At 40.2% G+C, this 144,179-nt stretch overlaps 4 protein-coding genes and 2 long non-coding RNA genes across 9 annotated transcripts; 3 read left to right on the plus strand and 3 right to left on the minus strand.

Moving 5' to 3' along the window:
* Positions 1-1,906: 1,906 nt before the first annotated feature.
* Positions 1,907-62,989, minus strand: LATS2 (large tumor suppressor kinase 2). 2 transcript variants are annotated; one of them, XM_058185176.1, is made up of 8 exons: positions 62,787-62,989; positions 50,752-51,507; positions 18,030-18,162; positions 15,423-16,963; positions 13,960-14,542; positions 10,615-10,797; positions 9,913-10,019; positions 1,907-5,307 (listed from the first exon to the last, which is right to left on the minus strand). In XM_058185176.1, exons 2-8 carry the CDS (start codon positions 51,091-51,093, stop codon positions 4,813-4,815), a joined length of 3,384 nt encoding a protein of 1,127 aa, XP_058041159.1. In that variant the 5' UTR covers positions 51,094-51,507; positions 62,787-62,989; the 3' UTR covers positions 1,907-4,812. The 2 variants fall into 2 exon arrangements, with proteins under 2 accessions (XP_058041159.1, XP_058041160.1); XM_058185177.1 differs by lacking the exon at positions 62,787-62,989 and adding an exon at positions 45,112-45,188 and having other exon boundaries at positions 50,752-50,894.
* A 115-nt stretch (positions 62,990-63,104) lies between these two features.
* LOC131200027 (uncharacterized) lies at positions 63,105-91,217 on the plus strand. The gene is made up of 3 exons (XR_009155481.1): positions 63,105-63,204; positions 87,600-88,349; positions 90,007-91,217. It is a non-coding gene; the product is annotated as an uncharacterized LOC131200027 (long non-coding RNA).
* A 14,658-nt stretch (positions 91,218-105,875) lies between these two features.
* Positions 105,876-112,783, plus strand: SAP18 (Sin3A associated protein 18). The gene is made up of 4 exons (XM_058186340.1): positions 105,876-106,084; positions 109,073-109,182; positions 111,192-111,314; positions 112,344-112,783. The coding sequence occupies exons 1-4, from the start codon at positions 106,013-106,015 to the stop codon at positions 112,498-112,500; spliced, it is 462 nt and encodes a 153-aa protein (XP_058042323.1). The 5' UTR covers positions 105,876-106,012; the 3' UTR covers positions 112,501-112,783.
* A 27-nt stretch (positions 112,784-112,810) lies between these two features.
* SKA3 (spindle and kinetochore associated complex subunit 3) lies at positions 112,811-131,121 on the minus strand. Of its 3 annotated transcripts, none has more exons than XM_058186333.1 (10): positions 130,960-131,121; positions 123,609-123,734; positions 123,190-123,254; positions 122,525-122,690; positions 121,209-121,551; positions 119,576-119,640; positions 118,921-119,072; positions 118,542-118,733; positions 118,321-118,442; positions 112,811-115,018 (listed from the first exon to the last, which is right to left on the minus strand). In XM_058186333.1, the coding sequence occupies exons 2-10, from the start codon at positions 123,706-123,708 to the stop codon at positions 115,003-115,005; spliced, it is 1,221 nt and encodes a 406-aa protein (XP_058042316.1). In that variant the 5' UTR covers positions 123,709-123,734; positions 130,960-131,121; the 3' UTR covers positions 112,811-115,002. The 3 variants fall into 3 exon arrangements, with proteins under 3 accessions (XP_058042316.1, XP_058042317.1, XP_058042315.1); XM_058186334.1 differs by having other exon boundaries at positions 121,209-121,314; positions 130,850-131,121; XM_058186332.1 differs by having other exon boundaries at positions 130,850-131,121.
* A 132-nt stretch (positions 131,122-131,253) lies between these two features.
* Positions 131,254-134,992, plus strand: MRPL57 (mitochondrial ribosomal protein L57). The gene is made up of 2 exons (XM_058186341.1): positions 131,254-131,421; positions 134,480-134,992. The coding sequence occupies exon 2, from the start codon at positions 134,482-134,484 to the stop codon at positions 134,794-134,796; it is 315 nt and encodes a 104-aa protein (XP_058042324.1). The 5' UTR covers positions 131,254-131,421; positions 134,480-134,481; the 3' UTR covers positions 134,797-134,992.
* A 707-nt stretch (positions 134,993-135,699) lies between these two features.
* LOC131200026 (uncharacterized) lies at positions 135,700-143,465 on the minus strand. Its single transcript, XR_009155480.1, has 3 exons — positions 143,439-143,465; positions 140,951-141,028; positions 135,700-140,239 (listed from the first exon to the last, which is right to left on the minus strand). It is a non-coding gene; the product is annotated as an uncharacterized LOC131200026 (long non-coding RNA).
* Positions 143,466-144,179: the final 714 nt, after the last annotated feature.

Consider the following 144,179-nt stretch of genomic DNA (forward strand, 5'->3'; position numbering starts at 1 on the left):
ATTGGACATCCCATGCTGCAGAACATCTTCCCTTCTTCTGTCCAGGTTCAGAAATAGAAGACATATCCAAATTGTAGCTACAGCTGGCCAATTTCTCACCCTGTCACAGCTAGCATACCGGGGCAAAAAGAACAAGTAATTTAAAGCCCCCAAGTTTCCCAAATAAGAGTAAAGCTGTAACTGTGGATACACCACTTAGCAGTTAACTTATTATGAAACAATTCTAATGCCTCATCGTTGTTGATGTTCCTTTTTCTCATTCTCCAATTTCTGGATTCTCAACCTCAAAGGCTTCTTCTGACCTCTTGCCACCACCCTGGCTTTTCCTGAACAGTTTGCATTCCTGGTTTCTGACTCATTGCGATTAAGCTATACAGGTAGTTCTCACTTCACAAACACTTGCTCAGCAACCGTTTGAAGTTATGATGGTGCTGAACGAAGGGACTTATGAGGAGCCATCAAAGTTTCATCTCTTTCAGTGTGCCCTGCATTCATCTGAACCAAATTTCAGATTCACCTGCATTTCTGAACTTTCGGCTGCCTACCTGCTGCCAGCAGCTGCCCATCCCTCCCCTGTGTCACCACACCCACTGCATCGCACGCTACTACTCTATCAGCTGGGATGTTCTTTCGCACACTGGCCAGAAACCTTTTTCATATGCCAGCCAGGTTCTTATTTCACTGAGGGCACATTAGGAAGGGCTGTGGGCAGCCAAAAGGGAAAAGATGGGGGTGAGATAGGTGGATGGGGGAATTCAAGTCCTTTACCTTACACTTACCATATTTTTCGGAGTATAAGTCGCACCAGGGTATAAGACGCACCTTAGTTTTTGGGGAGGAAAATAGGAAAAAAAAATTCTGCCTACCAGGTTTTCATCTGACTAGCATCCTTAGCCTGGTCAGCTTCAGCACATTAGTCTGCTGGTTTTGAGCGGGGGCTCAAAAACTGAAAAATAGATTCTAAAGGACAGCTGATCATCGGAGACAGCAGCAATGAGAAAAGCAGGCAAAGCGCGGAAGATTGCTTTACTTGCAAGCACCTCGTTGGGGCTGAAAAACAGCTTCAAAAGCCCAGCTGATCGTCAGAGGGAGCTCCAATGAGTAAAGCAGGTGAAGCACGGAAGGGGTAAGAGAAGGCAAGAACGGTTCCAGGTAGCCATTTTGGGCACTGAGCATCGCATTTTCAGTCTCCAAACGTGTTGCGTTTTTGGACGACGATTGGCGGCGATGTGCTTTGGCGATCCCTGCAGCCAGCCTTGAACGGCTCTCAAACGGAGCGTTTGGAGGCTGAAAACGCGACGCACGTCGCCCAAAAATACAAGCCATTGTTGGTGGCAATCTCTGCAGTTAGGAAGAGGACGCGCAGAGGCTGAAGGTGAGGGCTGGTGGGAGGGTGGGGCTACATTCAGAGTATAAGTTGCACCCAAATTTTCAGCCTCTTTTAGTGGGGAAAAAGTGCATCTTATACTCTGAAAAATACGGTAAGTACTTACCTTAAGTATTCCATTAGCACTTTGAGTATTCTTTATTTTAACATAGCTAATAAAATGTGTATTTAAAAAAAATATATGTATTTTGATAGAGATGAAGATTTAATTTGATCTATCATAATACATAACAATATAATGCACCAGGTATAATCAAGAACAACATTTTGATACTTCACTTAAGACAACTTTATCTTATGCTTACCTGGAACTGCTGCCACTAAGTAGAGTGGTCACATGACATTTCACTTAATGACTATGTTGCTTGGTGACAGAGTTGCCAGTTCTAGTTAGGGTTATTAAGTGAGCGAGGAATCCCTGTACTGAATCCATGCTGATCTTCAGCTACACAGACCACAATTCTGGTTTATCTTCAAACATTTCATAGCTCATAAGAACCCAAAACAGACATCTTGGAGTTTGATTCATTTTTTTTTAATAATAAATTGTGCCAGCAGAAGCTTTCAAAAGGCAAATGATAAATAAATAACAGTTAAACTGAGTTCCTGAGGAAGAACCTACCACATAAAAGGATGACAGATAGATGTAAATATAAAAATGGCATTATATAAAAAGTAGTAATACTGAATCTTTCATAAACCACCACAACACAAGCACTGCATATCTCAGAACACTCCTTTCATACAAATGTAAACAAATACACAATCATTTTGCTTAGTTTGCTCTGATGGATTTAAAGATGTTGTTTTAGATAGTATCTAGACAATGGGTAGGATATGATAGATTAAAATATTAAGAAATAACATATGGAATAACATAGGAAAAACTGAAGCTTTAGATTTAAAAACATAAAATAAGCAAACACACAGTGGAATATTGCCCTCAAGTGTTATTGCAATCAGTCATTTAAAACAGGACTGTTAAACTAATCTGAATTAAGGATTTGAAAGAAAAATCTATTTAGGTATATATAGAATATAAATGATGATATTTATGGCTTAATTATCTTTAGCATTCCATTATCACTTTGAGTATTCTTTATGTTAAACATAGCTAATAAAATGTGTATTTTAAACAATTAAAAAAATATCTTAAATGTATGTTTGTATTTTGATAAGAGATGAAGGATTAGTTTGATCTATCATAATACATAACAATATAATGGACCAGGTATAATCAAGACCAACATTTCGATACTTCACTTAAGACACCTATGGCTGCCACCTAAATAGATTCTGTTCTGAACGTATATACTTGGTTAAGATAAATCTCTCCACTTAAACAGATCATAATAATTCACAGTTCCAAGCAGCCTTGGAAGTGTCAGCATTGTTGTGTTCATGTAGCATACATAAACCATTATGTGATTGTACCATCTCTGATTTTCTTTATACTGATGACATAGGGCTTACCTGCAGATTTAAACAAAATACAACTCCATGCTTTTATCATGTATGTAGTTTCTAGATCTGAAAATCATCACAGATAAGCAGAAAAACAAAAACAAAAACCCATACTCAAAATTTGTTAATATTCATCTGGTCTCAGAGATGCTTAAATCAGATGCTGGCACTCATTAAAACCCAACATTCTTCACTATGGACTATGCTATGAAACTGATAGCATGGAAATTATAGTCCAGCAACATCTGAAGGAATGATTTTCCACCATAAAATGTAAGCACAACAATGAATAATTGCATCTTAAGGAGGACTAGAACCTATTGATGAAGTGTATGCCTTGTAGATAAGAGTCCCATTTTCAATCTTCAGCATATCCAATAAAAGAGTCTTAGACAACAGGGCTTGGAAAAACCTCTGTTTTAAAGAAACAGCTTGCTAAATTACCCTGCACTGCCTGGAGTCAGTACATTATACCTAATCATCTGAATCAATAAATCAACTTTATATGTCCAATACATTCCAGAAATTCATTGTCACTTAGCATTATAGCTTAGAAGAGTCCTATAAATTTTAAAAAAAGAATATAAGGCTCCTGATTCAATTTTAAGGCACAGAGAACTGAACATTCTCATTATATATTTCTGCATATAGATACTAACTGATAATATTCATGAATACTATATGGCAACTTACAAACACACTGAATACTGTGCATTGTGCTAGGCAGATGGGCCATAGATTTTGATCACAAAGTGATCTTGAAAGCTATGTTTTGCTGTTTATCCTTTTATAGGAGGCTAAGTATCCTATGAAATTAGACAACTGATTAAACCAGGGGTCTCCAACCTTGGCAACTTTAAGACTTGTGGACTTCAGCTCTCAGAATTCCTCAGCCAGCAAAGCTGGCTGAGGGATTCTAGGAGTTGAAGTCCACAAGTCTTAAAGTTGCCAAGGTTGGAGACCCCTGGATTAAACCAAGGTCTCCTTCCCCCTATGCACACAATCAATTCCTACATGAATTAGAGTTTTGCCATTTGTCTTAGAGAACATATAATAGATAGCACACAATCATAATAGAAAAAACATCCACACAATACTTTATCAGCACACCTATTGAAGATCTGAAGTTAAAGATCTTCAGTAAAAATAGATGCACAGGACCTGCCTGTGAATGGCAAGAGAAAGGTCGTTTCAAACAGAAAAACAAAATAACACAAGCCATGCAGCACTCTCCACACACCAATCATTGATATCACATCCTGACTGCCACTTGTTCAGACTACGATTATACTAAATTCCAACATATTTTTCAAAAGGGAAAATAAAGCAGCTTCAACAATTGTGTCGGAATTTTGAAATGTGGAAAAATACACATAAAGATTAGGGTCTGAATACAAAAATGGCACTGGTAAATTTAGGACATTAGACGTAATACATTTTTTCCTCTGACTAAATATTATTGCACAGACACTTTTAATCATATGTTCTTCAATCTTATGTATTTTCCTAAAATGTGACATAAGTGCGATGGATCCAATTTTTGACAAATGAGAAAAAGAACAGCAGCATGATTTGTCAAAGTTAATTCCTATAATTTAGTAGGGAAAAAAACCCTGCTATAAACAAAAGTAAGTGCTCTTTGCTCACTTAAAATAAAAAAAATAGCACGCCATAGAAGCATGTAAACTGAAAAGCAGATAAGAAAAAGCTGGTTAAGAATGTAACACACCAGGCCTTAGAATCTAGTCTGAAATCTGGATTTCAAGTGCACTCATCAACAAGCTATTTACAGTTCTATATGGCCTAAAATCTGAAACAGCTAGCATTTAGAACCTTCTTTTCAAGCCTTTCTTTCCCGAGACTTGCATGATCCTGAACTGGAACTGATCCCAACCAAGAACTATATAAGGAAGACCCTAAATTTATGAATAAAGTTTTGTTTTAGGATTCTGTACAGTCATTTACACATATACAGGTTGACAGGCTCCATTCTGATCCAGCCCATCTTTGTTTTCTATATCAGGATTCTTAGACTGGCTTATATCTAGCCCAGAAGGCTTTGGATATCTGAATGGGTAACCATTGTCATCAAAAAACCTTCGGAAAGTGAACTCATAGAAGGCATGTTCTGTATGTTTGCCATTAGATGAGGCCTGAGGGTCCCATGCCCTGGCATTATCTTCACTGGAGTCATCCCAAGGGTCATCTTCCTCAACTGGATCAAAATTGGAAGTGTCCATTGGATGGCTGATCTTTGGGACATAGGGAGCTGGCTGTCTGCGGATGTCAGTGGAGAAGTCTATGGAGTCAAAGAAGGTGTGAGCCTTGATATCATCTGCTCCATTTCTTCCAAGTCTCTCTTCAGCGGAGCAACAGAGTTTTGTGATAAGATCACTAGCTTCAGGGCTGAGCTTAATCTGAGAGGGAATGTGCAGAGTATTCTCCCAGTTTATCACCTAAAAAAATAGAAGTATATAGTTAATATTGAATATCAATCTGCATGAAGTGCAAGACCTACTGTACACATACAGAATAATTCTGCCAGTTGTTTGATACTCAATGTACTCAATGACAATTCTGCCTTTTGCTTTATTTTGTATGTATCGCCTCACTTACAAAGAAAGCAAATTTAATAGATAACCAGATCACGGCAGAAAGGCTCTTACTCCATAAAGGGATTCTGGGAAGCAATTTAACTGCATATTTAGCATAGTCCTCAGTTGACTCACTTCTTTCATCATAATCTTGTTGAAGTCTTGTAGTCTCTGTACTAAGGAGAGTAGTAAACATTTAGTGAAACTACCACTGTTGCAAAGGGACCCAACTCACTTCTAAATATGCCCTACTAAATAATCAGAAGAAGCAAAAATGCTTTTTAATTAATGCACAGATAATTCCAATAATCCCCACACAATTCCCAAAAAATCTTAAATTACTTTACTTTTACTTTTAAGAGACCACTTAAGTGATATGCCTATCTAAACAAATTATATCCCAAAATAACCTGATCCACCTTTAGAGGGACAGAGACAACCAGGGATGTAGTATAGTAGTCTACCGTGTTTCCCTGAAAATAAGACCTGGTCTTATTTTTTTTTTGCTTACTTTTGCTCCAAAAGAGGCATTAGGACTTATTTTCCTGTTAGGTTTTATTTTTGGGGAAATATGGTACTAAATGTGTCCGTCTGGCTGGCAGTCTTAACTGCGGCTTATTTTTGGGGTAGGACTTACAGGCATCCTGAAAAATCATGCTAGGGCTTATTTTCTGGTTGGCTCTTATTTTGGAGAAAACACGGCAGTACCCTATCTATGTATTATATATGCAACATAAAAATTAAGAGTTTTGATTGCCAATATTAGCTCACATATGAAGCTATTTTAATTAAGTATTTAATAACAACCAATCCTATTTAGAGTTTATTTATTTATTTATTTATTTTTATTTATTTATTTATTGATCAAATTTATATACCGCCCTATCTCCCGAAGGACTCAGGGCGGTGTACAGGCATTTAAAAACACATAAATACAATATAAAGAATATAAAAACAATTAAAAAACTTATTCTAAAAGCCTGTTAATTTAAAATTAAAAATATAGTATAAAAGCCAATTTAAAAGCCAGTAATTTAAAATTTAGCTCAGCCCTGCACAATTAAATAAATATGTTTTAAGCCCGCGGCGGAAGGTCCGGAGGTCCGAAAGCTGACGAAGACCGGGGGGTAGTTCATTCCAGAGGGTGGGGGCCCCCACAGAGAAGGCCCTTCCCCTGGGCGTCGCCAGACGACATTGCCGAGCTGACGGCACCCTGAGGAGACCCTCTCTGTGAGAGCGCACGGGTCGGTGAGAGATATTCGATAGCAGTAGGCGGTCCCGTAAGTAACCCGGCCCGATGCCATGGAGCGCTTTAAAGATGGTCACCAACACCTTGAAGCGCACCCGGAAAGCCACAGGTAGCCAGTGCAGCCTGCGCAGGATGGGTGTTATCAGAGAGCCACGGGGGGCTCCATCTATCACCCGCGCAGCCGCATTCTGGACTAACTGCAGCCTCCGGATGCCCTTCAAGGGGAGCCCCATGTAGAGAGCATTGCAGTAATCCAGGCGAGACGTCACGAGTGCGTGAGTGACCGTGCATAGGGCATCTCGGTCCAGAAAGGGGCGCAACTGGCGTACCAGGCGAACCTGGTAGAACGCTCTCCTGGAGACGGCCGTCAAATGATCTTCTAGAGACAGCCGTTCATCCAGGAGGACGCCTAAGTTGCGGACCCTTTCCATCGGGGCCAATGACTCGCCACCGATGGTCAGCCGCGGATTTAGCTGACTGTACCGGGATGCCGGCATCCACAGCCACTCTGTCTTGGAGGGATTGAGCTTGAGCCTATTTCTCCCCATCCAGACCCGTACGGCCTCCAGGCACCGGGACAGCACTTCGAAAGCTTCATTGGGGTGGTCCGGTGTAGAAAAGTACAGCTGGGTGTCATCCGCATACAGCTGGTACTTCACACCGAAACCACTGATGATCTCACCCAGCGGCTTCATGTAGATGTTAAACAGAAGGGGCGAGAGAATCGACCCCTGCGGCACCCCACAAGTGAGGCGCCTCGGGGCCGACCTCTGCCCCCCCGTCAACACCGACTGCGACCGGTCGGAGAGATAGGAGGAGAACCACCGATAAACGGTGCCTCCCACTCCCAATCCCTCCAACCGGCGCAGCAGGATACCATGGTCGATGGTATCGAAAGCCGCTGAGAGGTCTAATAGGACCAGGGCAGAGGAGCAACCCCTATCCCTGGCCCTCCAGAGATCATCCACCAACGCGACCAAAGCCGTCTCCGTGCTGTAACCGGGCCGAAAACCGGACTGGAACGGGTCTAGATAGACAGTTTCATCCAGGTGCAAGGGAAATTGATATGCCACCATATTCTCTACAACCTTCGCCGCGAAGCGAAGGTTGGAGACCGGACGATAATTACCTAAAACAGCCGGGTCCAGGGACGGCTTCTTAAGGAGGGGCCTCACCACCGCCTCTTTCAAGGCAGGCGGGAAGACACCCTCCACCAAAGAAGCGGTCGTAATCGCCTGGAGCCAGCCTCGTGTCACCTCTCGAGTGGCCAGCACCAGCCAAGAGGGGCACGGGTCCAGTAAACACGTGGTGGCATTCAACCTACCCAACAACCTGTCCATGTCCTCGGGAGCCACAGGGTCAAACTCATCCCAAACAATGTCACCAAGACCGCCCTCGAGCATCTCACCCGCATCACCGCAATCTTGGTCCAAACCATCCCGAAGCTGAACGATTTTATCGTATAGATAACCGTTAAACTCCTCAGCACGTCCCTGCAACGGGTCATCCCGCTCCCCCTGGTGTAGGAGGGAGCGAGTCACCCGAAACAGGGCGGCTGGGCGGTTATCTGCCGATGCAATGAGGGAGGAGGCGTAGCTACGCCTCGCTTCCCTCAATGCCACTAGGTAAGTCCTAGTATAGGACTTCACTAGTGTCCGATCAGCTTCCGAACGGCTAGACCTCCAGGAACTCTCTAGGCGTCTTCTCCGCGCTTCATCCTCTCAGCTCCTCGGAGAACCAAGGAGCCGGTTGGGACCTGCGCCGGGTCAGAGGTCGCAAAGGCACGACACGGTCTAAGGCCCCGCCGCGCCCGCTCCCAGGCCGCAACAAGTTCCTCAGCCGAGCCGTGAGCCAGACCTCAGGAAATGGCCCAAGCTCCGTCCGAACCCATCCGGTCCATCAGGCGCCTGGGGCGGAACCAACGTATCGGCTCCGCCTCCCTGCGGTGGTGAATGGCGGTCAGAAAGTCCAGGCGAAGAAGAGAGTGATCTGACCATGACAAAGGTTCAATGACTATTTCCTTTAAGTCCAGATCTCTCAACCACTGACCAGAGAGAAAAATCAAATCCAGAGTGCCACCCCCAATGTGAGTAGGGCCATCAACTACTTGAGTCAGGTCCAAGGCCGTCATGGAAGCCGTGAACTCCCGAGCTGCCGTCGATGACGAGCCGGAAGATGGCAAGTTAAAGTCCCCCATGACTAGAAGTCTGGGGGTCTCAACTGCCACCCCAGCCAGCATCTCCAGAAGCTCGGGCAGGGCGGCTGTCACGCAGCAAGAGTTAACAGGTACATGTGTTTGCGTGAAAAAGAGAACAGTTTTAACTTTATCCATGGACAACACAATTATAGAATAACCAATACGAAATAATATGTATATATATATCAGAGTTAAACTGTGGACTCCTTGGTGCTCTCTGAGCTTGGTTGTTTCCTTGCTGATGTTTCATTATCCAACTAGAAAACATCTTCAGTCAGTGCTAGTTTGAAGTTTGCTCCCTGTCTACTGTATATACAGTACCAGGGTTGGTGGGGATGCAGGTTTTTTGTTAGTGGTACCTTGATTGGGGGTATTTATTTTCTGTTTCTTACTCTTATTTGAGTATTGGCTGCTAGGGAGAATGTATTCTGATCTTTTTGTTTCCTTTTATATTTTTATTGTCTGTTTTGAATGGTGTGTAAATGTAGTTTACATCTATGTGTCTACTGATGGCTGATTTGTCTGAATGCCAAGCTTTCAGGAATTCCATAGCGGTCTTGATTTAACTTGGTCTGGTATATTCAGAATATAGTATAGTTGAGTCTGTCCATGTACTGAGAGTTTAAGGAGTTTTCATTGTGTCTTCTGACTGCTAATTGGTATCTGTGGATACATTCTGTTAGTCTTTGATCTGACCTACATGGTGGCTGTTACAATCCTTATATTCTGTGTTGTAGATGACCCCTATTTTTTTTTCTTGGACTACTGGAACTTTGATATACTTGATTGTGTCCTATAGTAATGACCTATGATTGTAATAGTCTATTGGTTTGCTGGTTCTTTTTGAGATGATTTTAATGTATGGTAGTGTTACCATACCTATGATTGTAATAGTCTATTGGTTTGCTGGTTCTTTTTGAGATGATTTTAATGTATGGTAGTGTTACCTTTTACACACACACACACACACACACACACACACACCATAAATATAAATAAATATAACAATAAGTGACTATACCTTTAGCTGAGTTTCTGTAGGAGTTGACGCCAAAAATGGAGGCTGCCCCACTAACATCTCAAAGAGAATTACACCAACACTCCACCAATCACAAAGCTGAGTATATCCTGAAAGATAAGCAGAAAAATATATATTTTCATTGTTTCTTGCTAGATTTCAAGATCATGATTATTACCATCACCATCAACACTATTACCATAATGTATATCCATTATATGCAGGCTTATTAAATCTTTTAATCTAAAAAATGAAATAACTGAAATGGTTCATTTAGAACCCACTAATGTAAGCAAAATGTGCATTCAAGAATATTCACCTTATTTTATTCCCTGAACTTGTAAAGCTAAGAAAACATACAAAGCATTGTAGTCTTCATAAAATTTCACCTATCCTAAATGTTGTTATCTGTTTCATCCAATATTTGTTGTAAAAATGGTTCTGCCCAAGTCTGTTTTCATGGAAATTATCTAGATCTGAAAGTCAGTTATGGATTTTCTGTAATTCTATCTTCGTTATAAGAAAAGCTGAACACCCTACAGCTTTAAGAGTTTAGATATGGATGGCATATTCACACTTTCACATGGTAAATAACAGTTTAATAAATAAACAAACAGTTGGATTTAAAATGATATTAAATAGCAAACGAGAATAACAGGGTCTCAAAGTGACAATGTCTTTTTAACAAAGATAAAAAACATATACCTTTACGTAGAAGAACCTCTGGCGCGATATAGTTGGGAGTGCCAACTAAGGAATGGGCTAAGCATCTCTGATGTTGCTTTTTAACTCTCTGCTCCAAGGTCTTCAACCTGTCTCCGCATCTACAATTAGACCCATCGTCCCAAAGATCACTTGGCTCCATGCTATCCTGCCTGATGTGACTCCCTTTCAAAAGAAGAAGAAAAAAAAGCAGATTACAATCAAAGACCCATACAAACATTCCCAAATTACAAAACAAAAACGGACATTATTCAAAGTGAATTGCAATACAATATTCTAGATACAAAGAAGGTAATTCCTTTTTGTTTCAGTTTGTATTAACATTTTTCTGTGGATAATTTGTTAAAAAAGAGTGCTCCACAAATACTAGGAGCGGTAAGAAAGCTTTTCAATCTTTTATTGAAAATAAGCTCTGGGACATCAAGTATGTCCAGAAATAGGGACTTATGCTAAAGGCGAGATACACCTAGAGTTTGAACAACAAAAGTTCTATCAGACTAGATGTTTGAAATTTAGTAACAATTTTGGTGATTGCTACTGCTATTTGTACTATGGTTACTATAATTATAAGTCTATATCAGGGGTGAAATCTAAAAATTTTCCCTACCGGTTCTGTGGGTGTGGGTTAATTGGTGGGCATGGCTTGGTGGTCAGATGGCTGGGTGGGCGTGGCCAATAACAATAAATAATAAAAATAATAAACAAAGTATAAACAACAAGAAGAGGTACCAAAAACTAACTTTCACACTTTACACACACACAACACAACACAACACAACTGACTCACACACAGTGTAAAAGCAGCTGCACTTCACTTCACACAGCCACAAAAAGTTCAAAAACCAACTTTCACACTTTACACACACACAACTGACACACACACACACACAGACACACAAAATACCACATACAGCTTTCTGAGATTTTGTGTGTTTGTGTAGTTACAGTGAAACACTACAGAAACACACCAAATCTCAGAAAGCTGCACAAATATTTTATTTTATTATTAAGGTTTGTGGACTTCAATTCCCAGAGTTCCTCAGCCAGCAAAGCCAGCCAGCATTAGTTACTCAGTGATGAAATAGATTAGCTAAGTTTAGATTAGTTCTGTCTGGTGCTGAAAGTGAAACTGGGGCTTTCGGGCTGGGAAAAAAGCCATGAGGTTGATAAGTAATCAGGTAAGTGCCTTAGAATCTCTTAAAACAGGGGTGTCCAAACTTGGTCCCTTTAAGACTTTTGGACTTCAACTCCCAGAGTTCCTCAGCCAGCTTTGCTGGCTGAGGGGCTCTGGGAGTTGAAGTCCAAAAGTCTTAAAGGGACCAAGTTTGGACACCCCTGTCTTAAAAGGAGGTTTTTTAAGGTTTTGCTGATGAGGAATTCAGGTGAGATCCCCAGAGTAGCCTTTAAAAATTTTTTTTTTAAAGTTTAAAGGCTCTGCCGATCTCAGCTGAGGGGTGGGATCCTCAAAGGCTTTTTTTTACTTTTAAAGGCATGTTTCGGCTGAAGCAAAACCTTCTTTTAAAAGTAAAAAAAAAATCCCTCTGCTGATGGTGCAGCTCAGCAGAGGCAGGGGGGGGCAGGGCCAGGGATTTTTGCCACTGGTCCTCCGAACCAGCAGCCGCCATCGCTACCGGATCACGCGAGCCGGTCCAAACCGGGAGCACTTCACCCCGGTCTATATATTTTATTGAAGTGTTTTGTGGCCCAAAGGTCAGAGTACTTTTCATTTCATTTCATTTCATTTCATTTCATACTTTTGCAGAGAGAGATGGGTGGCCTATAATTTTAATAAATAAATAAGGATTTCATTCGAACATCTTGGTTTCTCTTATTTCTATTCAGAATACTGTTTCTAAAATAAAAAGGTAAAATATCTAACAGTTTGTTCCCATTTCCTTAATCAGTATTCAGAGGCAATTTACAACCACAATTGAGCCCAAAATGTCCATTGCTAAGCAAGACAGTTTTTAAGTGGGTTTTGACCCATTTTACAACCCTTCTTGCCACCATTAAGTGAATTATTGTAGTTGTTAAGTTGGTAACTTGGTTATTAAAAGAATCTGGTTTCCCCATTGACTGTGCCCATCAGAAGGTTGCAAAAAGTGAGCCATGATCTCTGGTCACTGCAGCCATTATAAATACATGCCAGCTGCCAAGCATCTAAATTTTGATCACATGACTAACAGTCGTAAGTGTGAAAATGATCATAAGTCACTTTTTTCAGTGCTGTTGCAACTTCAGGGGTGGGATTCTACTGGTTCGGGTGAACCAGTAGCTCCAACATTCAGCTGGGAGCGAACTGGTTTGCCCCAGCAATCAGCTGGGCCTGCCCACCCCTGCGCTTTACTTACTTTTATCTTCACAGCTGATTAGTACGGCAGAACGGATTGCCACACCTCAGCTGTTTTAATTCCCTAGCACTAACGCAAAAAGTGATTTTTCATTGAACTGCGCACATACGCGCAGTGTGCACCTGCCGTGGGTGCACATAAAGCGCACAATCACTGAACCGGTTGTTAAACTGGAAGGATCCCACCACTGCTTCAAATGGTCATTAAATGAATGGTTGTAAGTTGAGAACTACCTGTACTGATTTTGTGTCTGTTCCTAACCCAATGTAAACACTTTATTCTTATCTTTAAATTCCTACTTAGTCTGCGTTTCACCCTCTTTTTCCTCTACTCTTCAATCCCAGTAAAACCTTACCAAAAACCTTCTGTTTCTTCAAAGAACTTCCCTTGCTAACTCTACTTGGAATTGCTTCCCAAAACACCACAGGGTATTGCCTTTCTTATGTCTTTTAAGGTCTTTTACTTTACTTCTCTTTAAAATATTGGTATATTTTTAATGTTTTGAAAACTGTTCAAAGAATTTACCTAACAAGTGAGATATACATTCTTACAATAAATAAACCTTGGACACTATCTTTAATTTCTACTGTATTTCTGAATATTCTTCAGGAATGTTTTTTTTTAAACAGCTGTGTCATATATTCTTCTACTTCAGCCTTCCCCAATCTGGCAGTCTCCATCTGAATTCAGATCATAACTGAGAATTCTCAGCTAGCTTTGCTTCCAAAGAAGATGTCAAATTGAAAAGAGTCGTTGCATTGCACCTCACTTTATCCAAGTATCAATAAAAAAGAACGTGCATACTTCTACTCTACAACCCTGCATCCAATCCCTCTTCTTTTCTGTACAACACGTTTAGATAGTAAAATTTTAAAACATCTGGTTCTTATACTCTGCAGTGACAATTTAGTAACCAAAATGTCAAAGCCTAGCATTATTAGCTATTCCTTTTTTAAAAACTATATAAGAACCCTACCTTTCTGATAGTATTTTGAGTTATGCGTCCACCTGAATCCAGTGCAGAGGCCAAAATCAGTCAGTTTGATGTGTCCATCAAGATCAATCAGGATATTATCTGGTTTGATGTCCCTATGGATAAATCCCATTTTGTGGACACTTTCTATGGCTAAAGTTAGTTCAGCAATGTAAAACCGAGCTAGCTTTTCTGGGAAGACTTCCATTCGGATCAACAGGCTCATCATGTCTCCTCCTGGGATGTAGTCCATCACAAAGTACAGGTTGTCCTTATCTTGGAAGGAGTAGTAGAGTTTGACCACCCATTCATTGTCTGCTTCTGCAAGGATATCCCTTTCGGCTTTGACATGAGCCACTTGGTTACGGTTGAGCACATCTTTCTTCCTCAGGGTTTTCATGGCGTACAGAGCATGAGTATCCACTTTGCAAGCAAGGCAGACTTCACCGAAAGCACCAATGCCTAGAGTCTTGATTTTTACAAACATCGATTTATCCATTTTAGCTCTTTTCAGCCTGTTATAGTTTGATTCTTTTTGGTAGAGAATTTTTCTCATCTGCTCTTGCTCTGCTTCGCAAAGGCCAGCCTTAGTCAAAATCAGGAAGTAGGGAAGAGAGGGGAGAAAGAAGCAACAGAATCAGTATCATGGCAACAATTATCAGAAACCTACACAAGTATGCTAGTTATACTGTAAGTCTAAATTACAGCCAATCATCTTTTTGTTCTATTCTCATGTTCTAAACTAGTTTTCCCTAATTTGGAGGGCATCAGGTTGGATGGGTGGAGGCTCTAAGTATTTAAATACAGCACAGATAGATTATGTTCGGGTTTACTGCCTAAATAAGCCAGGTTTCCTCTGACATCTGCCTGGGCAGCCCAAAGTATGCAGAGAAGGACCTTCACATGGATTACATTAGATATCAGGGGGAGGAATATATTCAGCATAGGTCTCCCCCAAAATGAGTTTTTCCAAATGTGTTCAGAATCGTGTTCATTTCATGACATTGTTGACAGACATAAAAACGGGTTGGATTCAATACATGTTATTGTGAGAATTTACATTTTAAGGTCAGTTTGGTTATAGTGGTTAGAGCATCAGGCTAGAAACCAGGAGACTGTGAGTTTTAGTTCTGCCTTGGGCTGAGTGATCTTGGTCCAATTACACTCTAGAAAGAGACAATGGTAAACCAGTTCCACAATCTTGCCAAGAAAACTGCAGGGACTGTCACCAGAATAGCACTTAATCATGCTTTATATCTAGTTTTGAATTCACATGTTAAAGGAACAGAAAAAATGGCGTCCTTGTGGTTTTAGATGAATTGTGCTGTATGTAGAAAAGAGAAAGACCTACAAACATACTTTTCTTTAGATACAACACTGTTATATATGATTTATGTGTACTTGGAAGGTCCTAACACAACAAGTTTTTTAAAAATCAAATACAGAGGCCCACAAACATAAATCACCTTGGCCATTTCCTGCTCTAGCTGTAGCCGGCGATTCATTTTCTGCTGATAGGTCTTGATAACATTCTCCACATGCTGCTCCATGTAGAATTTAAAGGCAAATGGTGAGTAGCTCTTGATTCGGGATTCTCTCTTCTCTTCATCTTTGCCATTCTTCCGCACTGGCACTGGGGAGGTCTGTATTTGCTTTTTATCCTTTTTTTCTGATTTAGCTGTCTTGATTTTTTCACTCCTTTCTCCGTTTTCCTCAGATTTGTTGCTTGCTGAGCTTGGGATTCTCCGAATGGTTTGTTCCATTCCTGGACGTAAACAGTTAATATCAAACTGCTCTGAACTGTTGGGTAGCAGCAAATGTTTGGGATATGGCGGTGGAGGACACCTGAGTTCCTGATTGCTATAATCAACATCTAATGGATAGGCATTTGCTCCCCCGACAGGAAGGGGGTGTTGCTCCATCATTCCTAGGTTGTCTAATGCTGAAGACTGTGCAGGTAACCAACCTGGATGTGCAGGGCCTACAGCAGTCTGAGGTTCAGGCCTCATCACTCTTGTGCTCTTAACTGGTTGGAGAATATGAGTAGCAGTGACAGCCGTGATGGTATTTGGAGAAGGCATGGAGGCCTCAGTTTTGCCTGAAGCAGTTTGCCTCATAGGTACGGGCATTTGTGGCTGGTGGTTGTTAAAAGAATTGGTTCTACTGGGGACACAGGCATCTGGTCTGAAGGGTACATGTTGCCGTGGAGAGGCTTCCAATGCTTGGCTTTGTAGTGAATCACGACGGGATGAAGAAGAGGAAGAAGAGGAAGAGGTTGTCTGCCACTGCTGAATCTGAGAGTTATTCAGATCATATAGGTCCATATTTAGGCTATTTCTAGATGGGGTTAAGAGACCCTGGGGTGGACTGTCTGAAAATTCATTACTAAATGGAGCACCTCTAGTGATCACATGAATTGGATGAGAACTTGGGATTGGCTGTTTGTGATGGGAATGTGGCATATATAGACCAGCCGGTGCCTGCTGGAACCCATGGCTAGAATTGTTAGGTGCAACAGCTGCTTTGTTAGGGAGGCTTGGATACCCTCCTTCTTGTTGCATTTTATTTTGAAAAGAATGGCTCCGCTGAATTCCATATCCAAGACCCTCACTCTGCACCATCACAGGCTGTCTGCCATAATGGGGACTATTTGAGCCATGGGTACCCTGCAACTGCAAAGCTTGGCTACTATGACCAGCCACTGGATAGCTGATGACTGAGGAATCCATGTTAGTAGGGTAGGCTTTCTGTTGAAGATTGCCAGGAGTGTTGTGGGAGCTTAAGCATGGTGGCCTTTGTACAGGAGCATTCATGGTTGCAGACTGAGAAGCAGAAAGTAAATAGTCCATATATGGCCTGGGAACATCACTGAGCACATTAGCAGATTCAGCACCAAAGCCAGTGCCTTCATAGGATGGGTTAGTTATCTGGTGATAAGGTGAAAAAGATTCAGTGGATCCTTCAAAACTTGGCCTTCGGCTTACACTGCTTGGCATTATACTTTTTCCTGTGGAGAATAACACAACGGATGGATTAACATCAGAAAGATAGGTATATGAATAAATACTGTTCCTTCTTTCAGACACACACACACACACCACACACACACACACACACACACACACACACACACACACACACACACGGAGACAGAAAGAAGGAAGGAGGGAGGAAAGGAGAGTCTTGTGTAACCATGCCAGATTTAAAACAGTTATTCACTGTGCCCACTATTTAAGCACTAGTTTCAGGGGTGCTAATCAGCAGGTTCTGACAGGTTTTGGAGAACCTGTCAGAAATTTTGAGTTCGGAGATCTGGCAAATACCACCTCTGGCTGGATCCAGAGTGGGGTGGGAATGGAGATTTTGCAATATCCTTCCCCCAGGAGTGGGGAGGGACTGGGGATTTGCAGTATCCTTTCCCCAGGAGTGGGGAGGGATTGGGAATTTCGTAGTATCCTTCCCTCAGAAATGGGGAGGAATGGAGATTTTGCAGTATCTTTCCACTGCCACGTCCACCAAGCCACACCACACCCACCAAGCCATGCCCACAGAACTGGTAGTAAAAAATTTTGAATTCCACCACTGACTGGTTTTCAGTCAAGTTTACTTTTCATTGTGCATGGAATCAATTTTGGAAAAAATGAAATGTTCTTGAAGTTTCTTTATAAGCATATTTCTCTTGCTGCACATGTGAAAGAATGGGGAAAGAAAAATAGTGAAGTACATAGGCTATGTTATTCCTTTTCTTTTTGCACTGAAAACAGCACAGCTTACATCTAGTTTTTCTTTGTAAAAGAACATTTCGATCTCAAATCTTTTAACACTAAATGAAATGGAGTTTCTGCAAGAATTCCATTCATTACATGAGAGATTATCACATAAAACGACCCAGTCATGGAACTTCATGTAGAGATTTCCACAGGACCATAATCTCTCTTCCTCCTGTTTTATACTGCGGCGTTACATTTAGCAAATTTAGGAGAGCTGAAATCTTAATCTGGTGTACACTCAGAGCTAGATCCACCTTGAAATAGTTGAGAAACACACGTAGAAGACTAAACAAACTTGCTTACCTGAAGAAGTCTGCTTAACTACCCGGACTATTTGTTCATTTCTAGGGTCTAAGTATCCCATCTTGCTAATATATTCCAAAGCTGCTTCAATGCCTCTACTCCCAGTCTGTTTGAGAGCTCTAACAGCCATTTCCTAGACAAAATTAAACAAACACAAGAAATCTGTAAATTATCTGGAAGTATTTAATGTAATACAAGTACAATGAACTGATGCATTTTATTGATGCAATATATCTGAATATATTATGCCTTTAAAGTAAAAAAAATGAAAGTAATATTTTTTATTGTATCCTGCTTTTTCTCCAGCAGCTCAAAATCATATAGATTGCACTCCTCCAGATTTTCCCACAACAACCATTTTATGAGGTAAATTGGGTTTAGAGTAGTCCAAAGTCCCCCCATGAACTTCTGTGGTTGAGCAAAGACCCAACCATGGGTCTCCCTGGTCTTAGTCCACCATCTGAACCACTACACTCTATGTACAGACAGAAAATGTTATAATAATAATAATAATAATAATAATAATAATAATAATAATAATAATAATAATAATAATAATAATAATAATAATAATAATAATAATAATGATGTTTTAATTTGTATACCGCCCTTCTCCCGAAGGATTCAGGGCGGTGAAAGGCAAGTAAAATACAAAACAGAAATATATATCATAATTAAAACAACCCTTTAAAAACTAATTCAAATATGCCAGAAATTTAAAATAACATTACACCCCATACAAATTACAACAATTTAAAACCCACAATTAAAATTTAAAAATTTAAGAATCAGGCCAGTCCAGCCATATGAAATAAATAGGTTTTAAATAAATAGGTTTTGGACTAGCTGAGTCTCCAGGTGCTCTTCAAGGGGAGCCCCATGTAGAGAGCATTGCAGTAGTCCAGACGAGAGGTAAAGAGAGCATGAGTGACCGTGCATAGGGCATCCCGGTCCAGGAAGGGACGCAACTGGCGGATCAGGCGAACCTGATAAAAAGCTCTCCTGGAGACGGTCGCCAAATGATCTTCAAAGGACAACCGACCATCCAGGAGCACGCCCAAGTTGCGTACCTTCTCCATCGGGGCCAACAACTCGCCCCCGATAGACAGCCGCATCTGCAGCTGACTGTACCGATTAAAAGATGCCTCCCTTCCTGCACCATCTTTCTATAACACTGGTAGCAAAAGTAATTCCCATTTCATTTTTTAAAAACAACCATTGCTGTCTGGTTGTTGTAAGGTTTTTGTTCAATCAGTTTCAAGCTTCAAAATGTACAACCCAATTAACTGACTATTCAACTAAAAAATAAAAACAAGAAGATATTTTGAAATGTCTAGAAACCCACATATTTTATCACTTAGGTGTAGAACAAAGCTTTCTAAAACTAGTTGGCTGAGAATGCTCCCCACCACTACTAGCAACTCAAGACACAAACTCAAATGAACTAGGTTTTGGCATGTAGCTAGAATGCTTCAAATATTTAAAAAAATATTCAGTTCTGCAGTGACACCTTGCAGCAGCTCTTCTTACAAGATGCTCTAGATAGCATGCTTCTGATAGTTCATATTCTTTTAAAATAATTTATATGAGAACAAAATAGCTGGGGGAGTACAGGGTGGCCAAAACAGCAGAGATAGGGGGAGACAGGAGGGTGGGTGGGTGGGGAGTTGAAATGCATGCTATTGTCATAAATGCAAGTAGGCCGCCAAGTACGATCACATGACTGTGGGGCACTGCAGTGGCCATAACTTCAGGGACCAATTGTAACTAACTATTCATTCACTGCCGTCGTAACTTCAAATAAATGAATGAATGAATGGTTGTTAAGCAGGGACTACATTAACCACCCCCACTTGGGAGAAAATAAATATTGTTTTGTAGCCAGCAGTTCTTTCCATGCACTCTACCTAAATACTATTTCATCAAGGCTGGAATAGCAGCGGACAGCTTCCCCTGTTCTAGCCTCTGTGTTGGCTTACTTCCCCACTCACATTGGCAGAGGATAGGACTCCAGTTGTTTTATAAGACTGCCCAGCAACATTTTTCATTGAGAGGGGGGGGGAAGGGAGCTGGTTGCCAGAGTATATTTATAATCATAAGTAAAGATTGTGAAAGAAGTTATGGAAAGATTCTTCCTCTCCTCAAAAACAGACAAGACTCCTTTTCCAACTTGGTATGCCTGAAGGAGACAACAGGCTGTTCAAGATGTGGACAAAAGAAAACCGCTAAAAGTCCCATAGTTAATACAAATATAAACAATGTGCTTTTCCATTCACAAGAAGGATGGGCGACAGATGCCGGAAAGAGATCTAGAGTTCTTCAAGGGAGGGGTAGAAGAATGGGCCTCTTCAAAAGAAAGGAGAATTAGCCTTTTAAGGAAAGTTCATTGTGATTATTCATGCTGCTAAGTCTCTTCCCAATGGGGAAGCTCAAGGAAGACAATATTGTTTCCCAGAACACATGGTAATTTCTATTTTTGGGCCATTTATGAAGGTTTTATAATCGTATACTCAGGGGTCCTTCTTCTGCAGGATATACCTATGATTACATTTTAAAAATTGTACCTGTTACATACATTAAGGCAATGAGAAGACAAATGTGGAAAAATACTGTATAAAAACACACACGGGGAAAACTGGATCAACTTCATTACAATAGACCTCCACTGAGCACAAGGTAGTGGCTGAAGGGATTTATTTAGCTAGTTGGGGATGGGCCAGCAGCTATTCAGTTCTATAAATACTCTGTAGTCCTAGGAGACGCAGTCCTGAGTTAGTGAATGAAACTGAACCTTTACATGGGGTTTAAAAGAAAAACCTGAGGGGGAGGCTAAGAAATTAGAGGAACATTGATGGAAAACAGTTCTCAGGACATGAGGGGGAGTCTAAGAGAGCACATACCTCCATCTAAATGATAAATCATTATAATAAGAGGTTAGGCAGACAGGCAAGTTTAGCAATAGTGCATGGAAGTAAACAAACTGAAATTAAGGAAGATAGCTATAGAGGTAGAAAACAAGCAGAGATATGGATGTATCCCATAGTGCAGAAGATCACTTTGCAAATAATCTGAATGAACTGCTTCAAACTTCACTCAAGCACTCCTATTTCTCATTAAAGTAGCCATTTTTTCATGCTTCCACACAAGCCTGCAAAAAAAAGAAAAGATATGACCCCTTTAATGAGTCAACACATTAAAACAGCTGCCTCATTTTCATAGATCATCTAGAATAAAGATGACACTATATGGATGAAGATAGTTGCATTTGTATGGAGTCTTGAATATTTTTTTTGATGCTTACACTTATTATCTAGAACATGGGTGTCAAACTCGCGTCATCACGGCGGGGTCTTATGAAGTATCGTGATTTTTCCCCCTTCGCTAAACCGGGTGTGGACATGGCCAGTGTGTGACGCATCTGGCCTGTGGGCCACAAGTTTAATATTCCTGTTCTAGAATATAATTGGATAGTGTTTTCTGGATTGACTTCTTTCTCAGGAAAACTGATGTGGAGAAATGAAAATATTCAGTGGCTGAGGGTCTGCAGGGATAAGACAATATCATTTCATTATCAGGGCACCAATTCCTCTGTTGTTATGGAGGTTTTTGCCTTTTTTGTATGAAAACTGTCATTCCAAAGGGAGAAAAATGTTAGAAGGGTTCCATTTCTTAGTGATGAACAGATACTCACTTTTGTCAAGTATATGCTTTTGAGATTTCATAGCAGTAGACAATTTGACAGAAAAAAAGACAGCAGGATTTGTAAAAGTCATGCTTGCATGATGGCACAAAACTACACATCTCACTTTAGCTTGGTAAATAGTTCTGTGACTGATTCAGCAGTCATGATGCACATTGGGGTAAATAATGTGGGACCCATGTAACTGTGATTTTTGAGGTTCTGGAAGCCAAGTGCAGGTTTCTAAATAGGCAGTTGAGAGGATCAAACTATGTTAATAGCTCATATACGGAATCAGCTACCCAAGAATGCATGGGCAGAATTCAATTTGATAGTCACTGTGGAACTAAGACTGCGTTTTAAAAAAAGGTAACAATTTAAAACAACTGCTAGCAGATCCATCCTATCCCCAGCCAGGAAAATGAAATAAGCTGGAAAACATCTGGTTCGGCATCAATCATCTCTGCAGAATTCAGGTAAAAATGTTTGATTAGTAAAAAGTAGGATGTAAGCACACTATAAAGCAGGGAAATCAAAGAAGCCAAGTGCTCACAGAAGACAACATATACTGCAGAGATATTTCCATAAAGGAATCCTGTCTTAGTGTTCAGAAGTGAATATTAAAAGTCTTTTGAGCCAAAATTTTGTGTGTATGTGCGTGTGCATGTGTGTGTGTGTAGGGAGAAACTGGGGTGCTTGGGAGACCAGAGCTATAGGGCTGAAAAGAAAGTTAATGGCAAGAAGACAAATAGGGCACATAGTCACCTAACATAAAAGTCACTGGGAAATACTGTCCTTTGCACTTCAGAAAGAAGGTACAATGTCATATTATAAACTAGAAATTATAGAAGGGCAAATTTCTATATAAGAGCAATATAACTACTAGGACATGTCCCCAAAGTAATTTAGTAGTCAGCACATAGTATCCTAGTGCAAGTATCTGTATCTTAACTGATAATTTAATGAGAGAAATCCGAGGAAAGATTATGCTGACAAGACACGTTTTATGTTGAACAGGCAAATGAAAAACAAATAATTCCTCTGGTTCAGATGGAATCCATTCAAGAGATTTTAAAGCACTAAAACATAAACATGCTGATCCTTCAGCAAATACATGTGACATGACCTTCAGAACAGGACCGGGCAGTGGTTCATTTTTATACAGGAACCAAGAAAGATCCAGGAAACATCTGTTCTGGGTAAATTGATGCCAAGTGTTGTTAGAGTTAAAATGATCGGGTTTATAGGAAGATAAAGCTTGTTAAGGAATCATCAACATGGTTGCCTCTCTGACCTTTTCGAATTTTCTGAGGGCGTTAACAAGCATGTGAATGAGGTAATCTAGTAGACAATGGCTGCCTCAACTCATAAAAAGGCTTCTGAAAAGGTTTCTGAGAAAATACAGCAAACACATTCAGTAACAGTAACAGAGCTGGAAGGGACCTTGGAGGTCATCTAGTCCAACCCCTGGCTCACACAGGAGATCTGTACTAGGGATTCGAACCGCCGAACTGCCGACCTTTCTGACTGACAAGCTCAGTGTTTTAGTCCGAGTCAGGCTATAAAACATAAGAGAAGAGCTCTTCTTAACTCAGTAATTAACTGAGGGCCTCTGGTGGCTCAACAGGCTAAAGTAGTTTGTTATTAACACAGCTGCTTGCAATTACTGCAAGTTCAAGTCCCACCAGGCCCAAGGTTGACTCAGCCTTCCATCCTTTATAAGATAGATAAAATGAGGACCCAGATTGTTGGGGGCAATAAAAGTTGACTTTGTATATAATATACAAATGGATGAAGACTATTGCTTAACACAATATAAGCCGCCCTGAGTCTTCGGAGAAGGGCGGGATATAAATTCAAATAAAAAAAAAATAGAGAAGAATAATCAATCAATAATTTATACAGTAGAGAATTTAAACAGTGAGAATTTTCCAGCATACATTTTGGGGGCCATGCTTTTGAACTTATTCTACAGTCATTAACCTAGGATTAGCAAGTGAGTTGACTGATTTTGCTAGTATTGTATCCAATTATTTGGGGAAATCATACAAACAAACAGGAAAACTCCCCAAAAAGTAATTCAGTATATAAGCAGATAGAAATTTGAAGTGGCAGTGATTGGTCCAAAAAATACTGTGGGGCTTAATAAAATAAAATACTTTTAATAAAATAAAAGTGAGGGATCATTAGGAAATGAGATGAAAACTGATAATTTCAATAAGATGCCATGCTTTAGATCAGGGGTCTCCAACTTTGGCAACTTTAAGACTTGTGCACTTCAACTTCCAGAATTCTGCGAGCTGAAGTCCACAAGTCTTAAAGTTGACAAGGTTGGAGACCCCTGATTTAGATCACTGATTTATTCATAAATAGAAAATGTTTTTTTTTTGTAACTGTCCTTTAAAAAGGATGAAATAAGCACTTAAATTGATCAAGGTACCTACTGTATGAGGATCTTCCTTTGTTTAGCTTCAGAAATAGTAAATTGGGAGGGGAGAATATGGTAGAAATATTTAAAATTTAAATAGTTCAGAAAGGAAGATTTACTCTCTCTCAGTACTGAAGTCTAAGGTCATCCAATAAACCTGAAAGCTAGTCAAATTAGGAAAAGTAAAAGAAAACTCTTTGCAAAGTAACAACCTAAAATAAACCATTGCTACCTAAGAAGTAACGATGGATTTCAGTTGATTGTAGCTACATATTTTCTGATATTCAGAGACACGATGTCTGTTGGTATAATTTGCTGGGATCAGAGAGCATTATTCATTCATATCCTGCATCCTTCTGACTTCTGTGGGAACTAATTGCTATACAGGCAGTCCTCGACTTACACAGTTCATTTAGTGACTGTTTAAAGTTACAACAGCACTGAAAAACGTGACTTATGACTATGACCATCATCCCCATGGTTATGTGATCAAAATTCAGACGCTTGGCAACTGACTAAAGTGATGGTGGCAATATTCCAGAGACACCTGATCATCTTTTGCGACCTTCTGACAAGCAAAGTCAACGGGGACCAGATTCACTTAACAACCATATTACTAACTTAAGAACTGCTGTGTTTCACTTAACAATTGTGTCTAAGAAAGGTCATTCGATGAAGCAAAACTCACTTAGCAGCACTTAGCAATGGAAATTTTGGGCTCAATTGTGATCGTAAGTTGAGGACTACCTGTATGAGATAAGAAGAATTATTTTGTTATGTTACAAGCAATTTTCAAGTTACCTATTTTTATTTAACCTTTTTTTTTTTGCTGTTTAGTCCTTATTGCCACACCTGTTTGACCATGAGATACAACATAATTGGCACTTTTACCTGGAAGTAATGATCTCCCGCAATGAATATATTTTCTAAATTTGGATGGATTGCACATTTCTCAAATTCAGGGCTATTAGCCAAGACCTTCAGGCAAACAGGGCAAAATCTGTCCTTTGCCAACTTGACTAGAATGACAGGGTCAGAGCTGATGGCAGATTACCCGCCAAGTCCTTCGATAGGCTGAAAGATTTGACAAAGAGTTTCCATTTCAGAATTCACTTCTTCAGGATGAAAAAAATAGGTTTTTATTCTTCATAATGAGGCTCAGGTTTTGATGTGCCCCTTTTAGCAGAAGATTAAAACAATTTGCTCACGTCATCCCAAAGGTGCCTTTTCAAGAGGAAAGCCAAACATCTTCAAAGAATGAGAAGCAAAATGTCTTCAAAGAAAAACCAGAAAGTCCAGTTCCCTCTTGAAAAAGCACCTTTGGGAAAACCTTGACCTGGATGGCTGAGAATCTCCATAGACATTTGTGCATGTCTTTCTGCTATACAAATATAATGGTTAAATGATAAATTAGCTAATAATAGCAATCACCACAGGGCGTACCAGAAAATAAGGCTGGGATTAAAAAAACAAACAAACACCAACGAGATTTTCATTTAAACCATTCTGCATACTGTGAAGAACTTCCCTAGTGATCTTCAGTCAGACAACCGAAGGTCAGAATTCTGCAAACTGTTAAAACTTGGAGATAAGCATGTCTGTTATTTAGCATTTTCTCTGCTAATCCTAGTACTAATATCCATTTCAAAAAAGAAGCAGTACAAATCCTTAATAATAAGCAAAATTAAAAAAATATGGATGTAAACTGACTTAATTTCGCCACGAACTTAAAACCTATTTATTTCGTATGGCTGGACTGGCCTGATTTTAAATTCTAAATTTTAAATTTTAATTGAATTTTGATGGGTTTTAAATTTCTGTAATTTTATGGGGTGTAATGTTATTTTAAATTTTCTGGCAAATTTGAATCAGTTTTTTAAGGGTTGCTTTAATTATGGTGTATGTTTCTGTTTGTATTTTATTTGCCTGTTCACCGCCCTGAGTCCTTCGGGAGAAGGGCGGTATACAAATTAAAACATTATTATTATTATTATTATTATTAATCTCTAAAACATTGTAACTGGATTGGGGCAGGACATTTTATATTTTCAGTGGCATTTTCCACGTTTGCAGGAAACTCGGTATAGCTTTAGACAACTATATTTATTTATTTGGATTGAAAGGTCCATTTTATACAGCCTTTTATTTTAATCTTTGAATTTGTGCCTCTAGTAATTGTATATTATCCCAATCTTGCTGTAATTATTCTATTTTTCAGACTGAAAAAGACAATAATCTTTATAACAAGTTTCATATTAGATCTGATCAACATTTTGTTTAGAAGTCAATCTCTAATATAATAATAATAACAACAGAGTTGGAAGGGACCTTGGAGGCCTTCTAGTCTAACCCCCTGCCCAGGTAGGAAACCCTACACCATCTCAGACAGATGGTTATCCAACATCTTCTTAAGAATTTCCAATGCTGGGGCATTTACAACTTCTGCAGGCAAGTTGTTCCACTTATTAACTGTTCTAACTGTCAGGAAATTTCAATTTCAATTTCAATTTATTTATTTATTTATTTATTTTGGATTGAAATACATTTTGAATACACACACTGAAAATCTAGTGGTAATATTGAAAGTAACTTCAACAGCTACAATTTTTGTGCTTATTTCTCCTCAGTATGTAGCAGCTGAATTTGTTCCACTGCATTATAATGTAATATCTAAACATATGAAATCTCTGACAGCCCTCAATATGATATTTATTCAATATACCTCTGTTAATGACTCCCCTATTTAATAATCGCTTGAATTTAGGACAGTGCTGAAAAAGCAGTTCTGGAACAATTATTACAACATCCTGTGGTCATATATAACTTTGCTTGTGACCTTCACAGATGACTTAACACAAGCAAAGTAAATGGGAAAGCTGGCACGAAGTCACAAGTTGTGGCCATGTGACATTGCGCTGATGATTCACTTAATGACCAGGAGTAGAAGTGACATCATGAGTTGGGTATGGTCACATTTCACTTAATGACTGTGTTGCCTATCCCAATTGTGATTGTTAAGTGAGGACTATCTATATAGCCTGCCTTTCTTCCTTGACGTTTTTTTTAATGTTCCATGTAATACGTATAGAGATCTTTCATTTTGATATCTGATTTCTTTGTAGCATTTTCAGAACGTATTGAATTATTCAGTACTGAAAATCAAGCACCACATATTGCAAGAAGTGAACGCCAAAGTCAATCCCAAAATTTCTGTTGCTAAGCGAGACAGTTGTTAAGGGAATTTTGCCCATGTTACAACCTTTCTTGCCACAGTTGTTAATTGAATCTGGCTTACCCACTTACTTTGCAGAAAGTTGCAAAAGGGACACTGCAACTGTCATAAATATGAATCAATTGCCAAACACCTGAATTTTGATCACATGACCAGAGTCATTTAGTGTGGGAAATGGTCATTAAGTTAGTTTTTCAGTGCCATTATAACTTCAAATTGTCACTAAACAAATGGTTGTAAGTTGAGGCCTACCTGTAATATATTTTATAGAAGAGAAGAAAAGAGAAGAGAAGAGAAGAGAAGAGAAGAGAAGAGAAGAGAAGAGAAGAGAATTTTTTATTGGCCAAGTGTGATTGGACAGACAAGGAATTTGTCTTGGTGCATATGCTCTCAGTGTACATAAAATATACCTTCATCAAGGTGCAACACTTACAACACTTAATGGTAATCATAGGGTACAAATTTAACACTTAATGATACAACACTTAATGATAGTCATAGGCTACAAATAAGCAATCAGGAAACAATCAATTACAGCATAAATCGTAAGGATACAAGCGACAAAGTTACAGTCATAAGTGGAAGGAGATGGGTGATGGGAACGATGAGAAGATTAATAGTAGTGCAGATTTAGTAACTAGTTTGACAGTGTTGAGGGAATTATTTGTTTAGCAGAGTGATGGCATTCGGGAAAAAACTGTTCTTGTGTCTAGCTGTTTTGGTGTGCAGTGTTCTATAGCGTCGTTATCTTCCTAAATGAATCAAATTACAGTAATGGTGAGTGCAATCATGAAATAAAGAGACAAGTGCTATTTGTGGAAAAGACCATGATCAGTGTAGATAGATAATGCAGTAACATCATTTTGACAACAAAATGTATGATCAAATCCTTGGTTTTCCAAGCTGTAATATAACATATGAAAACTGTCCTACCAGAAAAGCTGAACAAAGAAAAATTGATGTCTTTTAACTGAGGCGTTGGATAAAATTGATATCATTGGATAAAATTGAGAATGCAGTACTTTGGATAGCAAACCCTCCTTACTTCAGATAAATATTTTACATGAAATAAAACGAGGTGGTCCATTGATGCACTAATGAAGATGAAGCTTCAATACTTTGGACAGATAATGCAATGGTAAAAGTCACTAGGAAAGGACACTGGTGTCTGGAAAAGGCTAACAAACAGGCAGCTGAAAAATGAGTTGCTAGAAGAAAGTAGATATTACCAGGGATAGTACAAGCACAGTAGGAGCTTATAAAAATTCCAAAAAAAAACAACCCAGCTACTGACAGGCAATCTTGGCAAATGATGTCTACTGAGGCACAAAGAGTAGAAAACAACTGAATATATGACATTACCTTTGATTGCTGTTTGCTCCTCTTTTTGGACTATGAATACTGGGCCAGGAACACTGACTGAATATATTGCAAGTTAGCCAATCTTTTACACAAGTTCAGACTTACCCGTTATTAACTAAATCATGGTTTAATTAACTAGCCTAATTTCCTGGACTTGCATGGACATTGAACCATAAAATAATGAACATAGGATGGGCTTTCATAACACATTAGGGTAGTCTTTCTCAACCTTGGCCCTTTGAAGATGGGTGGACTTCCATTCCCAGAATTCCCCAGCCAGCAAAGCTGGGAGTTGAAGTCCACCCATCTTTAAGGGGCCAAGTTTTTAAAACACTGCACTAGGCTAAAATGGCACTGGTTAAGTTTGTGCTTCAGTGAGCCTTGCAAAATTAGATTCCATCTTAGCAATATCCTCCATTCATGTTTCAATCCTGAATGCCACAAAATAAATTAAATCATCCAACTCAATATTCTTAATTGGTCCAACATAGGTCCTTTGTAGAAGATTTGCGTTAAAGGAAAAGGAAATATTATTATTATTATTATTATTATTATTATTATTATTATTATTATTATTATTATTATTATTATTATTTATTAGATTTCTATACCGCCCTTCTAGCCAAAATAAAACCCAAACAATACAATATACAATTAAAATAAAATTTAAAACTTATTATACAATTTGGCCGAAAAACATTAAAACATTTAAAATTCTAAAAACCCATTAAAATTCATATAAAATTTAGAAATATAAAATATAAATTTAAAATACAACAAAATTTAAGCCAGCCCCGCGCGAATAAATAAATACGTTTTCAATTTGCGGCGAAAGGTCCGAAGGTCAGATACTTGGCATAAACCAGGGGGAAGTTCGTTCCAGAGGTAGAGCCCCCACAGAGAAGGATCTTCCCCTGGGGGCCGCCAGCCGAAATTGTTTGGCAGACGGGACCCTGAGAAGTCCCTCTCTGTGTGAGCGTATGGGTCGTTGGGAGGCATGAGGTAACAGTAGGCGGTCCCGTAAGTACCCAGGCCCTAAGCCATGGAGCGCTTTAAAGGTAGTAACCAAAACTTTAAAGTGCACCCGAGAGACCACAGGCAGCCAGTGCAGTCTGCGCAGGTGTGGTGTTATATGGGAGCTACGTGGAGCTCCCTCTATCACCCGTGCAGCTGCATTCTGGACTAACTGAAGCCTCCGAGTGCACTTCAAGGGAGCCCCATGTAGAGAGCATTGCAATAATATTAGAATATTAGATTAGATATTAATATTAGAATTTACAACAATAATTTGTTATATGAAAAGCAAAAAAGAAAAATATGGTGACACTTTAAAGAATAATTCATTCTTACAGAAACTCTGATAGAGGAGCAATAAATTAATGGTGGTGAATCCATTCAGCAAAATGCAACAGCCAGCAAAGCTGGGAGTTGAAGTCCACCCATCTTTAAGGGGCCAAGTTTTTAAAACACTGCACTAGGCTAAAATGGCATTGGTTAAGTTTGTGCTTCAGTGAGCCTCGCAAAATTAGATTCCATCTTAGCAATATCCTCCATTCATGTTTCAATCCTGAATGCCACAAAATAAATTAAATCATCGAACTCAATATTCTTAATTGGTCCAACATTGGTCCTTTGTAGAAGATTTGCATTAAAGGAAAAGGAAATATTATTATTATTATTATTATTATTATTATTATTATTATTATTATTATTATTATTATTATTATTATTTATTAGATTTCTATACCGCCCTTCTAGCCAAAATAAAAAACCCAAACAATACAATATACAATTAAAATAAAATTTAAAAACTTATTATACAATTGGCCGAAAACTTTAAAACATTTAAAATTCTAAGAACCCATTAAAATTCATATAAATTTTAGAAATATAAAATATAAATTTAAAAATACAACAAAATTTAAGCCAGCCCCGCGCGAATAAATAAATACGTTTTCAATTTGCGGCGAAAGGTCCGAAGGTCAGATGTTTGGCATAAACCAGGGGGAAGTTCGTTCCAGAGGGTAGGAGCCCCCACAGAGAAGGATCTTCCCCTGGGGGCCGCCAGCCGAAATTGTTTGGCAGACGGGACCCTGAGAAGTCCCTCTCTGTGTGAGCGTATGGGTCGTTGGGAGGCATGAGGTAACAGTAGGCGGTCCCGTAAGTACCCAGGCCCTAAGCCATGGAGCGCTTTAAAGGTAGTAACCAAAACTTTAAAGTGCACCCGAGAGACCACAGGCAGCCAGTGCAGTCTGCGCAGGTGTGGTGTTATATGGGAGCTACGTGGAGCTCCCTCTATCACCCGTGCAGCTGCATTCTGGACTAACTGAAGCCTCCGAGTGCACTTCAAGGGAGCCCCATGTAGAGAGCATTGCAATAATATTAGAATATTAGATTAGATATTAATATTAGAATTTACAACAATAATTTGTTATATGAAAAGCAAAAAAGAAAAATATGGTGACACTTTAAAGAATAATTCATTCTTACAGAAACTCTGATAGAGGAGCAATAAATTAATGGTGGTGAATCCATTCAGCAAAATGCAACAAATATTTGCCACAAAAGGGGCAGTGAAGTGGCTCAACAGTTAAGATGCTGGGCTTGTTGGCTGGAAAGCCAGCAGCTCAGGTTCGAGACCCGACAGCAACACAATGTGGTGAGTTCCTGTTCTTGCCTCAGCTCCTGCCAATCTAGCCACTCAAAAGCATACAAGTGCAAGTAGATAAGTGGGTGCCACTTAGGTGCAAAGGTAACAGCACCCCATGACATCACGCTGGCCACAAGACTATGGAAATGTATTTGAACAGTGCTGGCTCAATGGCCTTGAAATGGAGGTGAATCCTATGGTTGGCAGCAATTAGCGGAGTAAAATCTGCAAGGACTCCTTTATCTTTACTTGCCACAAAAAAAAAAAAGAGAGATTTTGCAAAAGAAAAGAACCGGTTCTGATATTGTTAAATCTTAAAAACATGCCAAAAATATTTTTGAAAACCTGGCTTCAGAAGAGCATTTAATGCTGAGTTGAATAGTCCTCATCAACTTATGGCTGTGCAAACGATTAAGGAAGCTATGGAATGCGTAGAGGAAAAGCTGTTTTTTTCCTGGTTTTGTTCTGGCTCTGCCACTGGATGTAAAACTCAACTGAGTCAGCTGAGAGCCATGTTTCTAAAAAAAAGCTTCCCATCCTGTACATAACGGTACCCAGCAATAGATTTTCTCGATTCAATAAGGAAATCTAACCATACTTCAGAAGAGAAAGTTTGCCATCATCTTCAAAAGCAATTTTTAAATCTGGCTGACAAAGTTGTTTATTAATTCAGACCTGGCAGTTTGCTAATTTACTGAAGTAAGGTAGAAGAATATATTCCAATTTGCAAGACTATTAACAGAATAACAGAGTTGGAAGGACTTTGGAGGTTTTCTAGTCCAGCCTCCTGCTCAGGCAGGAAACCCTATATCATTTCAGACAAATGGTTGTCCAATTTCTTTTTAAACACCTCCAGTGTTGGAGCACCCACAACTTCTGGAGGCAAATCATTCAACTGATTAATTGTTCTAACTATCAGGAAACTTCTCCTTAGTTCTAGGTTGCTTTTCTCCTTGATTAGTTTCCATCCATTGCTTCTTGTTCTACCCTCAGGTGCTTTGGAGAATAGTTTGACTCTCCCTTCTTTGTGGCAGCCCGTCAAATATTAGAACACTGCTACCAAGTCACCCCAAGTCCTTCTTTTCATTACTTTATTACTTCATTTCATTCAATTCTGATAAGTAAAATATTACAACCAGTGGTGGGATTCAGCCAGTTCGCACCACTTCGGGAGAACCGGGTTGTTAACTTTCTGAGCAGTTTGGCAAACTGGTTGTTGGAAGAAATCATTAGGGCAGAGAACCGGTTGTTAAATTACTTGAATCCCACCACTGATCACAACCATGTTGAGGGATCTCAGATACTATATTTTCATCTGTAAAGTAGAACATATGCAAAATGGCATTCAAGCAAGATGCACTTGCTTGTTTATCTGCAATTAAAAATAGTGATTGATACGTGGCTTTTTAAGAGTAATGAGTTGTGACAACAGGTTTTTTTCCCCCACTGATGTTCTATTAGTTATCCTCCAGACATACTCTGCATGTGTTCAGCTGTCAGAGTGTAATTATACCACATCATAAATAGCAACCATTCATTCTATTGCATTCTCCCACAGTCACAAACACAAATACACTTGATAGCAACATCTTGACCTCAACTTTCAGGGTAAGTAATCTGTCTGGATAGCACTTCCAATGAACTTCTGTGATGAGGTTATTCTCCGTCATTAGCATCAGTGATGCATTTTGCTAATTTTACCATACACATTTTTGCCAAACACTGTATTTATAACAAAATACAGCTGGCTGACATGGTGTTTATAAAAAGTATAATATGTTAACCATTTCAGCATTGCAGTTACTACTTTTGAAATGACTAGATTCTATTAATTCCTTCTCTGTTGTCACAGAGAAAAATGTAAATTGTGTACCAAATCTGTTCTGTCTACAAATCTTAAGATTCAAAGAGAATAATCCTGTCAGACAGAACACAAGAAATCCATCAGTTGTGTGTACAGATCAAATTATTAAACCAACTGCCCACAGAGTATCTTGAAGAAATGCATAAGCCTTATATAAATTTCCCAGTATTTTATACACTGACCATTAATTAATTAAAGTTTATATCCTTACAGAATGTTGTCCTACCTTTTTTTCTGCTAAATTGTTTTTCCAAAGAACTCAAAGAAACTGATAAGCCTACCCAAAGCATTCAAAAGTGGTGGTAGGTACATTGAATTAGCCCGAGCAAAACGTATCTCCTTAAAATTGGATTTTAAAAAATATTTTAATTAACTTTATATATATTTAATGAACCTTATCTATATATTCTAGAATCATCTAAATAACACAAAAGGAATATATAAATGTAATAATTTTCCATATTCATAAATGATTAAAGATGCTTGATAGTGATAAAGATGTAGTGTGCTATTTTGTAATGGAAGCTTTGCTCCCACAAACCTGAATTTCTTGATTTTGTTGACAGCCTACAATTGGAATTCTGCGATTCTTCAGATGCTTTTGAACAACAACATGCATAGGAGGACACAAGCTTTTCTACAGGTAACTTGGGTAGTAATTACTAATGAAACTAGAAAATGTTAAAGTCATTGCTCAAATGAAACACCTCTAGCAACAAGATTCTTCTATCGATTGACAAATTTATTACTAGATAGTTCATAGGAGATATGCATTTCCCAAAAGCTGTTTGGGCATGATCCTCAAATTAATTTTTCTATTTTTTCTCCTTTTTATGCTTACTACTTTTCTGAACACAACCTCATTATATTATTTGAAGGCCAAATATGATCCTTATTCCCTGGAAATCTGCAACTCCCAGAGCTGCTCAAAGTCACTTGGCAGTGAGATGAGCAACATATAAATTTAATTATAAATAATTGCAGCAGAATGACAATAAAAAGTATGGGTCGAAGCTTGTGTCACTCTAACAGTGTATGGATATATGTGGTGACTAGAGAGACAAAATCAACAATTTAGAGGGTAAGCATGGTTATCACACATACTGTAGAATACACAATTATTTTTAAAATAAAAAAGGCTCCTTTGCATTTAAGGCAAAGTTGTATGAAATTTAGTATTATCAGCTTTAATATTAATTATTAAATTACTGTTTTATTAAATTATTTTAGTCACCACAATATAAAAAAGATGTTGAGATACTAAAACGAGTGCAAAGAAAAGCAACGAAAATGATTAGGGGACTGAAAGTTAAAACACATGAAAAGCAGTTGCAGGAATTGGGTTTATCTAATCTAGAGAAAAGAAGGAGGAGGGGTAACATGATAACAGTATTCCAATATCTAAGGGGCTGACACCGGAGAGGCCATCCTATTCTCCAAAGTACCTAAAAGCAGGACAAGAAGCAATGGATGGAAACTAATCAAGGAGAGAACCATCCTAGAACTAAAGAGAAATTTCCTGACAGTGAGAATAATTAATCAATTGAACAATTGCCTCCAAAATGTGAGTACTCCAATACTGGAAGTTTTTAAGAAGAGATTGGACAACTATTTAGCTGAAAATGGTATAGTCTCCTACTTGAGCAAGAGGTTAGACTAGAAGACCTGCAAGGTCCCTTCCACCTCTGTTATTCTGTTAAAGAGTCTCATTTTTTTATCTTGAATATGATCTTCAGAAAAATATTAAAGTCAATAAATCCTTATGGTTAGCTAATCTGAATGGCTCTATTTAAATAAAAAAGCGCTCCATGGCATAGGGCCGGGTTACTTACGGGACCGCCTACTGCTACCGAATACCTCTCACCGACCCGTGCGCTCACAGAGAGGGACTCCTCAGGGTGCCGTCAGCTAGGCAGTGTCGTCTGGCGACACCCAGGGGAAGGACCTTCTCTGTGGGGGCTCCCACCCTCTGGAACGAACTCCCCCCAAGACTCCGTCAACTTCCGGACCTCCGAACCTTCCGTCGCGAGCTTAAAACACATTTATTCATCCGCGCAGGACTGGATTAGATTTTAAATTTATATTGGTTTTTAATGGGTTTTATTATTTATACTGCTTTTTAATAATTCGGCTTTTTAGAATAAGTTTTTTAATTGTTATTTTAATTTGTATTTATATGTTTTTACTTGCCTGTGAACCGCCCTGAGTCCTTCAGGAGATAGGGCGGTATATAAATGTGATTAATAAATAAATAAAAAAATAAAAAAATAAATAAAACCATACTCTTCATTGAGAATTTTCTATCAGTGTTGGATACACAGCTTATTCCATAACTTTTATTAGTTCAGAAGACAGAACTACAGAGCATAATTTTATAGCAAAAAGTATCCCATTCAACACAAACACAACCCTTCCTCCTTCTCCCTTATAAATTGAGCTGCATCCTAGGAGCTTCTGGTGTGGGTAACAAACTCCTAAACCAGTTGCCATCTGAGACTCTCCATGTCTGCATCCTGTTTTCTTCAAACCTCTCTTGTTATGCGGATCCTGGTAATTTTCTTGAACCTCTGTGCTTTCTCTTTGCTATCTGCCATTCCTTATCTCTTGCTGATTATTTCCTCCGGCACGGATGCCTCCCACACTTCGCTCTTCCGTCCACCATCTGCTGCTTCATTTCTCCACAATCTGTTTTCTGGTCCTCGAATTGTCTCCATCAGCCTTCTCCAGTTAAGTGTTCAGCTCTCTATGTATGATGGATGATAAACTCTCTCTCCCCAGTCAAGATCTCAGGAGGGAACACAGCTGGGGAAAATGTTTTCACTCCCCTGGTTCATTTTGGTTTTGAAATATATCAAGGCAGGTTTTTTTTTTTTTTGAGAATTCATCTTTGATCATCTAATAAAACATTTTAAACTATCTCCATTTCCCCACTTCTTTATCTTTTATCTTCGCCCCCTCGGAAAGATCTATGTACTGGTATGTTTGCTAAAGATTTGAGATTACTCTGAATTGGTGAATTGTACAATATACAGTAGTGGCCAAAATTGTGGAAACCTTTTGGGAAAAGTGCATTTTTGAGGTTTGATGGCTAATAACACCACTTTTTTGGGGGGGGGGCAGTTTCAAGATAATCATATCCCATTGCTGGAATGGCCTGGGAATAGGCCAGACCTTCACCCAATTGAAAATCTATGGAGCCAACTAAAGAAACTTGTTAGACAGAAGCGACCCAGCAATAAAAACCAGTTAATAGAAGCAATCATTCAATCTTGGTTTCACATTATAACAGCTGCAGAACTAAAAAGACTTGGTTCACTCCATGGGAAGATGTTGTAAAGCCGTAATTCATGCTAAAGGTTATCCAACTAAGTATTTAACTGACGTGATAATTTTTGTATATCTCATTTTTTCTATGTCTTTCATTTTTCTTCTTTATATTAGAACTGCTATTCTAATAGCAAATCCTTCATAAAAGTTATTGCCTTACATTCTTGATTAAATTATCTTTCCATTGATATATAATTTTAGGGTACTACTCCATAAAAAAGTGGTGTTATTAGCTAGTTTTAGAAAATACACTTTCCCCAAAAGGTTTCTACAATTTTAGCCACTACTGTATGTTTGCTCTTTCTATCTAGCAGTCATTCAAAGAATTTTGATGCAACTTGACACTCTCTTCGCACCTGATTGGAACCCTGTATGAATGTCTGTGGCTCACTCCCACATTTCATCTGAGTCTGTAACAAAATACAGATACAGCTTGAATGTCCGCCAGTTCTTTTCTTTCCATCTACTTTTTTGCTGTGTTTGCCATTTTTCCTTGACAGAGTCCAGAATCAAAAAATCTGAATTCTTCTAACAAAAAGGTATTACTTCAATGTGGATCTTTACAGTATTCTGCAGAAAGATATTTCCCCTACTTCTATGGAAAAAAATAGCCCTTCTGACCCAGCTGAACTTAAGAATTGGTGTAGGGAATGACTCCTAGTTTGTGCAGTTAGCCTTTCTTCCACCTGTTACAGTACAGGTAGTCCTCGACTTACGATCAGTACCTTAGCAAATGTTCAAATTTATGACAAACCTCCCAGAGCTACTTATGACCCAGTTTCAAAGTTCTGAAAGTGCTCCCTTCCCCCATTTTGAGTACTTGGAAACTGGCTTGCAATTTGCAGTGTCTTATAGATCATGTAACTATGCCTTATGACGTGTTTACATCCGTTCAGCAAAAACTGATCACTGGGTACAATGGGTATACTTAACAACTGCCACCTTTGCCTAATGATGCCACAAAAAGGTCACAAAACTGGGTGTGATCTCTTGGTGACCCGCAGTGTTTCCTATGATCTACGACCAAAATTCCAGGCTGAATTACAGTTGTAATTTGAGGACTATCTGTATTACAGCACAAATGCCTTTGGGGTTTGTATTATCAAATTATTCTTCTTTGAAAGATGGGAAGAGAATGGTAATTTTATAAGACCTGGTCTTATGAAAAGCCAACAGGGACGGGACCAATCTAATCCTAGGGGGATTTGATGTTTCAAAGGGCAGGAGTCGCAACAGAAAAGTCTCTCCTTCAAGGCACTGGCAGCTGATACTCCCTAGCTCAGGGGTTGGCAACCCATGACTCTGGAGCTGCATGTGGCTCTTTTATCCTTCTGCTGTGGCTCCCTGAGCCTCCCTGCTCAAAATATGCTCACAACCACCAATGTGCGACATCCGCTGGCATGCGATTTATTGAGCTTTTCGACCCCCGATAGGTCAACCTTGGATAAATCCAAGAAAAGAAAAGTTTCAAAATAAAACAGAATGTTTAATTCAACTACATATGCTAGTTTTGTGGCTGCTCAGGAAACAGGAAGGGTTTTGTGGCTCCCGATGTTTTCTTTTTTGTGGGAAATGGGTCCAAATGGCTCTTTGAGTGTTTAAGGTTGCCGACCCCTGCCCTAGCTGATGGTACCCGGAAACAATTGGCGAGACAATACATTAGTTTTTCTGTACTGGTTTTGTCTTCTTATCATGGTTTTTATTCTGCATGCCCTCTTGTGTCTTTTTGAATTGGTGGCCTTAGAAATCTAATGAATTATTATTTTTATCTGCAATATACTAATCCTTCCACAGCTCTCTAGTCAGACTCCCTTGAAGTCTTTAAATCTCTACTAAAGCTGCCAGGACATTCCAAACCAACTTGTACATAACATACAGACAGAACACAACAAATGACGGAGAAGGAAGGGAATATTAAAATCCTGAGAGAAGGGAAAAATAGAACTCCTCTTTGAGTATGTTCTTATGATACAGCCTGAACAGCTGCAAGATTGGAATTTAGACTGTCAACATTTAGAACTGTCAACCATTAGAAGGGAGGCTTGTTAATTAATACACCATCAGTTTGCTTTGTGTTTGAAAATGGTAGGGTACAATTTTTGAATTGTTCAGTGCCTGCTGGAGGCAAAAGAATCAGCTAGATGAAACATCCAAAAGGTCAGGCATTTCCATGCAAAGCAGCTGCAGCAATATTATTCAATTTCTGTCTATGTCTACAATTGACCAAGAATAAGATTCCAGAGAGAAAGCAAGCAACAGCTGCAGAACCTTCATCTCAGAAAACAGGAAAATACCGTATTAACTATTGCGTGACCATTATACGACTCTAACATTAATTGCAGCTGTTTCCAATGCGTTGTTAGACTCAATTCAAGGTACTGATTCTTGTTTAGAAGTCTTAAACCTGGAATCACCACAGCTATTGGGCCTTTACCTAAACCTTGTTTTGGAAATATTTGTATGCCACCACAATCATGCAACTCTTGGTGGTACATAACATAAAATTTCCAGAGCAAAATAGGTAGCATAAAATATACTAGACAGCCAATATTTTCCCACCCCAATTTTCAAAATGTGTCTACTGTCAAATAAATTGGAGACCCCCGCATAAATTATTTGAGACCAGCTAGCTTATGACTCTGCCCAGCCTTTATTGACTTTTGTAAATGTGACTGCAGTTTCAAATCTGTTTAAATATTCTGTTTCTTTCATCATGGCACTAATGTAAAAAGTGCTGCAAGAAACATACTCTATGCAAGATATGTGTATGGGTGTGTGCATGTGTGTTGTGTGTATGTGTATAACAAATTCAGCCACATCATTAGTTATTAAACCTAGTTTCCTGCAATTTTATGATAGCACAAGTTAATTACTGACAATATGCATTCCTAAATTTCACATGTATTCGCTCAATAAATATTCAAAACACAATGATTCTTTTTTCTTAAGGTTTCCCAATCTTGGAACATAGTCTAAAGTGTTTAGATTTTGGAGCTGCTATGCTTTCAACAAACAAGGTACATTTCCAAATTAGTGAATTCTTACAAGTTAAAGGTGAGAATGATTACTCTGAATCTTCTTCTTCCAAAGATTTATGTTTTTCCAAAGATGGACATCCTATTATCCATGGCCACAAATGGTCCCAAATTCCTTTTGGTGGCCCTTTGGTGTCTTTTTTGGCCACTACTGCTACAAAGCAGCAGCAGACTTTCCTATTACAGCAACGTTTCTCAGTTTTGGCAACTTTATGATGTGTGGACTTCTGCACTTCTTAAAAGTTGCTACGGTTGAAAAACACCAGTTTTAGGCCAAAAGGACAGAAACACAGCCCACCTGAATCCTTTTGGAGTCTCTCCAGAGTACACTAAGCCAAACATTTCTCCTTCTTTAATAACTTTTAGTTGTAATTAGGGGTTTAATGGACAAGCTTTACAGAGGCTTAAGACACTCATTTCGCCTCTAAATAAGTTTTATTAAAGATTCTGAACCACTCAGTTTTGTAGATGGCCTCTGATATGCTACAAAGCCTGGGACAGTCTGTAAACTGTTAGAAATTGCATGTTTCTACTTAAAGATATATATACACAAGCTATAGTACAGGGATTTGACATAATTTTAAAAGCAAACTTATTCAACCCTTGTCCCAGGGGTGAAATGCTCCCGGTTCGGACCGGCTCACGCGATCCGGTAGCAATGGCGGCTGCTGGTTCGGTAGCAAAAATCCCTGGCCCCGCCCCCCCTGCATCTGCTGAGCCACACCATCAGCAGAGTGGTTTTTTTTTTACTTTTAAAAGCCGGTTTTTCTTCAGCCGAAACATGCCTTTAAAAGTAAAAAAAAGCCTTTGAGGATCCCGCCCCTCAGCTGAGATCGGCAGAGCCTTTAAACTTAAAAATAAAATAAAATTAAAGTCTCCTCTGGTGATCTCACCTGAGTTCCTCATCAGCAGAACCTTACTTGTACTCTTACTTGTAGAAAATATGTTTTCTACAAATAAGAGTAGAGATTCTAAAGCACTTACCTGATTACTGATGAATGCATGGCTCTTTTTCCAGCCCGAAAGCCCCAGTTTCACTTTCAACCAGACAGAATCAATTGCTTAGCTAATCTATTTCTTCAGTGATCAACTAAAGCTGGCTGGCTTTGCTGGCTGAGGAACTCTGGGAACTGAAGTCCACAATAAAATAAAATAAAATAAAATAATAAAATAAAATATTTGTGCAGCTTTCTGAGATTTGGTGTGTTTCTGTAGTGTTTCACTCTAACTACACAAACATATAAAATCTCAGAAAGCTGTATGTGGCATTTTGTGTGTGTGTGTGTGTGTGTGTCAGTTGTGTTGTGTGTGTGTAAAGTGTGAAAGTTGGTTTTTGAGCTTTTTGTGGCTGTGTGAAGTGTGAAGTGCAGCTGCTTTTACATTGTGTGTGAGTCAGTTGTGTTGTGTTGTGTGTGTATAAAGTGTGAAAATTGGTTTTTGGTACCTCTTATTGTTTTTTTATACTTTATTATTTTTATTATTTATTGTTATTGGCCACGCCGACCTAGTCATCTGACCACCAAGCCACACCCACCAATTAAGCCACGCCCACAGAACTGGTAGGGAAAATTTTTAGATTTCACCCCTGCCTTGTCCCCCAAACTAGGAGAAAAACCTGAAAATCTTGATTCCACCCCATATCCATATGGTGCCTTAAATGATAGCCCAGCGCAAATTGGCATGTAGCTTGTGCATTCCAAAGCACCTCGTCATATTTTCCTGACTGATAACATGCTCAATATTACTGGCATTAATTCTTTTAGCGTAGGATGTCTCCGGCAATTCAGTTTTCAGCATTTTCTGTTTTAAAGATCTATTGAATTGTTTATCTCTTCACAACTGCATTCCTATTGTGAGTCATGCAATTACTTGCTTACTATCTCTCTCTTATTCAACTACCTGTCACCAGGTGAGATATGGTGATTTAAGCATTTGCAAGCTTTAGAACTAACAACATCAATTTAATGAATGCTCTCCCCTTGCCTGACTAGTAGGTGAAGTCTATTTTCACCTCTCTGTGCTAAACCAGCATATCATTCTGATGCTTGGATGACAACTATTAGTTTTTAGCCAGTATCCTTTTTAAGGCAATAGCTCAGGATTTGATCCTTTCACATTCAGCCTCTCTAAGTAATTGCTTGTTTTCTAATTTTGAGCCAAGATATGAAAGCAAAAGATTTATACATTGTACTAAGTTGCATTTAGTTTAATGTTAATTTGTTGTAATAAGCCATTTCCAGTTCATTCCGAGGATTAGATTATTTGTTTTAACTTGGTTCAGATTGCCAAAATCTCTTACAATAAGCCATAAACCACTTTAGTGGCTGGGTTCATTCAACATACTAAGACAAAACTAAGCAAACCGCATTACGGCTTAAAATGTATGCCACCAGCCATTGTGACTGATAAATCTGATTCATAGTTTATAATATGATGTGCATACACTTGGATTCCATGAAGATCCTGACCACAATTAATTTCATTATATTTTAGCTTCCATGGAAACTATATATAAACTCAAAGGCTTTCTTAGGAAGTAATTGCTAATTGTCTGTAATTTTAAGGGACAAAACTGCATGGATGAATTGCTATAACAACAAATACATTGTACATAAGGTAGTCCTCAATTTGCTAGCCCAGTTGGGACTGGAACTATTACTAAGCAATGAGGTGAAGTGAGTTGCATTCAATTTTACTACCTTGTTGCCACAATCATTAAGAAAATCACATGGACATTAAGCAAATCCAACTTTCCGCATTGATTTTCCTTGTTGGAAGCCCCAAGATTGCACATAGCAATCATGGAACCTGCACAATCCTGCAACCATCCTAAATAAATGCCGGTTGCCATGCTCCTGAATTTTAATTAAGTGACCACAGAGACACTGCGACAGTCATACGTGAGGACCAATTTTTTTTAGCATTATCATAACTGTACTCATTAAATGAATAGTCGGATGTTAAGGATTACCTATACAAGTCAACCAAGGAGCTCTGCTATTTCTGGTGAAATCCGTTCTAATGATAAACATTTCCTGGTCAGTAAAATGAGTTTATTGTTACTTCATACTTTAAAATTCACATTCTATGAGGAAAAAAGAGGAGACTATCTGAAAATCAAGAAATATAAAAATATCGAGCTGTAAGCCTAATCTTGGATGGAGGTAACTAGAATTGCCTTATAAGAAACTGATTTTTCTATAAGCTTTTTTTAAAAAAGGAGATTGGTCTATTTGCAAAACATAGCTTTTGTGTTTTTTCCAAAACTATTTCCAAAACTTGTCAAGGCTAAGTTATCAAGAAGAATCAAGGTTTCATAAAAACCTTCCAAGAGGAACCACTACACCCTGATAATATTGTGATTTCACTTCCAGAAGCATTAATAGCATTCTTAACCTTTTGGTCAGAAGTTACTTTTTTTAACCATACAAATGAACAAGCAATAGAAATATCACTGACCTGGTGAAGCCATTTCCTCTTTGCAAAATAAGATGTAGTTCTCACGCATATATAGCTTGTTTTATTTATTTTAATCCCTTATTTTTCTTTAATGTAGTCAAATACATGGACAAAATATTACAGCAATTACTATATGACTACTTCATTACTAAATGACTACTTCAGCTTCAACCACAACAATACACGAGCACACAATAGATACAAACTTAAGGTAAACCACACCAAACTTGACTGCAGGAAATATGACTTCAGCAACAGAGTGGTCAATGCTCTACCTGACTCTGTGGTTTCATCCCCAAACCCCCCAAACTTTAACCTCAGACTGTTGACCTCACTCCATTCCTAAGAGGTCTGTGAGGGGCGTGCATAACAGCACCAACATGCCTTCCGTCCCTGTCCTAATGTCCCCATTTATTTGTATCCATTTCATGTATTAATCATTATGTTTATACTTATATCTACTTATCTAATATATGCTTGACAAAATAAAAAAATAAAAAAATAAATAATAAAATATACTCTGCTTACACAAAGCAGCCACATCCTATTATAAGGAAACTGATTTTATGTGTGGAATTAAGATACGACATTTGCTTTTAATTATTCCACAAGTGCAAAATTTTACAAACTAACCTCACTGAAAAGGCCTGGGTTGCTCATCTGATGAGGCACTGATTGAATGAGCATGATACATTAGCCCTGCTATGATAAACCATAATTTATGACTTAATGTGTGAAGCAGACAACAATATTTTGAATAAACCATGGTGTGTATAATATCTAAATCCATAAAGTGTGCTCTCTTGTTTGTATTTTTCATCTTGATAGCAAAGAACTGAAAACGGCAGATATAAAATCATAATTATTAATTCAATTTATATGGTTACACATCGCACCTGCATGTGACTTTGAGTGGTGTAGATAATTCAAACACAAGTCAAATCTTAATCTTCTGTCATTAAAAACAATTTAACTATTAAAAGCTACAGTTAGAATTTTTTTTTATTAGCAAAATGTAATTGGACACACAAGGAATTTGTCTTGGTGCATATGCTCTAAAATACAACAATAAAAGAGTAGAGTGCATTCTCAAGATATGCAATATAACTATTTATCAGGTTCATACTTCCTTGGGATCCAGGCTATGTCCAATGGCACATCCAAGTTTTGATGGCCTTCTGGAAGGCCAGAAGGGTTGGGGCCAGTCCTGATGTTGTTTCAGAGGGCAGCAACCATGGCAGAAATTATTTGAGAGGCAACTTTCTTTTAAAAACCATCACTAGAGTTAGGAAAGTCATAATAACAAACTACTCTGTCATCACTTCTACAAGGACAAGGACAAATCTCCATCTGCTTTGATATTTATGAAAAAAATGAACTGGATCCTTTTGGCATTCTGGTTGGCAAGTTATGTAGCTAAATCACCAACTCCAGATCTTTTTAAAAAGCTGTCTACCTGGCATATAGCAAGAATTTATGACCTACAGATGTACAGTAGTTAGACTTCAATGTCTTTGAGCCAGCAGGATATTCAGAATATCTGGAAGACTAGTGTTTCTCTACCTGATATGGCTGTATGTCCTTTGGCTTCCAAATAACTAATGTACTACCTGCATATTTACACACTGAAACAGGATTTCAATGATAAATTGTGAAAAAAATCTCTTTTGAATATGAAATCTTGGCCACATTAAGCCCTGACTTGTTCAACAAGCCATAACAACTGGAGTCATGTATAGTGCCAAACAATACAGGTAACATTACACAACCTACTTGCTAGAACCATACAACATACTAAGACAAAATCAAATAAACCAGATTTAGAACCAGGCAACTGACTGCATTCTAAATGCTCCCTTGTTAACTTTTATAGTACTTATGATTAGAAAGTCAGCAAGTATTCTTTAAAAGTGATAATACCCATAATAAAATTAAATAGTGATATTAAGTAAAAGTTTAACACAACATTGTTAAATGCAAGAAAGACTATTTCAATTTAATAGGATTGCGCAGTGCTTCAGATTCAAAGGCACAAAGATACAACACCTGTATCTGCATCTTCTGAAAGCAGCTATGTCTTTTCTGAAGCTTTTGCAAGTGCTCTCTGCAGCTGCAGTTCAGTCCTGGGAAAAGGCATAAAAGTAGTCCTTGATTTACGACTATAATTGCTAGTTGATTTCTGTTGCTAAGCAAGGTGGTTGTTAAGTTAGTCATGCCCGATATTACAACCTTTTTTGCTGTGGTAGTTAAATGATTCGGGCTTCTCACATTGTCTTTGCTTATTGGAAGCCAGCTAGGAAAGTTCCAAATAGTGATCGTGTGACCCTGAGATACTGCAATTGTCAATGCTAGTTGACAAGCTCCCAAATTTTGACCATATGACCATAGAGATGCTATGGAAGTCATAAACACGAGGACAGGTTGTAAGTGACTTTTCTTCAGAGCTGTTTTAACTTTGAACGGTCACTCAATGAATTATTATTAGTCAAGGATTACCTGTATTTAGTTTCAGGTAAACAACAGAGAGTGCTGTATTGTGCATCTCCACGTGCTCTGAAGCACCTTTTTATTTTTGAATATAAAGCACTGCACAGCCCTACAGTTTGGAAGAGAGAATTTTTAACGCATGATTTATATTGCTTCTACAAAACTGTTGTCCTGTCCTTTAATTACATATTCATAGAAAACAAGAAATGTACCGAGTCTTGTTTTAGATTTGCGAATGCTCCTTGTCATAAAAAAATAAATCCTGAGTACTGGAAACCCTTATGTCTTATTATTTACATATCTGTTTAATTAACAATTTGGGGAAAAGGCTTCAGCTCTGCCAGTGAATTTTACAGGAAAATTAGCCAGTATAAAATGACAGTTCTTTTAAGGAGGGAATCAGACACTGGGAGACAAAAACAGATTATTTTTGGCTGGAGATGTACATATTTGAAAAGAGAGAATTCATAGTACAATTATAGCTAGGCAGAAACTCTTCTCCACAATCAGACTGTTCCCAATTCTATGCATAATTGAACATTCATCCTTCTACCTGTCTGCATCATCCACTTTCACTAGAGAGCAGCGTCCTGTAAGTCACTTGCATTTTATGAAAGCGGAGTCACCTCTTTCCCAGCTCAAGCTTTTTACCGGGAAATGTGTTAACTTTCCCAGCAGACGAAGAAAACTCCCAGTATTTGCATAAGTATTTGATCTGACAATGTTGGCTCCTTTTATAAAGCAGGCTTTTGAGCATCATAAATATATATATGTAGAATATCAGTGGTGGGTTGCTAACGGCTCGCCCCAGTTCAGGCGAACTGGTAGTGGCGGCGGTGGGAGGCTCCGCCCAGACATCATCAAAAACGCTCTGCGCATGTGCAGAAGCACCGCACGCTCCCAATAGCGAGCCGGTAGCGTCGGGATTTGAAACCCACGACTGTAGAATATATATATATTCTACATGATATATATCATAAATATGTATCTAGAAAAATGCTGCATTTTCTAGAAACACAGCAAAATTAGTCTCTTACAGCAGATTGGGGGAAAAAAAATTATCATCCACAAAAAACACAACAGATTAATTGTAGCATTAGCTTTTAGGGGACCTTATCATTTCAGAATGCATCAATGTTTTTCAAACTTGGCAAATTTAAGATGTGTGGATTTCAACTCCCAGAATTCCCCAGCCACATCTTAAAATTGCCAAATTTGAAAAACACCGATCTAGCCCTATCATGCTGTTACTGTAATTTATATATGCCTTAGCTTTTCAGGAATTACAGTACCCCTCACTCCTCAGCAGAGGAGAAAGGACACTGCGCTAGGAAGAGACTCTATGGTGGGGGAACTGGACTTCTGGTCAGCTCCAGAATTGAACGGGCGGCTTCCGATTAGGACCTTTGTGGCTCTTTGAGTGTTTTAAGGTTGCTGACCTCTGAACTAGGGCAACATTTTTGAACCAAGGTGCCTCAAATGAGCTAATTTACACAAATTCTGGGAACCATGTCTTCCAATGGGATTGAAATTTCTGCTTCAAATTTGCAAATTTGTAGTCACTTAAGTCTCCTGAGCCACTGCCCAGAGGTTTAGTAGAGTGGTCCTGCCCTGGCCCACTGGAGGCCAGGTAGTCTGGTCCCACCATAGCCTGCCAGAGAACAGTCAGCTGCAGGCCAGGTTGGCAGAAAGTTGGAAGCTTCTCCTACTCCCACTGCCTTCTTGCCCTTGGTTATTCCATTTCACTGTTTAGGTAATGAAACATCTCTGAAATGGCATCATTCGTATAGCTATTAATCTAAACAGCATCCCCTTAGGACAGAATAGAACATCCTTTGGTTCTGCCTAAGCAAAGAACTGGGAAGTGGATACAAAATTTAGCATTCTGACCACCACAGCTGAAACTTCAGATGCCACAGAACAGAGGAGGAGGAGGAGGAGGAGGAGGAGGAGGAGGAGGAGGAGGAGGAGGAGGAGGAGGAGGAGGAGGAGGAGGAGGAGGAGGAGAAAAATTTAGCTGAGTTTCAAGTGGCAAGAAGCAAGGATGCTACTGAGCTGAGCTTCAATTCTAGTGAAAACATGAATGCATCTATGCATTTTTTCAATTAAAGAAATGGTCTGCCTTTTGTCTTCTTTCAATGTTTTGCACACCGTTGCACACTAGCTGTTCTGGTGTGTCTAGTTGTTCTGGTATGCAACATTTCATACCAGAACAATTAGACACACAGTTTTTCTCTGCATCCCATCACTCTGTTAAACAACTAATTCCCACAACACTGTCAAACTTTTTACTAAGATTGTATTACTATTATTCTTCTCATCCTTCCTATTACCTATCTTCTCCCACCTATGACTATAACCTTGTTGCTTGTATCTTTACTATTTATATTGTTTTATTTAGTTTCCTAGTATGATTTGATTGCTTATTTAGTATCCTATGACTATCACTAAGTGTTGTATCTTATGATTCTTGATGAATGCATTTTTTATGTACACTGCAAGCTTATGTACCGAAGACAAATTCCTTGTGTGTCCAATCACACTTGGCCAAAATTCTATTCTATTCTAAAAAAACAACAACAATGTTTTTTACCCTACAATCCTAGATTTTCTGTTGGTCATAACACCAAGAAAGGCAGTTTTGGGGGAATTAATATGGCTGACTTGAAAAGAACTGAGCATGATCAGACATGGTTTTGTAAGCTGCCTAGTCTTTTTTTTTTTTTTTTGTAGTTGGGTGCCCTTAACAATCTAAAAGGCAGATTTAACAACAACAACAACAATAGCCACCACTAAATCTCAGGGCTAGAGTGGATAGTGAGAAGTACAAACAATCCAGAAGGCAATAATGGAAAATTGCATTAGTGGAAAAACCAAGTGCATTCACACAGTTGCTCAAGGCATCTTTGTAATCTAATGACAAATTGCAACAATTCAACAAGGTATATCCGCATTACTGATTTACAATGGAAACAAGAAAACCATGCCAGCTTTTTTTCATTTCAAACAGTGAGAGAGAGAAAGATCACAATACAATTTAAAGCTCTTCAAGTGGTTGAACTCTTCCAATCACATGCTTGGTTGCATTCCATGAAATTAAAATTCTGAAAGCTACTATCTATAACTGCACACAGCATTCCACATTTAATAGCCTGGGGTGTTTCTAAATGGCTTACTGATCTGCAAGAAACACATTTGGCTTGTGCTCCACTCTTTCTTGAAGGCTGCAACAAGCACTTTCAAGCTAAGCAAGTTTTGTTTACCAGTTGATAGGCCATTAACAGCATTTCTGGCTTGATATTTTTTTAAATGAGCAAGGTCGTGCCTTTTGGTATGAAGTTGTACAAGTTCTGGGACTATCTTACAATTATTGAAAAAGTAACATCTATAGCAGTGTAAGCTTCATGCCGATGTTACTAAGAGAATAAAATTAATTATTGTGGTTTTATTAAGACCTTCTTAGTATAGTTTTACAGATAAAATTTAAAATACTTAAGAGACTGGGCTAACATACAAGATAATGCGATACCCTGCCTAACTATGCTTTGCTAAATAAGCCACAACTATCTGGGATCATACCTAATGCTAATCATAAGTGACAGTTTATCAACCACAATGCCTGGGTTAACACAACAGGCCACTTGACACAATGTGGGAACAGTTGCAACATTTATGAAGAAATTCAATAAACTGTTCAAAAAATAGTATTATTTTTGAACAAATGTGTGCTAGACTTCAGTAAACTTTCAACTGCAGTCATAAACATCCAGAGCATTTAAGTTGTTGGATTTATAATGCCAGGTTTTGCAGTGTTTATATCACATGACTTGCAATAAATCTGTAAGAACTGAAGACTAGGCAAAAAGCAAAAGCAAAAACAACATTCCCACCACCCCCAAACCCAGCCACAGTGCTTTTCAGACCATTTTTCAGGAAGTGTCAGAGGGTGTACTTTTCTTTAGTTCAGTAGTACAGTTTTCAGGTAGAAGGGTATGATGTGTGGACTTCAGCTCCTAGAGTTCCCCAGACAGTGGGATTCTGGGAGTTCAAATTTTATAAGTTGCCAAATCAAAAAAGCACTGATGGAGAAGATTCAAAATGTAATCATTTGAATCTCTGTAGAGCAAGATTGTGCCTTGGACTGCATAGGAGAAGATTTGAAGCACTTCGTTTTGAACTGTTAAAGCAGCCACATTATCACATCATATTAACTTGCATGAACAGCAGCAGAGAGGATCTAGAACGGCTTCTGAAACAGCCGCACAGGCCTGGAAAATAGTGCAAGTTTGGACTATAAGACATAGCTGCTTTAACATTCTGAAAGAAGATGCTTTATGCAAGCTCTCCTTATTTATGAAGCACCTTTCAGGATCAGAAAGATTATGGAGTGACATTCTGGAGTTGGGAAACAAAACAAAGGTTGGTAAAACAATCTTGGATTAGCTGGATCAAAAGCTTGATTTAGTATCAGGCAGATTCCTACAAAGCAGAATTAATCCTATGCAGTGAAGAATGCTTCCTCTGATCACCATTACTCAAAGATATTTAGGAGTTCAAAAGAATGTAGAACCCTCAAATCTCCCCTAACATTATGATTTACAAACTAGGGTTTATAAGTATAGGCCGACTCATGATCTACAGGCTACATGCAGCTATCAACCCCATTCAGTTACTGCATCCTACATTGCCCCAATAGGCAAAACGTCAGATTTTTAGTGATGTATTTCTATGAATGTTTTCATTGAAATGAAGCTTAAAAGGGATGCATTAAGCCCCACATTCATTTGGACTCTTGAGGCCTCCAGCAAACCTTTCAAAAAAAAAAAAATAGTGAAAATATTTGGCTGTCTATCTGGTGCAGTTAAGGACATGAAGCCTTCACAGATCAGTGAGTGTAAAAGTGTGGCCCCTTGGCCAAAAAAGGTGCCTATCTCTAGTAGTTTATCTATTCCTAGATATGAAGTGTGACCTAATGAGTTACGGCCTACTCAACGAACTCTGGTTAGCAAATCATACGATGATCGCCAAGCATATGAAATGGCAATAGGACCACAGAACAAAAGTCATGGCCTAAATCAATGCACTGCATGTACTGAACAGCAGCTGAATTGCCCACTTGTAATTGCAACATATCCAGAAGTCAACATAGCCTGCACAGCATGGCCTTCTTGCCCATCTCTGCTCTAAATGCATACTCACCTGATCGCATCCTGCATTCACCAGTTCCTGCAACATTTGCCTATTGACTTCAACAACTGCAGAGGTAGTGCCCAACTCATTAGCAAAGGGCAATAGAGAATATCTGATTTCTCGCAGTGCTTTCTGGTAATTTCCAAATTTGGCAGCCGGTCGGATTTGCTGCTGTCTGGCAGCATCCTTTCCTACTAGAATTTTAGAGTCCAGAGAACTTTCACTGCTTGGTCCAATGGGTAATCCCTGACTAGAAGCTTTGGCAGGCTGTTTCAGACCTTCCCGGATCTCCTGTAATCTTTGTCTGCTGTTCCCAGAGTAAGTAGTAGCAGGGAAAGTCTTTGGCCTCATGGTTAATCCAATATTGTTTCAGCATCAATACCAACTTCTTTTGCATATAATCAAAGGGATGTGGATCTTCAGTGTCGTTCTTCTGGAAGATATCAGTTTGTTATAAAACATTATTCCCTGAAATCAATTCACAGGTAGGTGGCAAACCTCCATAGCAAATCTTGTCATTTTCCCAGTCTCTGGTACACAGAAGGATCAATAGTCATAGAGCAGTAGCTGATGTCATTTCTCTTCAGCTCGGTTTTTATGGTTCCTATAGCCAGAGGGAAATCCTAAAAACCTCTTGGTGTTTTTAACAAAATAACAGAGTTGAAAGAGATATTGGAGGCTTTCTAGTCCAACCCGCTGCTCAAGCTGGATGCCTATACCGTTTCAGACAAATGGTTTTCCAATCTCTTTTTTTCTCTCCAGTGTCTGAAAGAAAAAAGAATAAAGATACTGTTACGCAAGTTTTTACTTTATTTTTTTTTCTTAAGGTATTCAAAAAAATCTGGAATTACCTTGTTTTTATTTATATAGTAATTTTTTTATAAAACCAAAACCAATAAATAATAAATGATTAAAACCATGCAGGATATAAAGCAACCTCCAAGTTAGATTCAACTATAACATTTCATATTACACCAATTCAGCACTAAACACAGATTTAAAAAAAAACCCCAACAACCTCATGTAAGAAACTCTTAATCTTTTTGTTTAATAGCATTACATGTTAGGGGGAGTTGATTAGAAGGAAATTCTAAAGAAATTCTAAAAAACAAAACAGTCAGTCCAAGGTTGAAAGTAGAACAAGGAACCTGATGTTTAAAAGCTGATCTATGAAGACTAGATCACTGTACAAATCATTTATGGGAGCTTCCCAAAGAAAATGATCATAAGAATTCCCACCCACCTCTTTCATATTGTCTTCAGTTTAGGGGAAGAGTATTGGAGATCATTTCTTCAATGGCAATAATTAGAGAACCACAGCAATGGATCCAATGCCTTTACAAGTCATTGGGTTCATTTTTCTGATCTGGAATTGTTTTTCCAGCAGTTGAGAATGGGCACCGACTTTTATAGCTTACTGTCCGCAACATAAAATGAACAGGAGTGGGGGAAAGGGCCAGTTGCTCGAAAGCAAGTTATGGGGGAATGGAATGTAGCGGGGACTGAAGCGTGATGAGATAAATTGCTATGCAGCAAGATGACCACGAAATTTGCATTCCTCCACCTCACAACATGGTACAATAGGTGAGTCATAATACTCATAAACATATACAGTGGTGGCCAAAATTGTGGAAACCTTGTATTTTTGAGGTTTGATGGCTAATAACACCACTTTTTTGGGGGAGTTTCAAGATAATCATATTCCATTGCTGGAATGGCCTGGGAATAGCCCAGATCTTAACCCAACTGAAAATCTATGGAGCTGACTAAAGAAACCTGTTTGTCAGAAGCAACCCAGGAATAAAACCCAGTTAATAAAGCAACCATTCAATCTAGTTCTGTAACAGCTACAGAACTAAAAGATTTGGTTTACTCCATGGGAAGACTCCAAAAAAAGCTTTGCTGGCTGAGGGACTCTGGGAGTTGAAGTCCACAAGTCTTGAAGGGACCAAGGTTGGAGACCCCTGCTCTATACAGCAGTGGTGAGACCACACTTGGGAGTATTGTGTCCTGTTCTGGTCACCATGGTATAAAAAAGAACTCAGGCCCTAGAAAGAGTGCAGAGAAGAGCAACAAAGGTGAAAAGGGTCTGAAGCTAAACTGTACAAGGATGACTAAGGGAACAAGGTATGTTTAGCCTAACAAAGAGAAGCTTAGGGGTTACACGATAGCTGTCTTCCAACACTTGAAAGGCTATTATAGGGAAGAGGGAGTAAATTTGTTCTCCAAAGCACCTGAAGGCAGGACAAAAACCAGTGGGTAGAAGCTCATCAGAGGGAGATCCAACCTGGAACTAAGGAGGAATTTCCTGGGAGTGAGAACAACTAATTAATTGAAGAGGTTGCCTTCCATAGTCATGGGTGCTTCATTGCTAGAGGTTTTCAAGAAAGATTGGACAACCATTTGTCTGAAATGGTATAAGGCATAATCCCATGAGGGGGTTGGAACTAGAAGATCTCCAAGATCCCTTCCAGCCCTATATTTCAATGATTCTATGACTCAGGATCCCTAATTTCAAGCCATCTTATTTCTTCTGTGCTGCAACTTACAGTATGTATTTTCAGCATTTTGATGCTCTCATGCAATTCCCATTTACCAGTATTTACAAAAGAGATTTATTCCAGAGCCAAATGCATGGTTAGGATCCTGATACCAAACTCTTGAGCAAATGTATACAGAACTTTGTCTTTCAATTAAAAACAAAAAAAAATCTTTGTAGTTCAAGTAAGACTTATATGTTCATTTTCATTATTATACATTCATCATAATTTGTGGAGCAGAAGAGATTTTTCTGCAATCAATTTAACTTAATACAATACCAGGCAGCTTAGAAATAATACTGCCTTGGAATAATAATAATATTAATAATAATAATAATGCCTTGGAAGCAGGAAATATGCAAAACAAAATTAAGTATTTAAGCAAGTTTCCTCTCTATCCATGCCGCAGAATGGGAATAAACCACAACCAGTTCTGTCACTGCTTTGGAAAGAAAGCGTATTTTCATTCCAGTTCTTACAACTCAGACTTTTTTGCAAAATGGAAATCCCCTTTTCTTCTATAAATAGCTACAACCACATGTACACTGGAAGAAGATGAAAATCAGCTACACACATTTATTTTACAATAAATTTTAAATTTTGCTGGGCACATATTCCTCTTCCAAATCACCAATTAAAATATATTAAAAAGTAGGTACAGCAATAAACTATAATATAAACCATTAAATCTAGTTCTTAAAAAAAATAAAAAAGTCTTCAACTCATTCTTGACTCTTGTAAGTCCATGCAGTTTTGTAACTTGACTCTTGACTCTTCTAAGTCCATGCAGCAATACAAAGATATTTTATCATTCCCTTCTTTTTGGATGTTTTTTCAATTATTCCAAAGCCCTCATGGTATTTACTAGGAGTTTGTTCTCCATGTAAAATGGCCCAACTCAACTTATCTTCTCAGCCCAGACAAGAGTCATCAAATGTTGTTATCTGCTGAAACGTAATATCTGGGGCAAATTTAAAAAATGTACTTTAAAAAAGTACATTGAAGTTCTGAAATCTAATATGCATTTTAATTCATTTCAAAACAGATTAAGAGGAACATCTGGGAATAGAATGTACTCATCAGGTCTAGATAGATGTAGTTTAGGACGTACTGTACATCAACAAGAATTCTTGACTTCCAATGTTTTAGCATTACTAAATATAACCATTTTTTAAAAAGTTCTGACATGGGGAGGGGAGGACCCCTATATGAGAACAAGCAACAGAATTTCATTTTTAATGTTTGCCAGTGTATTCACAGTAAAAAAAATGACAATAAAGGTTATCTTATCTTATTTGTAATCTATGACCAGATCTTTAGAAAAATCCCCTGAATACATTGAAAAGTGCATGTTAGAATTTTATTTATTTATTTATTTATTATTTAAATTTTTATACCGCCCTTCTCCCGAAGGACTCAGGGCGGTTTACAGGCAGATAAAATAAACAGTACTATTACAAAATAAATACTATTAAAATACCACTAAAAAACTTATTCAATTTGGCCGCAATTAAAATTTAGCAAATAATAAAACCCATTAAAAACCCATTAAAAACCCATTTAAAACCCCTTAAAAACCCACGAATTTAAAAACTAATCCAGTCCTGCGCAGATGAATAAATGTGTTTTAAGCTCGCGACGGAAGGTTCGGAGGTCCGGAAGTTGACGAAGTCCTGGGGAGTTCGTTCCAGAGGTGGGAGCCCCACAGAGAAGGCCCTTCCCTGGGTGTCGCCAGACGACACTGTCTCGCTGACGGCACCCTGAGGAGTCCCTCTGTGAGAGCGCACGGGTCGGTGAGAGGTATCCGGTAGCAGTAGGCGGTCCCGTAAGTAACCCGGCCCTATGCCATGGAGCGCTTTGAAGATGTTCACCAAAACCTTGAAGCGCACCCGGAAGGCCACAGGCAGCCAGTGCAGTCTGCGCAGGATAGGTGTCACCCGGGAGCCACGAGGGGCTCCCTCTATCACCCGCGCAGCTGCATTCTGGACTAACTGAAGCCTCCGGATGCCCTTCAAGGGGAGCCCCATGTAGAGAGCATTGCAGTAATCCAGGCGAGACGTCACGAGGGCGTGAGTGACCGTGCACAGGGCATCCCGGTCTAGAAAGGGGCGCAACTGGCGCACCAGGCGAACCTGGTAAAAAGCTCTCCTGGAGACGGCCGTCAAGTGATCTTCAAAAGACAGCCGTCCACCCAGGAGGACGCCCAGGTTGCGCCCCCGTTCCATCGGGGCCAATGACTCGCCCCCGACAGTCAGCCGAGGACTCAGCTGACTGTACCGAGATGCCGGCATCCACAGCCACTCTGTCTTGGAGGGATTGAGCCTGAGCCTGTTTCTCCCCATCCAGACCCGTCGGCTTCCAAGCACCGGGACAACACTTGATAACCGTTGGGGTGGCCGGTGTGGAAAAGTACAGCTGGGTGTCATCAGCGTACAGCTGGTACCTCACACGAAGCCACTGATGATCTCACCCAGCGGCTTCATATAGATGTTGAACAGAAGGCGAGAGGATCGACCCTGCGGCACCCACAAGTGAGGTGTCTCGGGCCGACCTCTGCCCCCTGTCAACACCGTCTGCGACCGATCGGAGATAGGAGGAGAACCACCGATAAGCGGTGCCTCCACTCCCAATCCCTCCAACGGCGCAGCAGGATACCATGGTCGATGGTATCAAAAGCCGCTGAGAGGTCTAATAGGACCAGGGCAGAGGGCATCCTCTATCCCTGGCCCTCAGAGATCATCCACCAACGCGACCAAAGCCGTCTCAGTGCTGTAACCGGGCCGGAAGCCAGACTGGAACGGGTCTAGATAGACAGTTTCATCCAGGTGCAAGGGAAACTGATATGCCACCATACTCTCTACAACCTTCGCCACGAAGGGAAGGTTGGAGACCGGACGATAATTACCTAAAACAGCCGGGTCCAGGGAAGGCTTCTTGAGGAGGGGTCTCACCACCGCCTCTTTCAAGGCGGTCGGAAAGACTCCCTCCACCAAGGAAGCGATCGTAATAGCCTGGAGCCAGCCTCGTGTCACCTCCTGAGTGGCCAGTACCAGCCAGGAGGGGCACGGGTCCAGTAAACATGTGGTGGCATTCAACCTCCCCAGCAACCTGTCCATGTCCTCGGGAGCGACAGGGTCAAACTCATCCCATAAAATGTCCCCAAGATCACCCTTAGCCGTCTCACCCACGTCACTGCAATCTTGGTCTAGGCCCTCCCGAAGCTGAACGATTTTATCGTATAGATAACCGTTAAACTCCTCAGCACGTCCCTGCAACGGGTCATCCCGCTCCCCCTGATGTAAGAGGGAGCGAGTCACCCGAAACAGGGCGGCTGGGCGGTTATCTGCCGATGCAATGAGGGATCTATTCCTGATCTATTGTTGACTCAGATACAGATTTGTATATTTGGTATAAGATTCATGGGTTGAAATTTCCCCATCCTACCATTACTTTTTACCTAGCTGAGCTCTGCATCCAAATTTGGGATTCTAAAAAAATTACATAATCCCCATAAACCACAGCTTGTCTGATTATTTCCAGAACTGGATTCAATCACTATGACATTCATGGAAGATCAGAACAGTTTTGACATTTTAGAATTGCATGGACTTCTTGAAAAGGTTTTGTACCTCCATAAACTAAGGAGTTATCAAAGAAATATGAACATTAAACAGGCAGAATGTTTAACTAGATCCCACTTACATCCAAGAAACTTTAGAAAAGGAGGAAGACTTGACAATATGATACAGATACCTTTTTCATTGTTTAACTTGACTACTTAAAGCCTTTTAAGCTGAATCTGGCAATTACAATACTATCTAGGGACTAATGTATAACATATATGTGGCAACTCTCACCTTATTGTAATTTACTAAGGATTCTCTCAGTAGAATATAGAAAGCCATATCTGACATTAAATGAATTTCATAAAGCTCCTTATCACAATTTCCACTAGAGGTAAGGAATCTTACTTTGTATGCTGCAGGAAAGACCTAATTCTTCATCAAAGACAATGACTTAAAACAGCAGATGCTGAAGAGTGGGAATTAGGCAGAGCTGTGTGTCCTATATGACTGACCCACACTTTTAGAGTCTGCAGCAGAGGTAGACATCTTCCTGCCTTCCAGATGCCTTTGATTTGTGTGGGCTTGTCTGTGCTATGTGTTGTGTCCTTTTGCATACTTTGCTCTATGAGTGATGCTTCCAAGAGATGAGATTTTTCTTTCTGCGGACAGTTTATGCTGGACCAAAAGTCATGTCTTTAGGGACATGTGAGAATGGTTTGCACCCAAGATATTGCAGTAGTTTGTCTGTATTAAGGACACATTGGGACAGCTGGGCTATTACTTAGGGTTTTTTTCCTTCCAAGGTGCCAAGAGATTTGTGCAATGTTCTGTTCTCTCCATATGTCAAACACACAAATGAATGTAATATAGCAGTAATTAGAGTGCCATTAAACTGATTTGGCAAATTTGCAAATGCAGATTGCAGAACTGTGTAGCACAGGGCTTGTGGAGGGGGGTGTCATGGAAGGGCAAGGTGAGAAACATCAGGTAGGGGACTATGTATAAAGTTTCCTGTTTTAAAAGAGGGCATATTACCTAGATTGGTAAAGAAGACCCTAAATGCTCTTTGCATATTATATTACTGTACTGAGTTGTTAAATTTCTGACTGCATAATATTTTTTTCTGTGGCAGATTGCTTTGGGAATATTTCAATTCTAGTTTCCAGTGAAATAAAGCTATCAGCATTAAAATAGTCTTCCTGGAATTCCATTGGCAATCTGTGAAAAGTAAATTATTTTATTATTGTGTATGCTTCTTACTAATATGAATAAGAAACTAATGAAAACAAATTCTATATGTTGTATGTTGAGAGTCACTATTACTCTTAACTGGTTGAAGCTATAGATAAAGAAACCTATCATAAATTAGTTTTTTGGAACTGGCATATTTCTTAACCTTGGTCAGTTTTGTTGGCCTAAATTTTCAAGGAACAATTATTGTCAACACTGAACTTTCATTTCTGGAATTAAAATCAGCTTAATGCAGCAGACAAAAAAAGAAAACTTATTTTGTTGCTAAAAACATTTTTGTAACATTAGTTTTCATAGGAAAGATTCATCAGCTACTTGCCTGGGTGTGATAAAACGGAACTGCTGACTATAAAAGGCCTTAATATATAAAATGAGCATTTTTTAAAAAAATAAGTAATTGAAAAATCTGATCTAAATACTCTCAATAAAAGTCACCAGGGAAGGTTGAATTCTCAAAAAAAATCCTAACTTCACTCAGGACACTCTTTAAATATCATTGAGGGAATATATGAAACTAGAAAATTCTTAATCCCCGAAGAACAGGAAACTAGTATTTATAAATGTCAAAATTAGCATCCTCGCTTATCAAAGCTATCAATTATGTCCTACCAGTCCCATATTTCTGTCCAATAGGGTCAAAGAAAATAACTTTTCTTTGATATCACTGCTACTATTTATCAAACTGCAAAAGAATTCCTCCCCCTTTGTTAGGGGAACAAAAAAAAGTCATATTTCTAACAATATAGACTTCAACTTAATATGGAATATAATAGGTTTAGCATCACATGTAGAAATGTCTACAGGAATCAAACATGGAGAAAGTTATGCAAGAGATTCTTTTCTGGGCCCAGTGCTCCTCATTTTTATCAATAAGTTAGGCAAAAGGATGCTCAACAAATCCGCAGATGACACCAAGTTTGGTCAGGTTGTTAACAGTATCACTAAAACCAGACTGCGTGTTTCGAAAGGATTTTGAGAAACTTCAACACTGTGCCCTATCCAACAAAATGCAGCTGCATATCAAAAGATGTAAGGTTCTCCTATAGCTGCCCATGTAGCCAGAGCAATCTCAGGCTCTATCGATAGAGGTATAAAGCCACAAGGGCTATCTCTGCTCCTGTTTAACTTTTAAATGAAACTGCTTTGGGAGATGATCCATCACAATGGGGAGTGAGATATTGCCAGTAGGCTGATGATACTCAGTTGTACATCGCTGCCCATGGTCAGTTATGTGATGTTGCAACCACCTTCCCTCTGTGCCATGAGGCTGTTGAGGAGCAACAGGCTAAACCTGAATGTTGGCAAGACAAAGAGGCTTTGGGTTTGGGGCTCCTTGGCTCTGGAGGAATCCCATCTCTGGTTATAGATGGGGCTGCACTGCGGCAAATAGATGCAGTCTGTAATCTAGGCATTTCCTGGAGTCACAACTCCTGCTTGAGGAGCAGGAAGCAGTCATGGCCAGGAGGTCCTCTGCACAAGTGCAAGTTGTTTGCCAGTTATGTTTCTACTGAACCAGTATGTCCTTCTCAGTCACACATGTCCTAGTCACCTCCCATTTGGACTATAGTAATGTGGTCTACATGGGGCAGTCCCTGAAGAGTATCCAGATGCTTCAGCTGGTTCAAAATACAGCATCCTGCAGAGTTTTGTGCAAGTCTAGATTGGTGCATATGTCACTTCTTTTGTAGAAGCAGCATTGGTTGCCGATTTGCTTCTGGTGCAATTCAAGATGCTGGTTATCACCTTTAACATCCATATGATTGGGGCCAGGTTAGCACCTCTCCTCAGACACATCAACCTGACTCGCTGGGACGGGAAGGCCTGGCATGTTGCGGGTCCCATCTATTAGGGAAATACAATTGGTGGGACAATCAGAAGGGCCTTCTCAATAGTAGTGTCCTCCCTATGGAGTACATTCCCCCGGAAATAAGACTGCCCTCACCTGCACCTTATTATTTTTCTGGGAAGCACTAAAGATATGGTACTACCTGTGAGCCTGGGGACCCTAGGCTGATACAGAAAACCAAGTGGTTGATATGATTGTATTTGTTGTCACTAGGGAGGGAAATGAGGGGTTGTATAGGTTTTATGCTTTGAATTGTTTTAATGTTGTAAGCTGGCTGAAACCACCACGTGTGATTTGGATGGCTATATAAATCTGTAAGCAAATAAATAAATGTGCAGCAATAGTTTTTCTCTAGGCTGCACCCATCAAACCACATCTGGAACACCATGTTCAGTTCCAGTTGCCACAATACAAGGATGATGAGAAACTGGAAGGAGAGACAAAGTCACTGATGGGTTTGATGACTAAATCCTATGAAGATTGGTGAAATAAACTGGATGCCTTTAGCCTAAAAAGAGCAGGCTCAGGGACATTTGATAGCACTCTTTAAATACATGACAGACTGTCACAAATCGGAGGGTGCACATTTATTCTCCAGAGCACCTGAAAATGGGATAACTACTAATGGGCAGGATAGGATAGGATAGGATAGGATAGGATAGGATAACAGCTTGTGGGCAGACACAGATCCAAATTTGAAATAAGAAGAAATTTCATGACTATGGGAATTATTAAGCAGGGGAACAGCCTCTCTTCTAGAGTGGTGTCTGGAGGTTTTAAAAGTCGTTTGTCTGGGTGCAACAAAGATTCCTGCCCAGGGCAAGGGTTGGACTAGAAGACCTCCAAGGTCCCTTTCAACACTATGATTCTATGAAACATATGACACAGAAGAGGCAATAAATGAAAAAATCCATTTATAACCGTGGCTCATTCCCCCCCCCAACCATCTTTCTCAACCTTCGGCCAGAGTCCTATCCAGGAAATATCAGCAAGAGGCGGCGGTCCTCAAGGCAGAAGTGCCGGGACTGTCCTGCCCATTCCTCATGCTAACTCCCATCGACCTCAGAAACCAAGCCAAGCCCAGGGAAGAGGCGGCGGCGCCGGCTCCTCCGACGGAAAGTTAAGGACAGAGCGGAATAAGGCGCAGCTTCCCTCAGCGGAGCGCGGGCCTGACTGACTAAAACTGGAAAGTTTATTCGGCGTTGGCTGCGGCTCTTCCGGTGGGAGCAACGAGAGGCCTCCAGCACGGTCAGAGGGAGAACCCGCTCCGGCCCAGGGAGGGCTCGGTAAAGGCCAGGCACCCAAACCCTTTGGGCCCGATCCTTCAAACTAAGATCTCTCCTGGAAGGGCGCAAAAGCCCCGGAGAGGATGCAGCCCTCAAGAGGAGCGACGCTTCTTTGGCGAATGAGCGAAGGTCCCTCGGCCACTCCTGTCCGCAAGAGTTGCAAGACTTTCGCACAGTCCTTTTGGCGTCTGTTTCTTTTGTTTAAAAAAAAAGAAACACACACACACACACACACACAATCTCAGAAAGGTTGCGCTGTATAGGATCGGGCGGTGGAGTTCCACCTTTGGACCCCTTCCTGGCACATAGAAGTAAAATCATAGAGCCTCTCTCTCGTACTCCGCATTTTTAATCCGAAATAAACTTCCCCAAGACTGTTCAGATTCCGCCATGTTACGCTCGGAAAGGACCGGACCTCCTATACATTACGGCGGGCTCAGAAAAGGTCCGCTGTAGGAGTAAACACCTCCCAAGCAGCTTTGGTCAACGTTGCCGGTTCAAACGCTCCACGGGTCCCGCTACGCATCACGCCACTAAACCCTGCACTTTTTCGCTCGCGTGTAAACGCTCGTTTCCCCGCGGCACACCCGTCTAGACATTCTCACGAGACGAAAACAAACGCGCTCCCCGAACATCCAAAACGCTCCCCAGGCGAGATCGGGCTGCACGCAGCGCCTTCCAAGACCGGCTGCACGGCCCCGGGGGGATGCCGTCCGTCCCGCGTTCTCAGCTAAAGCTCCTGGCAAGGCGAAAGGCAGGCGAATAGTTTGGCTTTCTCTTGGCCACAAAAACAGGCAAAAGGGCTCTTCTGGTCGGCAACAATTTCCACCACCCCCCCACTTAGCCCAGGACAGAGAATAATATATATCCCAACTTTCGCCTAGTGAGACCAGCCAATTCAGCGGGCCAAAGATCCGCCTTCCAAAACCGCTGGGCGATTTTCCGCGTCCGGATTTGGCGGCGGGCTTGAGCGGACTTCATTCAGCCTCAGTGGCAATGGGTGGGTTTGGCCCCAAGCAGGGGCCTCCAAGGCTGACCAGTCCCGCCAATTGAAGAAGGCTGGCCCATGCAGCTCTTCTGCCTCCTTACCCCGGAGTCCCGTCCCTTCCCCTGCCAAGCCTTACACAGTATCCCTGTCTTCCCGGCCGTTCCAGCCCACGACACCCCGCCACTCCGTCTTCCGCTCCTCGGTCAGGGCTCCCCTCCTCCGCGGCATGGGACCAACTCTGCTTTTCTGAACCGCTTCCAACTTCCAAGAAGGCACGGCTGCCTTTGCCGGCTCCCCGACTCTCCTGCCCGCCCGAAGCAATTAAGAATAATTTTTGCACCAGAGCCGAAGAAGCTCCCGGGGCCAAATGCCACCCCCACCGCTTTCCCATTCCAGAACGGTGCCCACCTTGGTCTTTAAAAGAAGGACGGCAGAAAAGCTGCAAAGGAGCAAAGAAAGAGGGAGGGGGACCAGCCTGCCCGCGCCCCCCCACCCACCCCGGGGAAACCCTGGCCCCACCCCTCCGCAGCCCTTGCACTAAGCAGGAACGGGGTTTCCCGTACTCACCCCCCTTCTTTCCCCCTTAATGCCCAATGGAAAGTCTGGGGGCAGCTTCCGCGACTCCCCTCCCGTGGCTGCGGCGGCAGCGGCGGCGTCCGCCTCGGGCGCGCGGCTCTTTCTCCATTCTTCTCTTCCCCCCTCTCGGGCTCCAAATGCGGCGGCCGCGGGACACAGTTGGGACATTCGCTACATTGTTAGCATTCCACACGCCCCACGTGACCCAGACTCGGCGTCATTCCATCGCCCTCCCTTCGCATACCAGCGGGGAGCGGGGCCGGCGGCGGGGGGGGGAGGAGGGAGGGAGGGAGGTGGCGAGATCGTGAGGTCCTGCCCGTCAAGCACCGGCTGGGCGGAGCCAGCTGGAAAACATCTGCTTCGCCCCCTCGGCGGCGCTCCCTTCTGAAAGCGGGAAGGCGCTTTGGCGGTAAGAGCTTCGCTGAGGCGATGCGGCCTCATTGAATCCGCCCGCGCGATTGTCAGACCGCTTGCAAGCGCTATAGGTTTATACTTGCAGGGGTCTCCAACCGTGGCAACTTTAAGCCTGGAGGACTTCAACTCCCAGAATTCCCCCTAACATCTAACAAAGCTGGCTGGGGAATTCTGGGAGTTGAAGTCCTCCAGGTTTAAAGTTGCCAAGGCTGGAGACCCCTGGATTATAGTATATTGGCATTTGTTTTATTTTATTTTTTATAAATGAACTGAGGTGAAGCAGCGCTCCCTCAAAATCGATGGAGGGGCATAAAATCCCAGAATTTCTAGAGGACCCTCCAGAACAGATTCACCCACAGCTCAACAGAAACATGGTGCAAAACCAGCTGTTAGGTTTATATAGCATAGCTTACGGTTGAGTGTAAGGCGATATTAGCTTATTCAGTAAATAAATAATGGTAAACAAAACCCGGGGCTTCTTAGTGTGATGGGTGAAACTACATTCTAGTCCAGGGCAGTGGCGAAATCTAAATTTTTTTACTACCAGTTCTGTGGATGTGGCTTGGTGGGTGTGGTGTGGCTTGGTGGGCGTGGCAGGGGAAGGACACTGCAAAATCTCCATTCCCACCCCACTCTGGGGCCAGCCAGAGTTGATATTTGCTGGTTCTCCAAATTACTCAAAATTTCCGCTACCGGTTCTCCAGAACCTGTCAGAACCTGCTGGATTTCACCCCTGGTCCAGGGGTCTCCAACCTTGGCAACTTTAAGCTTGGAGGACTTCAACTCCCAGAATGCCCCAGTCAGCAAAGCATTCTGGGAGGTATTCTGGGAGTTGAAGTCCGCCAGGCTTAAAGTTGCCAAGGTTGGAGACCCCTGCTCTAGTCTACTGACTGGTTCATACATGTTGCTATACCAGAATTGCGGTTTTGTTTTGAATTGCATGGGTGAACCTAACACATTGCGGTTTTCATGTTATGATTTATGAGACTGTATGAACTAATTTAATGTTGGCTTTTGCCGCAAAGTACTGTCTAGCTCAGCAAAGTGGGCAAGGTGTGATTCAGGGGTGAAGTTAATGAGCCGGTCTAGCTAGCTCAACAGGTCTGTTCTAATGGAGACACTCTTTTGATTCTTTTTTATTTGAAAATGGCCTGGATGTGCAAGCTTTCATATTATATGCTTTGTTTTATAGCACCTTTGTAACAAGAATTGTCTTGAACTCCGTTCTTATGGTCATATCCAGAAACATTAGTTATTTTGAAATAAATCGCATTCAATTTTGGATCACCTTCCAAGCTTGCAGATCAATATTATTACTGCATTTAAAAATAAAACTCCAAATATAACTCATAATATGTATTATATTTTTTATGTTTGCGTAATTAAAATAACTTATAATAAATGACATATTCCTTAATAAAATGTGTGCGTGCGCACAGACACGCGAGTGTGTACACACATACACACACACTCCAGTGTATATATACACACACAGCATACGTGTATGGGGGGTGTGTATATATTTTTTGAGAGCAGGTGTCAGAATTTCATTTTAATGTGTGCCATTGTGCTATAGAAAAGTGACAATAAAAGTTATCAAATCCACTTTAGGACAAAACTTTTATTAGGACATTTCAAAGACCACAAAAAAAAAAAAGCTTTTAAAATATTTTAATCTTTTCTTTCCTTGCTGTGCTTTCTTTCCTTGTTGTAAGAGACTAAGACAGCTTTCGTACCAGCCTCATCTAGTTTGGTTGGCCTGGATAAAGCTTTAAAAGAAATACAAAATAGGGCTATTATGACATTCAGCCTGTATAAGAAATGGGACGTCTATTGCAGATTGAAACTCAGTCACCAGAGGTTTTTTTTTTTTTTTTTAATCTGGTGAAAGGTAAGAGCACTGAGTACTTCAGGCTTTGTTCCCAAGGCTGCTGGTGGGTGATAAGATAAGGATTCCTAACAGTCTTCCTGCTTTGATGCTGAGTGGATGAATTCCTTTGTTTGTCTGTCTGGGTGTGTGCGAGGCGCGTGTGGTATATGCACACACACACACACATACACACACACACTATCCCTTTAGTATTTGGCCAGTTTATCCAAGTATGTGGGGGCAGAATCATCCTCAACTGACCAGTATATGACAATGAAAAAAGCCCGTTTCCTGAGATACTTGAATGCAAATCATTGTGAAAATAGCAATAGAGTTTGAATTGCAACACACTATTATCTCAGCCCTTGGACCCTGCTTCTTCTGCCTCATATGTAGGGGAGGAGGCAGGGGCTGCACCTATGGAACCTGGATTGTATCTCAGAGGATAGTTAGAAGTGCAGGAAAAACAATTGCTACCAACCTGCCTTCCATTGAGGACTTGTATACTGAACAAGTCAAAAAGAGGGCTGTGAAAATATTTACAGACCTCCTCACATCCTGGACATAAACTGTTTCAACTCCTACCCTCAAAATGATGCTCTAGAGCAGGTGTCTCCAATTCCTCAACCAGCTTTGCTTCTGGGAGTTGAAGTCCACAAGTCTTAAAGTTGCCAAGGTTGGAGACCCCTGCTCTAGAGCACTGCACACCAGAACAACTAGATACAAGAACAGTTTCTTCCCAAACGCCATCACTCTGCTGAACAAATAATTCCCTCAACACAAATTAGTTATTAAGTCTGATTACTATTAATCTTCTTATTGTTCCCATCACCCATCTCCTTCCACTTATGACTGTAACTTCGTTGCTTGTATCCTTACGATTTATATTGATTGTTTCCTGATAGCTTATTTGTACCCTATGACTATCATTAAGTGTTGTACCTTATGGTTCTTGATGAACATATCTTTTCTTTTATGTACACTGAGAGTGTATGCACCAAGACAAATTCCTTGTGTGTCCAATCACACTTCGCCAATAAAAAATTCTATTCTATTCTATTCTAGAAGCTGTGGGTTTTCCATCGTTGGAGCTTTTAAAGATGGACAACTTATCCCAATTCAATAATTGCATGATTTTCATGTTTCTAGTAACTGAGAATAGAAATTTTAGTGTTAACAGCCTGCTGGGCCTTTACAAGGGAAGGGGGATTAGAATACAGGTAGTCCTTGATTTACAGCCATTCATTTAGTGACCGTTAGTAGTTACAATGGCACTGAAAAAAGTGACATGACCTTTTTCCCACTTACAACTGTCGCAGCATCCCCGTGGTCACGTGAACAAAATTCAGATGCTTGGCAACTAGTTCAGACTTACAATGGTTGCAGTATTCTGGAGTCATGTGATTACCTTTTGCCATCTTCTGACAAGCAAAGTCAATGGGGAAGCCAGAGTCACTTAACAACCGTGTTACTAACTTAACAACTGCAGTGATTCACTTAACAACTGTGTCAAGAAAGGTGATAAAATGGAGCAAAACTCATTTAAAAATTGTCTCACTTAGCAACAGAAATTTTGGGATCGATCATGGTCATAGGTTAAAGATTATCTGCAATCTTTACTATTTTACTGTTGATTTTGTGTGTGTGGGTGTCAGTATGTGTGTGTCTCAAATACAAATATGTATTTGGATTGGCGGCTGTATAAATTGAACAAATAATCTTCCCTTTCTCTGGTCTGGTTATGTCTCAAGCCTCAGAGACAGTTCCTGCCATTCCAAGAACCTCGTTTTTGCCCCCCTATAGGTTGAATCCAAAATAAAATAGATTTCTGTATTTCCAAGTAAGCTAATTTTCCTTGAAGGACAAAGAATTGGCAGGAGTGGGAAGCAGGTGGGCTGATATGGGACCTAGATTTTCCCAGATGGTTACTCTAGGTCTCCAAATTTCACAACTTGATGACTTGTGGACTTCAATTCCTAGAATTCCATGCTGGCTGAGGAATTCTGGGAGTTGAAATCTACAAGTCTTACAAGTTGCTAAGTTTGGAGAGCCCTGTAGTAGAAGTAGCCAGGGGAAAGCACTTGGGAAGTGGTGTGACTGATTCATAAGAACCATCTTCCCCTTATCAGGGTATTTATAATGGTAAGTTCAGGGCCTGAGAGAGTCATAGCCTGGTTGGGAAACCTTTGGAGCTTCTGTAGAGGGAAGAAGGAATGGCCTTGAGGGATGGGAGGAACACTCATGACCAAGACAGCACAGGAATGTAATCTGACTAAATGTCTCGAACAAGCTCTCTGTACTTCTCACAAAGTTAAAAGGAAGCAGGGCAGGAAGTGCATTTAAATTTGCAAGATTCTTTTGCTATAAATGTACAATAAAATAGTACAAGTAGTGCTTGGCTTACAACAGTTCATTTAGTGATTCTTCAAAGTTACAACAGCAATAAAAAAAATGACTTAGTTTTTCACACTTACGACTGTTGCAACATCCCCATGGTCATGTGATCAAAATTCAGATGCTTGGGAACTGGTTCATATTAATGACAGTTGACATGTCCCACTGGATCATGTGATTCCCTTTTGCGACCCTCTGACAAACAAAGTCAATGGAGAAACCTACTTCACTTAACAACCATGTTACTACAACTGCAGTGATTCACTTAACAGCTGTGGTAGGAAAAGTCTAAAATGGAGCAAAGCTCACTTAACAAGTGTCTCGCTTAGCAACAGAAATTTTGGGCTCAATTGTGGTTGTAAGTCGAGGACCTGTACTGACGTACAAGATATTGGATTCCTAGTCTGATCTATCTTGACAGAGTGACACCTCCCATTTCTTAATCTCCAGGGTCTAAAAGATGGTGTCCTTGCCAGTTCACAGAGAGGCTATGATTATTAAATCCAAAATCAATGACCCCCATCTAAGTCTCTGCTTCAGCAAACCGAGCAGTCAGTTGAGTTCTAAAATCAAAGCAATGTAGCTGCTGAGATATTTGTAGTGTTAGTCCACTCCTCTTTAACAAATATTGTTGAAGGAAACTGGGAAATATCATGCTTTTGGTTGCAGTTGGCTGCCAAAAATTTGACAATACCTGGGAGGGAAGTGATTCATACTGAGTGTGACGTGACTTTAGCAGTTGTGATACATTAACTGAACCCGTTTCAGCATTGGAGACTTCTAGGTTTTTGGTGCTGGAGAATTTCAATATTTACTTGGGACTGGTTCCTCAGGAACGGTTCAACATATAGCAGCCATGTCATGTATGAGCCTATCCTAATTGATCGCAAGGCCAAGACATGATTCACGTCATTGTGTTCTGATTAGAGAGGTATTCCATGGTTGGGGACACCTCAAGTTTCCCAATTACAGGTAGTCCTCACTTACTGACTACAATTAGGACCAGCAATTCTAACTTTAAGTGACATGGTTGTAAAATGGAGTCATGTGATTGTGTCAATTTATAACATAAGTTCATCAAGTTCTAGCTGTAATCGTTATGCAAAATATCATGGACCAGTAAGTGTGATGTCATGTGATCTTGACAAGTGACTTCCTGCCAGCTTCCCCATTGACTTTTGCTTTTCAGAAGCCAGCTGTCAATGTCATTAATGGTGACCATGTGGCCATGGGATACTGCCATCTGAAAATGGGTGCCAAGCATCCATATTGTGATCCCATGACCAGGGAGATGCTACAATGGCTGCAATTTCAAGGACTGTTCCTAAGTCTCTTTTTCAGCGGCATTGTAACTTTGGTTGCTGAACGAAGACTATCTGTATTATGGACAAAGCACTATCCTGACCAAGTTGCTTTAGTCACTCCATCTGATCTTTGCAGACTAATGGACTTATTAAGATGATCTACCTGAAACAATTATTGGATTCATCTGGATTCCAAGATACTATGGAAGGGTTTTGGATGACTACACTAGTGATTTTATGATCTGCTTGGTACTAGGAATAAAATGCTTAGTAGGACAGTGAACACAATTTCTCCAGAGAGTTCTCTTTGATCTCTTTCGAAAATGCTTCTAAGGTATACAGATGAACAGTGAAGCTGAAACAGCAAAGTAAATAGCTAAAGCAATGATGGAAGAACAGTAACTCAAATTTGAAAGGGCAAAGCCAGAGTCATAGGAAAGCCAATGGTGGGGTTTTGGTTTTGGGGGGATTCTGCATGTATTACATCTGCCTGTTGAGTTGTTTTATGCTAGGAAAGGGCTGAATTAGATCCACACCTCCTCCTCCAGGCATTCTTTTATGGCATCCTCAGAGGTTTCTGCTTTCAATTAGTGTTTTTCAGATTAAATCTCTCATGTTCAAGTCAATCTGGATGCCAGCTTTGATGTACAGTACAGACTACTATGACGGTTTCTACTCATTCTTTTATTGTTAGACCAGTTCACTTTCAGTTTAGATACTTTAGGATGTAGGCAGGTTGCTTGGAGCTGTATTTTCTACTGCTTTTTCTTTAGATCCTTGTTCAACTTTGATCTGTGAGGTTATTAGAAATAGAATAGAATAGAATAGAATAGAATAGAATAGAAAGGAATAGAATTTTTTATTGGCTAAGTGTGATTGGACACACAAGGAATTTGTCTTGGTGCATATGCTCTCAGTGTACATAAAAGAAAAGATATGTTCATCAAGGTACAACATTTACAATACAAATGATGGTCAATAGATCAATATAAATCATGAGGATTGCCAGCAACAAAGTTACAGTCATACAGTCATAAGTGGAAAGAGATTGGTGATGGGAATGATGAGAAGATTAATAGTAGTGCAGATTTAGTAAATAGTTTGACAGTGTTGAGGGAATTATTTGTTTAGCAGAGTAATGGCCTTCGGGATAAAACTGTTCTTGTGTCTAGTTGTTCTGGTGTGCAGTGCTCTATAGCGTCGTTTTGAGGGTAGGAGTTGAAACAGTTTTATGTCCTGGATGTGAGGGATCTGTAAATATTTTCACGGCCCTCTTCTTGATTTGTGCAGTATACAGGTCCTCAATGGAAGGCGGTGAAATGCCTCTGTTAATATGATATATTCTAAGGGAGGGCAGTGTCTGGTCCACAAACTTCAGTAAGTTCAAGATTTTGGCAGGTAGGTTTTGTATATTGTGACATTCGCTGTTCAGGCACCACATAGGCCACCAGTTTATTTCTACACAACAAAGATCCAAACTAAGGGTGGAGAAGATGCCTCTTTCTATAGGAACCTCCAGATGTATTGAAAGTTGCTGTGAGTTTATGTGGCAGCGACTCAAGACTGATCGTTCTCTGCTATTGCTGCCCCAGATCTTTGGGATCTGAAGAGTTGAGAGGCCTGTTCATTAGCTTTAAAACAAAAAAAAAAAAAAAACGAAAATCTTTAAAACACATGTTTTATACAATTTTTCAACAATTAATTTTATTTGTTTGCTGAAATTCCTACTGACTTGTTTTTTATTTGTTTTAATTGCAGACTTACTGAGTGGCTTTCATTAAGCTGGTTATCAAACTTAACTACAATTAGCCAACTTACCTTAGGAGGAAAGTTTATCCCATTTATCATTCACAGAATCCAGAATTCATTGCTGAAGAATGTGGCACATATCCCATTAGTGGAAAAATGTGAGAAAGCATCTCTAATTTTGTCTGTGTACTTTTTGAGACCTCTAATGGGGTTGTTGGTGTAAATATGGGGGCAGTGTAAACATCTGGGTTTATTGCGGGATCTGCTTCCCATGTTACCATCATTGTCCTGTTGTTTCCTGTTACTTGTGCAAAACTGCTTCAGGTCAGATGCTTGTCAGTATACAAGTCTCGATCTGTCACTCAGTAGTCAGTGCCATTGTCCAGTATGGGCTGCAGTTTATTAATAATGTATTTGACTGGTTTGAATTGTGTGTTGTAAGTTAACAATAAGCAATGTTCTCTTTGTTCAATTTTCATGGTTTGTCTTTTAAAAGATTTTCTCTGGGAGTTAATCTGGTTCTATTGATTTGTCTATTGATCTTAGATCGATAGTTGTATCTTCCAAATGTCTGGGTTTCTTTTTAACTGTCTAACTCAACTCCTGGTGGTTGAGATGAAAGTAATGTCATGTGCAAGGGATGAGATTGGTATTTTCAGGACATGGCTGGACAAAATAAAGTGGAAATAAAGACTTTAGAGTAGATTAGTAAGGAAATCTAAGGACCTTTGGTTAATTTAAAATCCTAGGCTTTCTCCACATAACGCATTAAACCACAGAGTAGCTAAGCGCCTGTTACTTCAACTTATTACTATGTAAACCTATTCCAAGTGGTTAATGCTGGAGGTGTTTGCCAGTACAGAAAATTGAATTAATTGAGAAAAGCATGGTTCACTTAATATTCACAAATATTCACAGAGAATATTTCTTTCAATATTAACCACGTTAAAGTAATTCAGAGGCAGCATACTCTGGAACAGATGTTGAAAGGAAAGGCAGATTTGCTTTATGCTCTGTTTGTGTCTTAATTAACTGCCACTATTAGATGGATTAGCAGGTGGTTAAGCAGTGATAGAGATTGAATTCACACATTGTGCTAACCGATTGTTGGTTTAAGAATGGTTCATTGAATGATCTACAATTGGGATAATTCACAAAGTATGTCAAGATATTATGCAGTGTGGTATTGGCTTAGTAGACTGGGTGAAATCAGCCAAATGTGGCTTATTCATTACCAAGCAGACAATAACTTGAGCATGATGTGTGAACATAGGAATGCTTACAAATAGCACAATATCAGCCTAGAGGAAGGGCTCGAGGGACCATTGCAGGATTTTGTCCTTGTCTCATTTTTTATATTCAATCGGTAGATATACCGTATATACTCGAGTATAAGCCGATCCGAATATAAGCCGAGGCACCTAATTTTACCACAAAAACTGGGAAAAACTATTGACTCGAGTATAAGCCGAGGGTGGGAAATGAGGCAGCTACTGGTCAATGTAAAAAATAAAGATAGAGCCAAGTAAAATAACATGAATATTTATTTGAACGAAAAACAATAAAAGTGCAAAAGGGGGAAGGAGGATTCCCAGCTTTAGAAAATTTAGAACTACGCCACCTTTGGTATGACCTGAGCATAGCTCATAAAATTATCTGCTACAATGTACTTCCTATCAATGACTACTTCAGCTTCAACCACAACAATACACGAGAACACAATAGATTCAAACTTAAAAGTGAACCTCTCCAATCTAGATTGCAGAAAATGTGACTTCAGTAACAGAGTTGTTAATGCCTGGAATGTGCTACCTGACTCTGGTCTCTTCCCAAAATCCCCAAAGCCTTAACCAAAGACTATCTAGTATTGACCTCACCCCATTCCTAAGAGGTCTGTAAGGCGAGCATAAGAGCACCAGCGTGCCTACCGTCCCTGTCCTAATGTTCCCTTTAGTTGTATTCCTTTTATGTATTCAATTCATGCTTATATTTATATAATTATTTAATATGTATTTGACAAAATAAAATGAATGAATGAATGAATAGAATAGAATAGAATAGAATTTTTATTGGCTAAGTGTGATTGGACACACAAGGAATGAATGAATGAATGAATGAATGAGTGAGTGAGTTACTTCAACAACATTGTCTCACAGAAATTGACAATACAACTGCAAGCATGAAAATGAGTCCTCCTTTAGCTTCCAAGGGACCAGGGTGCCTCTGAAGGTCAGTGCTCTAAGCACTAAGAACCCAGCACAAATCTAAGCCTGTATGCACACCAATAGTGAAAATACCCTGCACAGTGTCTCTTGGCAGAGAAGGTTAATTTTCATAGACGTTGGGGTGGCTCTTTTTTTTTTTTTTTTGGCAGGGCAATAAGGATCTCTAATATCATTAAACCCAAGTGTGAGGAAAAAGACAGCAGCTAAAATGTTAAGGCCAGTTGTGTGACCTTCTCCAATACAGTTGGCCTGGCTGTTTGCCAAAACTTAAAACACCCTCCCATCCCCCTCCTGCTAAAGCTTCTTTCTTAAAACAATTGTGGTCTTTGCCTTCATGTCGCTCAACCTTTCACCTGCCAGGTTCCTAGCCCTTCACCCTTGACCCACTGCTGTGTTTGCTTAGCATTGTGCCAATCGACTTTAGAAGTCTGTGTGTGTGTGTGTGTGTGTGAGAGAGAGAGAGAGAGAGGAGGGAGGAGGAGTGCAAAGGGGAAGGAGGATTCCCAGCTCTAAACAAAGGGAAATCCCGGAATGCCAGCGCCGAAAGGCGGTGCTCGCGTTCCTCCTCCCTTGCTCAAAAGCCCCAATAACCTTCACCAGCAAGGCAGACCCCCACGGAAGGAAGGGGACGGCTGACTCACCGAGCATCTGGCTGAAGAGCAGCTGCTCCAGGTCGCCCAGCACGGTGAAGCACGGAGGAGAAGAAAGAATGAAAGAAGGAGGAACGGCCCTCCTTTCTCTCTCTCTCTCTTCCAGCGCCACGGAACAGAAGGGGACTAGGCGCGCACACACGCCCAGCTTCTGAAGCACGGAGGAGAAGAAAGAATGAAAGAAGGAGGAACGGCCCTCCTTTCTCTCTCTCTCTCCAACGGGAAAACGCTCTTTCGCTTGGGGAGAGGAGGGAGGGAGGAGGAGGTTGGCTTGCTTATTCAACCCTTCCGGCTAGCCATCCAGCCCTTCCCAGGAGAAGGCGAGGAGTTTTGGGCGAGCGACCTTTTGCTAGAAAGCGCAGCTGCTGCCCCAACACCACCAGTTGGGGCGGAGCCGGGTGAGCTGCAGTAACTCCCGCCAGGCTATGCATTGGCGCTGGGAAGCCCTGGCGGTGCAGTCCTTCTCGGCTGAGGGAGGAGGGTTTTCCTCTTCTCTCTCCGCTGCGCCTGAACATCTGCCTAGCAACAATGACGACACGGGGAGAACCTTTTTTTCTGCTGGTTGAGCTTGGCCAACCGCCGCCTTGCTCTGAGTTGCTGCATTGTTTGTTCACCCGGGGCGACTCCAATTTACCAGAAAGCGGAACGTGAGTTTGAGGGTCGCGGGCGGGATGGCGCTGCGCTCTGCGCCGCCGCTGAGCCACCCAAAGGCCAGAAGAAAGGTCATTCCATCGAGTAATGGGCGGCTCCTTCCTCTCCCGCCTTACCCATGCTGTGCGAGCCGGCTGGGCTGCACCGCCGCCGCCGCCGCTCCTTCCTCAGCCTGCTCGCAGCAGCCGCCAAGCTCAGGCCGACTCGCAGCTCCCCATCAGCACTGCACGGCGCGATTCGGCAGGAGGAGTCGGGCTCGCTCCGTGGCGGTGGTGGCGGCGGCGCAGCGGCGCCACCGCCACAGAGCGAGCCCGACCTCCTGCCCGAATCGCGCCGCGCGAGTGCTGATGGGGAGCTGCCGAGTCCGCCTGAGCTTGGCGGCTGCTAGAGCGCGAGCCCCGGGAGGCTGAGGAAGGAGCGGCGGTGGCGGGGTTGCAGCCCAGCCGGGCTCGCACAGCATGGGTAAGGCGGAGAGGAAGGAGCCGCCCATTACTCCGATGGAATGACCTTTCTTCTGGCCTTTGGGTGGCTCGGGCGGCGAAGCTCGCGGTCGGGAAACCTCCTCCTCAGCCGAGAAGGCTGGCGGCCCTGCCCAGCCCTCTCACTGCACCACCAGGGCTTCCCGCCAATGCACAGTCCGCCAAGTTTGCGCCGTCCGCCCACCAGACACGGGAATGGGGGCCGGCCTGGGGCGACAAATCCGCGAGACCTCGGCGGGCCCGCCTCCCGCCCCTCCCATGGAGTCCGCTCGTACCCCTCCTGTGCGGGTTCCCGAAGAGACTGAGTATAAGTTTAGGACGCCAGCACAAAAACGTGCTGAAAAACTCGGCTTATACTCGAGTATATACGGTATGTGGTTGCTAAACAGGTGTGCAAATAACACAGAGCTAGAAAAGTAGCAAGCATTTGGGAAGACAGAGGCTATGTCTACACAAAAGTCAGCACATGGTAAACTGAATTATACTAAGAACTGTACTTTACTGAATTAACCCAATTACTGGATTTGCAAAGTACACAGAATCATAAATTAACTATAATGGTTAGCTTTGCACACATTTTAGCTTGACATTATGCCAGTTTTTGAGATTCAGAAGGAACTTGACAAGCTGGAACACACAAAGATGGCAAGATGAAATCCAAGGGAAAATACCTAGATTTAGGTACAATCCCTGTTTTTCCCCCAAGCAGACACAGGTATGAGATGAGGAAGATGACTTAGCTTGCAAACTGTATATGTGAAAAAAGATGAAAATCACAGATTTTCAGATGAGGATTCAGCCTGCAGAAAAGTAAGAGTATCTACCACTATTTACTGAAGGGAAGAGGGATTTCCATCCTAATTCCCAACTATTTCAACCTGGAAGAAACAGGGTAGGTCAGCAAACCAATCCCTGAACTTAATGTTCTGGTGGATTCCATATTGAATATAAACTAGCATGTAAGTTCTCTACACAATTTAAAAAAATATATAACATTAGGTGGCATTAGTGCAGATTATATGAAATAATTATACTCTTTTGCATGTTATTAAAATGACAGAGAGCTGTAGACAATTGTTGGTGTGTCCTTCTGTAGAAGAATGACCAGTAGGATGAGGATTCAGAAACCAGGTTTGGTGAGGAACAATTGAAAGAGTTGGCTGTGTTCAGCCAAGGCAAAAAGACCATAGAAAATGCAATTGCAGTAAGGTTACTATGCAGAAGATTAAGGAAATTGAAATATTTGCTTTAGAAGGACTACTAAACTAGTGGGTGAAAATGTCAGTGGAACAGGCTGTTTGAGGAGGTTGTGGCTTCTTCTTTCCTTCAAGTATTTAAGCGGAAGAGCCATCTGTTGGGAAATGTTCTAACTATGTACTGAATTGTAGATCCTGCAATAGCAAGAAGTTGGAATAAACTTGGAAGGAAGCAATCCATGATCAGCTGCAGCCTCCACCCATGTTTTGTGACTCCGACAGTCTTAAGATTGGGCTGCTGAAATTGATTAGAAAGCCACCAAGCAATAGCAGTGTAGTTTTCCAAGGAAGCTGCAGGGACGTCTCCAGGCAGTCACCAAGATCAACACTGATTCGAAGGCAGTAAAATAAAACAAATGGTACTCACAAGTTATTTGATTATGTGCCATCACATTGTTGTTGACACCTAGTGATTACAAAAATAGATTTTCTCCACCACAATCTACCCCTAATCTGTTCTTTCAAATCTTCCAATGGTGCTACTCATTGCTACTGAAACTGAATCTATGCTGCTGGTCATACTCTTTCCTTCCACCTTTTCTGAAGACCTAGAACTTTGCATAGTACCGGTATGTCAGAAGTAGGATAATTTGAGCTGATCTTTTGTGAAAATAAATACAATGCAGTGCAATGTAAAATATTTCATAAGCTGTGTATCAAATCAAACCTTTTCCAACGATTTAAAATTGTGTTCCCCTCACAACATTATAATACATTGTTATATAATATATACTAGCTGGACGCCTATGCTTCACTACAAAACTATGTGCTCAGGCTTGATAAATTGACACTTACAGCCTGAAACTTAATGTAGAAGGTATAACTCCGTAGCATCAGAGTGTGTTAATATAATGCAACTGGCAGTTGGAACAGAAGGGGAGGGGGAGTGGAATGTCCCAGCCCGCAGCATCAATTGGTATTCATTTGGCTAGCATCCTGTCAGTGTGTGAGAGAATTGAGGGGTGTTTGGAAACTCAAACAGTATTTGCTGTGTGAGCAAGAAGGAGACAGGAAGTAGGCTAGGCGTGGCTTAGCTCAACTGTTTAGGTTAGGTTTAGGTTTAGGTTTATTAGATTTCTATACCACCCTTCTCCCGAAGGACTCAGGAGAGTCCAACATAACACAGCCAACATAAAAACAGAATTCACAATAGCCATAAATAAATTAAAAACAATATAAAAATCTAATTAAATTTTGGCTAACAATTAAGAATCTTTAAAATCAAATAATAAAACCCCAATTAAAAAACAACACATTACACATTAGGCCAGCCCTGCGCGATGAAACAATAGGGTCTTGAGCTCGCATCGGAAGGTCCGGAGGTCGGGGAGTGATCATAACCCCGGAGGAAGCTCGTTCCAGAGGGTAGGAGCCCCCACAGAGAAAGCTCTCCCCCTGGGGGTCGCCAGCCAACATTGTTTGGCTGACGGCACCCTGAGGAGACCCTTCCTGTGGGAGCGCACAGGTCAATGGGAGGCTACCGGTGGCAGCAGGTGGTCCCGTAAGTACCCCGGTCCTAAGCCATGGAGCGCTTTAAATGTGGTTACCAACACCTTGAATTGCACCCGGAAGACCACCGGCAACCAGTGCAGCCTGCGCAGGAGAGGTGTTATATGGGAGCCACGAGTGGCTCCCTCTATCACCCGTCAGCCGCATTCTGGACCAATTGGAGCCTCCGGGTGCCCTTCAAGGGGAGCCCCATGTAGAGAGCGTTACAGTAGTCCAGGCGGGAAGTGACAAGGGCATGAGTGACTGTGCACAAGGCATCCCGGTCTATGAAGGGGCGCAACTGGCGAATCAGGCACACCTGATAAAAGGCCCTCCTGGTGACGGCCGTCATGTGGTCTTCTAACAACAGCCGAGCATCCAGGAGAACACCCAAGTTGCGAACCCTCTCCATAGGTGCCAATGACTCGGCACCAACAGCCAGCGATGGAACCAGCTGACTGTACCGGGACGCCGGTATCCACAGCCACTCAGTCTTGGAGGGATTGAGTCGAAGCCCATTTCTCCCCATCCAGACCCGCACGGCCTCCAAACACCGGGACATCACATTGACGGCTTCATTGGGGTGGTCCGGGGTGGAAACGTACAGCTGAGTATCATTAGCGTACTGATGATACTGCACCCCAAAACCACGGATGATCTCCCCCAGCGGCTTCATATAGATGTTGAACAGGAGAGGCGAGAGAACCGACCCCTGCGGCACCCTACAAGTGAGGTGCCTTGCGGTCAACCTGTGCCCCCCTGCCAACACCGTCTACGACCGATCAGAGAGATAGGAGGAGAATCACCGATAAACGGTGCTCCCCACTCCCAATCTAGGGGTGGGGGGGTGGCGGTTGTGATTAAGGAAAGCCTAGAGCCGAGGGAGTCCACTGTGTCTCAGATAGTTGGTTGTGAATCCCTCCTTGTGAAGTGGGGCCATAGGAATCAGATGGGTCTGTTGATCACGTACCTGGCTCCTTGCTGCGTGACTACAGCCCTACCTGAGCTACTGGAGATGCTTGCCGAGGTGGCAGTTGAGATTCCCAGACTCTTGGTCATGGGAGATTTCAACTTGCCATCGGCCGGCTTGGCGTCGACGGCAGCGCAGGAGTTCCTGGCTTCCATGACGGCCATGGACCTGATTCAAGTAACTGATGGCCCTACACACACGGGGGGAGGCACACTAGACTTGATTTTTATCTCTGGACAGTGGATTAATGATCTGGAATTAGGAGATTTAGTGACAGAACCGGTGTCATGGTCAGATCATTTTCTCCTTCACCTAGACTTTCGGACCGCCACTCACCACCGCAGGGAGACGGAGCCAATGTGTTGGTTCCGTCCCAGGCGCCTGATGGACCCAGAGAGGTTCCAGACGGAGCTTGGGCCGTTTCCTGAGGATCTTGCCCACGGCACGACTGAAGAACTAGTTGCGGCCTGGGAACGGGCCGCGGCTGGGGCTTTGGACCGTGTCGTGCCTTTGCGGCCTCTGACCCGGCGTAGATCTCACTTGGCTCCATGGTTCTCTGAGGAGCTGAGGGAGATGAAACGCCGGAGAAGACGCCTAGAGAGCACCTGGAGGTCTAGCTGCCCGAGGCTGATCGGACACTAGTGAGGTCTTTTACTAAGACCTATCTAGTGGCAATGAGGAGACGGCGCTACGTCTCCTCCCTCATTGCATCGGCAGATAACTGCCCAGCCGCCCTGTTCCGGGTGACCCGCTCCCTCCTTCGTCAGGAGGGGCGGGATGACCCCCTACAGGGACGGGCTGAGGAGTTTAACGGTTATCTATACAATAAAATCGTTCAGCTTCGGGATAGTTTAGACCAAAATTGCGATGATCCAGATGGGATGGAGGAGGCACGTCTTGTTGAGGTAGTTTGGGATGAGTTTGAGTCTGTGGCTCTCGAGGACGTGGACAGGTTGCTGGGAAGGTTACATGCAACCACGTTTACTGGACCCGTGTCCTTCCTGGCTGGTGCTGGCTACTCAGGAAGTGACACGAGGCTGGCTCCAGGGAATTATAAATGCTTCATTGCTGGAAGGGGTTTTCCCCACCGCCTTGAAAGAGGCGATGGTGAGACCCCTCCTCAAGAAGCCTTCCCTGGACCCAGCTATTTTGGGTAACTATCGTCCAGTCTCCAACCTTCGCTTTGTGGCGAAGGTTGTAGAGAGTGTGGTTGCATGGCAGCTTCCCCAGTACCTGGATGAAGCCGTCTATCTAGACCCGTTCCAGTCCGGCTTCCGGTCCGGTCACAGCACGGAGACAGCTTTGGTCGCGTTGGTGGATGACCTCTGGAGGGCCAGGGACAGGGGGTGTTCCTCTGCCCTGGTCCTATTAGATCTCTCAGCGGCTTTCGATACTATCGATCATGGTATCCTGCTGCACTGGTTGGAGGGATTGGGAGTGGGAGGCACCGTTTATTGGTGGTTCTCCTCCTATCTCTCCGACCGGTCGCAGGGTGTTGACAGGGGGGCAGAGGTCGACCGCGAGGCGCCTCACTTGTGGGGTGCCTCAGGGGTCGATTCTATCGCCCCTCCTGTTCAACATCTACATGAAGCCGCTGGGCGAGGTCATCAGTGGTTTTGGGGTGAGTTATCATCTGTACGCTGATGATACGCAGCTGTACTTTTCCACCCCGGACCACCCCAACGAAGCTGTCGAAGTGCTGTCCCGGTGTCTGGAAGCCGTACGGGTCTGGATGGGGAGAAACAGACTCAAGCTCAATCCCTCCAAGACGGAGTGGCTGTGGATGCCGGCACCCCGGTTCAGCCAGCTGCAGCCGCAGCTGGCTGTGGGGGGCGAGTTATTGGCCCCAACAGAGAGAGTGCGCAACTTGGGTGTCCTCTTGGATGGGCGGCTGTCGTTTGACGATCATTTGGCGGCCGTCTCCAAGAGGGCCTTCCACCAAGTACGCTTGGTGTGCCAGTTGTGCCCCTTCCTTGACCGGGATGCCTTATGCACGGTCACTCATGCCCTCGTAACTTCCCGCCTGGATTATTGCAATGCTCTCTACATGGGGCTGCCCTTGAAGTGCACCTGGAGGCTGCAGTTAGTCCAGAATGCAGCTGCGCGGGTAATAGTGGGAGCAACTCGTTGCTCCCATGTAACACCTCTCCTGCGCAGTCTGCACTGGCTTCCTGTGGTCTTCCGGGTGCGCTTTAAGATTTTGGTCACCACCTTTAAAGCGCTCCATGGCTTAGGACCCGGGTACTTACGGGACCGCCTGCTGTTACCGTTTGCCTCCCACCGACCCGTACGCTCTCACAGAGAGGGCCTTCTCAGGGTGCCGTCCGCCAAACAATGTCGGCTGGATGCCATGGTTGATGGTATCGAAAGCCGCTGAGAGGTCTAATAGGACCAGGACAGAGGAATAACCTCTATCCCAGGCCCTCCAGAGATCATCCACCAACGCGACCAAAACCGTCTCCGTGCTGTAACCAGGCCAGAAGCCGGACTGGAACGGGTCTAAATAGACAGTTTCCTCCAGGTACCGAGGAAGTTTTTGTGCCACCACACTCTCAACAACCTTCGCCAAGAAGTGAAGGTTGGAGACCGGACGGTAATTTGATAACACAGCTTGATCCAGGGAAGGCTTCTTGAGGAGGGGCCTCACCACCGCCTCCTTCAAGGCGGACGGGAAAGCACCCTCTCAAAGAAGCATTTACAATTCCCTGTAACCAGCCTCGTGTAACCTCCTGTGTGGCCAGTACCAACCAGGAGGGACACGGGTCCAATAAACATGTCGCATTCAACCTCCCCAGTATCCTGTCCATGTCCTTGGGAGCCACAGGCTCAAACTCATCCCAGATAACCTCACCAAGAACCTCACCAAGAACGTCCTCCATCATCCCACCTGAACCCACCCAATCAGAGTCCAGCCCATCCCGAATCTGAGCGATTTTATCGTGCAGATATTGTCTGAAGTCCTCAGCACGACCCTGTAAGGGGTCCTCCCGTGCCCCCTGATGAAGTAGGGAGCGGGTCATCCTAAACAGGGCAGCTGGGCGATTATCTGCCGATGCAATAAGAGTGGAAAAATACTCACGTTTTGCCACTTTTATCGCCACCAGATAGGTCTGAATATGAGACCTAACTAGTGTTCGGTCAGGTTCAGAACGGCTAGTCCTCCAATCACTCTCTAGGCGTCTCTTCCGGCGCTTCATCTCGCTCAGCTCCTCCGAGTACCAAGGAGCTGGTCGAGATTGGCGCCGGGTCAGAGGCCGCAAAGGCACGACTCAGTCCAAAGCCCCAGCCGCCGACCTTTCCCAGGCAGCGACTAGTTCTTCCGCCGAGCCATGAGCCAGATCCTCAGGGAATGGCCCAAGCTCCGTCAGACACCTCTCCGGGTCCATCAGGCGCCTGGGACGGAACCAGCGAACTGGTTCTGTCTCCCTGCGGTGTGGGTTGGCGGTTCTGAAGTCGAGTCGAAGGAGCGAATGATCAGACCATGACAGGGGATTAATGACTAAGTCCCCTAATTCTAGATTATTCAACCACTGTCCCGAGACAAAGATCAGATCCAGCGTGTTTCCCCCCGTGTGTGTGGGACCAGTAACTAACTGGGTCAGGTCCAAGGCCGTCATGGAAGCCATGAACTCCCGAGCTGCCGTCGATGATTCACCAACCGACGGCAGGTTGAAATCCCTCTAATCATGAGTCTGGGGGTATCAACCGCCATCCTGGCCACCACCTCGAGCAGTTCGGGCAAGGCTGTTGCCACGCAGCAAGGAGCCAGGTACGTGATCAACAAGCCCACCTGCCTCCCCTGACCCCACTTCACAAGGAGGGACTCACATCCGGCTATCTGCGGGACAGTGACCTCCCTCGGTTCCAAACCTTCATTAATAACAACCGCCAACCCCCCACCCCTACCTTGGGCCCTCGGCTGATGGCATGCACGGAAACCCGGTGGGCACATTTCAACCAGGGGGACCCCCTCCCCTCTGTGCCCAACCAGGTCTCCAAAATGCCCATCAGGTCCGCGCCCTCCTCCTGAATAAGGTCACAAATGAGGGGGGGCCTTGTTCAACATGGACTTGGCATTACACAACATCAGACGAAGGTCCAGGCTCTGAGGAATCTGGCTACACAGGATATGGGAAAAGTCTGAGGACCCAGAGTGCTTGACCGCTTGTAAACAGCGGGCACGCACTCCCCGAACATGATATGGGCCCTCGCTTCCGCCATATCTGCCCCTCCCAGTTACCGTGCCGATGGAACAACCCTCATAAGATCGAACCCCAGCTTCCTCCTTCACCCCCGAACCTATAACCTCCGTACTGCGAGCTCTCGCAGGGCCAGGCCGTATCCCCAACGGATTACCCCCCCAATCTGTCTCTACCGTCCTGCCCCTTAAAAACCCCTTAAAAACCCCTTAAAAACTGATGGTAAAAAATTTCTGAGACCCTTTTTTGATGCATGCCACCTCTCGGGATTCCAAAATCCATCATCAAGGTAGGCCCTCGATAAAGTGTGGGGCCAGTTCTGCGAGAGGGGGGAATCTCGCAGTCCTGTTCTGTAGTAATGCTGCTTGCTGCTTCAAATTCTATTATACTGTGACATAAAAAGTTTTGCTTAGACATCTTTATGAGTCCTCTAATCAGACATATGTATGTCTGATATCTCCTTGCCATCTCAATTTCAAGCTTCAATCCTGTTTTTTTTAAAAAAAAAACAGTTTTTTTACTAGTTTTTGCATGCTTTTCTCTTAAAAATGAAGAAAAGGTGACTTCAGGAATATTTGGTGCTTCAATTGTCCTGCCAATTATTTAACAGAATAACTGAGTTGGAAGGGACCTTGGAGGTCGTCTAATCCGACCCCCTTGCAGAGGCAGGAAACGCTCTACCAGTTCATACAAATGGTTGTCCAATCTCTTCTTAACAACTCCAATATTGGACAACCCACAACTTACGGAGGCAAGTCATTCCATTAATTAACTTGTATAAAACACCTAGGGTTAAGAATCATTTATTGAGGTGAGAAGTTGGGAAAATAAACCATAGTTTAGATGAGAGAAGGAAATCCTTAAGGTCTTCAGGAACTTGCAGGGCTAAATGAATGGAGTGAAGCAGTTCATTTTGTAATTATCAAATACCAGCCAACCTTAAATAAGATTGAAATCATATAAGCAAAGCAGTAGAACCTCATTTTTAAAATTATTGTAATGCTTGTCTCATGAAGCCTGGCAATGTGATTGCCTAAATTAGATTATTGCTTAATGGTGCTTTCCCAATAAGTCTGGCTTATAAAGCACACCTAAAAATAATGTTACATATGTGAATCAAAAATACCTCTGGGAACAAGTATAATACTGCCCTTAGATTGTTAAAAGGGGAAGTGTGTGTGTGTGTAGCCAAAATTATGTAGTTTATTTTTAACGGTTCATATTGACTAATTTTACACTCCAGCAGTCTGTTTGGAAGAGTATTTAAAAAGCAAGATATTGGAGGTCACACTATTGTCAAAATAACAGTTTGGCGGCTAATGAATAGAGGAAGCCAGCAGGTAAAGACAAAAATTTGTTCAGCAAAGTTTGTTGCATTGCTCCCACAAAAGCCTTGCGATGTTGACAGTGCTTATAAACAGGCATCAGACTTTATGTCAACTTCTCATTGATTTAATGCATGCTTTGCCTTGTATGGTTAAACTTTACATTTTTTTGTTTGCACAAACAAAACACAAACAAGACACTTTGTTCCAGAGGTGCTATTCAGCAGGTTCTGATCAGTTCTGGAGAATTGGTAGCGGAAATTTTGAGTAGTTGAGTAAATACCACCTCTGACTGGCCTCGCCCCCATCTATTCTCTGCTTCCTGAGTCCCAGCTGATCAGGAGGAAATGGGGATTTTGCAGTAACCTTCCCCTGGAGTGGGGTGGGAATGGAGATTTTACAGTATCCTTCTTCTGCCATGCCTACCAAACCATGCTCACAGAACCGGTAATAAAAAAAATGAATCCCACCACTGCTTTGTTCCCTATATAATCTTTTAAAATTATGTTTGGTCATTTGCAAATCTGGAATATTGTGACGTGTATTTAATTGATCACCTCCGTTTCCTTGTATTTGACTAGTCTATTTAGAGATAAGAGTGATGGTCTTAATTTGCCTCTATGATACTTTAGATACTTCATTTAGTGACCGTACAAAGTTTCAACAATACTGAAAAAAGTGACTTATGACTGTCATTAACCCAACCGTTGCAGCAACCTGAGGTCACATGATTGAAATTTGAAAGCTTGGCAACTGGCTCATACTTATAACGGTTGCAGTATCCCAGGGTTACATGATCACCTTTTGTGACCCTCATTGGCTTTCAAAGTCAATGGGGAAGCCAGATTCACTTAACAACCTTGTTACTAACTTAACAACCTCAGCAATTCACTTACAAACTGTGGCAAGAAAAGTTGCAAAGTGGGGCAAAATTCACTTAACAAATGTCTTGCTTAGCCACAGAGATTTTGGGCTCAGTTGTGGTCAAAGGTTGAGGATTGTGCATACATTATTAGCAATGAAATGATACTTGGAGACACAAATAATCAGTATCCCAAAGACATAGGAATAGTCACCAATCTAAACTTATTCCTCTGATTTTGTCGTCTCCTCTTCAAAAACCTTTAACATGCAGGAGAGAATGACCTTGAATAGCCTTTTCCTCAATTTGGTGCCCACCAGGTGTTTTGGACTAGAACCCTACTGATCTCATCAGATGGGCATAGGAAATAAATGAATTATCACAGCATCATTTAAATAAGATTTGAGGCTGATAACTGTAATCGTGATAAAAATTAAAAAGTGATTGCTAATTGGCTGCCCCTGTGTAGAAACTGTTAAATCAAGAGCAGGATCTATGCATTGCGTCTTGAAGAAATATTAGCTTCAAGTCGAAAATCTGAAAACTGTAATGTTTGGTTTTGACTTAGTGTGACATGTAAAGCCGACTACCAAGATTTATAACCTTTGGTTTATCAGTTAGCCTGATATGTGCATCCAGCCAATGTTTATTCAACCAGCTGTACTTAAACAATTATTCAGTAGGATGTGTAAGCCCAGAATCACAAGAATGCTTATGCTAAAATGGTAACATTATATATAGACATTACGAAATGATGCTGTACAGGTATTAGTTTTAAATGCAAATTTACCATTTTATTTCTCAGTCTGATTGTTAAACATTAGCTATGATTTTCATACTGCTAGATATTCTACAACATTGGTAGCAAAGACTCTGATTCTATTCTCTGTGTTATGCTTACATGCCACAAAATTTGTAATAGACGTGAGACCATTTTTACAGGAGTTCAGAGAAATTAAAAGAACACTTCCTTGGATTTAGTTTTTGTTGATCAGGTTTTTTTCTCATGAGTCCTTGTACTCATGGGCTGTGCATCTGAATTGTGTGGACCACGGAGAATATATTGTGATATAAACAATGGCTTGACTTTAACTTTTTTATTTATTTATTTATTTATTTATTTTTTATTTATTTATTTATTTATTTATTTATTATTTATTTATTTATTTTGTCACACAGTATATATAAGCATAAGCATGAAATAACTAAACAATATATAAGCATATATATAATCATGAGTATATAATAACTATATTAATTGGATATAACAAAAGGAAACAATAGGACAGGAATGGTAGGCACGCTTTTGCTCTTATGCACGCCCCTTACAGACCTCTTAGGAATGGGGTGAGGTCAATAGTAGACAGTTTTTAGTTGAAGCTTTGGGGATTTTGGGAAGAGACCATAGAGTCAGGTAGTGTATTCCAAGTTTTAACAACTCTGTTACTGAAGTCATATTTTCTGCAATCAAGATTGGAGCGGTTAACATTAACATAAACCTGGTTTCAGAGGCTATGCAACAAGCAACCCGATTTTTTAACTCTGGGTTGTGGGTAGGATTAGTGAAAAGGTGATTATATAACTTGTCACTAAAGATCCACCCAACTCTCATTCTCAACATGCCGAATAACAATGCTTGCCAAAAATTTCTAGTCTAGAAGTCAGCATCTTTCCTAAGCCTACTGCCCTCTAAATGTGTTCCCAACCCTCGCAGCTGGGGTTTGTGGGAGATGTAGTCCCACATTTAGAAAGCATCAGACTGGGAAGTGTGTGCATGTGTGTATTTCCTGCTACAATAAGGCACACATGGGTGAGGTCATGAATATATACTGCAGGATTCTTGCTAAAATACAAGCTGTATTTCTTGATCTTGAGCAAATATCTTTCCCGAAAGTCAACTTCTCATTAATGGTAATGAGAAATCAACTTGCAGAAAAGATACTTGCTCAAGATCAAGCAATACAGGTAGTCCTCAACTTACAATCACAACGGAGCTTTAAAGGGAAACACTTGTTAAGTGAATTTTGCCCCATTTTACTACTTTACTTGCTACAGTTGTTAAGTGAGTCATGACAGTTGTTAAGTTAGTAACACGGTTGTTAAGTGAATCTGGATTTCCCCTTCCCCTGACTTTGCTTGTAGGACGCTCACAAAAGGTGATCACAAGGCCCTGGGATACTGCAGTTGTCATAGATGTGAGTCAATTGCCAAGCAGCTGGATTTTGATCATGTGACCATGAGGATGCGGCAACAGTTTAAGTGTGGGAAAGGGTTATAAGTCACTTTTTTCAGTATCTTTGAACGGTTGCTAAATGAACTGTTGTTGAGTCGAGATCTATCTGTACAGTTTGTATTTTAGCAAGAACATCGGTCCTGTACGTTCATGATATCCCCCGTTTGCGCCTTCTCATACTCTTTTAGGTTCCACAGCCTTCTACCTTTACTCAAAACTGAAAATTTATACTGTTGACCTTCAGCCACACCCAAAACATTCCCTGACTATCAAAAGCTTTGCAGCCTAATAATAAGAATGATAAAACCGCCTGGGGAATTGAGGCCAACAATGTTAAAGTCAACAAAAGAAGTCAAAGGAACTGTTCTAGGCTGACAAGGAATCCTGGGAATGCTAACCATAAATCAGCCACAGGTATTTCATTATTGTCATCTAATCCCGAGTTCACGGAAAGAATGCAAGATTTCAAAATGACCCCTAAACTAGTTCAGAGATTGGCATCTTGTTTACTACTTGAGGCGGCTTCAAAAATGTACTATGAGAAAAGGTTTTTTGAAGAAGAAGAAGAAAGGAGGAGGAGGAGGAAGACTTATGCTCAGTATGTTGATATGTAGACCCAGAGATTATGAGATAGAATATGACTAGGAGAATTGTTTCAATGAGCTTGTTTGGAGACATAATACGTATTATAAACCTAGCAGAGAGTTAATTTATTTACCTTTTTATTATCTTCAGGATTCACATAGAAAAAAAACCATACCGTTGATGACTGCAAAGATGGAGCTATGGCTATATTTAGATTGTGTGAAGCTAATGTAACCTAGTGTACAAATTGAGTGACACACAAAAGCATGGCAATGAGGGAGGGGGCCAGCTAAATATAAAGAGAAGATATGAGTATTAGTACCGCTTTATAAAACCTTAGTAAGGCCACACCTGGAATACTGCATCCAGTTTTGGTCACCACATTACAGACAAGATGTTGAGACTTTGAAAAAATGCAAAGAGCAACTAAAATTAATAAAGGCCTAGAAACTAAAACATATGAAGAACAAGTTGCAGGATTTGGTTAGTCCAGAGAAAAGAAGGACTGGGGGGGGACATGATAGTGTTCCAGTATTTGAGAGGCTGAAACAAAGCGAAGTGGGTCAATTTAATTTCCAAAGCACCAGAAGGCGAGACAAGGAACAATGGATAGAAACTAATCAAGGAGAGAAGCAACCTGGAATTAAGGAGAAACTTCCTAACAGTGAGGACAATCCACCAGTGGAACAGCTTTGCCTTCAGAAGTTGTGGTTGCTTCATCACTGGAGGTTTTTAAGAAGAGACTGGACAGTCACTTGGTAGGGTCTCCTGCTTGAGCAGGGAGCAGGATTAGAAGACCTCCAAGGTCCCCTCCAGCTCTATTCTGATTGATAAAGGAGCCACAATAAAATGACACAGATTCTCTGACTTTACACATGCACCCTTGGCCACCAAAATCAGGTATGAGTTATTAAGTGATAACCATGAATCAGCAGCTGCGTAAATTTTGTTAAGTATTTGTATTTAATAAATTTTGAATATTAAAAAATGTTTGGGGACAGGAACTAGGTGGAATTTTGTACAAAATGTCTTGTATGCCAGCAGCGGCGCTGATGGTGGGAGGCTCTTCTCTGGTAAGGAATCCCTGTGAGCTCTCTTGGAGGAAGAAATGGCATGGAAATTACAACCTTTGCTTTTACATAGACCTTCCAAAGAGCTCATCTGGGTTTTGGATTCTGAAGAAGCAAAGAAGGAAAAATATTGATGCCTTTGAACATTGATGTTGGAGAAGAGCCTCAATGTGATAGGTCATTGAACAAATCAACCCAGAGTTCTTGCCTGAGGCACAAACGATCAGGCTGCTGGTTACCCTCTTCTCTTTCTTTCCACGTTTCCCACCTTTTTCAAAGGAAATAGGTATTTGTGTAATGTCTCCAAAGCAGTAGTGAAATCTGAACCGGTTTGCTACTGGTTCACTGGCTGCGTCTATGTGCTGCACCCTAAGCATGCACTGTGCACGCAAACATGCACAGTTTGCTCCAAAACTGCACAGTGCAGGCATGCACAGAATACACCAAAGGAAGGTTTGGGAAGGTAAACAGAACAGCGGGGGAGAGCGGATCAGCTGTGGCGTGTGATCTTGGGAACCTTTTTTTTTTAACCTTTTTAAGCATTTTTTACTACCGGTTTGGGTGAATAGGTAGCAAGAAATGCTTTAAAAAAAGTAAAAAAAGAGCTTCCGATGGTCACAGCTGTGCACGATCGTCTGAACCTTTTTTAAAAAACTTAAAAGCATTTTTTTACCTGAACCGGTAGTAAAAAAATGCTTAAAAAGTAAAAAAAAAAAAAAAGTTCCAACGATCAGCTAAGCGATGAACGATTGTCAGAACTTTTTTTTTTTACTTTTTAAAGCATTTTTAACAACCAGTTCTGGAGAACCAGTTGTAAAAAAAATGCTTAAAATGTAAAAAAAAAATCCGATGATCACACATCGCTCAGCTGACTGTCGGAATTTTTTTTTTACATTTTTTTACTACCGGTTCAGCAAACCGGTAGCATTTTTTACTACCGGTTCGAGCGAACCAGCCCGAACCGGTAGCATTTCACCCCTGGTCCAAAGTAGGACAATTTGAGGCTGGTCATCTGTGCTTCAGACAAGAACCCTGGACTGATTTGTTCAGTGATCCATCTGCCCATAGACTCCTGACTATTTTCAGGAGTCTCCTTCGACACTAGCATTCAAAGGTGTCAATGCTTTTCCTATGGATTTGTTACAGTGGTGATGAGGACACCACTGTGAGATCTTGAAAAACCCAAGTTAGAGATAGGTCGTAATGGGAAAAATCTACAGGGATTACCAGGAATTGAAATCAATTTGATGGCACAGAATCCTAATCATCAAGGCTTACTATGAATAGATACTTGCAGGATTGTACTGCAAAACACAGACAGTACTGAATATTCCTTGTAAAATTCATTCATTTACAGAGGTTTTTTTTTAAATTGATCTCACATACTGTATTGTGTATGTTGAAAAGAATTCCCAGTGAAAACAAGCAGCACATTAAGACATTTGGACTTATTTGATACTCTCATTTCGCTATTGCTTGCCTCTTAGGTTTTTGAAGGGCTTTTTCATTGATTTGCCATCTTCATGCTGAACTTTCTGCCCACACCAGGTACTGTTTTTAGCTTATTCTAAGGTTTCTTACTTTTTAAACTGAAAAGCTCAACAGTCGTCATGGCTTTATTTTCCATTTTTAGCCATTTTCTATTTCCGTTTCTGTTGTGTGTGCTATAATCTGATGTTAAGTGGGCTTTTATGACTCATGAGGCTGGGTTAGACCTGGAATATCCGTTTTGCTACTTATCCTGTCCACTGAAGTGGGCAAAATAATAACTGGTTTCCAAAAGCAAACGCAGAATAAAAAATAAAACTTTGTCTACAAACCTGTAAGCAATATTAGAAATATAGGAAATGGTCTTATGCTAGGCTCGAGTACCTTTCTGCTAGCCCAATTTTTCTCCCCAAGAGGTGCTCTAAATGTTCCAGAATTACCCAACCACCATGGTCCACTGAGAACGGCAGGAGTTGGAGTTCCAGCATATCTTCAAGAAAACAGGTTGGGGAAGGATGACCTATTGTTTATCTTATTTTGGAAGGAGCTTTCTAGGTGTCACAGAAAGATCTTTCCCATCACTGCAACTTCAACATTTGGAAACATGGCAATTTGTATCTGGAGTCTTCTTTATACAAACAATATGCTTTCTTCACACAATGAATAACTTAAAACAAAGATTGAGGACATACCGTAGCCCCAATCTGATTTTTTAATGAGATAGAATAAATTCTTTTTGACGCTTTTTACTTTATCTTATCCTCCAAGATTTCTGTCCACAGTTTGAATAACAAGGCGATTAAGCTAGCTCTGTAACACTTAAATGACCTTGTGAATGTATACTTCTGTTGTTGAGAGAAAAACATATAGTCTGTTTTAATTATCATAGACTGAATTCATACATCACTATGGTTTGTCTGGTTTTGGCTTAATATTTTATATGAACCCAGCCAATTATGCTTGTTCAATAAAATGTGGTTACACAAAGCATGGCTTAGTGTGAAGTGTAAGCTATGCCATAGAGTACAGTACTCCTATAACCAGTCTCCCCTTACCTAACCTTCTGTCAGTCAAATTTATTATCCATGGTTACCATACTGCTAGTAGTACAGTATTGGGAAGTTCAGTGGTGGGTTATAAATTTTTATACTACCAGTTCTATGGGTGTGCCTTGGTGGGTGTGGCATGGCTTGGTTGGGCGTGGCTTGGGAAGGATACTGTAATATCTCCATTCCCACCCCACTCCAGGGGAAGGTTACTGCAAAATCCCCATTTCCTCCTGATCAGCTGGGAATTGGGGGGCAGAGAATAGATGGGGGCAGGGCCAATCAGAATTTTTACTTCCAGTTCTCCGAACCACTCAAAATTTCCACTACTGGTTCTCCAGAACTGGTCAGAACCTTAATTACAATTGGGTACATTGCTGACATAGTATGACAATTTGTCCTCTTCCACTTAATGTTTTGGGCCTTTAACTCCAGAACTTCTCAACCAGCATGGTCAATATGTTCAGAGTTCTGTAAATTGCAATTTTAGGTCTTGCAGAATATATCAGACTAGAGAATGCTACATTATAAGGTGGGATAATTATTCAAAACTATATTTCTTTAACTTTCTTTCTCCTACTGTATAGTTTCTATGCATAAACTATTATTTTCTGTTAAAGCAGCCATTTTTCTCACTTCTTCAAATTCATATTTTAAAATGGCCTTCCCTCCTGCGTTATTAAACTGGAACTCTAGCCTCCACAACTATTTTTCCATTTTATTTAGGTTGATCAGAATTGTAATCCAAGGAACCTTGAGCACACTTAATTAGTATTCAGTACTCTAAATTTCCAATTAAGAAATGCTAAAACTTTCAGAATTTCTTCATCCTTTCAATGCCCTAGATTTTCTTTCTTTTATTTGTTCGTTTGGCTGAAAGATGCATTTGCGCCTAACTTTTTGTGAATGATGATGGGCATATAAAATGCCTAAAGCTGAAGGGAAGAGAACAGCAGCTTTCCTTTAGACCTTCTGTTCTGTGCACATCCGAGCAAATAGGTTTTTACATGCGTCACGCAGCGGAAAGCAACCGGCTGTGCTTGCTCTCTAATTAAAACATCTCAGTGGCTTTTGCTTGTGCAGTGTTAAAAAGAAGGAATAGATCTCCCTTAAGCAGCCTAAAACAGCTCGGTTTAGATTTTACAGGCAATCAAATGCCCGATTGGGAAACATAGTCAATATATTGTTAATATGTTGTTAATAATGTCAAACTATTTAACACCACCAACAATACAGCTACCCTTCAAAAAGACAGTGACTGTGTCAGAATGGTCAAAAACTTGAGAACTCCAAATCTCAACCAGCAAATGCTCTGTCTTACGCATTGGAAAAAAGAATCTGAACACTAAATAAAAGCTTGATGGACATTACATTACAGATGACCCCCACCCTGTTAAAGACCTTGGAGTTTTCATATCAAATAATCTAACTGCCAAAGCCCACTGCAACTACATCACAAAAAAGACTTTAAGAGTTGTAAACCTATTCTTGCATAGCTTCTTCTCCAGAAACACTACACTACTAACCAGAGCATATAAAACATTTGCTAGACCAATTCTTGAATACAGCTCGCCTGTCTGGAACCCATACCTTATTTCAGACATCAGTACAATTGAATGTGTTCAGTAATATTTTACAAGAAGAGTTCTCCACTCCTCTGATTACAACAAAATACCTTATGCCACCAGACTTGAAATCCTGGGTTTAGAAAACTTAGAACTCCGCCGCCTTCGACATGACCTGAGTTTAACTCATAGAATCATCTATTACAATGTCCTTCCTGTTGAAGACTACTTCAGCTTCAATTGCAACAATACATGAGCACAATAGATTTAAGCTTAATGTTAACCACTCCAATCTTGATTGCAGAAAATATGACTTCTGTAACAGGGTTATTAATACTTGGAACACACTACCTGACTCTGTGGTCTCTTCTCAAAATCCCCAAAGCTTTAACCAAAAACTGTCTACTATTGACCTCACCCCATTCCTAAGAGGTCTGTAAGGGGCGTGCATAAGAGCACAAGCGTGCCTACCGTTCCTGTCCTAATGTTCCCTTTCATTATATCCAATTAGAAACAAACAACTTAGAACAAATTAGAAACAAATTAGAAACAAACAACCTATTCTCTAATAAACAATTTGGTTTCAGGAAAAAATTATCATGTAACTTACAACTTCTCCACTGTAAAAACACATGGACTACAAATCTTGATCAAGGCAAAACAATAGATGCAATCTACATAGACTTCTGCGAAGCTTTTGACTCAGTAGTACATGATAAACTTCTCCTAAAACTAAAATCCTATGGCATTTCAGGACCCCTTCACAAATGGATATCTGCTTTTCTGTCTAGCAGACAACAAGTGGTCAAAATTGGCAATGCTCTATCAAATCCTGTTCCTGTCAAGAGTGGCATTCCTCAAGGCAGCGTTCTTGGACCAACACTCTTCATACTATACATAAATGATTTTGTGACCATATCTCAAGTAATTGTGTTCTCTTTGCTGATGATGTCAAACTATTTAACACCACAGACAATACAACTACCATTCAAAAAGACCTTTATCATCTAACCGCTTGGTCTAAAACTTGGCAACTCCAAATCTCAACCAGCAAATGCTCAGTCTTACATATTGGAAAAAAGAACCCAAACACTAAGTACATACTTGATGGACATTACCCTACAGATGACCCCCACCCTGTTAAAGACCTTGGAGTTTTCATATCAAATGATCTAAGTATGAAAGCCCACTGCAACTACATATCAACAAGGGCTTTAAGAGTTGTAAACCTAATCTTGCGTAGCTTCTTTTCCAAAAACACTACACTACTAACCAGAGCATATAAAACATTTGCTAGGCCAATTCTAGAATACAGCTCACCTGTCTGGAACCCTCACCACATTTCTGACATCAATACAATTGAACGTGTCCAGAAATATTTTACAAGAAGAGTTCTTCACTCCTCTGAAAACAACAAAATACTTTATCCCACCAGACTTGAAATCCTAGGCTTAGAAAACTTGGAACTCCATCGCCTTCGACAAGACCTAAGTTTAACTCATAGAATCATCTATTGTAATGTCCTTCCTGTTAAAGACTACTTCAGCTTTAATTGCAATAATACAAGAGCAACCAATAGATTTAAACTTAATGTTAACCGCTTTAATCTAGATTGCAGAAAATATGACTTCTGTAACAGAATCATCAGTGCTTGGAATACTTTACCTGACTCTGTGGTCTCTTCCAAAGCTTTAACCAAAAACTTTCTACTATTGACCTCACCCCATTCCTAAGAGGACCATAAGGGGCGTGCATAAGCGCACAAACGTGCCTACCGTTCCTGTCCTAATGTTCCCTTTCATTATATCCAATTAGAAACAAACAACTTAGAACAAATTAGAAACAAATTAGAAACAAACAACCTATTCTCTAATAAACAATTTGGTTTCAGGAAAAAATTATCATGTAACTTACAACTTCTCCACTGTAAAAACATATGGACTACAAATCTTGATCAAGGCAAAACAATAGATGCAATCTACATAGACTTCTGCAAAGCTTTTGACTCAGTAGTACATGATAAACTTCTCCTAAAACTAAAATCCTATGGCATTTCAGGACCCCTTCACAAATGGATATCTGCTTTTCTGTCTAACAGACAACAAGTGGTCAGAATTGGCTATGCTCTATTAAACCCTGTTCCTGTCAAGAGTGGCGTTCCTCAAGGCAGTGTTCTTGGACCAACACTCTTCATGCTATACATAAATGATCTTTGTGACCATATCTCAAGAAATTGTGTTCTCTTTGCTGATGATGTAAAACTATTTAACACCACAGACAATACAACTACCATTCAAAAAGACCTTGGTCATCTAACCGCTTGGTCTAAAACTTGGCAACTCCAAATTTCAACCAGCAAATGCTCAGTCCTACATATAGGAAAAAAGAAACCAATCACTAAGTACATACTTGATGGACATTACCTTACAGAGGACCCCCACCCTGTTAAAGACCTTGGAGTTTTCATATCCAATGATTTAAGTGCCAAAGCCCACTGCAACTACATAGCAAAAAAAGCTCTAAGAGTTGTAAACCTAATTTTGCGCAGCTTCTTTTCCAAAAACACTACACTACTAACCAGAGCATATAAAACATTTGCTAGACCAATTCTAGAATACAGCTCACCTGTCTGGAACCCTCACCACATCTCTGACATTAATACAATTGAACGTGTCCAGAAATGTTTTACAAGAAGAATTCTCCACTTCTCTGAAAACAACAAAATACCTTATCCCACCAGACTTGAAATCCTAGGCTTAGAAAACTTGGAACTCCATCGCCTTTGACAAGACCTAAGTTTAACTCATAGAATCATCTATTGTAATGTCCTTCCTGTTAAAGACTACTTCAGCTTTAATCGCAATAATACAAGAGCAACCAATAGATTTAAACTTAATGTTAACCGCTTTAATCTAGATTGCAGAAAATATGACTTCTGTAACAGAATCATCAGTGCTTGGAATATTTTATCTGACTCTGTGGTCTCTTCCCATAATCCCAAAAGCTTTAACCAAAAACTTTCTACTATTGACCTCACCCCATTCCTAAGAGGACCATAAGGGGCGTGCATAAGAGCACAAATGTGCCTACTGTTCCTGCCCTATTGTTTTTCTTTCTTCTTCTTCTTATATATATATATATATGCTTATACCTCCTAATATTTCCTCATATATATGTTTATACACTATATAATCTTTTTGTGTGATGCTTATATATATTGTTGTGACAAAAATAAATAAATAAATAAAATAAAAATAAATTAATATAGTTATTACATACTTATGTTTATATATATGCTTATATATCGTATAATTTCATGCTTATGCTTATAGTGTTGTGACAAATAAATAAATAAATAAATAATATCAAAAAACATCGCTTTCTCAGAAGAACTGGAAAAATACTTGCTTGTCTATCCCAGGCTTCATATTTTTGGGAAAAAATATGTAATTGCCATATCATTGCCTTTCCCCAATGCTTTAGAAAAAGCCTTGAAAAGAAGAGGTTAATTGTTGGGTTTGCACACTATGCTAACCCAAAGTCATAGTTTGTTTGCTTTGTGGCTGTATGGAATTGTGTATCTTTATCATTCTGGGTCCAACGTAAACCCCAGTCCTCTGCTTGGTACATTGGTCTGGCTTTAGTCAGGAATGCAACTGATTTAGCCCTAGCTGTGAGTTAGTTGCAGCATATAAAAGTTTCTGCACCAAAGGCTTGTAATATGCATTAGGATTAAAAAAAGCAAAAAGCAGATAGATACATCAGTAGTGGGATGGACAGGTACGTATGTTCCATTAAATGGTAGCAGAGAAATAGAGAAACAATTGTTGCCATCCAATGGTTACCTGGATATTTTGGAGCAGAGCTCAGATATTGTAGCCCTAATCTGCATAATAAGGTGTCTTCTCAGATCTCTGAAGAAGAAATCCGGAGAGATACCAAAAGGTTGGCGGCAGAACTGAAGTAAAAGAAGTTCTGAGCTGCGAAACTATGAGACTCTATGCTTAGCTTATATGGGTTAAAAGGTCTTCTCCTGAATAGATGTTAATTGCACTAGGTGTGTCCTGAAAGCTGCTGAAGGCTTTATTAAGGGTGACTGAGTAATTGTTTTTTGCTGAGAAAGTAGAGGCTGCTTAGAGGAAGAATATAGGATCAGCCACATAGCAAACAGGGATAGCTAAGGAATATGGGCAGGATGCTCAGAAGACGAATTCAGAAACAAAGCAATTCTGTTAATTTCTGTTAGAAAACTTAGAACACTGCCGCCTTCGACATGACATGAGTTTAACTCATAGAATCATCTATTACAATGTCCTTCCTATTGAAGACTACTTCAGCTTCAATTGCAACAATACACGAGCACACAATAGATTTAAACTTAATGTTAACCGCTCAAATCTTGATTGCAGAAAATATGACTTCAGTAACAGAGTTGTTAATACTTGGAACACACTACCTGACTCTGTGGTCTCTTCCCAAAATCCCCAAAGCTTTAACCAAAAATCATATATATGCTTATATATTGTATAGTTATTTCATGCTTATGCTTATATATACTGTTGTGACAAATAAAATAAATAAAAATAAAAATAAAAAAACTCCTTTTGTTTCTGATAGTATGCAGTCAGCTAATCTAAAAAAGGAACAAATATGCACCTGAACAGCAATTAGGAAGAAAAAGAACAAAACTGGGTTTATGTGGGTGTGGATAAGGAATGTAATAGAGAAGCTGCCAAGATTCAGAAGACTGCTACCTGATAATCCTTTCAGCTCATTCATGTGTAGACTGAAAGCGTTATGAGTTAATAGGTTCCTAAATCTATGCACATATTGAAGTTCTGAAACTCAAGGAATGAAGAACCTGAGGACTTAGATGAAATTTTCCATCATCCTTCTTGTCCATGGAAGAGCATTGGAAACAGGAAAAATATACTGTTATGGAAATAATGTCTACAGAAGATGATATCTGAGACCATACAGTATCTAAATGATTAACAATGAGATAGGTTGTTCTTCCAAAGATGAGGGAAAATGTGTTTGGACAAAGGAATCAAACTTGATCAGGGACACTTTAATTGAAGTCTACAGTGACTGGAGAAGGAAACTCCAGTGTGAGAACTTCAGACAAAAGCTCATACATTGCAGGAGTTAGGGAGAGATATGGTTACTAAGAACTCCTAAGCCACTGTGAAAAAACCAGGACGAATCCTCAAGTCCATTGCCTTCAGTGTCCATATAGTATTGCTCAGAGTAAAGAAAATAAGATGAGCTTGAACTCTTAGAACAGGAAAGTTAATATGACTGAATAGTTATAACTAAGACATAGTGGGATGATTCTCATTATAACAAAAGAGCTATTGAAGGATACAACAAAAGACTGCAAAACAAAGAAGGAACCTGGAGGTGAAAGTGGCCAAGAATGAGAACAAATAGATAGTCCAGACTCCAGAGTAGGTCAAGGCAGTGTCAGGAAAGCTAAAAATCACAAGACGCAGGATTAGGCAAAGGCTGCTAAGAGGAATAAAAAACTTTTTGGAATCTATTTCAAATAAAAGCGTTAAGAGCTCCTCAGTGAAGACAGCAAAATGCTAATAGACACACACAAAAAAGGCAGCATGGTTTAATCTGGTTTTGGTACTGTCTTCTTTGAAAAAGAGATTATTGGGGTTGCAAGGAAGGGAGGGAATGCATTTTAAAGATGGATGGGGCTTCAATCACATGTCTGTGGCCTTTATTTTGACTTTACCCCTTTTCCGTGGACAACCCTGGAGGATTTGATGTAGTTGTTTGCATTTCCTGATCAAAAAACAAGCAAATATAGCAAGAGCTGGAGAGCAACTTCTGAACATGGTGTGTGTCTGCATGCCTGATGAGACAGGATGCTGGATGTATGACCTCCGTTCCTGAACAGCTTCATCCTGAAGGGTTGTCAGGCTGTGCCTGACAAAGATGTTGTCTCTGCTTTCGCAACTTCAGATCTTAAGCGTTAGCCCTTCACTCATGGAACAGGAACATTTACTTAAATTACCTTGCTTATTATTGACATCTGAATAGCAAGATCTCTCTTTGACTGAATATTTTGTAGACAAGTGTTGTGTGCTCAGACTCATTTATTTTATTTCAGCAAATCATTCTGGGTCATTCACAATACAATATATCCCTGCATTTCTTTCATTTGCTGGTTGCAGCAGCTCATTGTTACTAGCCAATGTGGTCAGCTATTGCCAGAACCATGCTATCAGCGCTAAGCACCATTCACAAAGACTTAAAAGTGATCTCTTAGTTCAGCTGTGTTGCAGGAAAAACCATTGTACTGCATCTATGATCCAGCATTTTATCCTCACGGTCAATGAGAAGTTTATGGAAACTTCACAACCAGGATATAAATGCAACAATCTGCAATTCCCAGTGACAGCTATTGACAGAAATGCTACCTCTGTACATGCATGTAACATCTAAGTACCATGGCTAATTGCTCTTCATTGCCTTCTATTCCCTTAAATTATTTATTAATTTTCTAATAAAACTATTCAAAGTACCAGGGCATCTGCTGAAGTGTGTGTGTATTAAAAAAAAAATCAAAATGGAAATTGCAAGCACACCATCAAATCTCTCATCTCACGGATGTCCTGTCAACTATTATTAGGGGTACAGAATTCTCTACAGTGAGCTAGAGATGAGCCATGGCCTTGTGTCTGCTTCAACATCTCAATTAGCTGATTCTTAGCAGTGAAAAGTTTTCCCTGTATGTTTTCCATACTACGAATAATTCTAGGTATAGAACATTACCAATTCCTTCTTACTTAGACATTGCTCTCACCAAAAGCCGCTAAATCATTTATCATCAGTGGGTATGACAAATGTCAAGAAATGCTATTTGACTTCTCTTCCGTAGTGTGGTTTCTGCTAAATTGTTCATCATTTGGGTTGTTGCCTTTCCACTACAAGGCAGTTCTCATCTTAGCCATGATGATTTTATGCACTTACATAGTTCTTGTTTAATAACCTTGTTTTTCTTTTAATATACTGCATTGATTAGAGTATCAGATCTTTAAAAAAAGCCTGAAATGTGAAATTGATAGAAGCATGGACCCTGCCCATCTGCACTATGCAAAGCTGGATTTCTTAACTACTGTCTGAACTATGGAATCATTTCATAGTTGTTTGAGCAAACTAGAATGTGAATATTGTGTTGGAAAATTAGGGCAGATAATTTCCATTTTGGGCTGCACTCAGCACCTTCTCAATTAATCCTTATATTCAGATCTGAGCAAGCAGGCATCATTCAGTTCGGCTAGCAAAAATATAGCTTGATGTTTATTTATTAAACTATTAAATTGTCTGTCTGTCTGTCCATCCATCCACTTCCAAACACTACTGTAGGTACAATAGTTAGAATGGACAATATCAAAGGCAGTGGCCTTTGGTTATTTCAGCCTTAATTCTTTTATGGAATCAGTTTGGTGCAGTGGTTAAGGCATCCAGCTAGAAACCAGGAGACTGGTTTTTTTAGTCCTGCCTTAGGCGCAAACCATCTAGGCTTTGTCAGTCTTAGTCCCAGGAAGAATTAATAAAAATAACTTCTGAAAACCTTGCCAAAAAACTGCAGGGACCTGTCCAGAAGCTTGCCAAGAGTAAAAAATTTACTCAGAGGCAGAACAGAGACGGAATTAGAATACCAGGTTTTGTTCATGAATCAATTTGACGGATGCAGATGATGTACAGTATCTGACACATCGGCTTATTTAGCCTATTTTATTATGTAAACCCAACCCGTGTTCAGTGTATTATGCAGTTTCAGAAAACTGAGTTGAATAAATTACATGGCTACTATAAAAATAGGAAACAAGTTAAAACTTCAGAATTTAAAGGAATTTGAAGCCAGGAACAGACCAACATTTGCTGGCTGGAAGCATGTTTATCATGTTTTGAAGGCTGGACAATTTTTGATGGAAATTGGGGTTCATCTTCCATTTTAAGACTATGTTAAGCCTATTTTAAAGCATATGCTACAGCATTTTGTAATGTTGTTACCCCTTATAATGGTAGGCAACCATGCTATCAGTTTTCAGCAATTATGTCAAAGTAAAAAAAAAAGCCCATTCATTCGTACCAAAAGCTTGGGGAATAAATTCCTTATCCCTGTTCTAGGATAAGGCATATCTAACTTTTAATATTTCAAATCTCTACCCCTATTTTCAATTAATGATTGAAAAGCCAACAGTACATTCATTTGCAGAGGTCCATATGATTTAGTATATTTCCCCAATCTAATGCTCTCCAAATATCCTGGATAGGCAGTCATTAACTTACGACCATTTGTTTAGCAAACATTCAGAGTTACGACAGTGCTGGAAAAAAAAGACTTAGGACTAGCCTTCATAGTTAAAACTATTGCAATGTCCCTGCGGTCACATGATAAAAATGCAGAAGCATGGCAATCCTCCTAGCCAGCTTCTAACAAGGAAATGTAATTGCTTAATGGATTTGCTTAATGACCACATGATTGACTTAAGGAACCGCAATAATTCACATAACTACTGTGACCAAAAAAAAAGGTAGTAAAATAAGGCACTGCTTGCTTAATGACCACCTCATTTAAGGACAGCAGTTCTGGTCTCAGTTGTGTTTGTGAATCAGTCAGAAGGATGAGAACCAGTTAGTCGAGGAAATGAATAAAGCCAACCAAAACCAGAGAAAAGTCAAAGCTTCACCATACTGTTTACCTAAAAAAAGTATTGGATTAGCATCATACACTAAGCCAGGGGTCTCCAAACTTGGCTCTTTTAAGACTTGTGGACTTCAACTCTGCTTTGCTGGCTGAGGAACTCTGGGAGTTGAAGTCCACAAGTCTTAAAAGAGCCAAGTGTGCAGACCCGTCCACTAAGCAGTTCCAGAGAATGTGGCAGCAATCAAAAAGACTTACTTCCATGTAAATACTAACCAGGTAGCTGGGTGAGAACTTGAAAGGAAAAATCTCCGTGATTACTGTTTGGGCTGACTATATTAAATTTGTTCAGGCAGTCCTCAACTTGCAACCATTCAAAGTTACAATTACACTGAAATAATGACTTACAACCAGTCCTCACACTTATGACTATTGCAAAATTCCCCGCAGTCATATGATCAAAATTTGGACACTTGGCAGCCAGCGTATATTTACAACAGTTGCAGGATTCTCAGGGTCATGTGAACACCATTTGCAACTTTCCCAGCCGGCTTCTGACAAGCAAAGTCAATGGGGAAAGCCAGATTTGCTTAATGACTACATGATTCACTTAACAACTGCAGTTATACACTCAACTATGGCAAAGAAAAGCTTGTAAAATCAGATGAGATTCATTTAACAACCACCTTGCTTAGTCATGGCATTTCTGGTCCCAATTGTGGTCATAAGTCAAGGATTCCCTGTAGTACAAATGCAAGAAACACATTTTTACAAATATATGTTGTATTGATTGCTCACTGGAAGTTTAGCTGTTGTTGCCATATTAGAAACCTTGCTTGGTGGTCAATGCAGACAGAAGCAAAATATCACTTAATTGTTACTTTACATAATTTCTGCTGTGCAAAATTAGCCAGACACAAGTTCATATCTGAATTACAAAGGAAGGTTATGAGCTATTTTGGTAAATTTATATATTATATGAATTTCCTTCTTGTTAATTATGTCCTGTTAAAAAAGGTCTATCTATGTGTCCTTTTTGTGTATCTTTCCTGCCATCTTTGCACTCTTGAGTTAAAACAGTTGGAAGGAAGTTTATCAAGCTGAACATTCTTGTAAATCTGAACTTGACTGCCAAGAATGCAAATGATTCATTCCCTATGAGGAATTAATTTCCTGTCCACGCTACTCCACCCCCTTTAAACATACATTTACTATTCAAAACAAGTGACCACTCTGTTTCTTTACTCTGAGCATAGTGCATTCTTAACTGTATGATAAATAAAATTCTCCAAATAGTTCTGACAATTTACTCTTCGATTAACTGGAAGAAAATAATAACCCAGAGCGTCAGTATTAATGATACATTTATATGATAGCAATATGACAGAACAAATTCAGAGTTTCTCAGTTCAAGTATGTTGGGGGTAAGGACTGTCTGCTAAAAAAAGAGACAGAAAAGAATTAATTTATATGATCTGCTAGGCATTCAATTCAAAATCTGCTAAAATCCAGCAGCCCTATATTTGCATCATACAAAGCTTCATTTGAATAAATGTCCCATCTCTGTATATTCTGTTTGGTGCACAAAATGAGTTCTCAATTATGCCAGCCCTGCAAGTCAGTGTTTTTCAAACTTGGCAAATTGAAGATGTGCAGATCAACTTCTAGCATGCTGGCTGGGGGAATCTGAAAGTTGAAGCCCAAACATCTTAATGTTGCCAGATTTGAAAAGCACTGCTCTAGACAAAATAGTTGATTGCCTCAATTGACCATTCAATTGAACTTGATCTTGCCTGGCTCTTGGGATACAATGAGCTTAGAAAGATTACAGTAGCTGAATCGGTGGCTGCCTATCTACAAAATGCCACAGCATATTCACTACTTTTGCCAATTTGGTGTGAAGTGCTGTATTGCTTTCTAAGATTTAGAATGGGTTTTTTTAAATAAATGGTTAAAATAGTACAATAAAAGCTTTTCTGATTTGATTCAGTTTTCAATTCCCCAGATTCTAAGCATGAAAACATACTTGAGTGCCATCTAGCTAATCTTCACAAAATTTCAAAAGATCACTAATTGTATTTTATCAAAATGATCTATGTGGAGAGTTCATTAGGATTATCCTGCATCCACAAGTTGTTGTGTGAAATTTACAATAGTCCTTGAAAAACCAATGCAGTTGTAAAAGAAACTACAACTCTCCAGATCTGTCTGTCTGTCTGTCTGTCTATCACATTTCTGAATCCACCGGCTCCCTCAGAGAGACTGATTGGTATTACAATAAAATGTTAAAAAATAAAAACAGCATATAAAAATTAATTTTAAAAAAGTTAAAAGGAAGAAAAGGATAATTGAACCTTGTTAAAAATTAGTTGAAAAGGCACAGGTTCTCAGGGTGCTAACCTTCACAAACCTGCATGCTGTTCTGGTCTCCCCACCTGAGCCTGTAGAGCAGGGGTCTCCAACCTTGTCAACTTTAAGCCTGGCGGACTTCAACTCCCAGAGCCCCAGCCAGCAAAGCTGGCTGGGGCATTCTGGGAGTTGAAGTCCTCCAGGCTTAAAGTTACCAAGGTTGGAGACCCCTGCTGGAGAGTCAGGTTTTAACCCCTTTTCAGAAGGCCAAAAGTGTAGGACCCTACACCTCTGGGGGGAGAATTTTCCAAAGGGTGGTGGCAATGGCAGACAAGATTATCTTTGTTAGATCCCTGCCAATCGGACTTGATCTGATGGAGTCTGCAACATTCCTTCCTGACCAAGTGGGGTTGGGCCAATGTAATGGGATGAGTACAGTTCCATAGGTACCCTGGCTCCATGCCATATAGTGCTTTATACATCACAACCAACACCTTGAGTTTGACCTGGAAGCAAACAGGCACCCAATGCAGTTTGTGGAGCAAAGGTGTTACATATGCCCTTTTTTTGGGGTACCCAGAATTGCTTTGCACAGCTGCCTTCTGTAACCCCATGTAGAGTGCATTGTAATAGTCCAGACAGAGATGACTAAGGCATGAGTAACGGAACAGGTTAGGGTTATGGGATTGTCACTGCAGTACACAGATCTGTTATCACTGAACCACCAAATTCAAAGGTGACTGTTGATTAGTGAGTAATGACTAACGCTAAGCATCACACGTATAAAACTGATTATAACAACAAATATATGTGCAGATAAATTACATCAAGAATTTGCTGGGAGAAATAACTACTATAACTACATGAATCCATTTAATAAACTTTACCCTTGATTTCTGCTTAATCATACAATATTTCTTAATCATACAATACATTCATACAATATTGTTTGGACTTGGCAATGACATATGCACATAGCTTACATTTATAGAAAAAAATCAAGTTAAGAAATTCCAAGCAGCATCCCCTAAATGACAATTATTCAGGCTTTCAAACACCTCATGTTAATGCGGTAGCACAAATTTAGCTAGCATATTTAACTATCATGTACTAAATTAATCTTAAATTCACACAACACACAGAGCCGCAACCTAGCTACCACTTTTTCATGCAGAATACTGTATAAACCTGGCCAGAGTTTAAGGCATGACCCAGGAACCTGCAAACATAGATGGATATTAAACCTCTTTGTGTGAGAAGAAGGCCCCGATAGACGAGGTAAGACCAGGTTAGACCATCTGGAATTCCCACACCTGTAGGCAAGATTGCCAAGTGAAGCAAAAAAATCCAAAGAATGAATGCAATGGCACTTCTGTATATTGCCAAGAAAACTGCACAGCTACCTACAGTATTCTCAACTCTAATATCTTTTTTTTAGTGTGTGGGAGAACTCATTAAACAATCTCAATGCAAATCATCTCCCATTGCAATGTTTCTTAACCTGGGCCACTGAAAGATGTCTGTACTTCAACTCCCAGAATTCCCTAGCCAGCATGCTGGGAGTTATAACGCACACATCGTCAAGCGTGTACAGACCGGGGTGAAATCCAGCAGGTTCTTGAGAACCAGTAGCAGAAATTTTGAGTAATTTGGAGAACCCACAAATACCACCTCTGGCTGGTCCCAGAGTGGAGTGGGAATGGAGATTTTGCAATATCCTTCCCCTAGGAGTGGGGAGGGAATGGGCATTTTGCAGTATCCTTCTCCTGGAGTGGGAGGGAATGGGCATTTTGCAGTATCCTCCTCCTGGAGTTGGGTGGGAATGGAGATTTTGCAGTATCCTTCCCCTAGGAGTGGGGAGGGAATGGGCATTTTGCAGTATCCTTCTCCTGGAGTGGGAGGGAATGGGCATTTTGCAGTATCCTCCTCCTGGAGTTGGGTGGGAATGGAGATTTTGCAGTATCCTTCCCCTGCCACGCCCACCAAGCCACGCCCACAGAACTGGTAGTAAAAAAATTTGGATTTCACCACTGGTACAGACATACAGTGTTGCATCCCCTCCTTCGCTCCTCGCCTTAACATTTTTCTCTAGTAGCCCATCCCTATTGGCCATTTAGAAGGAACCGTCTTTCCAGAACTTCTTTTACCTCTCGGGCACACTTAAGCATCGCGAGAGGTTATTCCCCCCCCCCCCGTGGGGAAGCCCAGTCAAGCCTCCCTACTTTGGTGGGCGCCGCCATCTTGCTTCGGCGGAGCGCTTGAGGAAGTGCTTCCGGGTGAGCTTGTCGGTCGTCGGTTGGAAAGCGGCGTTTGGTGCTTTAAGGACCCTTCGCGCCTTAGTTTCGTCGAGGCGGAGTTCGCACGAAGAGCCGTCCCGATGGCGGTGGAGTCTCGCGTTACTCAGGAGGAGATTAAGAAAGAGCCCGAAAAGCCCATCGATCGCGAGAAGGTAAGAAGGAGGAGTGGAAGGTGGCGGGGAGAAGCGGGGGACGGCTGGCGGGTCGCTCGCCTCGCCTCGCCTCGCCTCGATCGTGCTGTGTATGCGTGTTGCGATGCCGTGGGCACGATAAGCAAACCTCCCGTTCACCCACAACTTTAAACAGCCGTTGCTTGGAAAGCAACTCTGCAAAGTGCAAAGGGGCGCTTCGTGCAATTTCGTCTCTCGCTCCCCTTTGCACGTGAAAGCCGTCGGGGCGTTTTCTCCCAGGTGCTGCCCTGCCGTTGCGGGTCCGTTGTGGGTCTTGCTGAGAACATTTGTGCCACAAAGCATAAATGAGCTTACACGGTCTCTGGGTTTTGCATCTTGTAGCAGGTTTGAAATGTGGTGGGCCGCATTTTTGGCTCTTTGGGTTGTGGGAACATGGCAATGAAATAGCAATAGCGCTTAGACTTATATACCGCTTCACAGTGCTTTACAGCCTTTTCTAAGCGGTTTACAGAGTCAGAATATTGCCCCCAACCATCTGGGTTCTCTGGGTCCTAAAGGATGCTTGCTTACTTATCAACCTAGGTCAGGGGTCTGCAAACTTTGCTTTGCTGGCTGCGGAACTCTGGGAATTGAAGTCCACAAGTCTTAAAAGACCCAAGTTTGCAGACCCCTGACCTAGGTAGTTTCACTCTGCTGCCTGTGGTTTCTAAATACAGGCAGTCCCCGACTTACAGCAGTTCGTTGAGTGACCAAAGTTATAACAACACTGAAAAAAAGTGACTTAATGGCCTTTTTTCATGCTTAAATGACCATCGCAGCATCCCCATTGTTACAGGATTTACCTTCGGATGCTGGGCAACCGGTTCATATTTATGAGTCGCAATATCCTGGGGTCGTGTGACCATCTTTTGCGACCTTCTGACAAGCAGAGTTGGTGGGAAAGCCAGATTCACTTAACCCTGTCACTAATTTTAACAACTGCTGTGATTTGTTTAACAAATGTGGCAAGAAAGGTCGTAAAATGGGACAAAACTCACTTAAAAAATTTCTCACTTAGCAACATAAATTCTGGGCTCAGTTCATAAGTCATAAGTCGAGGATGACCTGTATGTGTTTGTCATATTCTGCCTTAAAAGTCTCATTCAAGACAAGCTTTACTTCTAATGAGTTTTTGGGAATGGCCAAGAAATTTTCTTGGCAAAAACATAAAAATGGTTTTGCAAATCCATTCTTTGATTTCTCAATGTAACCTACATACTTGAGCTATCCTATTGGTTTCCCATTTAAACATTAATCATATATGATCTTGCTAAACCCTTCCATATTTCCACCTCTCACAATACTTGACAACACAGTATCAACAGTAGAAACCTTCAAATTTCTGGGTTCTATCATATCGCAAGATCTCAAATGGACAGCTAACATCAAAAACATCATTAAAAAAGGACAACAAAGAATGTTCTTTCTGCGCCAACTCAGTAAGCTCAAACTGCCCAAGGAGCTGCTGATCCAATTCTACAGAGGAATTATTGAGTCTGTCATTTGCACCTCTATAACTGTCTGGTTCGGTTCTGCAACCCAACAAGAAAAACACAGACTTCAGAGGATAATTAGAACTGCAGAAAAAATAATTGCTACCAACCTGCCTTCCATTGAGGACCTGTATACTGCACGAATCAAGAAGAGGGCCGTGAAAATATTTGCAGATCCCTCGCATCCTGGACATAAACTGTTTCAACTCCTACCCTCAAAACGACGCTATAGAGCACTGCACACCAGAACAACTAGACACAAGAACAGTTTTTTCCCGAAGGCCATCACTCTGCTAAACAAATAATTCCCTCAACACTGTCAGACTATTTACTGAATCTGCACTACTATTAATCATTTCATAGTTCCCATCACCAATCTCTTTCCACTTATGACTGTATGACTATAACTTGTTGCTGGCAATCCTTATGATTTATATTGATATATTGACCATCAATTATGTTGTAAATGTTGTACCTTGATGAACGTATCTTTTCTTTTATGTACACTGAGAGCATATGCACCAAGACAAATTCCTTGTGTGTCCAATCACACTTGGCCAATAAATTCTAATGCATAAGTATCGTTAGGCCTGGTAAATTTAGAAGAGTTTGTAGTGTCTCTTTTTTGGGTGGAGGGCAAATAAGAATATGAAAGGTATGATAGGCTATTTAAACTTAGAAGTACCGGTATCATTTCTATAGCTATAATTGATATAAGTCATCTTTATATGCAAATTGGACATCTTGTTAAGCTGATTTGGATTGCTAGGCTTGGATACTGTGTTCTATTAATCAGTAAACACTTCTGTCAAAATGGGCACAGCACTATAGTTGAAGAATCATAAATTCCCCTGAGATCTTGTGGTTGGAGATAATCTTCATAGAAAGGTATAAAGTTCTGTGATTGTTTTGAGCCAATTGTGAGGTTTTGGAGATATTAGAAGTGTTTAAGAAAAAAAGTATATTTTAAATTAAAGTCTTCTAAGCTATTGTATAGGCTGGAGAAGTATGCTGGTTGTGAAATTGGTTGGTTGGAGAGAAAACTTGATGTGGTAAAGAAGGGAAACAATATCACAAATAAATTGCCACCTCTTTCTTCACTGGTTGCTAACAAGCTTTGAAAATTCTTCAGAATAGGATTTCTGTTACATGCAGCATATTCGTTTTCTGCTTCTTCATAGAAAATTCATAACTAGAATTTTAAAATTCATTAAATTTATTTTTAATTTTTATTTATTTATTTGTCAAACACAACAGTATATATAAGTATAAGCATGAAATAACCATACGAATTGGATACAATCAAAGGGAATATTAGGACAGAGCTGGTGCTCTTAAGCTAAAGATTTATTTAGCTTAGGTACTTTTTTGTATTTTTGTAAACCAACCTTAAGAGAAATTCAAGTACCAGTTCACACAAAACAAAATCAATGATACATGGTATAAATACATTTAAGACTGACTGTTTTCTTTGCAGACCTGTCCCCTGTTGTTGAGGGTCTTCACCACAAACAATGGGCGTCATCACCGAATGGATGAGTTTGCGCGTGGAAATGTACCTTCCAGTGAACTTCAGATCTACACATGGTAAGTTCTTGCCTATATAAGTAACCATTTGCCTATATCTCAATATTGCATTAAAAACACATGAAAAGTATCTTTTATGGTGTGTGTTCTGTCTCCTTTCCCACTTCGGATTCTTGGGGCCAGGTTCGGGGGCTGGAGTCACAACAGTGTGAGAGCAGAAAATGGTTGCTGCTTTTTCTAATATACAGAAGTTCTTATAGATGAAAGGCAGAAAAATTGGGAAGTCTGTTTTATAGCTTTCATATTAATAGATAGTTTGTAACAGTGGAAATTGCACTCTACCAAGTAAAATGGAGATTTGAAAAAATGTGAATTTTACCATGTTCACTAAAGAAAGAAGACTGCCTAATTTGTTTGTAGAATTGTCTCTTGCTGATATTTTTTATAAATATAATTGTGGATAGATATGTTGCTTAGGCTTCAAAAGACAGAAATCTGTGAAAGATCGATGTTGGTATGTCTGAGAGGAGAAAAAGACTGTATGATTGCAAATTATACATGGCTACTAGAGCAAGTAAATTATTTGTATATTCTACCGGTATTTGAATGGTTACTTGCATGGAAAAATTAAGTTATAAATATTCATAGAAAGGCAGTGTTTTTGGTAAAATGAACATTTAACAAAAGAAGCAAAAATAAATGAGTTACTTTACCACTTGGATACTGGAAGTGATCTAGTTAGGATAGGAGAAACATAAGAAATTGAATATAATGGGAATGGAGTATTTAAGAATTGTGTGTAATGAAATAAGGTCAGAAATGTGAATTAAATTAAAAAGTGAGTTTGATACAAAAAGGTAATTTGAAGAAGCTTCCTCTTCCTCAGGAAACTAACAACTATATGAAAGATCAGTAACTTAAAATCGGGAAGATTAAGAAAACTATTTGAGCTGAAACTCTCAGAATAAGTGAGAAGTTTGAAGGATCTAAAGCAGGGGTGTTAAACTCATGTTGTCACAGTGGCATCACATGACGTATTGGGACTCCCCCCCAACTTTGCTAAACCAGGTGTGGGCACGGCCATCACGTGACCCATCCGGCCCATAGGCTGGGAGTTTGACAGCCCTGATCTAAAGTAATGGTGTATGGATACAATGGAAGCAAGGATGATTGGCAAAGGAAAGTATATGGAGGGTTGTGGTTTTGAGGTAAGCTAAATTTATGTTATTCCTCCTTTAATTTCCTTTGCTTACTGTTTGTGAAAGACAATAATATGGTCGATATATGTATGGATTTCTACATGAATGCTTTAAAAAAAAGAGCTAAGTGCTAATTTGAATCAAGACATGCGACATGAAAAAATGCAAAATATTTCTGTGTTCTGATGTGCACCTAATTTGGGAAATCAGAGGAAGCCAATTTTGAAGAAAAAGTTTATTTATTTATTGATTGATTGATTGATTGATTGATTAAATTTCTATACCGCCCTTCTCCCAAAGGACTCAGGGCGGTTTACAGCCAAAGTAAAACAATTAATACAAAAATTAAAACCAATTTAAAAAGGAAAATTTAAAGTTGGCTGAACACTTAAAACCAATAAAAAAAAAACCATTATTAAAACCCCATTAGGCCAGTCCTGCGCGATGGAACAGAAATGTTTTCAGCTCGCGTTGAAAGGTCCAAAGATCAGGGAGTTGGCGGATACCTGGTGGTAACTCGTTCCAGAGGGTTGGTGCCCCCATAGAGAAGGCCCTCCCCCTGGGTGTCGCCAGCCGACATTGTCTGGCCGACGGCACCCTGAGGAGACCCTCCCTATGGGAGCTCACTGGTCGATGGGAGTTCGCCAGTAGCAGCAGGCGGTCCCGTAAGTAACCCGGTCCTATGCCATGGAGCACTTTAAAGGTGGTAACTAACCACCACTTTACCACCAAAAGAAATATTTGTGAAGTATTTAGTGGGAAATATATTTCTTGATGCAATACTTTTCAGTTCTGTGGATCCTTCTTAGAATTAATAGCTTAAAGTGAGAATCTACACACTAAATTGACCTTGATTTTGTTTTCCTCCAGGATGGATGCAACTTTAAAAGAGCTGACCAGTTTAGTGAAAGAAGTCTATCCAGAAGCAAGGAAGAAGGGGACACATTTCAACTTTGCAATAGTTTATACAGATCTTAAAAGACCTGGGTACAGGTAATACAACTTATGGTAACAGAGAGTCTACACAGTGTTGTTACTTGCAAGGTTTGAAAATTGTAGCATGCAATAGAGAACAAAAAAATAATATAATGATGTAAACTGAACTTAGTGTTTGTAAATTAAAGAGTCTTCTTAATTATATCCTTTTTCCTATCCTATAAAATATATTTGTAAAGTCAGGCAGGTGCTAAATAAGTATATATCTCTGAATTGTAGCTGCCAATTATTTCAGGAGAAAGCAGCTGATTTCTTTCAGATGGAGAAAGTTATTTGATGCTAGGAAAAATAATAATTCTTCTCTAAAGAAAATTAGAGCTTAAATTTGGTAGCCAGAAATGAGTTTTTTAAGTTGCAAATTATCAGTTGGCTAATTATGAGTAGGATTTTTGTACTTAGAGAACATCTGTTCTTCTAATGCAATTGCTTAGTTATAGGGAAGCTTAGCAGAAATTGAATAATTGTTTATATTATGCTTTCTCAAGACCACATTCAAGCTGTCTTTTTTTGAGTGCATGGTAGACATTTTCTATAAATTTAAAGCATTAACTTTTAAAAGATACATTTATGTGCATGCTTCCCAGTCTTTGTATTTTCAGTGGGCCATAAACTCAAGGCTGTACTGAAATATTACAGATAGGCTTAACTAATACTAAAAGGTTTATCTGAAGATAATTAACACTTGAAGCAAAGACCAGATTATGGTTGAAAAGCTGCTGAGATCAATAAAGCCCACGTCTAAATAGAGAGAAACAGTTAACAATGTTATATATAATACACAAAGAAAAATCACCTGAACACACACAACGGGATATATGCTTAACTCCAGTTTTCTGGCATATTTTCTTTATGCCCAGGGTCTTGATTTAAAGCTTTGGAGATCTCATGTCAGTAGAGTAAATAGTACTAGGGCAGAGGAGGTAGAACATCACAGGTTGAGCTACATAATTATGTTCAACATGTTTTTCCTATTTTGGTTTTGAATAACCTGGAGGAAAATAATGTCCCCTTTGCTTCTTTCTACAGAGTGAAGGAAATTGGTAGTACAATGTCGGGAAGAAAGGGCACAGATGATTCCATGACTTTGCAGTCTCAGAAGTTCCAGATAGGGGATTACCTTGACATAGCAATAACGCCACCAAATCGAGCGCCACCTCCTTCTGGTCGTATGAGGCCTTACTAGTATTTTGCCTTACATCTGACTGCCATCTGTAGACCTTCACCAATTTGTTTTTGCATTATTGTACTGATTACTTGTAAAGTAATTAAATGTAAAGTGAGAATACTAGAACATTTAGTGATCTTAAGAAGGATTGATGTTTGAATTATGTTATTGTACAAGGTGTGCCCTCAAGCTATTAGTTTCCTGTGTTAGGTTTTTTTATAAAGTTGACCCAAGCAACACAGCTGTTTATCTCTGTATTTTTAAAAAACTTGTTATGAAATAAATATGCCACTAAGTCTAACTTGTTTGTCATTAAAGGAATATGTATTTCATAAATATAATTTTATTGTAAATTGAACTAGAATATACATGATGCTTATTCTTGCATCAACAATGCTGTAGTAAGTAAATATACAAAGAAAAATATGGACTATTCCAAGGGTGTATTCTTTCATTTTGGGTGCCACGTTCCAAAAAAGTTATGACATTGCTTTACTTTTGTGTCTGTAATTTATTTATTTATTTATTATATTTGTATACCGCCCTTCTCCCGAAGGACTCAGGGCGGTTCACAGCCAGTAAAAGACAAAATACATATAATACAAATTAAAAACTATATAAAAAACTGATTCGATTAATGGCCTAAATTTTTTTAAATACAATTAAAACCCCGTTTAAAACCCCTAATTCAAAACCCCAGTTTAAAACTATGTTCAAGCTAGTTGTTTGTTCTCTCCCACTATGAATGCACCAGGCCCCACCTCTGTGAATTATTGTGCTGAAGAAAAAAACTGGTAACTACAGTTAGTTTAGCTATAAATAGTAGTGTGGTATTCAGTGCCAAATTTTAAGTATTGGCATACTAATTTCAATGTTAACTTTGAAAAACAGGAAGTTCAACTCTATCTCTTTTCCTTTTTTGAAACGAGGAAGAGAAGGACCTTACTGTTGCAAGAAGACAAACTTTCTTTTGTCAGCAGAGAAAACAAGCAATGTAATTTCCTTAGTAAAAAATCATTGCTGCTTATTCTGGAAGAGAAAAGCTACTTCCTATTTAATATGTGAATAAACAGGCAATATTGAAAATTTTGCCACACTAAAATTGCATAAAGAAAGTAGAGAGAAAAGTTGGGAGGACTGAGAGAAAAGAAAACAGAAAGAACAAAATAGTGGAAGCAAATGCAGCCAGGAGTTAGATGGTTTCGAATCAGTCTGGAATTGCCCATCTTCAGCAGTCCAAAGCTGTCTACCGTGTTTCCCTGAAAATAAGACCCTGTCTTATATTTTTTTGAAGCCTGAAATAAGCGCTTGGCCTTATTGCCATGCACTCAAAAGCCCAATTAGGCTGCTTATCAGGGGATGTCTTATTTTGGGGGAAACTGAGTAATTCTTCCTTTCCTTTATATATTCCCCTTGTTCCAATTCTTCCTGTGTCAGCTTTTTATCTGTTTAACCCTCCCCCCAAAAGTGTGAAAAACTCTGGATTTTCTCAGCTATTTCTGAGATCCTAGGTTATGCAGGTTATCCTGCATGTCTGAAATGTCACATGTCATAATACCTCTTGCCAATCACATTAGAGTCTACATCTGAGAAGGTGATGCTAATTCTTACTGTTGCATTTTTGCCCTTCTATTTAGGAAATGCAACTGTACTGGAAACTTCTTTCTAAAATGTTGAAACAGTTCTAAATTTCTCATAGGATATTATTTTGACTGTAATCCTACTTTACTAATAATTCAAATAGCTAATCACAAAAACTATTTTTTCTAATAACTTTACAAAAGTGTTAATTTAATCCCTAATATATTTTCTGGGATTGATAAATGCTGATGAAGCTATTTTCTGTTAACTAGGTAAATGATTAGAAGCAATTAATGTTTACTTACATAACATTTTCCTTGATAAGAATTAAGTGTAGGTCTAGCAATTTAAAATATTCTGTTCTTTATTGGAGCATTAAAGTGCTAATATGCTTTAGTCAAGTACTGATTCTGTATCAAAGCTGCTATAATCTTTGGCTTCTGAGAAAAACCCCAGCTTTATTCACTTGAGGGCAGATAAAATACTGAACTCGGGAATAAAACACAAATACAGGTAGTCCTCAACTTACAACCATTTGTTTTGTGATAGTTCTAGGTTAACAGCACAGAAAAAGTTACTTATGACTGGTTTTCACATGACTATTGCAGAATTTGTCTAGTCACATGATCCAAATTCGGGCACTTGTCAACTGGCATATATTTGACAAGCAAAGAAGTCAATGGGAGAAGCCAGATTTGCTTAGCAACTACATGGTTCATTTAACAACTGCAGTGATTCAAAAGACAACATACTTATGAATAATTTAATCAACTAACAGCATATAAATGATATTTAGTTATATTTATGTTCGTTATTTTATTTTGATAATTTTTACAGGAAAGTAAACATTGAATAGTTTAAAATTAAAGTTACACTTCACAAAGTAAAGAACCTTTAGACTGGTAGTCGAAGAAAAAAAATTCACATTTAATCTTCATTTCATCCAAAGTATTTTCTGCAAATGTAATAATGCACATACATATTACAATCTTGTTTTATTATCTTCAGCTATTAATATACTTGTTTCAATAGATACAAACATTTATTTTACAAGAGTCTCAATTAGAGAAATAGTATTCTATTTGTGTTTCCATTTCCAGAGTTAGTTTTAATGGGAAACTGAAAAGCATTATAGTTATTTCTCACAACAGTTCATTCATTTCTTCCTAAAAAATTGAGAGCTAGATTTCAATTGGCTTAAGAGCTGTGGGGTGCAGTGGTTAGAATGCAGTATTGTAGGCTAATTCTGCTGACTGTCAGCTGCCACCACTTCGGCTATTGCATTCTCATGGGCTCAAGGTTGATTCAGCCTTCTATCCTTCTGTAAGATGAGGACCCAGATTGCTGGGGGCAATATGCTGACTCTGTAAACCGCTTAGAGGGCTGAAAAGCACTGTGAAATGGTATATAAGTCTAAATGCTATTGCTATTCACTCCCACATCTTACCCATTTTCTTCAGTGCATATTGCATATTTATAAGTAAAGTCAATAATATCAAAGGCTTGTTTTATCCAATACTGTATTCTTGCATTAGCTAACCAAATGCCCATGGAAACCCTATATTACCAGACATAACAGGATTTTTTTGAACATAACTTTACAAGTTTATATTATTCCATATTTTATATTTGGGGGCCCATTTCAGTGGAAAGATCCCTCTGAAGTTCTTTTCAGTCCTTTTATTTTAATCATCTCATTCTAATTTGCCATTCTACTTGGCTCCCTTACTCTTTACTTAGAGCACGGGTGTCGAACTTGCCGCATCATGTTGCCATCACGTGACGTTTCGCGACATGTTTCCCTTTCACAGAGCTGGGGTGCAGGTGGCTTGCACGTGACATGGGCCACTAGTTTGACACCCCTTAGAGCGTATTAATTTATATACAAATTAATACTCAGCTCTTTAAAGAACTCAAGTATTTACATTTCTCGTGAGAACTGCCCATTGCATTCCTATCTTCTACCTTTTCTTCTTTCATAATCCTACGCACTGGCTAGAGTGGCAGGACTTTATATCCAAAGCATCTGGGAAGGATGATGTTCTGTCCCCCCTCACCTCCGTCCAACCGATGGCTCAATTAGCCGGCACTATTAGCTCTGGCAGCAAACTAGCGAGTGTTGGCCAAGTGTCTCTGTTATCTCCCTCGATGCCGATGAGTCACCCAGGAACAAACAGTACTTCAGCTCTTAGTTAAGCAGTTGATTTGCCTGCTACAAAGAGGCATAGCAGCCCTCGCTGGTTTTATATCCTGTGGGGTGTGGCTCCATGACTCAGCACTTTCTAGGCCTGCCCCACCCCTGCTTCTGTTGTTCGCTGCCTACAAAACCTAGGGTCCAGCCAGGCCTGATTGCCATCAGCTGGGTCTGGAGGCGTGGTGGTGGTGGGGAATAATCAGGGGACGGAGGCTTCGTTATCTTCTCCACCTGGCCTGCCTCTGGCTCCTGGAGCTGAGCCAGGGAAGCTGGTGCTCCCGAGGTAAGTCCTGATGGCCCTTCCCCCTCACTTTCCAAGTCACTTTCTGGCAGGGGGCCCGGCTCGGGGGGCGCAGACACAACAGATGAGTACTTTGATTCCTTCATAATAGGTGTCTCTCCCCAGGAAATGTATCCTTTTTATTCAATTGACAAATAATGTTGGGAGATCATAAGCCACAAACTGATTTTCTGACCATAATGACTACTGTTAGGAAAGTGTGAAATGGCTTGTTTACTGATACTAAGTGGATCAACATACCGTATTTTTTGGTGTATAAGACGCATCTTTTTACCCCCCAAAAGAGGGTGAAAATCTGGGTGCATCTTATATGCTGAATGTAGCCCTGCCCACCCACCAGCCCCCTTTGGACATTTTCGGCAGGGGTGAAATGCTACCGGATAGGTAGCCAAGACTGGGGTTCGCCGATCAGGGGCCGGGGCCTAGGGACGCCCCATTCCCCGAGGCCCCGGAGCCGCCACTTGCTCGCTGCCTGCCTCAACTGGGTCAGGAAATGCACCATTCCCCAACTCCAGCCTTTTGGCGTTTCCCTCCAATATACTTTGGTGAACCAGTGAGGAAAGCATTTTCAGGTGGCAGTGCCAGCCGCACTTTTTGGATTCGGGGTGGAAAGCGCTTTGCATAGCATAGCAGGGAATGGGGGCGGGGGGGTTGATTGGTCGTTTGAAGGAGAGGGGGAAGATGCATGCTCTTAACTGCATGCGCCATGGTTGGTGTGGGAGGAGGAGAGGCGGAGGAGCTGGGGGTGCTGACGCTTTAGCCCTCTGCCCCCCACCCTCAGGTTGCCCTGGATAAGAGCTCCACCATCAAGCTGTTTTGAGGAGGTTGCAGATGGCTTTGTAGTACTCCCTAAGCTGACTCTTCAGCCACAGCACCCGGCACCTGTCCATCATGCAGTCCTTGCAGGAGACTTTCACTGAGGAAAGAGCCAAAGCCGGTAGCATCCAGGAAGGCACCCCCGCCCCGTCAACCTGGGTCCTCCCCCGTTTCTCTTGTAGAGGTCAGTCACGTCCTCCGAGACCTGCTTGATGGTGGAGATTTTATCTGGGTGCAGCTCCCCTCCCCTCCAAACAACCAATCAACCCCCCCACGCCCATTCCCTGCTACGCTATGCGAAGCACTTTCCTCCCTGAATCCAAAAAGTGTGGCTGGTGCTGCCACCTGAAAATGCTTTCCTCGCTGGTTCACTAAAGCATATCGGAGGGAAACTGGCCACCGCCTGAAACGCGGCTCTGCAAATTGCATCGGGCCAACAGGCAGGGGTAGAATTCTTTTTTTCTTGCTTTCCTCCCCCAAAATTAAGGTCCGTCTTACACTCTGGTGTGTCTTATACATTGAAAAATACGGTAGGTAGTTAAAAGACAAAGTATTCAGTAAGATAGCTCATTAAAAATAGAATGCATTATCCTTGGCTGTCAGGAAAAAAAAAGCACTTGGGTTAACTTGTTTACAAGAAACAATGTTTCTTAGGATTTTTTTTGAAGTGGGTCAAACTAAATATTGTATATAAGGATATAGAGTACTACTTACACTATCAATGCTCATCTTTTTTCCCCCCCCTGCCAAGATGGAATAAAAATTATTTGGGGAAAGCAAAAGGTGGCAGAAAAGTATCAGGCTAGCAAAGATTTTGGTTGGCCACTGTTTAAGGCAAAGATAAAATGTCTCAACTGCATGAAAGTGCAAATACTTCAAGTTTCAAAAACTCAAGTTTTTACAGTCACAAAATATAAGAGAAATGTACTTTTTGATCAAATCTTACCTGTTTTCTTTGTTATCAGTACAAAGAAATGGCTTTTTTTCAAATTGTGAAGCATTTTCTTCTTTAGTTCCTTTCACAGCTGACCTGGGTACATCTATATTTGGATTGTACCGGGATAAAATCTAAATAAGTTTAAACAAGAGGAGAGTTTGAAAAAAGGAGGTTTCCAATTTTGCTGATAAAATGCTAACTTTAGTGCAAATTAATTTTGCACATCAAACCTGCAAAAGATTCTTTGGAATCACGGTTATTTCAGGGGGTGGTAATGGTGAATTGAAGAGATCCTCATGTATTGACGTTGCTGGAGGAGAAGGTTCTTCAGTACATTCCAGATATTTGTCTGAATCCAGGACAGGTTGAACACTGTCTTTTATAAGATGATTATCTGGCAGTATCTTAGTGGCACTTACATGCTAGGAAAAGAAAAGAAAAATAGTGCTAAAATTTTGAAACATAGTTATATTTTTCAGAAAGTATCAAACAACTAATTCAAGCAACCATTGAGATATTATTCTTGAAGCATACATACTATGGACTCACTGAGACAGACATTTTATTAAGAGATTCCTAAAATTTGCCAGTATGGTGCTCAATACTTACCATAGGTTGTGTGTGCTGAGATTTTGTATCAAGTGGAGGTATTTCCAAATGATTACTTTCTGGAGAGACTGATAAAACGGTCTTTCTGTGGGGAATTTTCACTCCAGGTGTGCGGAACTCAGGTGTAGCAGGTGAGGCGAAACAATCATAATCTGAAAACATTTGATTGAGTCACACTGAAAACATGTTAGATTACGCAGAAAATGGACCAAAGGATTGGTTTAAGAAATATACTTGCATGAAAAGGGAAGGCTTATTCAGCAGGATCAGAAGAGAGCAGGGAACAGTGTAATGTGCCCCATTATCTTCAACCATTTTTTGCAAATTTGCAATTCCTGATTGTTTCCTTTTCCCTCTCTCATCCAGAACCAATTTGGAGATATCTGGGTGATGGGGAATAGAGAAAGTGTCCCTGAATACTACTGGCAATGCTGCAGGAAGAGATCTGAGTTTTGATTTGAGGGCTTAGCAGAAGCAAGTCCAGAAACACTGCAGGATTTTCCTTCACAACAAGGGGTTTTTCATCAAGTCCCAAAAGTTGGATGAAATACATTAAGGCACTGTTTCTCAATCTTGACATCCTGAAGCTGATTTTCAAGGCTTCATTTAGGAATACAAGATATCCTGGAAGATATTTGACCTACATAAGACTTACCACATGCTTCATTTGATTGCCTGAGCGCTGCCAGATTCTGATCTGATACCATCACCCTTGCTGATCTGATCAAGTCATTAGAAAAAGAAAAAAATGTTATTATTTAAATGAAAGCACAACCAATATATATCAAACCTTTCCCAACTATCTCAGGTGCTTTTTTTTTCCAAACTGGTTTTTCTTTTCATTTCACATCCAAGAAACTTCTTCAGCTCTGATTGGATGGTAGGGAATTAAAGGGTTTATACAAACCCATCAGGAATAGATTCAGCAATCCATCTGCATTAAAAAGACAAAGACAGCAAAGTCCACATTTTGGACAGGGGACTGCTGGTTTGAAAGAGGGGTCAAAGAGGCCATCTATGTCAAAACGGAACAGCCCCTCTCTCAACAGAGGGGGAAGGATACGGTATCATTTATCTCCAGTTTATAACACAGTTCCAAGAAAGTTCCACACCCATTTGCACCACTCAGGTGACCGTGATGGCACAGATAAACCTCCAGGTGGCCTGGAGCATAAAAGAATGCAAATGACTGTAAGGTGTATAAATCCTTCCATTCCCCACCATCCAGACTGAGTTGAAAAAACTTCTTGGATGAGAAGCAAAACGTCTTCAAAGAAAAACCAGAAAGTCCAGTTACCTCTTGGAAAAAAAGCACCTTTGGGACAACCATGACCTGGATGACTGAGAATCTCCATAGACCCTTTCCCAACTAAAAAGATAGCTCAGCTTTGATTTCCAGTGGATTTGTGCTTTCCTACAAGGCCATGGCTTGCAAGATAGGGATTTTTCCAGGCTTACAGCTCTTCTTTGAAGAGCAAGTAGGGAGCTGGAGGCTTTAGCCAAGAGGCCCTTTGCAACGTAACAGTCAATTTTAGTACAGAAAACTTTGCTCACATCACAACAGCTTTGTTGTTGTTACCTCATGGCTGGTTTACTGCAACTGATCAACCTAGGGCTGCCATAGAAGACATTTTGGAAGTTGCAAGATGATTGAGCATATGCAGGGTCCAAATTGTTCTGATCAACTCATGTAACAGTACTGTTTTGAGAACTGCACCAGCTGCCAGTTAGCTTAGTTAGCCAAGTACATTTCAGTGTGCTAGTTACTACCTTTAAAGTCCAATATGGCATAGCGCTTGTACATATACAAGATTGCCTTCTCTGGATTGAATTTGCCTGTTGTGTGAGATATAGTATAGAGTGCTGCTTAAAGGAATCCTATGCTTTTAATTTTTCAGAGATGTTCTACCTCAAAACCATCCCCCCCCCATTAGTTTTGAAGAACCATGAAAATATGACTCTTCAGAAAGGTATTTGGATGTGCTTGAACATTTCACGTGCATGATTTCAATGCATGATTCCTGCACTAAAATATATCATGGCCTTCTTGTTTATGCTTCTGTCTCTTTATATTTCAGTATAATGAAATATACTGAATATACAGTATAATATACAGTATTACTTAAAAGCTGCTTGGAATCTTCAGAGATGGGTAGCAGAAATGATATACTTATACATGTAAGAAGATAACAAAAAACGGTAATCTTATTACTTCAGATATAAAAGCTACAAGACAGAAAAACGATAATCATTATATTTTTGTAATGATTTCCAGGTATACCACTTACCTATTTTTTCTTGATTTATTAAGCAAAAAGATTGTTTGGTCATCCATTAAATTTGTGGTTTCATCATTTACAGACAGATCACGCCCGTAGATATTAAAATATTCTCCTTTGGGTGACAAATATTCAGATTTATCCACTTTCACCTCTTCATTCTGGCTATGTGGAATGTGTACTGTGTCTGAAGAACTTGGAAGGACATATTTTGAAAGCCCAAAATCTGAAAGTTGAGGAGTTTCCAGGACGCTATGAGATCCAGATGATATTTGAGGAAAAGCAAGAGGTTTTGGCTCTATTTGATCGGATAATGCTGATCCAGCATTGGTTTCATCATCAACCTTTATGGCTTTAAAAAGAGAATTGTCTCATTAAATCTGATGATAAGACCAAAGGTCAAGAAATACCTCACAAAGTTGGATGCTTTTTTCTGTATAAATATTACCCTTCTATCACTACCATTACTCACTCTGTAACCAAGGTTTGCTAACCGTACAACAAGGTTTCACCAATAAATCAAGCATTTTAACCATGCTTTTTTGAATAATAGTGACCTGATTTGTATATAAAAATAAGAGATTAATAATTCTAAAGCGAAAGCATATTATGTCTTGGCAATGTGTATATTCAAAAAGTTTAGGAGGATAATTTTTTAAATCATCTAATTTTTAAAAAAGTGACAAAAATCTTTGTTTTTTTGCAAGCGGCCCTATGAAATCACTTTTAAACAAATACTTTCTTTGAATGCATTTACAATATAATGTAAATCACAAACCTTTTAATCAAGAGGTTCCTTGTTTAATATTATGATGCATCAGACTGCTTATATCATTATACCAATAGTTTTTATTCCATATATGTCCTGTACTTAGTTATAAGAGAATAAAAAATTCCAAACTATTATTACTTTTGCAAATGCTCCATCACGTCCCCACCCCATAAACACAGTGGGGAGATGGAAAACCTTGCTAATCTGAATTAGTTTAAAGAATTATGGGTTATACCAGAATGCGACAAAAATGGGAAGAAGCTACATAAAGTTGACATTTTTTTTTACAGAACTGAGGCAAAAAATTAAAATAGAGCATACAGTTTTTTTGTACATATGCAAATTATAGAATTTTTTAAACTTTTGACTTAAGCAGTGCCAAACCTAGCAGCAATGTCAAGATCAGATGATTCAAATCTATAGAAGATAAAGAGTGATATATAGGCTTTGCGAAGCTGAAGCGTCTATCCTTTTTAATATTAGTAATGCACACAGACATAAATTGTAGAATATATTAAAGCACCAAATATTCTAGATTGAGGGGGGAAATTACCTTCATTCTTGCCAATAAGTGGCTTGTAACCATATTTCTGAAAGAGATCTCTTATTTTTTCAAGATTCGTTGCATTTCTCTTCATCAGAACTTTGCTGGCCTTTATGAAGTCGTATGTGGCATCTCTTTCTGAAGAACTTGTATGTAGAATATTATCAGCATCAGCCTATGATTTGTTTTTAATTTGTTTGAGTTAGAACTAATGATTATAAAGTAATAAACAGTAATAGTTAATATGTATGTTAGTAAGCTACATGTCAGGTTTAGCATTAAAACTTTTTATTGCATAGAAGCAGCAACAAAATTTCTTACGTTTCTCATTTTAATATAAACATAATTTCTTTAAAAAAACATTTCTAGTTATGACTTCATGCTATCCAAAGCTATTTGTGTTTTTAAAGAATAAGGCTATCATCTCCTAATAGAAGATTTTAGGATTGGTGAGTTCTCTGGTAATATTACACATTTACCATGGAATGTTTTAGGATGCATGGTATAGAAGAAATCAGGTTTCCTATCTTGGGAAATATGAAATACTATCATGGGATACTTCCACTCACTCACATACTGATCTTCCACTTTAAACACATTTAATATAAAAGCGATGAAGTTCTACAAAAGCAATTTGAAGGTGAAGAGAATGAAGAGAAGCAGGTCATATCTACCTTTAGCATTCTGGCTTCAGAGTACAGTTCATGTAGATATCTCATTGGAGAATCATCTTCAAATTCTTCAAAACATATGAAAATAAATAATCACATCCAAAATCTTTAGAAAATAATGTACAACCCTGAACATCAATGTTTGTTATTTAAAATATGAAATGTACTAGCCATATCAGAAATTAGCATTGGTCCTAGAAACACCAGTATGAGCTTCAGAAATGTACCAATGAATGCGAATTAAATGTATATTTCTTCTGAATTGAACTGAACTGAATCAGAAACATAACGTTCTAGTTAATATCTCAAATGCAGAATGACAGTGTCCAAATTTACACACTGTGTTGTTTAAGCCAAAATGCAAGTTGTTTAGTTTTGCCGTAGCATAAGCTTTCTGAAACAATTATTTACTACATTCTCACCTTCATTTTCCAGTAAAATTTGCTTAAATTGCTCAGCCTGCTTCTCCAAAGTGACTGCCAAAGTTCGCAGTTTGTTGAAGAATGTTCCTGTTACATCCATACTGAAGAAAAGCTAACAGCTTGTTTCTAAGATGAATTTCAGAAAGAGTATGAAAGTTTTCAACTTTTCAACTTACATTAAACACATTAAAAGATTTTGAAAAAAAATATTATAGCTTAGAAATAGTTGAAACAGCCTTTCCATACATGCAGCTTTATTTAAATGGGCACAGTTGATCCAGTAGCACATATATTGGTTATCTAATTCTAGATGTTTTCCCTCTATGTTGCATTTCTATTGTGGAAATGCTGCTTTCCTCCCAAGCCCTAAACAAATCACCATGTATTCAGAAAAGATTAAAGGGCTCTCCCACAAAGTATCAGTATTAGGTTTGACTGTTATGATGTACTCTCCATAGGGCTGCCCTTGAAAAACGTGTCGGAGGGCGTGGCCATGACCGTGGTGGGGTAAGGACCTTTCCTTCACTTCACAGGGCTTAATAATGAAGATTTATGAGGATTAATGCTGTTTGGAATGCACCGTTATGGATGAAAGTTAATAAATCATGAAGTGGAAGTGTTAATAGCCCAGCAGACTGAATTTAAAACTGGTAGGTCATCTGAAACTGCTTGAATTAAGGAGTTTTTACTGCGTGGGATGACCGAACTGGCAGAAATGATGAGTTTGGAATAAACTGCTGTCTTTTGCTTTCCTTATTATAATTATCGTGTTCTGTGTTAAATGCTGAGGCTAAGGAATATCAAAGACTGAATTTGCTAATGAGAAGAATTTTAATTGAAGAGATCGATCTTTTGTGCTGGACTGACTGGACCTTGGAGCTTGTTTGGAGGTTCTAGCAGGGGAGCGGCTGAAGAAGATTTTATTAGGTGGATAATTTTTTTTTTATTATTATTTTTCTTTTGAGAGGAAATTAATAGCTTGTTTATATTACAGAAAACAAAAAAAGGACTTTGTTTTGAAGTTCAAGCTGGTTTTTTTTTTTTCTTCTCTGCCGACGTGGAGAAAAAATGGCGCTGATTAAGCTGTGAGGTAATTGTGTTTCTTTGTGGAGTGAATATGACTCATAAGTTACTGATAAGCTACTAACGAGTGCAAATAAGCCGTTTCGCTTCAATTAAAAGATTGTCGTCCCTTGATCTTCATCAAGACCCTCTGTAAAATTGGTTTGACTGCTGTCCTTTGATCTTCACTAAGACTCTTTGAAAAATTGGAATCCCAGTTTGAGAAATTTTTTGGTTTTTTTTTTCAAAATGACTCAACAACTTTCAGAAACGCAGCAAATTGCTGCAGCTTTAAATAAAATTGGGGAAAAAATAGCAGGACTATCAGAGCGTATAGATAATTTGACATTTAAACTGACATCCGAAGTGCAAAATTTAAAGCAAGATATGAATGATAACTTTGCTAAACAAAAAGAGGAAATGATAATGATTAAAGATGAAATGGAGCAGCTGCATGTGCATGAGGCAAAAGTAGATCGGCAAATTGGCAAAATATTTTATAAAAATGAGCAGCAAGATAAGAGAATTTGTCTTTTGGAAGAAGAGATGAGGAAATATAATTTTGTTATTAGAGGAATCTCGGAAGAAAGGGAGGATAAATTGAAACAGCGGGTTTTGAAATGGATTAATGATTTGGATACGCAACTTACGTTCACATTAGCAGACCTGGCAAGTGTTTTTAGAATTGGATATAGAAGGCAAAATGGTTCTAACAGGAATGTGCTTGTCAGGTTCGCAAATCTTGGTGATAAGTTGAAAGTTATGGCCAAGTTAAGAGAGTTGGGAGATGCTTTGAAGTTTGAAGGGAAGACTATTCAAGTCTTCCCGGATATATCAAGAGAAGAAAGGGCATGGAGATTTTTTTTAAAACCAATTACAAAAGTTTTGAGAGATAATGGAATTAAATACAATTGGAGGCCACCACAACAATTGAAATTTTTTTATAAAGGAAGGATGCGTACAATCACCCCAGATATAGATGCATTATTATATTTACGGGAGCTTGGACTGATTGAGATGGAGGATTTAATGGAGATAAAAGATCAAATGCTTCAGATGGGTGGAACATACGTGGAAACATCAATCTCAGAAGAAGAAAAAGGGGCTATTGGAGGGCAAGACTCTAAAGGGTTAAAGAGGAAAGAAATATCACCTGTGTTGGTTGAACAGAAGAAGAGTCGTGAGGATACAGTAGGAGAAGAAGCAGATAAGAGTCTTGGAAAATATGAAGCTGAATGCGGGTCATCGCTATCTTTTTTTTTGAGTGATGAATTCAAATAGACAGCCCGAAAGAAGTGCCCCGGGCATTGGCACGTCCCCTCTCCCCCATTCTCTTTATAGAGGCGAAACCGATGAGGATGTGGGGGAAGAAGATTGTTTGTATTTTATTGTTTGTTTTGTTTTTTGTTTTTTTTCTGTTTGCTTATTGTTGTTTATATGGTAGTTTAATGTCGGGTGGTGGGGGGCACAGAAAGGAAGATGCGGGGATAGGATTAAAAAATTTATATTTTAAATGGGAGTTATAAAAATAATGTCATGGAATGTGAAGGGTACAGGGAATCAGATTAAAAGAAGAAGATTGGAGCTTAAGATTAAAAGGGATTTACCAGACATTTTATTTTTACAAGAAACCCATCAGAAATCTGAAGATTCAAATAGAATGTATATAAAAGGTATGCAAATATATGAAAAAGCATTTGGAACTTCAAAAGCTAGAGGAGTTGCAACACTGATATCAGATAGGGTGTACTTTGAAAACATAAGGTAATTTTGGATGAAGATGGAAGATATGTAATAATTGTTGGAAATCTTAATGAGGAAAAAGTGACACTTGTTAATTTATATTTACCGAATGAAAACAAAGAGAATTTCTTGAAAAATAACAAAATTTTGGAGAATGAAAGTGTAGGAAAGTAATTGTGGCTGGGGATTTTAATTTTGGATGAAGATGGAAGATATGTAATAATTGTTGGAAATCTTAATGAGGAAAAAGTGACTTATGACCACTTTTCACACTTACGATCTTTATAGCATCCCCATGATTGTGTGATCAAAATTCAGATGCTTGGCAAGTGGTTTACTTATACTATGACTATTGCTGTGTCCGGAGGCCACCTGATACTCTTTTGCAACCTTTTGACAAGCAAATGGGGAAGCTAGATTCACTTAACAACCGGGTTACTAACAAATCGGGTTCACTTAACAACCGGGTTACTAACAAATCGGGTTCACTTAACCAGGTTACTAACTAATCACCTGCAGTGATTCACTTAACAACCGGGTTACTAACAAATCGGGTTCACTTAACAACTGTGGCAAGAAAGATTGTAAAATGGGACAAAGTTCCCGTAACAAACATCTTGCTTAACAACAAAAATTATGGGCTCAATTGGGGTTATAAGTTGAGGACTACCTGTATTGCCTCCTGGTCCCATCTTAGTTTTTAATTGTACGAGCATCTATGTCATTATTTGCAAATGACCAAGAGTCACTTGGTGTCTAAACTGGATTAATTAAAAATAATAATAACCTTACGATCCTAATGGAAAATAAAACTGTACTGTGCCCATCTCCAGACACGGCCTTTCTTCATCTGTACATTGGTACAATTTCAACATCCCAATTTTTAGCACATGCAGGGGCACTGCATCTATCCTGAGGAAGAACGCATTTATCTTCTATAGGGTAGGGGTGGAGGGGTGGCGGTTGTGATTAGAGAGTCTGGAGCCGAGGGAGACCACTGTACCTCAGATTGCCGGGTGTGAATCCCTCTTTGTGAGGTGGGGTCATAGATGTCAGATGGGCTTGTTTGTCCTGGCTCCTTGCGGCGTGGCAGCAGCCCTGCCGGAGCTCCTGGAGGTGCTTGCTGGAGTGGCGGTGGAGACCCCCAGACTTATTGTCATGGGGGACTTTAACTTGCCATCGACCGGCCTGTCATCTTCAGCTGCTCGGGAGTTCACGGCTTCCATGACGGCCTTGGACCTGACTCAAGTAGTTGATGGCCCTACTCACAGTGGGGGTGGCACTCTGGATTTGATTTTCATCTCTGGTCAGTGGTTGAAGGATCTGGACTTGAGGGATTTAGTCATTGAGCCTTTGTCATGGTCAGATCACTTCCTCCTTCGCCTAGACTTTCTGACCGCCACTCAACGCCGCAGGGAGATGGAACCAATACGTTGGTTCCGTCCCAGGCGCCTGATGGACCCGGAGAGGTTGCAGACGGAGCTTGGGCCGTTTCCTGAGGGTCTGGCTCACGGCACGGCTGAGGAACTTGTCGGAGGCTTTACCTGGTCTATAATACAGTAGTACAGGCAGAGAGATGTATTGTTGCCAGTTGGCTTTGGGTGCAATTCAGGATGAAGGTTATTGCCTATAAAATCTAATCTTGTATCAAATTAGGATATTTGAGGGATCACCAATATCTGTGGTTTCTGCCCAGCCAAGTATGTGCCAGCATAGTTGGAGAGTTCTGGGTTCTTTTGATTAAACAGTGTCATTATCAGGATCCAGAAAGCGTGCCTTCTATGTCACAGCACCTGTCCTCTGGAATGAAATCCCCCTGAAATCCATGTCACTCCCATCCTGTTGGTGTTCCATAAAGCCTTCAAGACCTCATTATTTTCCCTGGCATTGGAGTGAGACAGCTGCGGCTCTTTTAGGTCTGTCTTTTCTTTTTTGTCTGTATACAGATAGTCCTCAGCTTACAACAGTTCATTTAGTGACCATTCAAAGTTACAATAGCACTGAAAAAAGTGACTTATGACCACTTTTCACACTTACGATCTTTATAGCATCCCCATGATTGTGTGATCAAAATTCAGATGCTTGGCAAGTGGTTTACTTATACTATGACTATTGCTGTGTCCGGAGGCCACCTGATACTCTTTTGCAACCTTTTGACAAGCAAATGGGGAAGCTAGATTCACTTAACAACCGGGTTACTAACAAATCGGGTTCACTTAACCAGGTTACTAACTAATCACCTGCAGTGATTCACTTAACAACTGTGGCAAGAAAGATTGTAAAATGGGACAAAGTTCCCGTAACAAACATCTTGCTTAACAACAAAAATTATGGGCTCAATTGGGGTTATAAGTTGAGGACTACCTGTATTGCCTCCTGGTCCCATCTTAGTTTTTAATTGTACGAGCATCTATGTCATTATTTGCAAATGACCAAGAGTCACTTGGTGTCTAAACTGGATTAATTAAAAATAATAATAACCTTACGATCCTAATGGAAAATAAAACTGTACTGTGCCCATCTCCAGACACGGCCTTTCTTCATCTGTACATTGGTACAATTTCAACATCCCAATTTTTAGCACATGCAGGGGCACTGCATCTATCCTGAGGAAGAACGCATTTATCTTCTATAGGGTAGGGGTGGAGGGGTGGCGGTTGTGATTAGAGAGAGTCTGGAGCCGAGGGAGACCACTGTACCTCAGATTGCCGGGTGTGAATCCCTCTTTGTGAGGTGGGGTCATAGATGTCAGATGGGCTTGTTTGTCCTGGCTCCTTGCGGCGTGGCAGCAGCCCTGCCGGAGCTCCTGGAGGTGCTTGCTGGAGTGGCGGTGGAGACCCCCAGACTTATTGTCATGGGGGACTTTAACTTGCCATCGACCGGCCTGTCATCTTCAGCTGCTCGGGAGTTCACGGCTTCCATGACGGCCTTGGACCTGACTCAAGTAGTTGATGGCCCTACTCACAGTGGGGGTGGCACTCTGGATTTGATTTTCATCTCTGGTCAGTGGTTGAAGGATCTGGACTTGAGGGATTTAGTCATTGAGCCTTTGTCATGGTCAGATCACTTCCTCCTTCGCCTAGACTTTCTGACCGCCACTCAACGCCGCAGGGAGATGGAACCAATACGATGGTTCCGTCCCAGGCGCCTGATGGACCCGGAGAGGTTCCAGACGGAGCTTGGGCCGTTTCCTGAGGGTCTGGCTCACGGCACGGCTGAGGAACTTGTCACGGCTTGGGAACGAGCCGCGGCGGGGGCCTTGGATCGTGTCGTGCCTTTGCGGCCTCTGACCGCAAACCAGCTCAACCAGCTCCCTGGTACGAAGCTATCGAGGTGTTGTCCCGGTGTGGAAAAGTACAGCTGAGTGTCGTCAACTTGGGCGTTCTCCTGGATGGACGGTTGTCTTTTGAAGACCACTTGACGGCCGTCTCCAGGAGAGCCTTTCACCAGGTTCGCCTGGTTCGCCAGTTGCGCCCCTTTCTAGACCGGGATGCCTTATGCACGGTCACTCATGCTCTCGTGACATCTCGTCTGGACTACTGCAATGCTCTCTACATGGGGCTCCCCTTGAGGAGCACCCGGAGACTCCAGGTAGTTCAGAATGCAGCTTACGTGGCTCCCATGTAACACCCCTCCTGCGCAGACTGCACTGGCTGCCTGTGGTTTTCCGGGTGCGCTTCAAGGTTTTGGTAATGATCTTCAAAGCGCTCCATGGCATAGGGCCGGGTTACTTACGGGACCATCTGCTGCCACCGAATGCCTCCCACCGGCCCGTGCGCTCTCATAGGGAGGGACTCCTCAGGGTGCCGTTGGCCAGGCAGTGCCAACTGGCGACGCCCAGGGGAAGGGCCTTTTCTGTGGGGGCTCTCACCCTCTGGAACGAGCTTCCCCCAGGACTTCGTCAACTTCCTGACCTTCGGACCTTCCGCCGCGAGCTTAAGACACATCTATTTATCTGTGCAGGACTGGACTAGATTTTTAAATTTTTAAATGTCTAAATTTTAGATTTGGTTTTAAATTGGGTTTTATTATTTATATGTCTATTTTAAATATTTGGCCTATATAATAAGTTTTTTAGATGAATGTTTTACTTTGTATATTTATGTGTTTTTTATATGGCTGTACATCGCCCTGAGTCCCTAGGGAGATAGGGCGGTATAAAAGTATGAATAAATAAAAAAAATAAAAATAAAATAATATTGCTGACAATTAATTAATCCAGGGTGTCCTTCAATATTAAGGGGCATGCATAAGAGCACAAACGTGCCTACTATTCCTGTCCTATTGTTTCCTTCCATTATATCCAATTAATATAGTTATTACATACTTATGCTTATATATATGCTTATATATTATATAGTTATTTTCATGCTTACGCTTATATATACTGTTGTGACAAAATAAATAAATAAAAATAAAATAAAATTCAAATCTACCTAAAAACCCTCCTTCCTTCAGAAGACAAGAGGGCTGCTTGAACAAAGACTGCAGTTTTCGTTTCGCCTCCTCCCTCAAGGCAGGGGCACTCTAAGCCATCCCTGAATACCTCCGGTCATTCGCAGCAGCGGCCGAAATGCGGGAAAAAGACGCCTTTCGCAGCTCGCCAAGGCTGCCGCCACAACGAGCGCCGCTCTTTCGCCTCAGGACCGCAGCGGGCAACTTCTTCCCTTCGCGCCGTTTTGAATTCCCCGGGACGGCGGCCGCCGATTGGCCCTCTCCGGTTCTGCCCGCCTCCTTATTGCAACCCTGTGACAGGCGTCATTTGGCCAGTTCACATTTTTTTTTGCTGCGCCCTTTGATTCGGTGCTCTCGCGAGAGGCGAGACTTGAGGTTCTCGTTGAGCGTCGCGGCCTTCGGAGCGCTGTTTGGCTCGAGCCGGGATCGCTCGTGGTGAGAAGGACGCATCGACGAGGCGCCCTGCGAGTTGGGGAAAGGCCGGGTAGGGGCCTTGAGGCGGCAAGGGAACGTGCGTGGGCCCGTTGCCTCGTAGACGAGGGCGACGCTGTAGGTCAGTAATAAGAATCGTTGTGGGGGTATCGCGGTTGAGGTCGCAGCAGGCCGTTGCGCGGCGAGAGGGGCGGCTGTTTTCTGCAAAAGCTTCCAGGTGGTCTTCAACATCAGCCCAATGCAATTGGGGAGGTGACTAGAGCAGGGGTCCCCAACCTTGGCAATTTTAAGCCTGGTGGACTTCAACTTCCAGAATACCAGTTTTCTGGCTGGGGAATTTTGGGAGTTGAAGTCCACCAGGCTTAAAGTTGCCAAGGTTGGGGACCCCTGGACTAGAGCATTCTTCTCAACCTGGCTACTTAAAGATATGTGGACTTCAACTCCCAGAATTCCCCAGCCAGAATTTGCCAAGGTCGAAGAAAAAAAAATGTGGTGTACAACATGAATTATGTTTATATCCTGGTTTTATGTGGGTTGAAGGGAGAGTCTTTTAACAGAATAGGAGGTAACCTTGGAGGTCTTCTAGTCCAACCCCTGCTCAAGCAGGAGACCCCATACCCTATCCAGTCTCTTCTTAAAAGCCTGCAGTGATGGAGCACACAAAACTTATGTAGGCAGGCTGGTTAATTCTTCCCACTATCAGGAAATTTCTCCTTATTTCTAGGATGATTCTCTCCTTGTTTCAGCCATTGCTTTTTGGACTGCCTTTAGGTGCTTTGGAAAATAGGTTGACCTTCTCCTCTTTGTGGCAGCCCCCTCAAATAGACATTTTTCTAGACTGGCCAGACCCCAGTTCTTCTTATGTTTAGCCCCTAATCATCTCTGTTGTTCTTCTCTGCACTCTTTCTCAACTTTTTTTATAATGTGGTGACCAAAACTAGATGCAGTATTCTAGGTGTGATCTTATAAAGTCTTTCTTAAGCAATACATAATTACTATAATTATAATTATATATGTATGTATGTATATGTATATGTATATATATGTGTGTGTATGTTTTCTGAGGTTTTCACGGGTGTTTGTATGTAGGTCTTTGGTTATTTGGGTTTTCTCCTGAAACTTTGGTTATATATATATGTAGGTCTTTGGTTATTCGGGTTTTCTCCCGCGTAAAATTGGAAGTGTCTTGGTGACGTTTCGACGAAGTCTCATTCATCATCTTCAGGCTTCAGCTTCATGCTTCTGGGAGCAATGTGTGATTGCAGCTGTTTCTTCCTTTTTAACTGCTAGTGGGGGTTTGAACTGATTGGGTGGGAGCTTGGCTGTGCTCTGATTGGATGTGGGTTTTTTTGTGCTCTGATTGGATGGGGGTGTGTCCTGTTTGGGTGGGGGCTTGGTTGTGCTCAGATTAGTCTTAAATTGCAGGGGGATTTGAGCTGGTGAGTTGCATTGCTGTTGTTTGGCTTCGCGTTTGTGGTCGTGCTACATCTTCATAGTGGGTGTCTGTCTGCTATATGTATGGATTGGAGGGGTTTGAAATGGCTAATGTTGCAGCTGCGGTCTGGCTTCTGGTCCTTGGTCGTGCTTCCTGATCAGTGTGGGTTTGGGTCTGCTTTCTGGGTGGATGTGCGGTGGTGACATCCTGTGTGGACCTCGTGAGTGTGGGTCTGGTGTCATTCCTCGTGTTAGGGACTCGTTTGTCAATAAGGGCGGGTTTCCAAATGGCTGGTAGGCGGGAGGTATCATCTCGTTTGTTCATGCTGTGTGGGCGTTTTTCTATCTCAATGGCTTCTCTGATTATTCTGTTGTTAAAGTGTTCAGTTTTGGCGATAGTTCTGGTCTTTTTAAAGTCAATATCGTGACCTGTGGCTTTAAGGTGTTGGACCAGGACGAAGTTGCTTCGTCTTTTTGACTGAGTTCTTGTGTTCTTCAATGCGTGCACTTATTCTTCTGTTCGTTTGTCTGATGTATGTGGTGGGGCAGGCGGTGCATGGGATTTCATATACTCCTTGGTTTTCTAACTCAATTTTGTCTTTGGGGTTTCTTAGGATGGTTTGTGCAGAATGCTGTCTTGATGTTATGTTTGTGGAGGATCTTGCTGATTCTGTCTGTGGTGCCTTTTATATATGGGAGGAGGGCTGTGCCGTTTTCTTGTTCTCTGTCTTGGGTTTTAGTGGGGGGTTCTTTTTGGATTAGTTTGGTAATCTTATTTCTCTGGAATCCATTGGATGTTAGTACGTTTGTGAGAGTGTGTAGTTCGGTTTTTAGGTGTTGTTCGTCAGCTAAGCATTTTGTTCTAGAGATGAGTGTCTTGGCTACGGAGTTGATCTGTGCTGGGTGGTGGTGTGAGAGTGCATGCAGATAGCGGTTTGTGTGTGTTTTCTTCTGGTAGATGGTGTGTCCTAGGGAGCCATTGGGTTTCTTGTAGACTAAGACATCTAGGAAGGGAAGTTAACTTCTGTTTCCATGGTGAACTGTATTTTGGGGTGTAGGCTATTGAGGTGTGTGAGGAAGTTGTCAAGTTTTTCTTTCCCGTGTGGCCAGATTATGAAGTTGTCGTCTACGTATCTGAGCCAGAGTTTGGGTTTGTGATCAGATTTTTCTAGTGCTTGGGTTTCAAAGTGTTCCATGTAGAGGTTGGCAATGACAGGTGAGAGGGGTGATCCCATGGGTGCTCCTTCTATTTGTTTGTATTTTTGTCCATTATAGATGAAGTATGTGTTGGATAGGCAGTGGTTGGTCAGATCTAGGATGTGCTTGGGGGGGGGGGTTATATTTGTTTTGGATAGCTGTCAAGGCTTCTTTGATTGGCACTTGGGTGAAGAGGGATATGACATCAAAGCTCACGAGTAGGTCGCTGGGCTATAATGAGTAGGTCGCTGGGCTGCAATGGCAACATTATATATATATATATTATTTGCATTTATATCCCGCCCTTCTCGCCATTTCAAACCCCTCCAATCCATGTTGAGCCACAAATGCCTATATTATTCTGATATATTATTAGGGATTTGTATTATGATATTCTTAATTTCTGTCAATGACCTGGAACATCTCCAAATTGAGGGCACAAATTACTAAAATTCTGTTCTTTGCTAACATAAGTAATACATTGATTTAGAACGTTCATACACTTAATATTTCAAATCGTTAACATTTCTTTTTCTTTTTTTTTCCAGGCATGTTTCTGACTCGAGTACTATTTCGAAACAGAATTCCTGGGAAACAATGGATTGGTAAACACAGACGGCCAAGAATTGTTACTCCTCTAATGAAGGCAAATATGATTAAGAGACTTGAAATTGAAGCTGAAAATGAATATTGGCTAAGTTGTCCATATATGACAAAAGAGCAGGAGTACCGCCACGATGAAGAAAATGTACTTGCGTTAAGACAGCAAAGAATAGCTGAAGAGAGAGCAAAGTTTCCTGAACACAAGTATGTTTCAGAATATCTGAAACACCTTAATGTGACCAAGAGATGGGCAGATTCCTGATGTTTGTCCTTTGCCATTCTAACGGATTTGATGGATTCAGTGGGCTTTCTTTTAGTGACAATGAAACAAGGCACAAAATCAATCAATAAATATATACTTGCTTTCAATCAGCTATTGGCTTCATCAATACTTAAGCTTTTCTACTAAATTATGTATGCTGGTTTTTTCCTTTCAGAGTTTTATTATAAAAAGGATTTGAGTTTTTTTTAAATAAATCTCTAAAAGTTGGCTTTGCTTCCTTGTATTTCCATTCCTCTGTTCCCTAGAAAATAAAATCTCCTAAACCATGTATCTACCTATGCATTCAGAGGCAAAAACCACAGGGAACATTCTCATTTTATCCATTTTACAGTATATGGCAGTGGTTTTCAACCTGTGGTCTGTGATGTTATCAGGGAGTCCATGAAGAAATGTTATGATTTAAATCTTCAGGGTCTGTGGCCACAAAACATATTTAAAGAGGACATGGGTTGAAGAAAAGGTTGAGAACCACTGGTATAAAATCAACCTTCCGGATTGGAAGTACATTTTGATTTAGGATAGTTATCCAATTGAAAGAGTTATTAATGAATGGCTAAAGTAAGGCTAGATACTTGCCAGTGGTACAGACTCAGTAAACATCTTATTTGGAAGACTCTAATTTAGAGTATGTTAAAGCTGCCCTTGAAATGTTAGTAACAGAAAAGACACCAAATAATTTAAAGATTTTAATGAGTGTTGTGTTAATTGAATTAAGTGGAAGAGATTTGCTTTTAAAACTCCCCAGGCAGTGCATAAAAATGGCTGAGGCATTTTCCATTTCAATAGAGGCTAAATGCATTTTAATGCCTTTTCTCTTTTTTATGACCCTATGCATTTATGACAATGCAAAATAAATAACTGAAATCGAAATATAGCAAGAAAGCCTGTTCCCAAGTTATTTATTTTCTTATGCATTCATTATGTCATAACACATTAATGTACCATCAATTTGGCAAAGAAGGGCTTGAAGATTATGCTTTTTAAAAACAGTTATAATTAAGACATGATCTGTACTTTGATATACAAAAGTCAAACATGATTGAAAATTAATTACACTGGTGGAAAATATACATGAAGTTATTACAAGGTGCAGTTAAAAATAGGAAATTTTCAGGCAAAGTGATCTCTCTTACATAGTTCATTTATAAAAGCCCATTTAAAAAGTCTTTATTAAATTATTAGTGGCAATATGCTTTTTCTGTGCATAGGAATACTGTCTGCAACATAAGAAACAGATGCATCATTCACATGTATCCTTTAAGTATCCTCATACCATTTTAGATTTGAATACTTGCAAGCCTACTACTACAACAGAGAGATCTATAAGTAAAATATCTGCATACACCTTTGTCATAATAACAGTGCAATGTGTCTGATGTACCCACTGGTATATAACACAGGTTACAGCAATTTTGGCCGAACTATGCCATTCTATTAATTTATACTGGGGAAAAACAAGACGTAGTGGATAGCACTTCCGTAATACCCTATAATGTGCAGTCTTAAGCCATATAGTTGTGATGTTCACAAAATAAGTACAGCTTCCAGGTAAATATATTTAGGATTAAGGTAAAAGACCACTCCTTAAACTTGGCAGGATTAAGGTAAAAGACCACTCCTTAAACTGCTTCCTGAAGCTTTCCTAGTGTAATTTAAGAATCCTGGGAGATAACTAGGATTGCAATAGAATATAAGCTGTTTGATAGTTTATTAGCTCTTTGGTACCAGGAAACAAAAAATGTTATCTGAAAATATGATCAAAGTATGAGCCATTTAATTGCTGTTCAATGTTCCAAAAGCCATCTTTAGTAATTTATTTTGTAAACATGGAGTCTCATTCTATTACAATTTTCAAGTATAATCTGTAAAATACACATTGGATTTTTAAGACTAACTGAAAACCTGTTTTTATAATACAGGTGTATAAGATACATTTTTGGTAGTTATGATCTAAATGAAATTGTATAACAGTATTGTAAATAGTGTCATTTAATTGCTTGGACCTTGTCACTACATTAATAGAAAATTACAAAAATAACAATTGCTAGGACATTTCTCCAACACAGGATGCCAAAGATCTGTTTAATCAAGTGCTGTTTTAAGTCTTTTCTATTAATCAAAATTCCTTGGAATAAGAAATCATAATTACTAGAAAATACTTGTCTTATTTAAAACTGCAGCATAAAATCTAATTTATAATAGCAGCCAGTAAATCAAGTCTTAAGTCTGTAGAGCTAAACATAAACAGTCATTGGGAAGGGACTTCCTAAGGCAACCAAGAATCTATGCTTACAATATGCAAGCTATAATTCCCCAAAATGAATATACATAAAGTGTTTCTAATTATACCATTACACGTTCATTAGCAAAATGCTTTGATAAAGCATTTAAATAAAATCTACACATCTTCCAATACAATCAGCATGATATATCATACTCTTTGGTATAATTTCTTGAAATTAATAAGATTTTCTACCTGTTAATTACAGTTCAGTACTATAAACACTTTTCTTTCTGACCCAACATATAGATCAGGGCTGTCAAACTCCTGGGCCATGGGCCGGATGTATCATCGCTGGCCACGCGCGCACCCAGTTTAGCGAAAGGGGGAAAAGTCCCGATACATCGTGATGCCGCCGGGATGGCGTGAGCTTGATATCCCTGATATAGTTGGTTTGACTAGTCACTGTTTGAATTTTTTCAATGGCTTAATGATTGCAAAATAATTTAAAATACTAAATATTGCCAACATAGTTTTAAATTTACCCCTAATTATTACTAGACATAGATGCCAAACAAATAAGTGCATCTAAATATTTCTATATATACTTTACTCAGAGAACCCTGTTATCTATTCATTTTTACTGATGCATTTGAATTTTTATTTATCTTTTAAGACTATTTTTGCTGTGGTCAAGTTATTGGTGTAATGGTATGTGAGAATGACTTTGGGAGATGGGAAGAGCCACAGCCAGGGAAATGATTGGACAAGAGGCAGCTTAGCTTAAGGAAGCTATGTGGGTATGGCAAACAACTCAGAAGGAACCCTTCCTACTTTCCTGGACCAAAAAGGAACAGCAGAGAGCTGCAAGACTGATGTCAGCCTTACAAGATGGTCCAGAAAGGAAGCACACTCAGATGAGCTAAATGTAAACCTCACAAGGATGACATCAGTCTTGCAAAACATTTCTCCCTTGTCATCTTTAAGGTCCAAAAAATCACAGAAGGTCCCTTCTGAGGCAGCCACATCCACATTGCTTCCATGGCCTAAGTTCCTGTTATCCAACTCTTCCCCTGTGGCTCTTCCCCGTCTCTCAAGATCCTTCCCACATACCATTACAATTAGCTTGCAATAACTGATCTTTCCTATGTATCAAATATTTTAAGGGATAATGTATTTGCTGTAACTTCTAGTTGTGGATTTGCAGAATTTGTACTGTGTTCTAACAGTCTTGAGCTCCTTTTATTTTATCCTCCCTATATCTAGATGTGCTAGACAGCACTAATTCATAACACTGAACCACATTATCTGACCAATGAGATGAGCCTAACTTGCTTGAGCCTAACTTGCACTGTAAAGATAGGATGCAGCACTGAGTCACAAGAACTGCACAATGTATTTTATTTCTTCTCGTTTTAAAAATTAATTTGGAAAAGCCACATTGATACATATATTTTGCATTTTATTCTACGTCCTGTTGTTTACTCAAAATCAATTTTTTAGAAATATATATCACTTGTACTAATTTTGTTTTATGGATTGAAATAAGAAATGTAGAACAGCTGAGATAGAACTGATGGTAATATTTAAAAGTATATATCAGGACAGGAACTCCGATACAACCACAGAGTGAGAGAGAGATTATCCTCTTCAGAATCTTTCTCAACCTTAGCAACTTTAGTATGGACACCAGCTCCCAGAACTGTAGAAGCTGAATTTCTAAATCTGCAAACATTGTTAAGGGTCATAATAATCAGAACATTGCTTGGAGGATTGGTGATTTGTGGGAAAGGAAATGCATGCATACAGTTCTTGTCAGAGTCAAACATCCAGTGTCTTCCTATCCTCTAACACAGGGCTGTCAAACTCCCGGCCCGTGGGCCAGATGCGTCACGCGCTGGCCACGCCCACACCCGGTTTAGCGAAGGGGAAAAAAGTCCCAATATGTCATGTAATGCCGCTGTGACACTGTGAGTTTGACACTCCTGCTTTAACAGATTAATGTAAGCATTTACCGTCGTACTGAAAGTATATATCAGTATTTATTGTTAAATGATAGGATTAGATCCAAGATCAAAGAGAGATAGAAAAGACGGGGAATCCTGAACAATGAAAGCAGATGGCTGTGAACAAGGTCCCCTTTCTCCAGTTCCTTCCTTAGTTCACTCAATGTTCCTAGTGCAGAGAGTTATGAAATCCAATCCCTCAATAACACTTTCATGCCAGCTTATTTTCTATTTTAAAAAAGTAAGAACAGAAGGAAAAAGAAAGGAATGATTTCTGTTCATGGCTGAATAACCTGCAGATTTCAGAAATAATATGTATAATAGGGATATCAGGCAAAAATGCTAACAAATAAAATTCGCAATTATTAAACATTTTAAAACAGGAAGGGAGAACATCACTTTTCCACGTTTCCAAGAAATTAAAACATCCAATTTCTTACAAATAATGACCAAAATTGCTCAGGGAAATACTTTTCTCAATTTAGCGCTTCAATTGCTAGTGAGCTGAGAAAGAAACCTTGCTTCTCTAATACTGTACAGTATTGTAACAACACTGTATTGCAACAAATCTGAAGTCTGAAAGAAAAGGACTTCGATTATCAGAGGAAGTAACAAAGTCATAGTTTTCAATTGGCTGCTTTACAATACCTCTACCATTACTACTGGTTAACTCATGATGGTTATGGGAGAAAAGAGAAAAAAGACAAAACAAAAGTACCAAATATCAGTAGTCCACCAGATGATGACTAAGCCACGTACAACTGTATTGTAGAATGTTAATGGTGAAATGCTATAGTAAACTAAATGACTACCCTTTCCTACCCCACTTTCCTTCCATAGAACTGTTACGAAAGAAATGATACCAGCATGGCATTGCTTCACACATGAAGTTTGCAGAATTAGTCACTACCACAGTACAGCTGGAATGCATAGTTTCTGCACTTCTGAAACTTGCGGACCCTTGCAGGGCATTTGAGAATTTGGCCCTTGTAATAGCTTATGTCCATGTTGCAAAAATGCACATCACGAATCTTAAGGCATCAGACTTTCTGCACCGGAAGTGCTTATAAGCATCCACTGGATACCATCAACAATCTCATTTTCCGTGTCTTGTTAACATGCTGGAACCGTTCCATTGATTTATTGGTGTCTTCCTTAAAAAAATAATATCCAAGCACAAATGTATTGTAGAAATCTATTTGGAAAACAAACTGTATAAGTATTGTATTGAATAAAGATAAGTAAAGGCAAGTAAAAGACACAGCTAATTCTGCACTGAAAATGGATTTCTCTGCTATGAATTGCTGTATGTAAGAAAAACTTTCCAGAAAAGATACTAAAACACATGTGAAACCTAGGCTGTCATTTGCTTTGCTAAATCTTGCCAAACTAGCTGTTAATTTACAAACTATTATTATTTTTATACAAAAGAGGTTTCTACTCTGTCAGTGCTTTGCAAATCTTCCATCTTCTCTGGAGTTCTTTATCTGTTTTTTGGATTTAGCCTGCAACTTGATGAAATCTATCTACTTTTTGGAAAAAAATCCAACATGGGGTGTTTAGTATCAATACCGGAAATCCCTTTTCTGTATTTCAGACAAAAGTTGGATTTAAAGCAGCATTTGTCCTTATTTCATATACTTATATTCATTTCTTTTGAAGAACAGAATTAAAAACTCCTAAATCTGGAAACAGCTCAAATTAAATTAACACTTTAATATGGTAACCTTGTGGAATGAAGTGGTAAAAATAAGCTGACATAAAAAATATGCAAAGAAAGACAGAAAATATTTTATTATTAAGTGCTACTCAAAGTCAGCCTATGGTGTGGCCCATGTTTTCTTTCCTGTTTACATAAGTTTGGAATCAAAGTCATACTGACTTTTCTGAGTATACATTTTCTTACCATTTCTCCTTCTCTGAAAGAAATGGATACTGAGATAAGATCAGCTCTCCAATGAAACTATAATATGTTTTTTTACACCTGAAAAAAAAGAAGAGTCTGGTTTAGAGGTTTTACACATCAGAAACAAAGGAGGGTGCAATTGCTACTTAGTTTAGTACAGAATGAGCTGGAAGGGACTTTGGAGGTCTTCTAGTCCAGCCCCCTGCTCAAGCAGGAGAACCTATACAATTTTAGATAAGTGACTGTCTAGACTCTTGTTAAAAACATCCAGTGAGGGAGCGCTCACGATTTCTGGAGGCAAGCTGTTCCACTGGTTAATTGTCCTCACTGTTAGGTAGTTTCTCCTTAATTCCAGGTTGCTTCTATTCTTGATTAGTTTCCAACCATTGTTTTTTGTCCTATCCTCTGATGCTTTGGAGAATAATTTGACCTCCTCTTCTTTGTTGCAGCCCCTCAAATACTGGAATACTGTTATCATGTCACCCCCAATTCTTCTTTTCTTTAGACTTCGTATGTTTTAGTCTCCAGGCCTTTGATCATCTTAGTTGCTCTTCTCTGAACTTTTTCCAAAGTCTTTACATCCTTTTTGTAGTATGGTGACCAAAATTGGTTGCAGTATTCCAGGTGTGGTCTTACTAGAGTTTTATAAAGTGGTACTAGTACTTCACGTGAACTAGTTGTGTTTTGTTTACTGATATTCACTGTCTCCTATGCCAGGTGTTTTAATTATTTTAATAGTGACTGTTTATATTTTAAATAATGTATTTATTGTTTTAATTATAGTATGTTGCTGAAAATCTTTTTATGAAATGGGCAGCCATATAAATTTGATAGATCCTCTCCAGATATTTGTTTTCAATAGGAATTGTGAAATCCTTCCCCAAGATGGCTGCTGCCCGGTAGGAAGTGTTTTCTCACTTGCCAATGATCTGCTGTTTTTGTTGCCAAAGCTGGTTCTTTGGCAGTGTTGGTCCCTGGATTTGAATGGAGGCATTTAGGAATGACCCAAGATGACTTTCGGATGGCTGTGGACCCACCTGGGTGGGGGGAGGCGGATCTTGAAAATTACAGTTCTCTCTGGGAGCAGCCAGAAAGTCATTGGCATTTTATTGAACTTTTCCTATCAGCAGACAGTTCTGGAAAGCAAGCCTGCTTTTTTTTTCTTGTTATCTTTAAAAGGTAATTAGTTAGCTGAATGCTGATTTATTTCAACCCCCTCATGGATTTTATCTATTCTTTTTTGTTTTTTTCCCTTTGATCTATTTGGCTGTTTTCATTAACTTCAGCTTTCCCATACGGAAACTTGGCCTTTCTTTGGATAATGAAAGTGCTTTTACATTTTTATTGGACATTCACCACGGGGATTTTGTATTTTATCAATTTGCAAAAAGTTTGGACTTTATTTTTCTTAATCCTTTTTAATTTTGGATCAAAATATCCAGATAATATTGTTCTTTTGTCTTTTTCCTGTTCTTCTCTGAAGAACTCTTATCTATCACACTGAACAACAACATATTGGATTACAGACAAAGAAAGGAGGGTAGACACTCGAGAAACGACTGCTTGGCAACATGCAATTCTTAGCTGAAAGCTTTTTAAAAGAAGTTTGATGAACTCATAATGACTGTGGAAAACATTCAGAGGCAAGTGACTGTAAATAAATTAAACCCACAAAAGGAGTGGGATTCAAAGCAGTAGATTTGTTGGGAAGAAGTATGAACTCAGACTTAGAAATAATAGCGTTCACTCCATACACCTCCCTGAAATTCAAGTTGAACTGTACAGTAGAAAATGGTCTAAGTGAATAAGTTGTAAATTGGTCTTTTTAAAGTGGAATGAAGGAAGTTGGGGAATATATTATCACATGTAACTAGGGACCAATTTCATCTGAACTTTTTTGGGAGGACAGATGGGCTTTGGAGATTGGACATATTGCATTTAATCAGACAAAAATTTGATAAGATACAATATTAAGAAACAAACATGGGTATTTGATCCAGGATCAATCAGGGTTAATTTTTAGAATGATTTGTAATAGTTAAGAAGCCGTGGTAATTTTTCTACAAATCGATTACCATAAAAGTTCGTTAACAGTTCGTGGTTTTTGGAATTTTAATCTTGTCTTTTTTATTATTACTGTTCTTCCTGTTAGGTATTTTGTTATTAATACTGCATACAGATGATAGGTTAACAACTTGTAAATAGAATTAGTAATTTAAAATTCTGTGGGACTGTTTTGCAAGGGGTGGAAAACTAATATTGTTGTATTAATCAGCATTCAACTAGGGAGGAAAATATGCATATATGTGTTAATCTTTTTTTTAATGCACCTTTCTCTTTTTAAACTTTCTTCTTTGTTCTCTGTTTTTCTTTTTCTTTTTAATTTTTTGGGGTCTTTTCTATTTTTTGAATAAAATAAAAATAGATTTAGAAAAAAAAACAAATTGTGAAATCCTGTCCTGTAACAAGCTGCCATAATTATGCATACCTGATTTAACAGTTTCATCTTCTGAAACCTCTCTTAGGTTTTTGACATCCAAGAGAGAAGCCATTTTGTCAGGCCCATTTCAAACATTGGTGCCGGAAAGCTTCTATATCACACATAAAGAAAGGAAATTAATCAATTTAGGACAGGAGAAAGTCTTCCACAGCGGAATATTAAGAAACAAACATGGATATTTGATCCAGGATCAATCAGGATTAATTTTAGAATGATTTGTAATAGTTAAGAAGCCGTGGTAATTTTTCTACAAATCGATTACCATAAAAGTTCGTTAACAGTTCGTGGTTTTGGAATTTTAATCTTGTCTTTTTATTAAACTAGACATACCCAGTTCCTGCAACCGTTCTTCATATGTTTTAGCCTCCAGTCCCCTAATCATCTTTGTTGCTCTTCTCTGCACTCTTTCTAGAGTCTCAACATCTTTTTTACATCGTGGCGACCAAAACTGGATGCAATATTCCAAGTGTGGCATTATAAAGTGGCACTAACACTTCATGTGATCTTGATTCTATCCCTCTGTTTATGCAGCCCAGAACTGTGTTGGCTTTTTTAGCAGCTGCTGCACACGGCTGGCTCACATCTAAATGGTTATCCACTAGGACTCCAAGATCCCTCTCACAGGTACTACTATTGAGCAAGGTACCACATATACGGTACCTGTGCATTTTTTTTTTTGCCTAAATGTAGAACCTTACTTTTTTCACTGTTGAATTTCATTTTGTTAGT

Source organism: Ahaetulla prasina, chromosome 5 (assembly GCF_028640845.1).
Source record: "Ahaetulla prasina isolate Xishuangbanna chromosome 5, ASM2864084v1, whole genome shotgun sequence".
Classification (NCBI taxonomy): Eukaryota; Metazoa; Chordata; class Lepidosauria; order Squamata; family Colubridae; genus Ahaetulla; species Ahaetulla prasina.

Coding starts and splice junctions, on each gene's coding strand:
- SAP18 (XM_058186340.1), top strand. CDS start 106,013: ATGGCGGTGGAGTCTCGCGTTACTCAGGAGGAGATTAAGAAAGAGCCC. Junction 109,183..111,191: donor GAACTTCAGATCTACACATG/GTAAGTTCTTGC, acceptor GTTTTCCTCCAG/GATGGATGCAACTTTAAAAG. Junction 111,315..112,343: donor CTTAAAAGACCTGGGTACAG/GTAATACAACTT, acceptor TTCTTTCTACAG/AGTGAAGGAAATTGGTAGTA.
- SKA3 (XM_058186333.1), bottom strand. CDS start 123,708: ATGGATGTAACAGGAACATTCTTCAACAAACTGCGAACTTTGGCAGTC. Junction 121,552..122,524: donor ACTTATTGGCAAGAATGAAG/GTAATTTCCCCC, acceptor CTCTTTTTAAAG/CCATAAAGGTTGATGATGAA. Junction 119,641..121,208: donor AATAAATCAAGAAAAAATAG/GTAAGTGGTATA, acceptor TGACTTGATCAG/ATCAGCAAGGGTGATGGTAT.
- LATS2 (XM_058185176.1), bottom strand. CDS start 51,093: ATGAGGCCAAAGACTTTCCCTGCTACTACTTACTCTGGGAACAGCAGA. Junction 18,163..50,751: donor TGAATGCAGGATGCGATCAG/GTGAGTATGCAT, acceptor AATTTTGTCTAG/GAAATGGCTGTTAGAGCTCT. Junction 10,798..13,959: donor CTCAAAATACTATCAGAAAG/GTAGGGTTCTTA, acceptor TTCTTTTGAAAG/GGAGTCACATCAGGCAGGAT.
- MRPL57 (XM_058186341.1), top strand. CDS start 134,482: ATGTTTCTGACTCGAGTACTATTTCGAAACAGAATTCCTGGGAAACAA.